This window comes from Xenopus tropicalis, chromosome 10 (genome assembly GCF_000004195.4).
Source record: "Xenopus tropicalis strain Nigerian chromosome 10, UCB_Xtro_10.0, whole genome shotgun sequence".
NCBI classification, from domain to species: Eukaryota; Metazoa; Chordata; class Amphibia; order Anura; family Pipidae; genus Xenopus; species Xenopus tropicalis.
Window position 1 is genome coordinate 44864517 of NC_030686.2, and position 142000 is coordinate 45006516.

A 142000-nucleotide genomic window follows, 5' to 3' on the forward strand; every position below is an offset into this window, starting at 1 on the left:
ACAGCAGCCCCTCTGGCATTTGCCTGAACCCACAGATTGCCAGTCTGGGCCTGGGTCCTGGCATTCCCAGTACCCAGAGGCACAAACAGCCCCCCCAGCCCAATAAATAGTGAGTGACTATGGCACCTTACAGCAGCCCCTCTGGCATTTGCCTGAACCCACAGACTTCCAGTCCGGGCCTGCCCTCAACGATACTGGTCCTCAGTGCCAACATAATTTTATACTATACAGGTATAGGACCCGTTATCCAGAATGCTCGGGACCAAGTGTATTCTGGATAAGGGGTCTTTCCGTAATTTGGATCTCCATACCTTAAGTCTACTAAAAAAATCAATAAAACAGTAAATAAACCCAATAGAATTGTTTTGCCTCCAATAAGGATTATTTATATCTTAGTTGGGATCAACTACAAGGTGCTGTTTTATTATTACAGAGAAAAAGGAAATAATTTTTAAAATTCTTAACTATTTGATTAAAATGGAGTCTAATTCGGAGCTTTCTGGATAACGGGTTTTCGGATAAGGGATCCCATACCGGTACTATACTATTTTATACTATATCTACAATCATGCACTGCGTTCATTTATACCAGTGCAACCAAAGAGGTCACCTCTAGTGATGGGCGAAAAGTTTCGCCAGGCATGGATTCGCGGCGAATTTCCGCGTTTCGCCATTGGCTGATTGTTTCGCGAAACGGATGAAAAATTTCGCCGCGGAAAAATTCGCCGCACGTCCAAAAATTGTCGCCAGCGTCAAAAAAGAATAGTCGCGGGCGACAAAATAATAGCCGCGGGCGACGAAACAAGAGCCGCGCGACAAAACAATAGCCGCGGGCGACGAAACAAGAGCCGCGTGACGAAACAAGAGCCGCGGGCGACGAAACAAGAGCCACGCGCGACGAAATAATAGCCGCGCGACAAAACAATAGCCGCTGGCGACGAAACAAGAGCCGGGCGACGAAACAAGAGCCGCGCGACGAAACAAGAGCCGCGCGCGACGAAATAATAGCCGCGCGAAAAAACAATAGCCGCGAGCGACAATTTTTTTTGTCGCGCGACATTTTCGCAGTTTCGCGAATTTTTCGCCGTTTCGCGGATCTTTTCAAAGATTCGCGAATTTTTCGGCGAAGCGAAACGGAACAGATTCGCTCATCACTAGTCACCTCCTGTACTGACTGTATTGTAACAATGTCCTCTAAATAGCGGAATGTGTATTTTTGAGTAGCATTGTTTTAATCTGGAATTAAAGCTGCAGAAAGTGTATATTATGTCTATAACTAGTCAGTTTATGAAGGAAGATAAATGGCAAACCAGCATTTGTTCTAGCACAAAGTTAATGCATAGAATGCCCTCTAGTGGTGGGTGTAAAAGCTCTGTGTGTACAATGAGAAACGAAATAAACGAATATATGTCACACAGAGATTAATATCAGCATCACAAGACGGGCATCGCATTTATAGATAAACTTTGTGGCAGCTAATGAAAATAGCCGAAATATTATGTTTATAGCCCAAAGTCCTGTGAATAAACTCTCAAACTCGAGGAAAAACGACAGAGCAAAGGATTTGTTAGAATAACTTTTATTCTTTATGCAAAACACATTCCCAAAAGAACATTAATTTCTTTAAAATAAATTATTTTTATATTTAACTCTTGTATTTATATATATATGCTTTAAACAGCAGATAGCTTGTGGATGAGGTATTTAGCCAAATTGGGTTTGGTATAACTGGTAAGCAGCAGAAAGTGACCATAGAGGGGGTAAAATCTGCAGTAACGTAAGTCCGGACAGCACCATGACATGCTTAGCCTCTTCTGGAAAGGCATGCAGAACACTGCAAAGCACAGTATTTAAAGTTAAGTCCACTTTGGATGAACCCTGGTTCCGTTTGCACGAGTTCCTACAGCTGGGCTGCTCTCTTTCTAATGGTCTAGGGGGCGGGGCTTGGAATAGAAATCTATATCAAATGTAAAGCAGGCTGGCACATTTGGTAGAAGCGGCTCTTGCTTCATGAATTTCTATCCATGGCTGCAATGCAATAGTCCCAATCAGCTCATTTAGTTTGGTCCAAGCCCTCTCTTCTAGTTGACCATGGGAAAGAGAGCAGCCAGGTACTTGAAACTCAGATAACTGGATTCCTTAGCCTGGGTAAAATGATACCCAGGTTAAGATAGTCTGGATTCGATAAGATAGTGTGGTTCTTGGTACAGCTAAAGGAAACATGACCAAGTGGACTAACCCTTTGAACAAGCTTTCGGCAGAGATCTGTTAAAGAAACACCACTATATGTATCAAACAGCAAACTTTGGCATTAACAAGGCAGTTAAACAAGCAGAAAGCAGTTTGATTTTAACCATTAAGGCTGTGGAAAAAAACAGAACTGAAGTGGTTGAACCAACAGAGGCTATGCTCTGTTTTAGACATGAAGGAGATGCCCTGTGGCCAAGGAGTAAAAGTCAGAAAGCAGGACGACTGCAGCAGTAAGGTTTATTGGGTTTTCTTGTCTTCTGGTGGGAAGTAAGGGGGTGGTGGAGGGAGGTCCTGAAGAGAAAGAGATAATGTAATAGAGATCGAGTAGGGCAGTGAGTGAGAAAAGACAGGGTAAACATACGAAGCTTACCGGTGGCATGTAGGAGTGTGGGGGGTTCTGTTGGCTATAGTAGCCACTTGCAGCAGCTTCTGCAGCCTTGGCTTCCGCTACATGAAAGAACACAAGTCAGCTTATTGTGTGCCCAGAACATTCCATCTCTGTATATTTGTATTTATACATATGGGTAGGGGGTGCCATAGTGTTTCCCTTAGACTGTACAGTATGGGGGTACAGCTTATTGTGTGCCCAGAACATTCCATCTCTGTATATTTGTATTTATACATATGGGTAGGAGGTGCCATAGTGTTTCGCTTAGACAGTACAGTATGGGGATACAGCTTATTGTGTGCCCAGAACATTCCTTCTCTGTATATTTGTATTTATACATATGGGTAGGGGGTGCCATAGTGTTTCCCTTAGACAGTACAGTATGAGGGTACAGCTTATTGTGTGCCCAGAACATTCCTTCTCTGTATATTTGTATTTATACATATGGGTAGGGGGTGCCATATTGTTTCCCTTAGACAGTACAGTATGAGGGTACAGCTTATTGTGTGCCCAGAACATGCCTTCTCTGTATATTTGTATTTATACATATGGGTAGGGGGTGCCATAGTGTTTCCCTTAGACAGTACAGTATGGGGGTACAGCTTATTGTGTGCCCAGAACATTCCTTCTCTGTATATTTGTATTTATACATATGGGTAGGAGGTGCCATAGTGTTTCCCTTAGACAGTTTAGTATGAGGCTATTGTTTCTCTCTCACCTGCTGGAGTGGAAGGCAGATCAGGGGCACAGGCTGACGGAGGCTCCATAGGCCCAGGGTAAGGGGGAGGTGGAGGGTGCATGTAGGTGAGGGATCCGCCCTGTGCAGCTGCTCCTGAGTAAAACTCTGAAAGAGATGAAGGTTATGAACTAAAGGATAAAATAAAGTAAAAACAATCTGGATTTCTCTATTTGCTTTGGAAAAGTCTCAAATCTCTTATTTCTCACATAAAAAAAACCTGTCTTGTTCATTAAAGGGGAAGTATATGCTGTACTTAACTCTATAAAACAAATACCTCACGTGCAGGGCTGGAACTAGGGGCAGGCAGAAGAGGCACCTCCCTAAGGCGCATTGGTGGGGGGAGGGGGCACCAGGCAGGTACCTCTTCTGTCACCTACCACCGGTTCTGGACCCTTTCCCCGACTGTGGCCCTTGTTACCCCCTGCCGCCCTGTCTGCGTATGCGCCGGTGCAATAATTCCGTGTTTTTTGCCAAAGCTGAGGCATTCTCCATACTCTGCTATGGAACAGCACCTCTAGTGGTAATATATATTATACTGTTATTGTCGTTTATTGAGCTTATGTCATTTATGGAGCATGACAGGATTGTCTCTATCAGCACATAATACAGGTATGGGACCTGTTATCCAGAATGCTCAGGGATCTGGGTTTTTTCCGGATAATGGGTCTTTCCATAATGTGGATCTCTATACTTTAAACAAAAAAATCATTAAACATTAATTAAACCCAATAGGATTGTTTTGCCTCCAATAAGGATTCATTATATCTTAGTTGGGATCAAGTACAGGTACTGTTTTATTATTACAGAGAAAAGGGAATCATTTAACCATTAAATAAACCCAATAGGGCTGTTCTGCCCCCAATAAGGGGTAATTATATCTTAGTTGGGATCAAGTACAGGTACTGTTTTATTATTACAGAGAAAAGGGAATCATTTAACCATTAAATAAACCCAATAGGGCTGTTCTGCCCCCAATAAGGGGTAATTATATCTTAGTTGGGATCAAGTACAGGTACTGTTTTATTATTACAGAGAAAAGGGAATCATTTAACCATGAAATAAACCCAATAGGGCTGTTCTGCCCCAATAAGGGGTAATTATATCTTAGTTGGGATCAAGTACAGGTACTGTTTTATTATTACAGAGAAAAGGGAATCATTTAACCATTAAATAAACCCAATAGGGCTGTTCTGCCCCAATAAGGGGTAATTATATCTTAGTTGGGATCAAGTACAGGTACTGTTTTATTATTACAGAGAAAAGGGGAATCATTTAACCATTAAATAAACCCAATAGGGCTGTTCTGCCCCCAATAAGGGGTAATTATATCTTAGTTGGGATCAAGTACAGGTACTGTTTTATTATTACAGAGAAAAGGGAATCATTTAACCATTAAATAAACTCAATAGGGCTGTTCTGCCCCAATAAGGGGTAATTATATCTTAGTTGGGATCAAGTACAGGTACTGTTTTATTATTACAGAGAAAAAGTAAATGATTTTGAAAAATTTGAATTATTTGCTTAAAATGGAGTCTATGTGAGATATTTAAGAACTTTCTGGATAATGGGTTTCCAGATGACAGATCTCACACCTGTATTTTATAATAGTGAGTAAAATGACTTACCGCTGGGTGGTGGCGGATAAGGATAACCAGCAGGTGGAGGTGGGTAGATGCCATTGGCTGCAGGAGGTGGGAAGACGTAGCCCCCATTGGGCATATATGGGTAGGCAACATTTGGAGCTCCTCCACTTGAGGCTACAAGGGCGAGTAGAAACCATATTTTATAAAAATGGGTAAAGGAAAAAGTGCATTGCAAAGGCTGAGGCAGAATTTCTGACCCATTGGGATTTCCCTTTAAATCTTTTCCCCGAGGTGTGGGGCTTGTGGCAAATGTGTATTTGCTCTCCTAGGTAGTCCTGGGAGTCCAGACTAAATGTCAAGAGATTGTGACTTCAGATACCCCCTGCTCACCTTGAGAGGCCACGTGTAGCATGTGCTGGCCGAACTCTATAGCGCCCCCTGAAGGAAAGCTTAGTTTAAATGTAGCAGATCCTTCCCAACCACCTGCAGGCAAAGAAATGAATTCCAGATTAAAAGATATATTTAACCTACAGCAAATTATATTAGCAAAAAATAAAGGCAGGTGTCCCAGGAGCTGAAGTGGGACCTAGAACGCATAGGTATCCGTCAGATAGTAACACTGCTCACCTCCAGGCTCAGCTCTCACGTTGCCCTTGATAAAATTGGCTCCAAATACGGGCTGCTTAATTTCACAGTCCTTCATCAGATAGAAGGGCATCATGAACGACTGCATGGGGTCCCTTCCTTTGGACACAAATATCACCTGTGGATGCAAAATTAGCCTCACCCACATGCATAATACACAAGAGCCGTAAAAGATATGCTTATAAATAGGTTAGAATCTGTGTCACATGACTCACTGAAATAATAATAACTGAAAGAATAATGTACCCCCTTGGAATAAAATGAGAGAATATTAGACACCTCAAAGCTTTAGGGCCTGTATTAAAGTGATTTTGTGCCGCCTTTATATGTTCATGGATCCCCTCTGTGACTTTTATTAAGGAGGTGTAGAAGGGCACTAGCCCTATATGTAATAAATGACACTAAAGTTTGGCATACACTGGCAAATCTAAGTTGCCGATTTGAGTCCTTCAGACCGTTTCGGGCGCTTATCTGCCCATGGGGCCCCCCAGCAGGCCTACCCAACCAATATCTGGATAAAAATGGGCAGGTGGCGAAACAATCGATTTAGCCAAATTTTGCCCACCTTAGGTGGAAATGATCCACTCGATTAAACCTTAAGTTTGCCTGATAGCAATAACCCACAGCAACCAATAAGTATATTCTACCTGCTGACTGGTTGCTATGGGTTACTGTTCCTGGGCAAATTTAGTTTTTTTAATTACATAACCCCCAAGTGTCTTCTCTGACCTAATGGAAAGTTTAGTTGCACATTAGCAGTTTATTCCATGGTGCCAATGAGTCAGACTGCACCTAATGAGTGAAGGAAAAGGGAGGCAGACTTACTCGATATGGTGTCAGAATGACTCTGCCTTTCTTGGTCCCTCTGAAAGCCTCTGGGGTGCTGTCCATGTCACTAAATGTGACCTCCACATGTTCATAAGAAGTAAGGATACTGGAAGATAATAAAGGGCAAGTTCAATGAGAACAGTGCAGTTTAGTAGTCAAAGACGAACTGCCAGCTGGACACCGGGAAAAAACCAAGCGGGCCCCTCGATCCCTGCTGGTGTTCCTGAACTGACGTCCCTCCACCAGACTGGGGGGTTTGGGATGATGGGGACCCCTTGGGGGTGTGGTGTGTGTGGGGGGTGGTTATTGTGCATCTTCATGATATTGGGCCAAACTGACTATCTGTTTGAGGAATAAGAGGAGTGCCCAAGGGTGTAAATGTAGAGGAAGAAGACCCTGCAACTGCCAAGGTATAAGAGATCAGTGTCAGACTGGGAACCCAGAGGCCCACCAGAAAACCTTAGACCCCAGGCCGCTTTTCCAAACTATTTTTCCTCCTTTCCTCACCCAACCTCTTTATTCTCCTAGTCTCTTTTATTTACATGCTAGCATCTATTCTTCCATCTATTTCTCTTCTTTGTTCCCATTCAGAAACAGGGAATGACCATGAAGCAGGCCAAATGCTGAGGAGCAGGAGGGCCCACTGACATCTGGGCCCACCGGGAGTTTTCCTGCTATCCTTGTGGGCCAGTCCGACACCGTAAGAGATCCAACAGAACACTGAATGATACGCGGTTTCAGTGGCATAACTGAGCCCTATAGCAAAATCATTTTAGCGCCCCAATAAACTTTAGGAATAAGACATTTTTTATAATAAAGCTATTAAAACTGCTTATCAGTCAGTGCCCTATGGGGCCTCCTATAATCTCCAGGGTCACTCTGCCTTCCCCGGGTCTGAGCGTTAAATATCTCCTACATATTGCAGCACTGTATACACCCCTCCACTGTATCATGTGATTATGTAAGTGCTTCATAAGAATATTATATTAAATTAATAATATAAATAATAATAAAGGGGGTTTAGTAAGTAAATCTCACAAGGGATACATGTGGGACATATTATATATAGATATGCTGATAGAATTAAGTATATTGTGCCTGGGAATAGGAAAACACACACAATATTATACAAATAGTACAGCAGACAGGCAAAGAGAGGGAGGCGGGTGTATCTGTATCAGCTCCATAATTGGCACAAATCCCTGCTCGTCATGTCCAAGCTCCGCCCCATATATGATGACAGATACCCGGAACCCATATTCATGCAGGGGGTCCGTCTAACGTTTCGCTGACTGCTTCCCGCGACTGTCTCTCTACTTAGCCGCTGTCCTACCTCTCGCTGTTGTTAATTACTGCACCTCCGCCATCCAGGTGGTTCCTGTTAAGGGCCATATTGCGGAGATAAAAAGGTCACACCTCCGCAGCCTAGCAACAGCCAATCACCGTGCTCGAAGAGTCTCTCGCACTTTGAGACGCAGTCTGGGCGGTTCCACTGCTGTAGGGCCGGCCGCTCATTGGCTGAGGGATCTATGACTGGCATGTGTTCTTGATCGCTAGGGGGCGTGTATCACTGAAAATAAACCATGGCCGCTTGAGGCGCTAATGTTGTAGTTGTGTTTCTGCGTTGCTAATACTTCATTGTAACGATCACTTAGCGCTGAGGCGCAGAGCTGCTCCGTGTATTACGGTTGTTACCAATGTAGCGCTGTGTTTGGGCGGCTATTCAGGGCAGTAAGTGTTAAATTCTACTTTATGGGGAATATCCAATCTTATTTTGTACAGTTATATCGGCCAATTAGTTAGTTAAACATACTACTTCACTACAAACCTCTCCTAACAGGATTTCATACAATCCCAATTGAGGTTATCACAGGGCTGATATTAAGCTATTTCATACTCCCCGCGTAGTTGCTTCGCCCCTTCTTACACTTAGGGGCACATTTACTAACCCACGAACGTCCAAAAAGTGTTTTTTTTTCGTAATGATCGGTATTTTGTGACTTTTTCGAGCGCTCAATACGAAAGTCGCGACAATTCGCGCAAGTCGTAACGGCTACGAAAAAGTCACAAAAAATATGAAAAAGTCGCAAAATGTTCGTTTTACAATCCAAATTTTTCCCATTCGGATTCGTGGATTAGTAAATCAGCCCCTTAGTATAGCGGCGGAAATACAAGAAGGTCTCTAACTGGTCGATGTATATATTAGTTGAGGTAAAGTTATCTTACAGGTAAGTATTACGTTGCGTTTCTCTAACATACGGTGGGTCCGGTATTGCCAGGGTAAAGCCGCCATACACGCACCGATAATATACGTAACCTCGTTTCATACGATATTCGGTGCGTGTATGGCAACTCGGCGAGGCGGCCGATATCACAGAAGGCTGTCGACTCACCAATCGGACCGGTTAAAAGATTTTGTTTGGGCACCGTAGAAGGCGCCTGAGCAAAATCTGCCTTCAGCGCTGAATCGGCAGAAGGAGGTAGAAATTAGAGCTGGGCGGTATGGCCAAAAATTTATATTGCAGTATTTTTCAAAATGATATCGGTGTCGCTGTATTTGACGGTATTTTTTTTTTTCCATGCATGATTAGGTGTTAACCCCATTTCCTAATAAATTAGAGAATAATTACTGTAGTATTGAAAATCAGAGTCAGGCAAGCGAAGGATCGGCAACAGAAAGTCGTAAGGTAAATCAGGCAGGCTTAGTTTCCCAGGCAAGGCCGCAGACAACATAGCACAGGAGGAGGCGTTTGATAGCTTTAAATACCCCCCACGCATGCGCAGAACCGGCGCCGTTAGCGCGTCGCGGACGTGCACGCTTTGACATGTACGTGCGCTTTGACGCACACACACCTGGACGCGCGTGCGCAATGTCCCGCGGACAACGGGACGCGCGCGCAAGGAGGCGTGCGAGAACGGGCCGCACGGGTGAGTACCCTGACACCCCGGTATTGCGGTATCTGAAAAATGAATATAGTTTTAAAAAAAACACCGGTATTCGGTATTAAACGGTATATCGCCCAGCTCTAGTAGAAATCCTATTGTTTCTACCTCCATATCTGACGTTTCAGCCCTGAACGTAAGTGGAGGGTGGGAACAATCTTTCGTGCGACTGATGGTTGCACGAAAGATCAAAAATTGCCACGTGTGTGGCCACCGTAAGTAACTAAGATGTATGAATACCTATTGGAGCCGGGAAATGGTTGAACAAAACCCACCCCGCGCCCCTTCCCAGGACTACACCAAGTACCCTTCGGCGTTTATAATTGAAACCCTCGTCACTCAGATAGAATTCACTACCACACGTGGAATTCTTCTGTACGTAAAGTCCCTACCAGGTTACCATGCCTACTACCATCGTTTGTACCTGATATGATTGACTTCTCCATGTAATAATCACTCACCAACTGCTTTGCAGTAGAAAAATGGGTACCCATTTTGGATTCGGGGGAATGTGTTCTTTTTGAAAATATATCATTTTCTTGGTCTTGAATTGAATATGCAGGTTTCTGGGTTAGTGTTTAGAAATGTAGTTCCGTACTGCTGGGAGTTTCTGACCCGTACAAATCTCCATAAAACTAAAAATATTTGGAATTTGAGTGCCCAGGAGACATGGGACTTTTCAAATCAGTTGTATTTTTGGGCATAAAATGAATGAAGTTTCGGATATATGTGTTTATATTATGGAAAATTTACATTTTTTCTTGTTACAGTCATTCTAGCATATTTTGGAAGCTTAGGTTGTCCAAAAAAAAAAAAATTATATATTGTTTACCTGGGTAAAAAAAATAGTTACCCCAGGAAAGGCCCCTAGAGTGAAAGAGCAAAAAACGTTCTAAAACTGCCTGGCAATAAAAGTACCGCAAGTGACCAAATTCACTAGCAGTGAAAGGGTTAATACCAGATATGATGTTACTCATTTTTTTTAAAAGGAGACCTATTATGTGAAAATTAAGAATGTACCAGTTAATTATACTCCTCTAAATATAGAAGGATTGTGCTTAAAAATGTTGTGTTTCGGGCTGATTTATTGAGAAATTCCCCCAAAACCCCACTAGTCCCGCCCACCTGTGCCACTTCCTGCTGGCTCCTTTCCCAGGCTGTGCAGGTGGCGGCGGCTCTCAGTACACTGCACTGTAGGATAGGAACCAATCAGCAGCTAGGCTGACCTGATAGGGAACTGAAGCCTGTCTGTGCTTGTGTGACTGCAGGGCTGTGATTGGCTCTCCCCCTCCTGCTGTGCTTCTGGCAGGGAGTGTTAGGACACGCCCACCCTTCATTTCAAACATGGACGGGGACCTGAGAGGATCTATAGGGAGCTCCAATAAAGGGGCTATTGTTACAGATAGGGTTAATGTTTAGCCCAAAGGGAAACCAGCACCGTATATTATTCATAATTGCCTACAAAATTAGAGCTTTTTTGTATTTATTTAATATGTCTCCAAAAACATTTTACTTTTATGTAACAAAAAAATGACCTTTATATTAGCATTTAAATTTTTAAATTCTGTGCTTGTAATTACACTTACAGTGGCTTGCAAAAGTATTCGGCCCCCTGGAACTTTTCCACATTTTGTCACATTACAGCCACAAACATGAATCCATTTTATTGGAATTCCACGTAAAAGACCAATACAAAGTGTGGTGATTCCATGATTCCAAACATTTTTTACAAATAAATAACTGCAAAGTGGGGTGTGCGTAATTATTCAGCCCCCTGAGTCAATACTTTGTAGAACCCCCTTTTGCTGCAATTCCAGCTGCCAGGCTTTTAGGGTATGTCTCTACCAGCTTTGCCCATCTACAGACTGAAATCCTTGCCCATTCTTCTTTGCAAAACAGCTCCAGCTCAGCCAGATTAGATGGACAGCCTTTGGGAACAGCAGTTTTCAGATCTTGCCACAGATTCTCCATTGGATTTAGATCTGGACTGTGACTGGGCCATTCTAACACATGGATATGTTTTGGTTTAAACCATTCCGTTGTTGCCCTGGCTTTAGGTTTAGGGTCGTTGTCCTGCTGGAAGGTGAACCTCCGCCCCAGTCTCAAGTCTTTTGCAGACTCCAAGAGGTTTTCTTCCAAGATTGCCCTGTATTTGGCTCCATCCATCTTCCCATCAACTCTGAGCAGCTTCCCTGTCCCTGCTGAAGAGAAGCCCCCCCAGAGCATGATGCTGCCCCCCCATATGTGACAGTGGGGATGGTGTATTCAGAGGGATGTGCAGTGTTAGTTTTCCGCCACACATAGCGTTTTGCATTTTGGCCAAAAAGTTCCATTTTGGTCTCATCTGACCAGAGCCCCTTCTTCCACATGTTTGCTGTGTCCCCCACATGGCTTGTGGCAAACTGCAAACGGGACTTCTTATGGTTTTCTGTTAACAATGGCTTTCTTCTTGCCACTCTTCCATAAAGGCCAACTTTGTGCAGTGCACGACTAATAGTTGTCCTATGGACAGATTCCCCCACCTGAGCTGTAGATCTCTGCAGCTCCCCCAGAGTCACCATGGGCCTCTTGGCTGCATTTCTGATCAGCGCTCTCCTTGTTCGGCCTGTGAGTTTAGGTGGACGGCCTTAGTCATTAGCACTCATCAGGCAATGTCTATGGGCAACTGACTGCACTCAGACCAAAGGGGGCTGAATAATTACGCACACCCCACTTTGCAGTTATTTATTTGTAAAAAATGTTTGGAATCATGTATGATTTTCCTTCCACTTCTCACGTGTACCCCACTTTGTATTGGTCTTTCACGTGGAATTCCAATAAAATTGATTCATGTTTGTGGCTGTAATGTGACAAAATGTGGAAAAGTTCAAGGGGGCCGAATACTTTTGCAAGCCGCTGTATTTTATTAAGCAACGTTTTATTTTGGGGTTTGTGCTCCCTTTAAGAGGATTTTTACAGACGTGGGTTAAATGATTGTTTCCCATTGGGTGGCTTATTTTTAAAAAGGGTATATTGACAACATGAATGTCTGTTCTACACCCAGATATCACTCCCCGTGGGATGTATTTCCTGGCTCAGCGCTGTACTGGAACAAGCTGACACTCGCTCCCTCTCCAATCCAGAATGTGGGGTACAGTGCCTGGGAGAAGATACAGCTGAACGAATGGAGAAGTTCCAGGCCACCATCCCTCACTCCATAGAACGTAAGAGTGCCAGCCTCGCAGTCCAGACTGACTCCCACCTTTGTGTACTTGGGGGCCTGCAGTTGCTGCTCTGTATTAGCATGCCAGGCTGAGTGGCATCTGCTATGTATCTGCAGACTCCATGAGAAGGGGTTGCGCCCTATCTTGTTCTGTTCGTTTTTACTGCGCTCCAGGCAGTCGTACGCTACTCCTACTTCTACGAAATGTGCAGAAAGCTCCACTTCCCAGTAGTGGTGGCCACTGGAGAACCCCTCTGTACACATGACTTGCCAGGTTTGGAAAGTAGAGGAGGATATAAGAACCTCCGCCCCCTGGGAACTCATCTTGTGGGAGGCCTTGCAGTTCTGACGTGACAGCTGGATGTACTTGTTTGCACTTCTGGGCTCAAACGTCAAGTTACGGTAATCTAAAAGGGAGAGGAGAGTTGTCAGTGTGGTAGCACCTTGGGGCAAGAGTGGGCATGGGAAGCTTTCTCTCTGCACTGTGGGTTCAGGCAAATGCCAGAGGGGCTGCTGTAAGGTGCCATAGACAGTCACTATTTATTGGGCTGGGGGGGGGGGGCTGTTTGGGCCTCTGGGTACTTGGAATGCCAGGACCCAGGCCCAGACTGGCAATCTGTGGGTTCAGGCAAATGCCAGAGGGGCTGCTGTAAGGTGCCATAGACAGTCACTATTTATTGGGCTGGGGGGGCTGTTTGTGCCTCTGGGTACTTGGAATGCCAGGACCCAGGCCCAGACTGGCAATCTGTGGGTTCAGGCAAATGCCAGAGGGGCTGCTGTAAGGTGCCATAGACAGTCACTATTTATTGGGCTGGGGGGGCTGTTTGTGCCTCTGGGTACTGGGAATGCCAGGGCCCAGGCCCAGACTGGCAATCTGTGGGTTCAGGCAAATGCCAGAGGGGCTGGTTTAAGATGCCATAGACTATATATAGCAGTGTTTTTCAACCTTTTTTGGGCAAAGGCACACTTGTTTCATGAAAAAAATCACGAGGCACACCACCATTAGAAAATGTTAAAAAATTTAACTCTGTGCCCAGCAGCAGTGCCCCCCTAGTACATTGGTGCCCAGCAGCAGTGCCCCCCTAGTACATTGGTGCCAAGAGCAGTGCCCCCCTAGTACATTGGTGCCCAGCAGCAGTGCCCCCCTAGTACATTGGTGCCAAGAGCAGTGCCCCCCTAGTACATTGGTGCCCTGCCTACGGCACACCAGGCAACATCTCGCGGCACACTAGTGTGCCGCGGAACAGTGGTTGAAAAACGCTGATATATAGGGATGATGGGGGGCTCTATGGGTCTCTGTGTACTTTAAATGCCTGGGCATTATTTGAATCCCAGTCCAGGCCTGGTACAAGGCTAGTTCACCAGGGGTGCTACCATTCTCACCTTTATAAAGTTCTGCTCTCAGTTGACTCATTGTGGAAGGAGTGATGCTTGGCCTTGTCTTTGCTTTAGGTGGAGATGGAGTGCATGAGGTCTCTATAAAAGAAGGTATAGGTCCTGTGAAATACCCTAGAAGGCAGTTTGTACCTACCTGGCACCATGAAAGCGACAGACTCACCCTTGACTTCAGCCTGTGATGGCTCATTGAGCAGGGCATTAGGGAATTCTACCTTCAGAAGATTAATGACCTGCGGCAGGATTCTGGTTACTGCATCCACCTGTGAGGAGCCACATAATGGCATACTGGGCAGCACAGGAATGGCTTCAGGAGGCACAAGCAAAGTAAAGCCCTGTAACAGACAATGTGAGATCTTGGGCATCACTTTCCCGCTGTAGTAAAACATAGGTGGGCCCTGATGGACATTGGTCCATAGCTAATATTAGTTACGCTTTGTGATGCGTTTAATTGCTCTGCTGACATTTGCCTCCTACCTGGAGAAACGCAACATCATCTGGGTTTTGGCACAACTGTTCCGCTTCGTTTTCATGTTGCTCCACTCGTTCCAAATGCTTTTGCAGCTGCTCCAGACTCTGCTCCGCTTTAGCCAAGGCTACCCCCTCTTCACTCCGTAATGTCTCTATGGACATGGTACAGCACACCTCAAGAACATTGCTCAGCTCCTCAAACTTAGCCAAGATACAGGTCTCCATCTTGTCACATGACGTCTGCACAAGAGGTAAGAGATAATGTTTATTTACTTTATGTTCATGGGTGGGAGCTGCCATGTGGTTTCCTCTTGTATAGTACTACATAAGGCCATTGCTTTTTGTATGGCTGGAATATTCCTTCGTTATATATCTGTATTTATACATGTGTCTCCAAGCTGCCATATTATTTTCCATAACTATACGCCCGTAACAAGCGCTTAAGGTGTTACTTACTTTAATATTTCCAGTGAGCTGCTGGCGCTTTTCAATCGCTGCCCGTATTTCCTCCTTTTGATTGGCATTGCCAAGTAAAGACTTCCTAAGCTGCTCCTAAAGCAAAGGGTGGATAATAATATATCAAAAGTTCTCATCACAAACCATAATGTGATAATAAAGATACTGCAATGTGGATTGCCGCTATGTCTTTTAGAGGTACATCTTGCTCCTTTATAGTGTTCTCTGACTGTCACTTGCTAATTAAATAACCCTGTACCCAAACTGTGCCCTCCTTCCCACTAGGGGAGCATGGAGCAGTGGCAGCCTGGAGCCCAGTTTGGGTTCAAAGTTCAAGTCAGTGGTGTTCATACCTTTTCCATTATCTGCCTCCCACAGACCTTCCCAAACTTGTTCTGCTCTAGGCCTGGGCTTATGTGGCCTTTATACAGATCCTGGCCTTGGAGGAAGCCCATATAGATGCCATGAAGACAGACTTATTTTAGGAATGTTCTAGGCCTGAGCTTAGGTGGCCTTTATACAGATCCTGAAGGAAGCCAATGTAGATGCAATGAAGACAGACTTCTTTTAGGAGGAATGCTCTAGGTATGGGCTTATGTGGCCTTTATACAGATCTTGGCCTTGGGGAAGCCCTTGTAGATGCCCTGCGCCAGGGAAACACTGACGGGGTTGCCCTTAATAAAAACAAACCTCCCTCTCTTTCCCAATGAAAAAAGAGTTTGGGAGATGCTGAGTCACATTGTTAGAACAGATCCTGGCCTTGGAGGAAGCCCATATAGATGCCATGAAGACAGACTTATTTTAGGAATGCTCTAGGCCTGAGCTTAGGTGGCCTTTATACCGATCCTGGCCTTGAAGGAAGCCCATGTAGATGCGATGAAGACAGCCTTTTTTTTAGGAATGTTCTAGGTATGGGTTTATGTGGCCTTTATACTGATCCTGGCCTTGAAGGAAGCCCATGTAGATGAAATGAAGATATACTTATTTTAGGAATGCTCTAGGTATGGGCTTATGTGGATTTTATACTGATCCTGGCCTTGAAGGATGCCCATGTAGATAAAATGAAGATATACTTATTTTAGGAATGCTCTAGGTATGGGTTTATGTGGCCTTTATACTGATCCTGGCCTTGAAGGAAGCCCATGTAGATAAAATGAAGATATACTTATTTTAGGAATGCTCTAGGTATGGGTTTATGTGGCCTTTATACTGATCCTGGCCTTGAAGGAAGCCCATGTAGATGAAATGAAGATATACTTATTTTAGGAATGCTCTAGGTATGGGCTTATGTGGATTTTATACAAATTCTGGCCTTGGAGGAAGCCCATGTAGACAATCTTCTTCTGGAAAGACCTTGATGAGAATCAATATGTGATACAAAGCATCAACGCTACCCACTGTACTGGCATGCACCTTGATTAAACCCATTTTTTTTTAGAGACCAGTAGAAGTCCCACCAACATAGAAATCCCTAATATACCTGTAATCTGCTCCTCCAAAAAGTATGAATAAAAACCATTTGTATATGCTGAAATCCAGCTGCAAAACAGTTCTTCTCTTTCTGCATCATTTGGAATCCTGGCAGGGGAGGAGGGACTATAACACTGATGTTACAAATTGTATCAACTTCTCCACAGCTTACAGACAGCATGCAGGAACTACATAACCCACAATGCATTGCACTGTGATGTTCCTCTCCTTATTGACATCATGTGTGCAAGGAATTGTGGGATTGGGAGGATGCAGGCTGAAGGTAAGCTGAGGACAGGCGACTACTGTTACATTTTTTTTGAGTCACAAAGTAGCCAGCCAGATCAGCAGGGGAACAGGGGGCGGGGCTTAGGGAACTGTTCCAACCATATCATCATGGAAAGGCTGCATATTTTTTAATTGATATATATTGAAAAGTTGTTTGAAATTATGTTTACTTTTTTGGGTGGAGTTTCCCTTTAAGACTATAGGGCCCATGGTAAGTTTTGAAGGTGCCATCTCTTACCTCTTCCATCTGTCTCTTCTCCTCAATGGACTCCAGTGTATGATTGCGGCATTCCACCATGTAGCATTTGGAACAGACGCAGCGCTTCTCTGTGCAACAGAACAACTCGAAGTTGCGGTTGTGCCGCTGACACTTTGTAGCTGGACACACGTTTCTCTTCCTTTGAATTTCCGGCTCTTGGGATACGTTCTGCTTCTCCAAAGCCCTTACTGTCTCAACCAAGTCGCTGAGATCCACATTTTTGGGGGTTTCGGGGCGCTCAGGAAATATCTTCCGGCACCGTGGGCAGGAGTAGGGAATCTGCTTCCGAACCTCTTGATCCCAGTGATCATTGATACATTTCTGGCAGAAATTGTGCCCGCAGGCCGTAGACACCGGCATGGTGAACAATTCCAGGCAAATGCTGCACTTTAAACTGCTTCGGATATCATTCGACGTGAAACCGGGGTCCGACATTCTCAGGCTGGAAAGACAGAATATTTACACTGACATATAAAATGCCTCAACAAGTACTGTGTAGTGCTAAGGAAAATCAATATAAGAGAAATGTGTGGCCCCAAGAGCTTACATTCTACTCAGGTGCAGGGCTGGCAGTCGTGCAGTAATCCAGGGAGGAGATCAGACCAGAGAAGTGTCTGGGAAACCGAAAGCAAACGGGAGTAAAGCAGCTGGAGGGAGGGGCTAGAGGAGGAGAGACAGGATTGGCTGAAACACAAGAGGAGAGGGTGGAATACAGAGTGGAGGAGCTGCCTGAGTAAAGGCATTTCATTCAATTAGTCTTTAAAGGTGTATTGTCATTTCAATGTTATTTTATTAGCCCTGTAATTGTATCCAACTCTAATCAGTGCTTCTGTCAATAAATATGTCATAAAAGTGCTTTGGTTTTATTCCATAGCCTTGCTGAGCTTTCTTGTTGCTTAGCACTCAAAATCCTACAGTGATATCAACAATGCAACTGTAACTGAATGCTCTGTTATACAGATAGCTAGAATCTCAGCCATAAAGCAGGGCAGGACTGCTGCTTACAATGGGGGGATCAGATAGGATCTGTGCCACTGTGACAGAATGCTCTGTTATACAGATAGCTAGAATCTCAGCCATAAAGCAGGGCAGGGCTGCTGCTTACAATGGGGGGGGGGGATCAGATAGGATCTGTGCCACTGTGACAGAATGCTCTGTTATACAGATAGCTAGAATCTCAGCCATAAAGCAGGGCAGGACTGCTGCTTACAATGGGGGGGGGATCAGATAGGATCTGTGCCACTGTGACAGAATGCTCTGTTATACAGATAGCTAGAATCTCAGCCATAAAGCAGGGCAGGACTGCTGCTTACAATGGGGGGATCAGATAGGATCTGTGCCACTGTGACAGAATGCTCTGTTATACAGATAGCTAGAATCTCAGCCATAAAGCAGGGCAGGACTGCTGCTTACAATGGGGGGGATCAGATAGGATCTGTGCCACTGTGACAGAATGCTCTGTTATACAGATAGCTAGAATCTCAGCCATAAAGCAGGGCAGGACTGCTGCTTACAATGGGGGGGATCAGATAGGATCTGTGCCACTGTGACAGAATGCTCTGTTATACAGATAGCTAGAATCTCAGCCATAAAGCAGGGCAGGACTGCTGCTTACAATGGGGGGATCAGATAGGATCTGTGCCACTGTGACAGAATGCTCTGTTATACAGATAGCTAGAATCTCAGCCATAAAGCAGGGCAGGACTGCTGCTTACAATGGGGGGGATCAGATAGGATCTGTGCCACTGTGACAGAATGCTCTGTTATACAGATAGCTAGAATCTCAGCCATAAAGCAGGGCAGGACTGCTGCTTACAGTGGGTATGGGATGGGTAATGCCAGTGGCTACTATTTAATTTTTGATAGGTTTTATGTGATTTGTAATGCATGTGTAGGGTGTATGGTGGATAAAGGCCGGTTATTCATTTAGTCCTTCAATAGAGCAGAAAGATGAACAGCACAGATAGCAACAATCCCAGCTTCCCATGGGAGAGTCTTGGGTCCTTCATACAGAAAGCGCGGCCTTAATACAAGTGTCACCCTCAGTGGTTTGCAGTACAGGTATGGGATCCCTTCTCCGGAAACCCGATATCCAGAAAGCTCCGAATTACAGAAAGCCTGTCTCCCATAGACTCCATTTTAATAAAATAATTCAGATTTTTAAAATTGATTTCCTTTTTTGTCTGTAACAATATAACAGTACCTGTATTTGATCCCAACTAAGATATAATTACCCCTTATTGGGGGCAGAACAGCCCTGTTGGGTTTATTTAATGGTTAAATGATTCCCTTTTCTCTGTAATAATAAAACAGTACCTGTACTTGATCCCAACTAAGATATAATTACCCCTTATTGGGGCAGAACAGCCCTATTGGGTTTATTTCATGGTTAAATGATTCCCTTTTCTCTGTAATAATAAAACAGTACCTGTACTTGATCCCAACTAAGATATAATTACCCCTTATTGGGGGCAGAACGGCCCTATTGGGTTTATTTAATGGTTAAATGATTCCCTTTTCTCTGTAATAATAAAACAGTACCTGTACTTGATCCCAACTAAGATATAATTACCCCTTATTGGGGGCAGAACAGCCCTATTGGGTTTATTTAATGGTTAAATGATTCCCTTTTCTCTGTAATAATAAAACAGTACCTGTACTTGATCCCAACTAAGATATAATTACCCCTTATTGGGGGCAGAACAGCCTTATTGGGTTTATTTAATGGTTAAATGATTCCCTTTTCTCTGGAATAATAAAACAGTACCTGTACTTGATCCCAACTAAGATATAATTACCCCTTATTGGGGGCAGAACAGCCCTATTGGGTTTATTTAATGGTTAAATGATTCCCTTTTCTCTGTAATAATAAAACAGTACCTGTACTTGATCCCACTTAAGATATAATTAATTCTTACTGGATGCAAAATAATCCTATTGGGTTTAATTAATGTTTTATTGTTTTCTTAGTAGACTTAAGGTATGAAGATCCAAATGGAAAAACCCCTTATCCAGAATACCCTTGGTCCCAAGCATCCTATACCTGTACACAGAGGGGCTATGACAATAGTATTTGTTTCCCCAATGCATAAAAAGTGAAACCTGGTTATTAGAGAGTAAATAGGAAATACTATGGGATATTGTTTTTAAATAAAACCATTTAATGACACTGTAATGGCCCTGTCGGTATATAAGTAATGACAGCATTAGCAGCGTAGGGCAGGCAGAGTATGGCACACACAGGCAGGGTAGTGCAGGCAGAGTATGGTACATAGGCAGCATAGGGCAGGCAGAGTATGGCACCCACACAGGCAGCATAGGGCAGGCAGAGTATGGCACATAGGCAGGGTAAGGCAGGCAGAGTATGGCACACACAGGCAGCATAGGGCAGGCAGAGTATGGTACACAGGACAATATGTGTTTGGGGAAAAAGAAAACCGGACACCAGTGAGCAAATCAATGCATGTTTATTTCTCTGGTATAAAAATGGTGCAAAAGGTATAAATTAGAAGTTACATATAGAAAATGACATTCACAGTGTGTTGTTGGCTGTACAAGGAAGTGCATGAGGGATTACGCCCCCTTGTGGCACTCTGATTTGCCTGCAGCTTGCCTTTTCATCATACGGCTTGTGACCAGGGCAAGTTGGGCTTCCTGAGAGTTTCCAAGAAGGCCTGCTCTTCTTCCAGGAAGTCCCTGTCCTGTCATAAATAAAGCACGACAAATGATATCAATTATCTGCTTATATAACAATTATGCATGAACACATGCACCCCCACTGGGCAACTTGTGCTTCAGTACCCCAGGAACCCTGTATGACTGAATGCACCCCCACTGGGCAACTTGTGCTTCAGTACCCCAGGATACCTGTATGACTGAATGCACCCCCACAGGGCAACTTGTGCTTCAGTACCCCAGGATCCCTGTATGACTGAATGCACCCCCACAGGGCAACTTGTGCTTCAGTACTCCAGGAACCCTGTATGACTGAATGCACCCCCACAGGGCAACTTGTGCTTCAGTACCCCAGGAACCCTGTATGACTGAATGCACCCCCACAGGGCAACTTGTGCTTCAGTACCCCAGGAACCCTGTATGACTGAATGCACCCCCACAGGGCAACTTGTGCTTCAGTACCCCAGGATCCCTGTATGACTGAATGCACCCCCACAGGGCAACTTGTGCTTCAGTACCCCAGGAACCCTGTATGACTGAATGCACCCCCACAGGGCAACTTGTGCTTCAGTACCCCAGGAACCCTGTATGACTGAATGCACCCCCACTGGGCAACTTGTGCTTCAGTACCCCAGGAACCCTGTATGACTGAATGCACCCCCACAGGGCAACTTGTGCTTCAGTACCCCAGGATCCCTGTATGACTGAATGCACCCCCACTGGGCAACTTGTGCTTCAGTACCCCAGGATCCCTGTATGACTGAATGCACCCCCACAGGGCAACTTGTGCTTCAGTACCCCAGGATCCCTGTATGACTGAATGCACCCCCACAGGGCAACTTGTGCTTCAGTACTCCAGGATCCCTGTATGACTGAATGCACCCCCACAGGGCAACTTGTGCTTCAGTACCCCAGGATCCCTGTATGACTGAATGCACCCCCACAGGGCAACTTGTGCTTCAGTACCCCAGGATCCCTACACGACAACCTGTCCCCTCTGTGGGAGCCTTTTTTGTACAAGAATAGATATCTATGAGTACCTTAACGCCAAGTTGTGCCATACAAAATAAGTGATGAATTTCTTAATACAAGCTTTATCCACTAGAGGGAGTCTCTGCTCCATCCATTGCTATCACTAGCCCACAGTGCCCATTGGGCAACAAGAAGGCATTTGTTTAATCAGTTAGACAAGAAAAGGTAATGTCTAACCCACTGCTCTGGGTTATGCCTTTAATGCAGATCTACACCTGCTTTAATATAATTAATGAGAACTAATGATGAGGTATAGCAGTGCAACATATCTGCCATTTCACTATTCTTACCTGCTGGGCAGACATCTTGAGCAGAGCCAATTTGGCATGGAACTCTGTTACTTGTGGTTTGCTGGTTTCCTGCAGCGCTGCTGGGATCCCAATAGCTGGAAGGAAATAATGATTAATAAAGCACAGGTACAGCACAATACAGATATACAGGAAATACTATTCCCCCTTTAGTAAGGTATAAGGATATTATAAAGGAGTTCCATATCAAGGCTGCAGGCTGAGTTATATAGGGAACTCTGAGTATCACTCATGTATTATAAGGGATAATGTACCCCCTACTGTAAATGATAAGGATATTAGCAGTCACTGAGGGGTTCTGTGCCCATATAAAGGCACAAGGCTGCAGGCTGAGTTATACAGGGAACTCTGAGTATCACTCATGTATTATAAGGGATAATGTACCCCCTACTGTAAATGATAAGGATATTAGCAGTCACTGAGGGGTTCTGTGCCCCCCATATAAAGGCACAAGGCTGCAGGCTGAGTTATACAGGGAACTCTGAGTATCACTCGTGTATTATAAGGGATAATGTACCCCCTACTGTAAATGATAAGGATATTAGCAGTCACTGAGGGGTTCTGTGCCCATATAAAGGCACAAGGCTGCAGGCTGAGTTATACAGGGAACTCTGAGTATCACTCATGTATTATAAGGGAAAATGTACCCCCTACTGTAAATGATAAGGATATTAGCAGTCACTGAGGGGTTCTGTGCCCATATAAAGGCACAAGGCTGCAGGCTGAGTTATACAGGGAACTCTGAGTATCACTCATGTATTATAAGGGATAATGTACCCCCTACTGTAAATGATAAGGATATTAGCAGTCACTGAGGGGGTTCTGTGCCCCCCATATAAAGGCACAGGCTGCTGGCTGAGTTATACAGGGAACTCTGAGTATCACTCATGTATTATAAGGGATAATGTACCCCCTACTGTAAATGATAAGGATATTAGCAGTCACTGAGGGGCTCTGTGCCCATATAAAGGCACAAGGCTGCAGGCTGAGTTATACAGGGAACTCTGAGTATCACTCATGTATTATAAGGGATAATGTACCCCCTACTGTAAATGATAAGGATATTAGCAGTCACTGAGGGGTTCTGTGCCCATATAAAGGCACAAGGCTGAGTTATACAGGGAGTATCACTCAGTAGTAGTAACTAGCACTGCACTCAGCAGGTTATGTTAAAGATAAGTGATTGTTTGTGTTTATATTATATATATATACAATAATTATACAGACTTCGCTGGCACAGAAGCCACCAATTACTATGGCCACAGAAAATACTGTACCTTTTGCAGTGAACTTCCCATTCTGTGCCATCAGGGGGGGCTCTGGGGGTCTGGCAGGGAATAGAACACTGGCAGTGGGAAGCTCTTGCTGAAGTTGGTTTAACTGGCGTCTCTGCTGTGCCAGACTCAGACGTTCCTGTGGAACAGAGTAGTTCTGGTTAAAAATGCATTTACTTTGCGGAAGTTACGCCCCTGACAACTTATTAAAAACCCAGACGTTCTTGGGGTCGCTGTATGTTCCCCTCCCTTGTAACTGAACCTGATTTGCCACAGAGGCTCCTCACCTGATGTATATGTTCCTCCTGTTGTCGCAGAATTTCCAGTTTCTGCTGAATTGCCCTTAAACGGCCCTGGTGCTCGGATTCTATCTTGCATGCCTCTTCTAGAGCTTTCTCTCCCTCCTCATAACGTTGTGATGCCAACTGGGAAAATAAAGTCTTGTTCTTTAAACTGCTATGCACCAATCTACCACAAGATGTCAGTGTTACCCTTGCATTAGCATTTGGTTAGTGAAAACCGGGTAATGGAAGGACTAGAATGGAAACATGTGAGTGGGAATATATTACCTTGCTCATGCTCTCTATTTCCTCCGCACGCTGTCGCACCCGCAGAGCAGATGCATTAACCCTTTCCTTTTCCAGGCGGAGGTCTTGTCTTTCCTTTTCCATGGCCTCTCTGGCCAAAAACAGCTGCTCCTCTTTGTTGAGCAGCTCACTAGCCTTGATCTTTAACTCTGCCTGCTCCTGGGGGAAGCATAGCAGTAGAGAGGTTTATATGAAAGGAAACATGGGGGGAGGGCAAAAGAGCAGAGAGAGAAGCTTGGGTGTGGAGAGCAAGAGTTCAGAGCAAAGGGGCAGTTGTAGATATTAGAATACTTTTCAGGCACTGGTAAGAATAGAGGTCATATCACTCTAAACAGGTCTTGGCGGAACTAACATGGAGTCTGTCCCGTTACAGCAAGGCCCCCCAACCTTTCTTACTCGTGAGCCACAGTCAAATGTAAAAAGACTTGGGGAACAACACAAGCACCATAAAAGTTCATGGAGGAGCCAAATAAGGGCTGTGATTGGCTATTAGGCAGCCTCTATGCACCCTATCAGCTTACAGGCGCTCTAAGGTTCCCATACACCTTCATATCCACTCGCTTGGAGATGTCGCCAAGCGAGCGGATCTTCTCCTGATATCCCCACCTATGGGTGGGCGATATCGGGAGAATCCAGGCTAATTTGATCGAATTATAATGACGGGTATAGGAAAAGTTAGTCCAGGGACCACATCAATGAGCCGATGCGGTCCCCGATCCGACTAGATTTTTTAACCTGCCCGATCGAGATCTGCCCGATTTCAGGCCAGATATCGGTCGGGCAGGCCCGATGGTAGTGCCTAGACACAGGCCGATTAGCTGCCGAATATGTCTATGGGACCCATATCGGCAGCTACTATCAGCCGCGTGTATGGGGACCTTTATTTGGTAATAAATCTTATTTTTATTCAACCAAAACTTGCCCCCAAGTCAGAAATTCAAAAATTAGTCCCTGGTTTGGGGGCACTGAGAGCAACATCCAAGGGGTTGGGGAGCAACATGTTGCCCCAGAGCCACTGATTGGGGATCACTGAGATCACATGTACCTTGGCCAGATTTATGATGGCGCCCTCCCTCTGAGTTTCTGCCACAATGACCCTGTTTGCTTCTTTCTCTGCTCGCTCCTTGCTCAGTTTTTGCTGGGTATGAAAATCGGACCATTCTGCCGCCAGCTTTCGACGCTCTTCTGTGCACCGAGACATGACAGACTGCTGTTCCTCCAGGAGAGCGCTCTGCAAGTGAAGGAAAAACTTGTCGATAGTAAATTCCAACTTGGACTCCTATAAAGATATATTACGGTAGCCTGGCAACAGACAATGTAGTTATGCCTCCAACTGCCGTGCGTGTGTCTCACTGGCAGGGATATATAAACAGACTGTGGCTATACCATACATCTCCTAAATCATTTATAATAATCCCGCAAACACCCTATCTTGCTGGCATTTATAGGGTACATGGAGTTTACGGTGTACAGTTAATGGAAAGGCTATATTATATATATGCCAAGTGATGGCTGATTAGTTTATACAGTCGGCTGGACTTTGTCAGCAAATGAGTCCAATACTGGTTGATAAAAAGCATTTTATCAGGGGGATTTAACCTGAGTAGCAACTTACTAGTCCTGGCTGGATGAAGTCCAGCAGCTTCGGGGGGGCTCAAGGTTAAGAAACAGGGCACTAGTCAAAGGCCATAAGGCACAGCCTGCAGGGAGCCGCGAGCCCTGTTACACAAGTATTGTATTAAAGGAGAAGGAAAGGTACAATCACTGGGGGGTACAAAAATGTTAGGCTTTTGATTTTACCTTTCCTTTTCCTTTAAAGGAGAAGGAAAGGCTAATAAAGAGTTAATCTCAAGCTGCAGGCATACCTTCAGTTGTCTCAATAGTGCCCTTAAGTCTCCCCATATTTCTCCCGTTCAGATGATCTGAAGCCAAACAGGAAGAAAAAGCGCTGAGCTGTGTAAAGAAAGTTCCCATAATGCCTCACTCCTGCACCAACAGCAGGACCGGTGTACATGCTCAGTTAGTAAGACTATGAAGAAGCTTCCTGCTGATTGGCTCAGATCCACATTCCTAAGGGGGGGAGTGAGTTCTTAGCATTTTTGAGGGAAGGGGGAGCAGGAGAGGGGAGGGAGCAGAAAGCTGCGTGTCTCTGGCAGAGGAATTACAGACACAATAAATCTTTTGACAGAGGACTCAGTGCAGCGTTTCAGTGAGTGCTTATGGCTGTATTTACATAGACCTTTCTGATAAAGCTTACTGAGTTTTTACCTTTCTTTCTCCTTTAAAGAGAATGTTGACATGTAAACTGCATCTTATTTTCACCCTCACACTCAAAACTTGTCTTAAACAGGTCCTGAATGAAATCAATCCATGTAGTCTGCTGGGAATATGAAGCCCACGTGTGGCTTTCAACCTAAGCCAATCAAATAACTCTGTATATATGCATGTCTTCCCATGTAAGCCATAGTATTCTCAACAGACCGCTCTGACGGGATAACAAAGAGCAGTGGAAGAACAAAGTTCTCGGCAGGACGTTCTTCATCGTTCAAACCTTCAGGCTGGTCAGGAGTCCACTAACCTTTGCCCTTTCCAGCTCCTCTCTTTCTATTGCCATTTGCTGTGTCACGACCCTCCTCTGCTCCTCCAGTGAGCGCTGCAATGACTCCACCTTGGCTTGTTCTGAGGTGACCCGCCATCGTTCCTGTTGCAAGAAGGGCCAATAATACTCGTTAGTTTCTCCTTCAGTGGAACTTCCAGCTTAAACTCAAAGGTGGGGTTCATTGGTTCGTTCTCACCTGTTCTAGGAGACGGCTTTGCTCAATTAACCGTGTCTCCATGTTGGTTATCACCATACGGAGACTGTTTCGTTCTTGCTCCATGTCTTTCTGCTGGCGGCTCAGTTGCTCCTGCAGTGCTGGATGAAGATGGCATTCATAAGGTGCTATATAAATGTACCAATGCCCTACCATGTGTTCCCTTGGGAAGCACCATATCAGCACATACAGCTGTTCAGCATAGTGTGCCCGTACCTCTGAGCTGCCCTTCTCTCTGGCGTGCTCCTGTCTCCAGCTCATGGGAAGTTGTCTGCTGAGTGCTCTCTACTCTGTGGGACAGGTCACTCAGCTTGTGGGAGAACGACTCCATTTGTTCAATAACGGTGTTCAGGGATCTGAAGAGGCGCAGAGTCGTAGGAAGCGTCGGTGAAAAGCAGAAAGTTATTAGTTCCCAGGAAAAGAAACAAGCAGGAAAGCAGTCAAAAGCACTAAGAAGACTACCACCTCCTGCCAACTCTGTTATGGGTATGGCACTACTAACAGTTTGTTATAGCAGGTGAGTTATAGTTATACCTTGTGTGGGAGGAAGCACTCGTCACTGCATCGATCTCTTGGTCCTTTAGCCGCTTGAGTCTCTGCAGCTGCTCCTCATGGTCTCTGCACATCTCCTGGACAAACACCCTGCAAAAGGGAGAGATAACCATGTATACGACTGCCCGGAAGAGACAGGGAGCGCACTGGGAGGCAGCTCAACTCCAACCTCACCTCTGCAGTTCCCGAATTCTCTCCAGTTCCAGCTCCTTCTCCTGCTGGAATTCAGTCAGTTTCTTCTGATACTGCGCCAGCAGTTCGGCTTTCTCGGTTTCCGTGCTCTGGCACCGAGATAGGTACTGGGCGGACAACTCCTGGTTCTCAAGGCGCAGTCGCTCCTCTCTTTGACGGGCAGAGTCTTCCACTAGTTTCAGGCGGCTCCTGAGTAGGAAGCAATTAAATGCGTGACATAAAATATAACCTACTTCTGCGTAGGGAAGAACTAGGCACTGGGTGCCAATGTGTATATACATGGGATATTGGGATTTATTTATCCCTACATACACACTGTAGCTTTATAAGTATCTATTTCTATATTTATGGAATCTGGGTAACGGGCAACTGGGTTTGTAAGTTAAATGGGTTGCGGTACCGATGTGCATTCTCTATCAGCTCCATATCCTCCTGATGTCTTTCTCGCAGGGTCTCCAGCAGCAGGTTCTGTTGGTCCCTCTCTAGCTGGAGCTTCCTGACCTGAAGGAGATATGGTTAGCTTGGTTTACCACTGGAATATTATGCAGTGAGTTCTAGGGACAATCCCATGTATGGAGGTATAAAGAAATCGACTCATCTCTGTAGTCTCCTACTCTAGTACCTGTGCCTCTAGATCCATCACTCGATTCTGTGCCTGCAGGGGATCCCCGTGAAGATCTCTATCCCCATCTCGTGCTTTTCTCTCTAATGGCCGCGAGACCACCGTCTGCTGCTGAGAAAGCAATGGGAGTGTAAACAGCAGCTAAAATTAAGTACAATAGGGCTGTGGGGAATAACAAAAACATAGATATAACATAGAGACAGTACTGATGTGGCAGGATAAATGTTGTTTTTTTAAAACTGATACTGATACACTGCATTGCTTATTTTGCCTCGCACAAACCAGTTTCATTCTATTTATGATTAAGAAGCTATCATGCAATACGTCCCTTTGCAAGTGAAGTAATATTTCTATCCCATCGAGGCAGTTCTTATACCAAAGCAGTACTATTATTACATTCCCAAACTGTAAATAACTCACTGTGTGCAAGTTGTCTAACTGGGCTCTACTACCTCAGCTAAACAGTTAAATGGTTCAGTCCCAAACCAAGAAATACAGGAGCAGGAGAATAATGTGTATCAGTGCAGATAGCAGGGATGCCTGAGTAGGACAGGTACGTTCTGTAGTTTACACTCCTTTATGGAGGAGGAAGGATACAGCCTTCCCTATACAATTCCCAGCTGAGCGTACAATGACGTGAGCAGGACTGGAGAGTTTCATTTATGATAACTAACCAAAGTTCTGGCTGTGCCGTGCTCTTGAGACGGGCCGGTAACTGCTGTAATAAAGAGAAACCAATATGATGTCAGAAATGAATAAATAATACAATAAAATAGGGATTTGCAACGTCAGACAAACCCACTGATGCAGAACAGCAACTCTCAGCAGCTATGGTGATGGCCAAAGATTTGTCTGTTCTGCTATAAAATTTTGATCCTGGACAAAATGAGTTGTTTGGGAAATAATCACCTGTCTGAATGGTTTCTTCTTGTTTGGGAGCCACAAACGTAGAGACTTTTTTGGGAGACCTGTAAGGACATAAACCAGGACCTGTCAGAGCATGTCAGCATATTCAGTAAAAATGTTTTCCAATCCCCACAAGTTTAACCTTTTTTAGTAAAGAGTCATGACACAACGTGATCCATGTTTGGTTGTGTATTACTGCACTGTTACAGTGAGTGACAGCTAGTGGCTAAAGGGCGTCTCAGCCTATTGCTGTAAAGTGACATGCTCGTCATGCAGGCCTGACGAAGGTTCCAGTGGGGAACCGAAACGTAGGATCAATAAACCTCACTATTTGAATACTATTATTTTGTTATTTTTGATGCATAAAATCCTGTGAGTGCCGTCACTCTGCTATCTACTATATATATATATATATATATATATACTTACCCAGATACCTCAGCAACTACCATACCAGTCTCTCTTGTGCCTTTATTAACAGCGGACTCCTGTGAGCTGGTTTGTGAGAAGACTGCAGGGCTGGAAAGAAGAGGTGCAATGAATATGTGATACATACACATGGAAAATATTACATTCACATGGAAGAATGGCCCTAGAGGTGGCCATTGATGGGCCAACCAGGAATATATCAGACCAGTCCACCTACAGACAGATACTGTATTAGGGTGTATGGCTGCCTTTGTACTGTTCCATTAGTACAAGCAGACCACCTGAAAGATCAGAAGAGCAAGAAATGAAGAGGAACGGTAGAATTACAGCCCTTCTCTTTTTCCTGTCTGGCTGATAGACTTTTTATCAGGACCGATCATCTTTGATCCAAAAGGATTGTTGGATAATCAGTCTAAATGCCTCCGGGACTGGTCATACATGCCCAGAAGGTTGAAATTTGCCAAAGTGCCTGGCCAGATCTGGGCATGTATGGCTAATTTTATAGACCATAAATACTTGCTTCCATTTATATCACATTATCATATAATTTATCGGCCCAAGCCTTTCTGCTCCTTCTCCATAACCCCTTGTTGTCCCACACGTATCTGCCTATAAACAGCTGTCTCTCTCTCTAGCAGCAGAATGTTTCCTATACATGCAATAATCGTCCATAAGCCACCACTGCTCTTACCTGCTCCCTGTAACATCTTCCTGTCTGGCTTGGCTTTTGCTTTTTTCCTCCATTTCCTGTTTTTGTGCCTTTTTTTGTGAAAGGGCAGAGGTCAGCCACCCATCATCCTCCTGTGCTACCGAGGCTGCTTCCTGGAGCCCACTTCTCGTTTGGTTAATAGGCTTGTCCGCAATTTTATTTCCAGAGGTGGGACGTCCGGCTGAACTTGGTGTAACACCTGCAGACCGGGGTGGGTCCCTGACAGGTAATGAAGGTGTAAAATCAGGAACATCAATGTCATCGTCTTTCAAGCCCAGCCAGTCCGCCCCACCCCTCTCTCCTCTGGCTGGACTCCTAGTTGCTGGGGTGCTGGAGCGAGACCTTCCTTCCGATTTGAAATTGTCGCTGCCATCTGCAGAGAATCTGTTTGATTGAAAGGATGATATTAAAAAAAAGTGGTGCAGTCCACTTGGACACTCACATGCTGGAGACATTAAAGGGGTAGAACACCCCCTTATTTAGTAGCAGTGAATGAATAGACCTTGTGCTGAACCTAATTTTTGCCTTTTTTTTTTAATTAGGAAATATAATTAGGAATTACAAGCCCTCTTGATAAACAAACCCCTGTCCTTTCCAAGCCACAGCTGACTAGGAAAAGAAATAACTGAACTAGCGTGATACCTGACAGATGGCCTGCGAGACGGTCGCCCCTCAGGACTGTTGACAGTAGGTTGGTACGAACCAAAGTTAATATCCGCATCGTCTGGTGTGTTCTGGTTCTCTAGCGAAGGAAGGAGACCCGGTTATCAGTTTGCACTTTGACTCTAGTCATTACTTTCTGTGGCCCTTCTGAACTGTAACTTAGAACTAACTTTAAAAAAGTTTTAGGAAGTTTTGACACCCTACACTCACCTTGCTGTTTCTGGTATTTAGGATCAAGTTTAAATTCTTTTCGCTCCCCAGTGGGTGGTCTTTCCAGAAGTTTGGCTGCAGTCCCTCTACCAAGGAGCTCATCCAGCTTGGAACGCGCAGGAGGCGGGGCAGAGCTAGGGAAAAGCAAGATCACATAGAACAGGCAGCTTGAGTACATGGCAGTTATTCACCTAAAAATTGAATAGCCTTTTACATAATAAGCAGGATTTATTCTATTAATATTGCCCTAAAGGGAAGGAAGACAATTTAGTGTGTTACTTCCCTTCTTATAGCAGCCTATACACAGGCCGAGCCCATAAGCTATCAATCTGATCATCCTGTAGGCCAAATTGACAGAAAAGCCGCAACTTACTCATTTGAAGGTGCACCATACATTGGAAGATATGGGGCATCAATTGATAAACCGACCCAATTGCTAAACCAACTAATATCTATAATACATATAACTGCACAGGAATGGCAGACACATACATGTACCGTAAAATGCACCAAGCTTTATATATATATATATATATATATATATATATATATAGACAACAACAAGAGATCCTCTGCACTCACCCTTTATCAATATATATAGGACATTAAGACATTTGGTGCATTTCAGCTACTAAGAAATGCCCTCCCCTTTAAACAAAACAGGGATTGTTTGTCCATACATTGCAATATACTTCAAGCTGGCCAACTACGTCAAAGTCATCCCTTCTGGCCAGTCCTACACTGACCTATGCGATTCACCAAGAATTCTACTGCTTCAATATATGTTTAGCCAAGGGACTAAGTTTTACCTGCAACTTACTTGGTTTCAAGGTTAAAACCCCCATATGGTTGCCCTTTTATTGGCCCATTGGGATCACCTGACTGTAGCTGGGAAGGGTGGGAGCTACAACAAGGAGCTGGCCACTGCTCCTGTATAAACTATAGCAAAAAAGGGGAAAGTTGTGCTCAACCACTAAATTTTAAACCATTAGGCGGGGGTGCAATGAGGTTGTGACCACAAAATACATATAGACAACAACAAGAGATCCTCTGCACTCACCCATTATCAATATATATAGGACATTAAGACATATATATATATAATCAGTATATGTATGACCAGCTTTGCACACTCTTTTCCCTTGGCACAAAGCTGACATTGTATTTGCCAGTAGAAGGCAACAGTTTCTGACGACGGCCAGCTGAGGGAAGAAACTTGGCACACACTCTCACCTTTCCTTTACTCGGGTTCTTTCAGGGCTGTTATCAAATCCAAGAGCATCCATAAGATCATCGGTCTCCTCCCCAAAGTTAAACTCGTCCTTTTTAAGGGTGGTCAGAGAGGGTTTTGCCGGGCTAATTGGAAGATTATCTACAGAGAGAACAAATGTATCAACTGAGGCCCAGAGGCCACAACCATTACAAGAAATACGCAATTGTAGAGCCTCTCACCCGCGCTCTTCGTGGGGGCTGATTCCGGAGCAGATTTGGGTTTTTCAGTAGCTGTAGATCCCCGAGGTTTGATCTTTTTGTCAACAAGATCATCTTCATCAGATAAAATCCCCGCAAGCGGATCATTAAGATCTGGATAGAAGAAACACACATAGGTCAACACAAAATGTGAAAAACACATTGGGGGCACCTTCCCAAGGAAAAACCTCCACTTCATATTCATCTACGTGAAACTGGCTAAAAAATGCGCTAATCATTATCGAGATGGTACCTCACTCCCCATCTGCTGGCCAACATGTACCCCTACAATGGTGCCATGGGCACTTTAGTATTTTTTTTTGAGAATGCCCTGGTATCCAATCCCTCTGCCAAGAACTATCCAAATTTATTTATAATAAAATTAATTAGAGTTAACTCTCCTCCATGCATTAACAGCAGACTTGGAGAAGTCTTTCCTTGCCCTCCACCTATTTTTTCCGAGTACAACTTCCATAGCATGTCTGTGGAAAACCACTACTATCCCTACTCCCTACCAGGTACTCGAGGAGATGGAATAGAATATACAAATGGAGGGCCTAGACACAGACACTCTACACAGATCTCAAAACAGCTCACTATGGATGGCTTGGTGCAGAGCAAAATTCCTGGAGCTTTGTCGGCAATTACCCCAACACTCTTACGTCCTATACGGATAATTTAGCTCCACGTGTTTCTCCCCACCCCTAGATCCTCAAACCTTACTAATGCCCCCCACACACACACACAGCTGCATCTCTAACAGATCTGGGCTGCATTACCTGTCCTCTCCAGTGGTGCCTCTGAGAGCTGGGCATCCTCTGACCCGCAGCAAGAAAGAGAATGGAGTCAAACAGCGTCTTACTCAGCAATGCCTTCATCCCCTCCACCCACACTAAATCCACACTGTATCAGTTCAACGTGCTCTCAGCGAGACCTACCTTCAAGTGAGAACTTCTTATAGGGCCGCGCTGCTGGGGATGATGTGATTTTCCTTTCACTTTCTGGGGCAGAATGTCCTGAGTGTACAAACAGAAAAGAATAAGGCAAGGTCCCACGGCTCTGGCACAAATTATTATTACAGGTATGGGACCTGTTATCCAGAATGCTCGGGCCTGGTGTTTCCAAATAAGAAGTCTTAATTAAAAATTGTTTATTATTATTACAGAGAAAAGGGAATCATTTAACCATGAAATAAACCCAATAGGGCTGTTCTGCCCCAATAAGGGGTAATTATATCTTAGTTGGGATCAAGTACAGGTACTGTTTTATTATTACAGAGAAAAGGGAATCATTTAACCATGAAATAAACCCAATAGGGCTGTTCTGCCCCCAATAAGGGGTAATTATATCTTAGTTGGGATCAAGTACAGGTACTGTTTTATTATTACAGAGAAAAGGGAATCATTTAACCATTAAATAAACCCAATAGGGCTGTTCTGCCCCAATAAGGGGTAATTATATCTTAGTTGGGATCAAGTACAGGTACTGTTTTATTATTACAGAGAAAAGGGAATCATTTAACCATGAAATAAACCCAATAGGGCTGTTCTGCCCCCAATAAGGGGTAATTATATCTTAGTTGGGATCAAGTACAGGTACTGTTTTATTATTACAGAGAAAAGGGAATCATTTAACCATTAAATAAACCCAATAGGGCTGTTCTGCCCCAATAAGGGGTAATTATATCTTAGTTGGGATCAAGTACAGGTACTGTTTTATTATTACAGAGAAAAGGGAATCATTTAACCATTAAATAAACCCAATAGGACTGTTCTGCCCCCAATAAGGGGTAATTATATCTTAGTTGGGATCAAGTACAGGTACTGTTTTATTATTACAGAGAAAAGGGAATCATTTAACCATTAATAAACCCAATAGGGCTGTTCTGCCCCAATAAGGGGTAATTATATCTTAGTTGGGATCAAGTACAGGTACTGTTTTATTATTACAGAGAAAAGGGAATCATTTAACCATTAAATAAACCCAATAGGACTGTTCTGCCCCCAATAAGGGGTAATTATATCTTAGTTGGGATCAAGTACAGGTACTGTTTTATTATTACAGAGAAAAGGGAATCATTTAACCATGAAATAAACCCAATAGGGCTGTTCTGCCCCCAATAGGGGGTAATTATATCTTAGTTGGGATCAAGTACAGGTACTGTTTTATTATTACAGAGAAAAGGGAATCATTTAACCATGAAATAAACCCAATAGGGCTGTTCTGCCCCAATAAGGGGTAATTATATCTTAGTTGGGATCAAGTACAGGTACTGTTTTATTATTACAGAGAAAAGGGAATCATTTAACCATTAAATAAACCCAATAGGGCTGTTCTGCCCCAATAAGGGGTAATTATATCTTAGTTGGGATCAAGTACAGGTACTGTTTTATTATTACAGAGAAAAGGGAATCATTTAACCATTAAATAAACCCAATAGGACTGTTCTGCCCCCAATAAGGGGTAATTATATCTTAGTTGGGATCAAGTACAGGTACTGTTTTATTATTACAGAGAAAAGGGAATCATTTAACCATGAAATAAACCCAATAGGGCTGTTCTGCCCCCAATAAGGGGTAATTATATCTTAGTTGGGATCAAGTACAGGTACTGTTTTATTATTACAGAGAAAAGGGAATCATTTAACCATTAAATAAACCCAATAGGGCTGTTCTGCCCCAATAAGGGGTAATTATATCTTAGTTGATATCAAGTACAGGTACTGTTTTATTATAAAATTTTTAAAAATATTAATTATTTGATTATAATAGAGTCTATGGGAGATGGGCCTTCTGTAGTTTTCTGGATTACGGGTTTTTGGATAACGGGTCCCATACCTGTATATCTTCTATTTCTAGGAGGGGAGAAAGGGAAACTTTAGAAGCTGAAGTTCTAGTGTGGTACCCAATGCCTATAGAATGCCTTTTTTCTTTACCCCTCTTGTTTTCTATTGGGTTCTCCTGTGGTTTCAGCTCTAGGCCAGCACTCCGGCTCATCCTAGAATCCTTTGCGGGTGCAGATTTCAGCTTCCTCCCACCGAATATTTCTGCGTCTAACTCATCCATGTCCTGAGTGGAAAAGAGGTTAGTGGCAAGTGGCCAAATGGTGGCAGAATCAGACTACAAAATATTAACAGAATGAGAAAATGAACCCAGATCTGCTTGATATTTTCCATTTTTTTTTATCCAATTAGAGACTGCCTTATTAAGATCAGTTCCTATACACCATCTAACTCAATCAACACACACTAAGCCACAAAATATCGGCGTTGTTTGTCTGATTTCTATCTCCCGCTATATAGAAATCCTTTATATACCACATTACCTTCATTGCATCAAGCAGAGCCTGGGGATCAGCCTCGGAGACATCCGACTCCTGAACACAAAACAGGAAAAAATGTTAAAATGAAAAAAATTCAAGCTTTTTCGTATCTCAGCTCTTTCTCCCCTGCTGTTACCTCTCCTGCCTCTTTAGCCAGCTGACTGAAGAAGGTGTCATCGAGCGGAGAACTGTTGTGTAGAGACAGAGATATCGGTTACTTTAGCCTACAGTACTCATGAGGTTATTTAGTTGGGCAGACTGGACAGATCTTTTGTAGAAATTTCCCGAAAGCAAATGACATTGCATCCCTTATAATCCCAAGCATAGACTTCAATACAATAGTGCCCTCTAGTGCTTAGATTGTCCTTAGCTTAATTATTTTTTTTAGATTCCATGATATTAGCAGTTTTACATTGCTAATATCATAAATTTGAAACAAGAACACTAATGTCAATTAAAAAAAATATGTAAAAAAAAAAAAGTTACAATGAAAACCCCCTCCTTCTCACTGATTCTACTTGCCTACATATTACTTTGTGTTGCACCACCATGTTCTTTGGGCCTTCCAGGTGTCTCTGTTGAGCTTAGGTGGGCACTGGATATACCCGGGAGGAATTCAGACTATAGTGGTGTAGCGCGCAGTATACACTACCCCAGGCTGATGTGCTAGCCTAAGGTACCAGTAGGAGACTATAGAAACACCTTTAAATTATTTGGGGGGGTAATATGTCCCCTTTTATGTAGGCAAACCTGCTTTCATTGTAATAACTTGTCAATTTTAAATAAATATATAAAATCCATTTACCTTTTGTGGGCGCTGGAAGTAATACGGGAATGGGGTTTGCTTGGAAAAGCAGGATTTATGGGAGACGCCTTGCGTGCTCTGATCGGGGACGGCTCTGCAATTGTATCAGAGGGATAATGTTCAGCCTTTATGGTACAATGAAGCCAAAAATTAAACACGCCATATCCACCCGCGTTGGCCCAGCCCAGCCAACATTTTCCCCAAGATTTATACAAGTATCCTGCATACCGTCATCTCTGAGAAGATCTCCAAGGTCATCATCTATAGAATCTGGGGATAAGAGCAGAGAGATACATGGGAGACAATATAGTAAGCATGTTAGCATCAGGCAGTACAGTATAGTGCCTATATAGGGTCTAGGAGCACAAATGTCACCAGAGAGAATATAGTCCATTCCTGTAAACCTGTAATCTACACGGAGTGAGTCATTACATTGCCATGACTGAGCTATAAGCTATCAGGGAATTAGTTGAGATATTTCATTTAGGGTTTGGTTCATAGGCTGGCTCTGGGAAGTAGAAGGGGAGGGAATTGTGAAAAGCAGGAGAGATACATAAACATGGAAGAAAAAATGTATGTGATATAGGAATGAATAATGGAAAGAAAGATGCATGTGTATTGAGACCAGTAGACTGACCTAAAATTCCTTTCTTTTTTCTTGATGCCTAAAATACAAATAAAAAGGCAAAGTATTACACATTAGTCAGACCCTCCCAGTGACCCCAAGTGAGGGCAGAACCCAAGGGAACAAATAGACACAAATCATGGAAACTAGAATAAGAGTCAGCCCCTGTGTTCCACTAATGGAAGTGTGGGGCAATGTTATATACTTACCATTCCTGGGGTGAGGGGTTACTGCTTACTGTGTGACTCCCACATACACAAACGGGGGCAGCGCCTGTAGCAAAGGGACACCACTCAGGAACTGAAGCTGAAAGAGAGAAAGGATAACGCAAAGTGAATCAGAGAGACACTGTCTGTCAAAAACATTACAGTCGGCAGCAGCAGATGGAAGGGGCTCCAGGGTAGCACAGAGGGGGGAGATGGAAGGGGCCACAGGGTAGCACAGAGGGGGGAGATGGAAGGGGCCACAGGGTAGCACAGAGGGGGGAGAAGGAAGGGGCCACAGGGTAGCACAGAGGGGGGAGATGGAAGGGGCCACAGGGTAGCACAGAGGGGGAGATGGAAGGGGCCACAGGGTAGCACAGAGGGGGGAGATGGAAGGGGCTCCAGGGTAGCACAGAGGGGGGAGATGGAAGGGGCCACAGGGTAGCACAGAGGGGGGAGATGGGAAGGGGCCACAGGGTAGCACAGAGGAGGGAGATGGGAAGGGGCCACAGGGTAGCACAGAGGGGGGAGATGGAAGGGGCCACAGGGTAGCACAGAGGGGGGAGATGGGAAGGGGCCACAGGGTAGCACAGAGGGGGGAGATGGGAAGGGGCCACAGGGTAGCACAGAGGAGGGAGATGGGAAGGGGCCACAGGGTAGCACAGAGGGGGGAGATGGAAGGGGCCACAAAATAATACGGGTGGAAAAGGTGTGTAGAATAGAGGGAAATGCCAGGGTGAGGGGAAGGTAAGGGGCCATACTGACAGGCAGGGGGAAGATGGGGAGTTACACACAGTCACTGGCACAGAACAGTCCGTATCATTCCCAGCCCCATACAGTGAGCCTGTCTCTCCCCAGCCCCATACAGTGAGCCTGTCTCTCCCCAGCCCCATACAGTGAGCCTGTCTCTCCCCATCCCCATACAGTGAGCCTGTCTCTCCCCATCCCCATACAGTGAGCCTGTCTCTCCCCATCCCCATACAGTGAGCCTGTCTCTCCCCAGCCCCATACAGGGAGCCGGTCTCTCCCCATCCCCATACAGTGAGCCGGTCTCTCCCCATCCCCATACAGTGAGCCTGTCTCTCCCCATCCCCATACAGTGAGCCTGTCTCTCCCCATCCCCATACAGTGAGCCGGTCTCTCCCCATCCCCATACAGTGAGCCTGTCTCTCCCCAGCCCCATACAGTGAGCCTGTCTCTCCCCATCCCCATACAGTGAGCCTGTCTCTCCCCATCCCCATACAGTGAGCCGGTCCTCTCCCCAGCCCCATACAGTGAGCCTGTCTCTCCCCAGCCCCATACAGTGAGCCGGTCTCTCCCCAGCCCCATACAGTGAGCCTGTCTCTCCCCAGCCCCATACAGTGAGCCTGTCTCTCCCCATCCCCATACAGTGAGCCGGTCTCTCCCCAGCCCCATACAGTGAGCCGTCTCTCCCCAGCCCCATACAGTGAGCCTGTCTCCCCAGCCCCATACAGTGAGCCTGTTCTCTCCCCAGCCCCATACAGTGAGCCTGTCTCTCCCCATCCCCATACAGTGAGCCTGTCTCTCCCCAGCCCCATACAGTGAGCCCTGTCTCTCCCCAGCCCCATACAGTGAGCCTGTCTCTCCCATCCCCATACAGTTGAGCCTGTCTCTCCCATCCCATACAGTGAGCCTGTCTCTCCCCAGCCCCATACAGTGAGCCTGTCTCTCCCCAGCCCCATACAGTGAGCCTGTCTCTCCCCATCCCCATACAGTGAGCCGGTCTCTCCCCATCCCCATACAGTGAGCCTGTTCTCCCCATCCCCATACAGTGAGCCTGTCTCTCCCACCCCATACATGAGCCTGTCTCTCCCCATCCCCATACAGTGAGCCTGTCTCTCCCCAGCCCCATGACAGTGAGCCTGTCCTCCCCATCCCCATACAGTGAGCCGGTCTCTCCCCAGCCCATACAGTGAGCCGGTCTCTCCCCATCCCCATACAGTGAGCCTGTCTCTCCCCAGCCCCATACAGTGAGCCTGTCTCTCCCCATCCCCATACAGTGAGCCGGTCTCTCCCCAGCCCCATACAGTGAGCCTTGTCTCTCCCCAGCCCCATACAGTGAGCCTGTCTCTCCCCATCCCCATACAGTGAGCCTGTCTCTCCCCATCCCCCATACAGTGAGCCTGTCTCTCCCCAGCCCCATACAGTGAGCCGGTCTCTCCCCAGCCCCATACAGTGAGCCTGTCTCTCCCCATCCCCATACAGTGAGCCTGTCTCTCCCCAGCCCCATACAGTGAGCCTGTCTCTCCCCATCCCCCATAACAGTGAGCCTGTCTCTCCCAGCCCCATACAGTGAGCCCGTCTCTCCCCAGCCCATACAGTGAGCCTGTCTCTCCCCAGCCCCATACAGTGAGCCTGTCTCTCCCCATCCCCAATACAGTGAGCCTGTCTCTCCCCCAGCCCCATACAGTGAGCCTGTCTCTCCCCATCCCCATACAGTGAGCCGGTCTCATCCCCAGCCCCATACAGTGAGCCTGTCTCTCCCCAGCCCCATACAGTGAGCCTGTCTCTCCCCATCCCCATACAGTGAGCCTGTCTCTCCCCATCCCCATACAGTGAGCCTGTCTCTCCCCAGCCCCATACAGTGAGCCGGTCTCTCCCCAGCCCCATACAGTGAGCCTGTCTCTCCCCATCCCCATACAGTGAGCCTGTCTCTCCCCAGCCCCATACAGTGAGCTGTCTCTCCCCATACAGTGAGCCTGTCTCTCCCCATCCCCATACAGTGACAGTGAGCCTGTCTCTCCCAGCCCATACAGTGAGCCTGTCTCTCCCCTCCCATACAGTGACCTGTCTCTCCCAGCCCATACAGTGAGCCTGTCTCTCCCCACCCCCATACAGTGAGCCTGTCTCTCCCCAGCCCATACAGTGAGCCTGTCTCTCCCCATCCCCATACAGTGAGCCTGTCTCTCCCATCCCCCAGTGAGCCGTCTCTCCCCAGCCCCATACAGTGAGCCTGTCTCTCCCCATCCCCATACAGTGAGCCTGTCTCTCCCCATCCCCATACAGTGAGCCTGTCTCTCCCCATCCCCATACAGTGAGCCTGTCTCTCCCCAGCCCCATACAGTGAGCCGGTCTCTCCCCAGCCCATACAGTGAGCCTGTCTCTCCCATTCCCATACAGTGAGCCTGTCTCTCCCCATCCCCATACAGTGAGCCTGCCTGTCTCTCCCCATCCCCATACAGTGAGCCTGTCTCCCCAGCCCATACGTGACTTCTCCCCCATCCCCATACAGTGAGCCTCTCTCTCCCCATCCCCATACAGTGAGCCGGTCTCTCCCATCCCCATACAGTGAGCCTGTCTCTCCCAGCCCATACAGTGAGCCTGTCTCTCCCCTCCCCATACAGTGACCTGTCTCTCCCCATCCCCATACAGTGAGCCTGTCTCTCCCCATCCCCATACAGTGAGCGGTCTCTCCCCATCCCCATACAGTGAGCCTGTCTCTCCCATCCCCATACAGTGAGCCTGTCTCTCCCCACCCCATACAGTGAGCCTGTCTCTCCCCATCCCCATACAGTGAGCCTGTCTCTCCCCATCCCCATACAGTGAGCGGTCTCTCCCCATCCCCATACAGTGAGCCTGTCTCATCCCCATACGTGAGCCGTCTCTCCCAGCCCCATACAGTGAGCCTGAGCCTTCTCTCCCCATTCCCCAGCCCCATACAGTGAGCCTGTTCTCTCCCCATCCCCATACAGTGAGCCTGTCTCTCCCCATCCCCATACAGTGAGTGTCTCTCCCACCCATACAGTGACTGTCTCTCCCCATCCCCATACAGTGAGCCTGTCTCCCATCCCCATACAGTGAGCCTGTCTCTCCCCATCCCCATACAGTGAGCCGTCTCTCCCCATTCCCCATACAGTAGCCTGTCTCTCCCAATCCCCATACAGTGAGCCTGTCTCTCCCCATCCCATACAGTGAGCCTGTCTCTCCCAGCCCCATACAGTGAGCCGGTCTCTCCCCAGCCCCATACAGTGAGCCTGTCTCTCCCCAGCCCATACAGTGAGCCTGTCTCTCCCCATCCCCATACAGTGAGCCTGTCTCTCCCATACTGAGCGTCTCTCCCCATACAGTGAGCCTGTCTCTCCCCATACAGTGAGCCTGTCTCTCCCCCATACAGTGAGCCTGTCTCTCCCCATACAGTGACTGTCCTCCCCATACAGTGAGCCTGTCTCTCCCCATACAGTGAGCCTGTCTCTCCCCAGCCCCATACAGTGAGCCTGTCTCTCCCCAGCCCCATACAGTAGCCTGTCTCTCCCCATCCCCATACAGTGAGCCTGTCTCTCCCCATCCCCATACAGTGAGCCTGTCTCTCCCCAGCCCCATACAGTGAGCCTGTCTCTCCCCAGCCCCATACAGTGAGCCGGTCTCTCCCCATCCACATACAGTGAGCCTGTCTCTCCCAGCCCCATACAGTGAGCCTGTCTCTCCCCAGCCCCATACAGTGAGCCGGTCTGCTCCCCCCATACAGTGAGCCTGTCTCTCCCCAGCCCATACAGTGAGCCTGTCTCTCCCCAGCCCATACAGTGAGCCTCTTCCCCAGCCCCATACAGTGAGCCTGTCTCTCCCCAGCCCCATACAGTGAGCCGGTCTCTCCCCAGCCCCATACAGTGAGCCTGTCTCTCCCCAGCCCCATACAGTGAGCCTGTCTCTCCCCAGCCCCATACAGTGAGCCGGTCTCTCCCCAGCCCCATACAGTGAGCCTGTCTCTCCCCAGCCCCATACAGTGAGCCTGTCTCTCCCGCACCCCATACAGTGAGCCTGTCTCTCCCCAGCCCCATACAGTGAGCCTGTCTCTCCCCATCCCCATACAGTGAGCCGGTCTCTCCCCCAGGCCCATACAGTGGGAGCCTGCTCTCCTCCCCCCCCGGAGCTTCCCCCATCCCCACAGTGAGCCTGTCTCTCCCAGCCCCATACAGTTGAGCCAGGTCTCTCCCCAGGCCCCAACAGTGAGCCGGTCTCTCCCCAGCCCCATACAGTGAGCCTGTCTCTTCCCCATCCCATACAGTGAGCCCTGGATCCTCTCCCAGCCCCACTACAGTTGCGCCCGGTCTCTCCCAGCCCACATACAGTGAGCCTGTCTCTCCCCACCCCATAACAGTGAGCCTGTCTCCTCCCCAGCCCACTACAGTGAGCCTGTCTCTCCCCATCCCCATAACAGTGAGCCTGACTCCTCCCCAGCCCCATACAGGAGCCTGTCTCTCCCCATCCCCATACAGTGAGCCAGGTCTCTCCCCAGCCATGACAGTGAGCCTGTCTCTCCCCAGCCCCCATGACAGTGAGCCGGTCTCTCCCCAGCCCCCAATACAGTGAGCCGGTCTCTCCCCAGCCCCATACAGTGAGCCTGTCTCTCCCCCAGCCCCATACAGTGAGCCTGTCTCTCCCATCCCCATACAGTGAGCCTGTCTCTCAGTGACTGTCTCTCCCCAGCCCCATACAGTGAGCCTGTCTCTCCCCAGACAGTGAGCCTGTCTCTCCGCCAGCCCCATACAGTGAGCCTGTCTCTCCCCATCCCCATACAGTGAGCCTGTCTCTCCCCAGCCCCATACAGTGAGCCTGTCTCTCCCCATCCCCATACAGTGAGCCGGTCTCTCCCCAGCCCCATACAGTGAGCCTGTCTCTCCCCAGCCCCCAGTGAGTCTCTCCCCATACAGTGAGCCTGTCTCTCCCCCCCCATACAGTGAGCCTGTCTCTCCCAGCCCCATACAGTGAGCCTGTCTCTCCCCAGCCCCATACAGTGAGCCTGTCTCTCCCCAGCCCCATACAGTGAGCCTGTCTCTCCCCAGCCCCATACAGTGAGCCTGTCTCTCCCCAGCCCCATACAGTGAGCCTGTCTCTCCCAGCCCCATACAGTGAGCCGTCTCTCCCCAGCCCCATACAGTGAGCCTGTCTCTCCCCAGCCCCATACAGTGAGCCTGTCTCTCCCCAGCCCCATACAGTGAGCCTGTCTCTCCCCAGCCCCATACAGTGAGCCTGTCTCTCCCAGCCCATACAGTGAGCCTGTCTCTCCCCATACAGTGAGCCTGTCTCTCCCCAGCCCCATACAGTGAGCCTGTCTCTCCCCATCCCCATACAGTGAGCCTGTCTCTCCCCAGCCCCATACAGTGAGCCTGTCTCTCCCAGCCCCATACAGTGAGCCGGTCTCTCCCCAGCCCCATACAGTGAGCCGGTCTCTCCCCATACAGTGAGCCTGTCTCTCCCCAGCCCCATACAGTGAGCCTGTCTCTCCCCATCCCCATACAGTGAGCCTGTCTCTCCCCAGCCCCATACAGTGAGCCTGTCTCTCCCCAGCCCCATACAGTGAGCCTGTCTCTCCCCATCCCCATACAGTGAGCCTGTCTCTCCCCAGCCCCATACAGTGAGCCTGTCTCTCCCCAGCCCCATACAGTGAGCCTGTCTCTCCCCATACAGTGAGCCTGTCTCTCCCCAGCCCCATACAGTGAGCCTGTCTCTCCCCATCCCCATACAGTGAGCCCATACAGTGAGCCTGTCTCTCCCCAGCCCCATACAGTGAGCCTGTCTCTCCCCATACAGTGAGCCTGTCTCTCCCCAGCCCCATACAGTGAGCCTGTCTCTCCCCATCCCCATACAGTGAGCCTGTCTCTCCCCAGCCCCATACAGTGAGCCTGTCTCTCCCCATCCCCATACAGTGAGCCGGTCTCTCCCCAGCCCCATACAGTGAGCCTGTCTCTCCCCAGCCCCATACAGTGAGCCGGTCTCTCCCCATACAGTGAGCCTGTCTCTCCCCAGCCCCATACAGTGAGCCTGTCTCTCCCCAGCCCCATACAGTGAGCCTGTCTCTCCCCAGCCCCATACAGTGAGCCTGTCTCTCCCCAGCCCCATTACAGTGAGCCTGTCTCTCCCCAGCCCCATACAGTGAGCCGGTCTCTCCCCAGCCCCATACAGTGAGCCTGTCTCTCCCCAGCCCCATACAGTGAGCCTGTCTCTCCCCAGCCCCATACAGTGAGCCGGTCTCTCCCCAGCCCCATACAGTGAGCCTGTCTCTCCCCAGCCCCATACAGTGAGCCTGTCTCTCCCCAGCCCCATACAGTGAGCCTGTCTCTCCCCAGCCCCATACAGTGAGCCTGTCTCTCCCCATACAGTGAGCCTGTCTCTCCCCAGCCCCATACAGTGAGCCTGTCTCTCCCCATCCCCATACAGTGAGCCTGTCTCTCCCCAGCCCCATACAGTGAGCCTGTCTCTCCCCAGCCCCATACAGTGAGCCGGTCTCTCCCCAGCCCCATACAGTGAGCCGGTCTCTCCCCAGCCCCATACAGTGAGCCGGTCTCTCCCCATACAGTGAGCCTGTCTCTCCCCAGCCCCATACAGTGAGCCTGTCTCTCCCCATCCCCATACAGTGAGCCGGTCTCTCCCCATACAGTGAGCCTGTCTCTCCCCATCCCCATACAGTGAGCCTGTCTCTCCCCATCCCCATACAGTGAGCGGTCTCTCCCCAGCCCCATACAGTGAGCCTGTCTCTCCCCAGCCCCATACAGTGAGCCTGTCTCTCCCCAGCCCCATACAGTGAGCCTGTCTCTCCCCATCCCCATACAGTGAGCCTGTCTCTCCCCAGCCCCATACAGTGAGCCTGTCTCTCCCCATCCCCATACAGTGAGCCTGTCTCTCCCCAGCCCCATACAGTGAGCCTGTCTCTCCCCATCCCCATACAGTGAGCCTGTCTCTCCCCAGCCCCATACAGTGAGCCTGTCTCTCCCCAGCCCCATACAGTGAGCCTGTCTCTCCCCAGCCCCATACAGTGAGCCTGTCTCTCCCCATACAGTGAGCCTGTCTCTCCCCAGCCCCATACAGTGAGCCTGTCTCTCCCCATCCCCATACAGTGAGCCTGTCTCTCCCCAGCCCCCATACAGTGAGCCTGTCTCTCCCCATCCCCATACAGTGAGCCTGTCTCTCCCCATTCCCATACAGTGAGCTGTCTCTCCCCAGCCCATACAGTGAGCCGGTCTCTCCCCATCCCCATACAGTGAGCCTGTCTCTCCCCAGCCCCATACAGTGAGCCTGTCTCTCCCCATCCCCATACAGTGAGCCTGTCTCTCCCCAGCCCCATACAGTGAGCCTGTCTCTCCCCATCCCCATACAGTGAGCCTGTCTCTCCCCATCCCCATACAGTGAGCCTGTCTCTCCCCAGCCCCATACAGTGAGCCTGTCTCTCCCATCCCCATACAGTGAGCCTGTCTCTCCCCAGCCCCATACAGTGAGCCGGTCTCTCCCCATTCCCCATACAGTGAGCCTGTCTCTCCCCAGCCCCATACAGTGAGCCTGTCTCTCCCCATCCCCATACAGTGAGCCTGTCTCTCCCCAGCCCCATACAGTGAGCCTGTCTCTCCCCATCCCCATACAGTGAGCCTGTCTCTCCCCAGCCCCATACAGTGAGCCTGTCTCTCCCCAGCCCCATACAGTGAGCCTGTCTCTCCCCAGCCCCATACAGTGAGCCTGTCTCTCCCCAGTCTAACAGACTCCATATAACGGAGACACTCACCAGCGATCCGAACTTCTCTCTCCCCGCAATCTTAGCTACTCATTCGGCTTCCCTCACAACCACTACTTCCGGGCGCAATGCATGCTGGGGATTGTAGTTCCTCTGCCCGGATGCGTTAGAGAAGCCAAGTGTGGGAGCAAGGCGTTGTTACTGGGATTCCGTGTGATACTGATTTTGTGTCCGGGCTGCCTTTTTACATGTGTAACTGGTGGATTGTGTGAGTGGAGTAGTTACACAGGTGGAAGCTTACTAGCTTTGCATTATGCAGGGTTTCAGTACCAATGGGCTCCACATGGTGGCGCTGCCACATTATTCCCTATTGCAAGTTGTGCCCAATCCTAACCCTTGTTATTCTAAATTAGTGTGAAGTGCTGAATGATGATTTACTGTAGCAATGTCCCCCCCCCTGAGTCTATAGTGTTTAGGAATGGTTTCCAGCACCCCAAATCCCTTGCGCCTCTGCAGGGAAAATAAGGACATTGTGTGAAAAACCAATACTGTGCCATTGAGTTGTACTCATCTAAATACAGTACTGGTTTGCCCTGTTTTATTGAACATTTCTGCAGCTTCTGTTATAGCTACACCACTGGCACAGACCCAGGCGGCTAGTAGAGGCCCTGCCTGGCCTATAACTCCATTCAATGGCTGATAATAATTGGCCAAATATATACTGTTGGAATCTGTTCGGCAGTTGCAGATTTGTCCGTGTATCAGGCTGAATGTGGCCAGCTTTGTCCTGTCTTCCTCACTTTTACCTTTCCCTATGTTACTTGTAACCCAATTGCTTACCCAGAGGAGCCGTAACGAGACAGGAGGCAGAGTAAGAAAGGACAGAACTTTATTATCATCTTTACATAAAAATTAACAGATTAATTACATTTCATACTCTTTATCCCGATGGTGAGACCGTCTCAGCCGCCCATCAGAAGGCAACAGTGAAACATTACAGTAAACACTGCCCAGTGCATTGGTCAAATATTCCCTTCCTTGGCCATGTGGTCAAAAGCAGATCTGTATTGTTTCAGTTGGTCTTTTACATGCTCTTCTATTTGGTTTCTTTCTGAAGCAAAACTGAAAATCCTATGTTGTTTTTAGGGACGTTCCCCTGGCAACCCAAAAAGCAGATTTGTATTATAATTGTGTATTGTTTATCTTTCCCTTCAGCACGCCTCCCTCTTTCTTCTGGTAATGGCTGGTTGCTAAAGTCAGTGACCCTGGCAACCAGACAGGAAACTGTTGAAGAGTTCTAGACCCTCCACTAAACTTTAGAATATCATTGTCTATTATTCTAAGAGGTTAACTGGAGGTTGGTTTATTAACCGCTATACAAACAATGCTGTTTTTCTAAAGGCTGAGTGCTTAGGCCTTTGCTTTCTTCAGGTCGGTGCTGTACCTAGAGCAGCCACAGGCAGCGCCAAAGAGTCAATTGGAAGTGCCATTGCTCTGCTTACAGCTTTGGCCCCTTGTTAATAGACAGAATTTGACAGCAATTAGGAACACAATTTCATCACTTAGATGGGAGGTTATTTAAGGAAAGAGAATTGCTTTGTTTCCACATTGGGGTTCAGCAGGACTGATGGGCGGATCACAGTTTGGACTGTAGTGGTTTTAAATACTTGTGGAAGGATTCGTGCACCTGTGGAAAAATCAAAATAGATTATTAGGCCTCTCCGGCCACAAGTGCCGCCAGTGTAAATTAGTCTTTCAGATAAGGGCAATAAGGCTGCAATGGTTCGGGGGTCCAAGTTAATGGCAAGTCATGTGTCTATACATGTAACCCATTCTGCTCACCTGTGTTTTGTTCAGCGGAGATTTCTTTGCCCATTCGAACATATTCTCATAGACGTTGCCGTCATATCTGCCCAGAACTGAGCCCAGTTGTGTGTCGGAGTAGTCGAAGGCATCCACCAAAGCCACTGCATTGGGACGGATAACTGCCAGCAGATCCTTCACTCGCTGCTGTACTAGGTCAACCTGGAGAGTGGTCAGAAGTCCAGCCTACAAGGAACAGAAAAACACTGGTAGGAATGACCCCTATTGAGAAGAAGAATGTTTCAGCGGGGCCCACCGGTGCCGCCACCCCAGGGGCCCCCACCGTTTGCCCAAATCCCTTCTCCCATGCGCGCTCAGAGATGGAGCGCCGACAGGAATAGGGTCTGGGCTGTTCCAATCCGATCCTGTGGTTCAATTACTGTGCCAACTACATGGGGCCATGGGACATACCAAGGGTAATTCAGGCATCAAAATCTAACCAAGAAGGACTCAGTCTACTTAAAGACTTGCCCTAAGCAACAGTACTGGTCTGCAGAGGCCAATAAATGTAAAATACTTACCGTCATCCTTATTAACAAAAAATATTGACTTCCATTTCAAGTACAAACAGCCCCCCCAGCCCAATAAATAGTGACTGTCTATGGCACCTTACAGCAGCCCCTCTGGCATTTGTCTGAACCCACAGATTGCCAGTCTGGGCCTGGGTCCTGGCATTCCAAGTACCCAGAGGCCCAAACAGCCCCCCCAGCCCAATAAATAGTGACTGGCACCTTACAGCAGCCCCTCTGGCATTTGCCTGAACCCACAGATTGCCAGTCTGGGCCTGGGTCCTGGCATTCCCAGTACCCAGAGGCACAAACAGCCCCCCCAGCCCAATAAATAGTGACTGGCACCTTACAGCAGCCCCTCTGGCATTTGCCTGAACCCACAGATTGCCAGTCTGGGCCTGGGTCCTGGCATTCCAAGTACCCAGAGGCCCAAACAGCCCCCCCCCCAGCCCAATAAATAGTGACTGTCTGTGGCACCTTACAGCAGCCCCTCTGGCATTTGCCTGAACCCACAGATTGCCAGTCTGGGCCTGGGTCCTGGCATTCCAAGTACCCAGAGGCACAAACAGCCCCCCCAGCCCAATAAATAGTGACTGTCTGTGGCACCTTACAGCAGCCCCTCTGGCATTTGCCTGAACACACAGATTGCCAGTTTGGGCCTGGGCCCTGGCATTCCAAGTACCCAGAGGCCCAAACAGCCCCCCCAGCCCAATAAATAGTGACTGTCTGTGGCACCTTACAGCAGCCCCTCTGGCATTTGCCTGAACACACAGATTGCCAGTCTGGGCCTGGGCCCTGGCATTCCCAGTACCCAGAGGCCCAAACAGCCCCCCCAGCCCAATAAATAGTGACTATGGCACCTTACAGCAGCCCCTCTGGCATTTGCCTGAACACACAGATTGCCAGTTTGGGCCTGGGCCCTGGCATTCCAAGTACCCAGAGGCCCAAACAGCCCCCCCAGCCCAATAAATAGTGACTGTCTGTGGCACCTTACAGCAGCCCCTCTGGCATTTGCCTGAACACACAGATTGCCAGTTTGGGCCTGGGCCCTGGCATTCCAAGTACCCAGAGGCCCAAACAGCCCCCCCAGCCCAATAAATAGTGACTGTCTGTGGCACCTTACAGCAGCCCCTCTGGCATTTGCCTGAACACACAGATTGCCAGTCTGGGCCTGGGCCCTGGCATTCCCAGTACCCAGAGGCCCAAACAGCCCCCCCAGCCCAATAAATAGTGACTATGGCACCTTACAGCAGCCCCTCTGGCATTTGCCTGAACCCACAGATTGCCAGTCTGGGCCTGGGCCCTGGCATTCCAAGTACCCAGAGGCCCAAACAGCCCCCCCAGCCCAATAAATAGTGACTATGGCACCTTACAGCAGCCCCTCAAGCATTTGCCTGAACCCATAGATTGCCAGTCCAGGCTTGGGGGTGGGTTTGCATATATGAAACAACACTGACCTGAAGGAAGTCTCCAGTGTTCTTGCTGATCCCATGCAGCGCGTAGAAGAGGCAGAGAGAGCTCAGAATACGATGGGCAGCGACATCGAGAACCTCAGACAATTTGTCTGCGAAGAGTTTCACGACCACATAGTGACAGTGCGCCTGGGACAGAGTGGAGAAGAAATAACTCAAGATAGAAAAGTGATTTAATTATAGGGGTCTCCTAAAGGAGCCCCAATGTAATATCCATCTCCAGGATTCCACCCAGCCCTACCTCTGATGCGCGTACTAGATCCACAGAGTTCTTGTTCCATGCATCTTCCTTGCGCTTGCCACGTTTGGAGTCAGTGTTGACATTCTTGGCAGCGGCCACCACTAGCCTGGAGTACAGACGGGAAGGGAACAGGGAAAGGAATCAGAGGGTGCGTCTGTAGAAATGGAATCCATCTATTATTATGGGAGGGGAGGGGCGTACCAAGCAGCTCGCTGTTTGTAGGCCTCGACCAGATTTTGAATGTCGTTGATGTCTTTGACCAAGGATCGGCCGGCCACGGGGTGGGGCTGTACACGGTGCTGGGAAACATCATTAAGGTACGACACCATCCCGTCAAGTCGTTTCCCAGAAAGAACCGCTTTGTAGCTTTTCACCAAAAATCTAGACAGAAAAAAAAAGAATGCTTCAAATGTAATAAAGAAATCTAGGGGCCCGAATACACAATACACACAATACTAGGCTGTGTTTAGAACAGGGAAATACTTGTTCTGGTATTGCTATATGATATCTTAATGTACAGACTATGGGCAAACTTAGGGGGCTGTTCCTGCTGAATTGTGCTTAGTACAGGGGAATCCCTATGTGCCATACTTTTATGGTATCTCTCTGTACAGGCTATAAGCAAACTTAGGGGGCTGTTCCTGCTGAATTGTGCTTAGTACAGGGGGATCCCTATGTGCCATAGTTTTATGGTATCTCTCTGTACAGGCTATGAGCAAACTTAGGGGGCTGTTCCTGCTGAATTGTGCTTAGTACAGGGGAATCCCTATGTGCCATAGTTTTATGATATCTTAATGTACAGGCTATGGGCAAACTTAGGGGGCTGTTCCTGCTGAATTGTGCTTAGTACAGGGGAATCCCTATGTGCCATAGTTTTATGGTATCTCTCTGTACAGGCTATAAGCAAACTTAGGGGGCTGTTCCTGCTGAATTGTGCTTAGTACAGGGGGATCCCTATGTGCCATAGTTTTATGGTATCTCTCTGTACAGGCTATGAGCAAACTTAGGGGGCTGTTCCTGCTGAATTGTGCTTAGTACAGGGGAATCCCTATGTGCCATAGTTTTATGATATCTTAATGTACAGGCTATGGGCAAACTTAGGGGGCTGTTCCTGCTGAATTGTGCTTAGTACAGGGGAATCCCTATGTGCCATAGTTTTATGGTATCTCTCTGTACAGGCTATGGGCAAACTTAGGGGGCTGTTCCTGCTGAATTGTGCTTAGTACAGGGGAATCCCTATGTGCCATAGTTTTATGGTATCTCTCTGTACAGGCTATAAGCAAACTTAGGGGGCTGTTCCTGCTGAATTGTGCTTAGTACAGGGGGATCCCTATGTGCCATAGTTTTATGGTATCTCTCTGTACAGGCTATGAGCAAACTTAGGGGGCTGTTCCTGCTGAATTGTGCTTAGTACAGGGGAATCCCTATGTGCCATAGTTTTATGATATCTTAATGTACAGGCTATGGGCAAACTTAGGGGGCTGTTCCTGCTGAATTGTGCTTAGTACAGGGGAATCCCTATGTGCCATAGTTTTATGGTATCTCTCTGTACAGGCTATGGGCAAACTTAGGGGGCTGTTCCTGCTGAATTGTGCTTAGTACAGGGGAATCCCTATGTGCCATAGTTTATGGTATCTCTCTGTACAGGCTATGAGCAAACTTAGGGGGCTGTTCCTGCTGAATTGTGCTTAGTACAGGGGAATCCCTATTTGCCATAGTTTTATGGGATCTCTCTGTACAGGCTATGAGCAAACTTAGGGGGCTGTTCCTGCTGAATTGTGCTTAGTACAGGGGAATCCCTATGTGCCATAGTTTTATGGTATCTCTCTGTACAGGCTATGAGCAAACTTAGGGGGCTGTTCCTGCTGAATTGTGCTTAGTACAGGGGAATCCCTATGTGCCATAGTTTTATGGTATCTCTCAATACAGGCTATGGGCAAACTTAGGGGGCTGTTCCTGCTGAATTGTGCTTAGTACAGGGAAATCCCCATGTGCCATAGTTTTATGGTATCTCTCTGTACAGGCTATGGGCAAACTTAGGGGGCTGTTCCTGCTGTATTGTGCTTAGAACGGGGGAATCCATATCCCTTGAACTTTCTTATTACCTGCTGTTTGCTGCTTACCACTGCCCTAATGTAATATTTTATTAAATGAACACAGTGGATTAGTACTGTGTTTCAAAAACATGCTGGGCAAACTGAATAGCTCGTAAACCAATAGAATCACAAATCTTTGTGGCCACTCATTCTTCCTCCTCACCTTGCAGTCTGCAGCATCATCACTGTGTTTTCCCCCTCATATGTGCAGGCGGGGGTAAAGGTCACATAGATATCGGGGATCCCACTGCAACGGGAGTATCCATGCCCCCCACATGCCATCCGGCACTCCTCGATACCCGTGTTGGCTGCCCACGTGGTGAAGGCTTTTAAGCCCGCAGAAAGGGCGTGCAGCTGTTAGTGGGTGGAACAGGGGCCAACAGAAGGAGAACATACAGAGAAAGAAGAAATGCAATCAGGCAGGTCATGGGGTATAGTATCACATCATAAGTGAGCCCCCCTCACTTATGGTTATAGCAAGTATAATGTAACAGTAATCTTTTCTATATAACAATAATAATAAAAAGATAAAATGAACAGTAAAATAAAATATTCAGCTATTTGTTCAGTGGCTCTTCAGCTTGGCACAATAGGTTTTAGCTAGTTTCCAGGGTGACTGACGCTAGCAACTGGGCAGAAGCAGCACTAGCCTGAACATTGTTCTGCTTTATGGTAGTTAGGGTCAGGGACCCTAGTAACCTGGTCTGCCTGGTCTTACTAGGCTGATAAGGGCAGAACACAAAAGGCAATTCATTCAAAATGTTAGAAAAAAAACTAAATAAAGATCAAAATCAATGGGAAACATAAACATATGTAAACTTCCCTGTTTTCATTAGCATCTTCTATATATATATATATATATATATATATATATATATAGTATACAGGGAGGAGCACACCCTATACAAGTCCAAATGCCCTTGGTGCAGGTCAAAAAACAAAAATATAGTAGAAAGAGTGCCGCACACACAGGGACTTGATACAAAAGAAAAAGTGGTTTTATTGAAAAAAAAAAAAAAAAAAAAAAAAATATATATATATATATATAATATATATATAGAGCAACACATGGCTTCCCAAACACCAACCCCAATTCCTGCATTCTGAACCAACCCCCAGCTTCTGAATGGGACAAACAGAACCTGTATGCAGAACAACCCATACTAGCCAACCAAAAGGGTGCCTTCATTATTAGATCTGCCCCATTCCGACAAAAATCCCACCCGTGTTAGTAAAGCAGCCCCAACATCTCACCTCGGGCAGTTCGTTCAGGTTACCCGCTTGGATTTCAGCGCTGATTCTGTGGTACGTGTGGCTCATATAGGATCCCACAAACTGGAAGGCGTATGCTGTAGCCAGCAGCGGGAATAACTTGTACTGCTGAGTCTGAAAGTCTAGGATTTGGGGCTCCGGCTCCCTGCAGAAGGCAAAGGCAAGGCCTTATGGGTAAGGGGGGAATAAAATAGGGTGGGTGAAGGAGTGGGGAGGAAGGTGATGGGGCAAAGAGACAGGAGGAGGAGCACAGAGGAGGCCGAGACAGCACAGAGATATATAAAAGAGACAGCATACTGTATTGTGAATAAAATAAGCAAAGCAAGGGCAAGATTTTAGGACAGTATTGGCTCTTTCTAGGCCAGACACAACCCTGCTGTTGGGTGACATAACTTGCTCAGGTATAAAACCTTGTTGAAATTCATCTGTAACTTTAAAATTAATATTTGGACCTTGCTTCAAAGTAATGATTCGGCCAAGATTCTGCCTTTTTTCAGCAGGATTCGGCCAAATCTATGCTTCTGGTCGAACCAAATCGGAACCCTTAATATCACATGACTTTTTGTCACACAGTTCTAAATTTTTCACCACGCACGAGACACGTGCTTGTCCAGCCAATGTAACAAGGACTTAGTACATCCACGACCCTCACCCAGCTCTGATCTCTGACTGGTGCCTCACAGCACTATAGCGGATGGCAATGGTACAGGCCCGGGAAAGGCTGCGAGCGGAGTCTCCTACGATCATTGAACGAATGAACACCATAGTGCCGTAGGTCAGTTTGTCACTCAGCGGCTTCACATAGGTGCCGTCTGGCTCCACCTAGACAAAAAGAGTACAAGGGGGGGGTCACATATTTCTGGCATATTTCTTATCCATGATCCTTTAAAGAGTTAATTGAGGAATGCGCACCTTGGCGTACTTCATCAGCATATTCTCTCGAGGAATCCGAAGCTTGTCAAACTTAAGGAACCCGTTGTCCGTTTCATCAAACCCAAACTTGGGCCCTATGTCTCCAACCACCACACCTGCAGCCATGTCAGATACAACAAGGAAGGACTTTGGTCAGATCAATGACATTACTTCAGCAAAAGCCTGGGATGTTATGGGATGTTATCTGAGAAGGACTCACCAGGGAGAGGCTCGTGGGTACCCATGTGGCGGATGGGCACTATGAAAGCATGAAGCCCTCTACATTCTCCTTGTGTGTAAAGTTGAGCCAAAACTACTGCATGGTTTGAGGTCTTTCCCACTTTGAGAGAATAAAGAACAAAAAGATAATATTTATATCATAAGGATAAACTTAAGGATAGCATTGGGACTTCAACTACAAAACAGATGCTGGAATTAGCAAATAAACGAACGGCAGAGGTCTGCAGGTTGATCTTCCCTTCCCTGTCTCAAAGAAACTCAATATAAATGAGAATAAGGAATACCAAGATGTAAGGTGGAGGCCTGTGGACTGGTGGGGTCAAAAGAAACAGGGCATGGACCAGTCCTTGTATTTATTTGACCAATTGGCCCATGACCTAACAGATGGCTACAAGGGACCATACGCTGCATGGCTGTCTTTCTATTGTTCTGATCTTCCAGGCAGACAGCTCAAACGTAAGAGCAAGATGCAGCTCCTCCTCTCTTATTCACATACACTGACAATGCAGCAGCAGATAAGATTTTCCAAAATGCTTAATTCCCCAAATAGACCAATATCCATAGCCCACAGTTATCCCTTGGGATCAGTGGGCCACCGTACACGTTCTTTGTTTGATATTATATAATCATTAGCAGTATGGCCTACACTGTGGGCATGGTAAAGGCATATCTCAATGTGCTTACATCCTCCGGGCCACCACTTGATAGAAGAGACCGTTGGGCTATTGAGGATGAACTCCTGAGTAGATGGATCATAGGTAGCTGTGGTCTCCAGCCCTCGAAGGTGGGTTCCTAGTTTGAATGATAAAATAAAATAAGTTGTAGAAGGAAGCAACCCCAGGAACCAACCCGCCAGATTAGTAAAAGAAGGGATAGGCAACCGTAGGATCTCCGGATGTTGCAGAAATACAACTCCTAGTATATTTAACAGGTCAACTGATGTGGGTATGCTGGGAGTTGCAGGTCTGCAGCATCTGGAGTACTGAAGGTTGGCAACCCCTGGCAGAGAGAGAGAAGAAACCCAGCCCAGGCAGAGAGGCCTAAATATGTGCCAAACAATAACCCTTTCTGTACTATCCTTCCCAGTCTTAGAAGCTTAAACAGGACAGGCTAAACAGATGCACAAAGCTATGTGAGGAGTGTGGTTACCATGTCCCATCTCAGTTTGAGCATAGGTCCCAATGATCTCCAGGTTCCAGGCAGGCATGAAGAGACGCTCCTGCTGCTCGGGCGTAGCCTGGTTCAATAGCGTGGGCAAGAACATGCCCAGGTGAAGATCTAGGGGCTCAGGGCGGCCCCGGTGAACAAAACTGCAGAGGAACAGGAAACGGAATACAGAAGTATAGGAAAAAATGGAGGAAGGGATGAATATGGGAAACATGAGGAATGGAGGACACAGCAGAGAAAATGGAGAGAAGAAGAATATTGGTATATTCAAGAACAATTGAGAGGAGAGTAGTGGAACATTCATGAGAAACAGAGGTTTTTGGAAAGAGAATAAAGGATTTTGGGAAACACAAGAGGAATGAGTAAACAAGTGCAGTTTGGGTAACAGTCATAGGGCAGTCATAGGGCAAAGTACAGCAAGAAAAGGGCAAAGAAGATTAAGAAGTGTTGGCAGATGAAGTCAGTTTGTAGCAGAAAATGAAGGCGGCAAGTGGGAAATTATTACAGATGATTGTATAATAGGAGTGAAATGTGAGAGGATAAAAACACACCAGGAGAGAGAGAAAGAGGGAGAAAGGAAAAAAAAAAGAATTAATTTGTTAAGTGCACTTGATTTAACGTGTTAGATCATAGCAGGCAGATAATTATACATGCACAATCCGTTCCCAAAGAACCCCAACAGGCAAGGAAAAGGTATGGCTAGCCATCTCCTATAGCCCAGAGCCAAAACTCAGTCATCACTGGGAATTCAGTCCCTTGTATCTAATGAGACTTAAAGGGCACTGTCACTAGGAACAGTATGGCGGCTCCCGTTCAGCTTGTAGACATAGAGATGTGGCGATGACTTACGTACTCTTCCATTCTGACACGAGCTAGATTGGTAGGATAGTTTTAAAAAACCACCCAGTCTTCTTGAAATAACCCCTTACCTGCCAGCAGTGCCTCCCCCATTGGTTATCTCTGTGGGACCTGATGCTGCTTTCCCAGCTGCCCTAGGATTGACATTGGGCTTACGGTGGGGCAAAAAAAAAAACCCTGTAGTAAATGTATTTTCAGGTGCAATTGTGCATTCAGTTCAGTATTTGGGCAAATATTTTGCGGAGGACACAGTATGGTCCCAATCCTGGTAACTTTGTAGTCAGCTCATCTCTACTCTTTATTATACATAATAAATATTGGTTACTGATTGGCACATTAGACCTCTCCGACACTGCCACCCCTCCCCTGGCCCAGACTAACCATGTCCCAGCTCGGTCTGGGCATAGGTGCCAATGGCCTGTAGGCGGCTGGTAAGGGGATACCATTTCTGGTTCTGCTCGTCCGTCAATTGCTGGGCTAACATGTTGCTGAACATACTGAAGTGTAAGCCCAGGGGGTCGGTTTGAGAGCCAAGGCAGGTTCTACACAGGAGAGACAGAATGGTCAGAATGTGAGGAAGGGGAAGCAGTGAGCAGTGAGCTGGCCCTACGTTGATTACAAAACCTCGTTTGTCGAGGTTGCCAAATGAGCGTATCTTTCCCAAATATGCCCGCCTTGAGGATCGGATCACAATGACGGATAAAAGCCGCTGGTGCAAGGACCACATTAACGAGCCAATGCACAAAGTCTGTTTGAATGATATCCAGCCAGATATAAGTCGGTTAAGCCCATCGGACTGCCCCATTCACAGGCAGATAAGTAGCCGACTTGGAATGAAGGAGCCCAATTTTATTTTTTCAAATAAGCTTGCTCATCAAAAATGGAATAGAATTGCGCACGTGCACCAGGCCAGGAGACACGCAGAATTCTGAAGCTACAGAGCTGTGCAGAGGGAGACACATCAAGGGATCACTGCAGCTTCACTGTTTGCTTTTGAGGGACCGGAGTGGCAGGACCTGTGAGGCTTTTCAGTGCTAAAATTTTTGGTTGGGTTGATGTGTCTTTTAAAGCCGGCCATACACACACGGATATTATCGTACCAAACCTCGTTTCGCATGATATTCGGTGCGTGTATGGTGCCTCGAAGGGGCAGCCGATATCGCAGAAGGCTGCGGATATCGGTCGACTCGCCGATCGGGCAGGTTAAAAGATTTTGATCCGGTGCCATTGAAGGCGCCCAAGCAAAATCTATGTCCAGGGCTGAATCGGCAGAAGGAGGTAGAATTTCTATTGTGGCTACATGTATGGCCACCTTAAGACTGATTGCTTGCTATGGGTTTGCAGCCCACCCCTGCTCCCTAAAGGTCCCCATACACGGGCCAATTGCAGCTGCCGATATGGGTCCCTTGGACAGATTCGGCAGCTTATTGGCCCGTGTAGGGGCAGGAACGAGGGGCCTGCCCGACCGATATCTGGCCTGAAATTGGGCAGATATCGATCGGCCAGGTTAGAAAATCCAGTCGGATCTGGGACTGCATCAGTTCTCATGTGGGTGTGCTAATCGGCTGGTTGTGCTACATTGTTTCAGGAGTCGGAATATAAACTGGCGGGTGATTGGTGCAGGTTTGGCTGTATATTCCCTATAAGCTCTAGAATGACTGAATGTTGCAGTATTTATTGAAACAAGTGCTGTTCAAATTAAGACTACGTCGTTACACAAACACACTTGCGTTGTCTGTCTGCAGTATGGAATGCTGGGAAAAAAAAAGCTGTTGCTTTTACATTGTGGGGAGGTAAAGTCCAAGGTTTCTAGGCAATAGTGCACACACAAAGAATCTTGTACAAGGGTCACTATGGTTAAACCCCTCCCACATACTCTCGGTACGTGACACCACAGAAGGGCTGGGCGGGGCTTGTGGCAACCTGTGTAATGAGCAGAATGCAAATGATGGCCTATCAATTACTCGCTTGTGCCTAACGACTGCGCTCCGACAGGATCCTGCCTATGGGAGAGCACAGCATAAGCTGGCATGCTCTGGGCTGCTTATAATTCCCACTGCATGCAGATTTACTATTTGCTTTAACCAAAGTGTATACATGATTGTACACATGGCCCTGGGAGTCATGAATGGACACTCTGTAAGCTCCCATCCAAACACCAGTCAGGTTAGACCCATAATATCCCATATACATTAGTATGTCTCGTTTTGATCCCACGGGGAAAGGGTAAGGTGCGCTGTGGATTTGCTAAGACTCCAGTTATCAATCAGTTTATTTCCCTTTATCTTAGGCAGAGATTAGATAGTGTGAATCAGTAATACTTAGGAATGCATAGGTTATTCTGTTGGGGTTTAAGCAAATGATTATACATTGTACCTGTGCCAATTATATTCCCAGGCTCATGTGACTGTTTACTACTGCTTATGGGATAAAGGTCCCTCCTACTATTAAACACAAGGTTATTGGCAGTCAACAAGGAGTAGGTCACAGGTTATATGTGTTATCTGAATAAAGACTGCATCATGATATAATATATAAGGAGTTTTGTACTTACCTTGTACTGTAAATGATAAGGATATTAGCAGTCACTGAGGGGTTCTGTGCCCATATAAAGGCACAAGGCTGCAGGCTGAGTTATACAGGGAACTCTGAGTATCACTCATGTATTATAAGGGATAATGTACCCCCTACTGTAAATGATAAGGATATTAGCAGTCACTGAGGGGTTCTGTGCCCATATAAAGGCACAAGGCTGCAGGCTGAGTTATACAGGGAACTCTGAGTATCACTCATGTATTATAAGGGGTAATGTACCCCTACTGTAAATGATAAGGATATTAGCAGTCACTGAGGGGTTCTGTGCCCATATAAAGGCACAAGGCTGCAGGCTGAGTTATATAGGGAACTCTGAGTATCACTCATGTATTATAAGGGATAATGTACCCCCTACTGTAAATGATAAGGATATTAGCAGTCACTGAGGGGTTCTGTGCCCCCCATATAAAGGCACAAGGCTGCAGGCTGAGTTATACAGGGAACTCTGAGTATCACTCATGTATTATAAGGGATAATGTACCCCCTACTGTAAATGATAAGGATATTAGCAGTCACTGAGGGGTTCTGTGCCCATATAAAGGCACAAGGCTGCAGGCTGAGTTATACAGGGAACTCTGAGTAACACTCATGTATTATAAGGGATAATGTACCCCTACTGTAAATGATAAGGATATTAGAAGCTACTGAGGGTTTAAAGTCCATATAAAGGCAGGAGGTCAAAGACCAAGTGCTTATATACAAGCCATAGAACCCCCAGTGGCTTCTAATATCCTCATAATTACAGCAGGGGTGCATTGTTCCCTATTTATTGGCAGCAGAGAAAGTAGGAAGAGTCAGCTCCTTAAAGATAAACAATAAGATGCCTACGAATGGTGGAAAGGGAATTAAAGGATGTTTATAATTATCCAGATCACAAAATAATACAGTCTGGCCCAAATGCCGGCCTGATAGCCCGGCCCAAATGCCAGCCTGATAGCCCGGCCCAAATGCCAGCCTGATAGCCCGGCCAAATGCAAAGGAACATGATGCCAGCCTCAGCCCATACCTCTTGAACCAGTAGATCTCCTCTGGGTCGGAGATGCCATGCTCCCTCATCTTCTGAACCATCAGGGCGCTCTTCTTGATGGCCAGCTCGTAGCGCTCACTGCGAGACAGAAAGTTGGGGTCCTCATGCTGGAAGCTGGGGTCATTGAGAACCAGGCCCTCTGTAAGGGGAAAGGGCTGTTACTATTGCTGCCCAGTGAGTCTGTGCTGGTGTTGCCCCAGTAGGTGAACATTAGTATATGTGTAGGACTGGGCAGATTTGCCCCACATTTCAGTAGTCCTCAGTGGTGCCCTCTCTGCTGCCCTGTCATTGGCATCCCGAGTACTTATCTACTGCCCCTATTCTTACATTACTCTGAGGCTTGCCCCTCTCTCTTATTATATGTCAAGTACTACCCAGGAATTGCCCCATCCTATGTAAGACTTGCAGTACTGCCCAGGAATTGCCCCATCCTATGTAAGACTTGCAGTACTGCCCAGGAATTGCCCCATCCTATGTAAAACTTGCAGTAGTACCCAGGAATTGCCCCATCCTATGTAAGACTTGCAGTACTGCCCAGGAATTGCCCTATCCTATGTAAGACTTACAGTAGTACCCAGGAATTGCCCCATCCTATGTAAGACTTGCAGTAGTACCCAGGAATTGCCCCATCCTATGTAAGACTTGCAGTAGTACCCAGGAATTGCCCCATCCTATGTAAGACTTGCAGTAGTACCCAGGAATTGCCCCATCCTATGTAAGACTTGCAGTACTACCCAGGAATTGCCCCATCCTATGTAAGACTTGCAGTACTACCCAGGAATTGCCCCATCCTATGTAACACTTGCAGTACTGCCCAGGAATTGCCCCATCCTATGTAAGACTTGCAGTACTGCCCAGGAATTGCCCCATCCTATGTAAGACTTGCAGTAGTACCCAGGAATTGCCCCATCCTATGTAAGACTTGCAGTACTACCCAGGAATTGCCCCATCCTATGTAAGACTTGCAGTAGTACCCAGGAATTGCCCCATCCTATGTAAGACTTGCAGTAGTACCCAGGAATTGCCCCATCCTATGTAAGACTTGCAGTACTGCCCAGGAATTGCCCCATCCTATGTAAGACTTGCAGTACTGCCCAGGAATTGCCCCATCCTATGTAAGACTTGCAGTACTACCCAGGAATTGCCCCATCCTATGTAACACTTGCAGTACTACCCAGGAATTGCCCCATCCTATGTAACACTTGCAGTACTGCCCAGGAATTGCCCCATCCTATGTAAGACTTGCAGTACTACCCAGGAATTGCCCCATCCTATGTAAGACTTGCAGTACTGCCCAGGAATTGCCCCATCCTATGTAAGACTTGCAGTAGTACCCAGGAATTGCCCCATCCTATGTAAGACTTGCAGTAGTACCCAGGAATTGCCCCATCCTATGTAACACTTGCAGTACTACCCAGGAATTGCCCCATCCTATGTAACACTTGCAGTACTGCCCAGGAATTGCCCCATCCTATGTAAGACTTGCAGTACTACCCAGGAATTGCCCCATCCTATGTAAGACTTGCAGTAGTACCCAGGAATTGCCCCATCCTATGTAAGACTTGCAGTAGTACCCAGGAATTGCCCCATCCTATGTAAGACTTGCAGTACTGCCCAGGAATTGCCCCATCCTATGTAACACTTGCAGTACTGCCCAGGAATTGCCCCATCCTATGTAAGACTTGCAGTACTACCCAGGAATTGCCCCATCCTATGTAACACTTGCAGTACTGCCCAGGAATTGCCCCATCCTATGTAAGACTTGCAGTAGTACCCAGGAATTGCCCCATCCTATGTAAGACTTGCAGTACTACCCAGGAATTGCCCCATCCTATGTAAGACTTGCAGTACTGCCCAGGAATTGCCCCATCCTATGTAAGACTTGCAGTACTGCCCAGGAATTGCCCCATCCTATGTAACACTTGCAGTACTACCCAGGAATTGCCCCATCCTATGTAAGACTTGCAGTACTGCCCAGGAATTGCCCCATCCTATGTAAGACTTGCAGTACTGCCCAGGAATTGCCCCATCCTATGTAAGACTTGCAGTACTGCCCAGGAATTGCCCCATCCTATGTAAGACTTGCAGTACTGCCCAGGAATTGCCCCATCCTATGTAAGACTTGCAGTACTGCCCAGGAATTGCCCCATCCTATGTAAGACTTGCAGTACTGCCCAGGAATTGCCCCATCCTATGTAAGACTTGCAGTACTGCCCAGGAATTGCCCCATCCTATGTAAGACTTGCAGTACTGCCCAGGAATTGCCCCATCCTATGTAACACTTGCAGTACTACCCAGGAATTGCCCCATCCTATGTAACACTTGCAGTACTACCCAGGAATTGCCCCATCCTATGTAAGACTTGCAGTAGTACCCAGGAATTGCCCCATCCTATGTAAGACTTGCAGTACTGCCCCTATACCTGCCCTTGTGCCAAGCAGATGCCCCAGTACTGTGTCTGTACCCAGAGCTGCCCCCTTTCTAGTAATACAAGCCAGACGTGCCCTTTGTCCCAGTGATGCCCCTGCCAGCCCCCACTCCTGCCCCTACCGTAAATCATACCCACAGTGCCGCTACCCCTGTACCCACCAATCTCCCTCCTCCTGCGGGTCCTCTCAGGGCTGCCATCCAGGATGACGGTGATGGTTTCGGGGTTGAATGAGGCGGCGGCCCTCTCCCTGCTCAAGTCCGGGTTCATCGTCTCTCCGGCTGGAACTACCGAACTCAGACCTTCGGCCTCCCTACTTTCAGCCAAGCCCCGCCCTCCCTACTGGCAGCCAAGCCCCGCCCTCCCGGCCATATGACCCAAGTGGGCGGTCATTCTGTCAAGTTGCCTCTTCCAACTACAACTCCCAGCATGCCCCGGGGTAGGCGTGGCCCTGTGAGTGAGCGAGTAGCAGGCGAATGACAGGCAAGTGACAGGCAAGGCGGGAGCTGCGAGTCTGTGAGGGGGAGTCGGGTTGTGCCTGTGTCCCAGGGGGTGAGGGAGGCGGCTCTGAGTGCGGAACTCAGTCAGGGAGCCCGGTACCGAGTTAGTCATGCCCCAGTGAGTGAGGGAGGGAGCCGGGTACTGGGTGAGTGTGAGACAAGTGAGTGAGACAGCCCAGTACTGAGTGTGAGACAAGTGAGTGAGACAGCCCAGTACTGAGTGTGAGACAAGTGAGTGAGACAGCCCAGTACTGAGTGTGAGACAAGTGAGTGAGACAGCCCAGTACTGAGTGTGAGACAAGTGAGTGAGACAGCCCAGTACTGAGTGTGGAGGGACAAGTGGAGTGAGAACAGCCCAGTACTGAGTGAAGTGAGGACAGCCAACGGTGAAGTGAGGGAGGGAGCCGGGTACTGAGTGTGAGACAAGTGAGTGAGGCAGCCCAGTACTGAGTGTGAGACAAGTGAGGGAGGCAGCCCAGTACTGAGTGTGAGACAAGTGAGTGAGACAGCCCAGTACTGAGTGTGAGACAAGTGAGTGAGACAGCCCAGTACTGAGTGTGAGGCAAGTGAGTGAGACAGCCCAGTACTGAGTGTGAGACAAGTGAGTGAGACAGCCCAGTACTGAGTGTGAGACAAGTGAGTGAGACAGCCCAGTACTGAGTGTGAGACAAGTGAGGGAGGCAGCCCAGTACTGAGTGTGAGACAAGTGAGTGAGACAGCCCAGTACTGAGTGTGAGACAAGTGAGTGAGACAGCTCAGTACTGAGTGTGAGACAAGTGAGTGAGACAGCTCAGTACTGAGTGTGAGACAAGTGAGGGAGGCAGCCCAGTACTGAGTGTGAGACAAGTGAGTGAGACAGCCCAGTACTGAGTGTGAGACAAGTGAGTGAGACAGCCCAGTACTGAGTGTGAGACAAGTGAGTGAGACAGCCCAGTACTGAGTGTGAGACAAGTGAGTGAGGCAGCCCAGTACTGAGTGTGAGACAAGTGAGTGAGACAGCCCAGTACTGAGTGTGAGACAAGTGAGTGAGACAGCCCAGTACTGAGTGTGAGACAAGTGAGTGAGACAGCCCAGTACTGAGTGTGAGACAAGTGAGTGAGGCAGCCCAGTACTGAGTGTGAGACAAGTGAGTGAGACAGCCCAGTACTAAGTGTGAGACAAGTGAGTGAGACAGCCCAGTACTGAGTGTGAGACAAGTGAGTGAGACAGCCCAGTACTGAGTGTGAGACAAGTGAGTGAGACAGCCCAGTACTGAGTGTGAGACAAGTGAGTGAGACAGCCCAGTACTGAGTGTGAGACAAGTGAGTGAGGCAGCCCAGTACTGAGTGTGAGACAAGTGAGTGAGGCAGCCCAGTACTGAGTGTGAGACAAGTGAGTGAGGCAGCCCAGTACTGAGTGTGAGACAAGTGAGTGAGGCAGCCCAGTACTGAGTGTGAGACAAGTGAGTGAGGCAGCCCAGTACTGAGTGTGAGACAAGTGAGTGAGGCAGCCCAGTACTGAGTGTGAGACAAGTGAGTGAGACAGCCCAGTACTGAGTGTGAGACAAGTGAGTGAGACAGCCCAGTACTGAGTGTGAGACAAGTGAGTGAGGCAGCCCAGTACTGAGTGTGAGACAAGTGAGTGAGACAGCCCAGTACTGAGTGTGAGACAAGTGAGTGAGACAGCCCAGTACTGAGTGTGAGACAAGTGAGTGAGACAGCCCAGTACTGAGTGTGAGACAAGTGAGTGAGACAGCCCAGTACTGAGTGTGAGACAAGTGAGTGAGACAGCCAGTACTGAGTGTGAGACAAGTGAGTGAGGCAGCCAGTACTGAGTGTGAGACAAGTGAGTGAGACAGCCCAGTACTGAGTGTGAGACAAGTGAGTGAGACAGCCCAGTACTTAGTGTGAGACAAGTGAGTGAGACAGCCCAGTACTGAGTGTGAGACAAGTGAGTGAGGGAGGGAGCCGGGTACTGAGTGTGAGACAAGTGAGTGAGGCAGCCCAGTACTGAGTGTGAGACAAGTGAGTGAGACAGCTCAGTACTGAGTGTGAGACAAGTGAGTGAGACAGCTCAGTACTGAGTGTGAGACAAGTGAGGGAGGCAGCCCAGTACTGAGTGTGAGACAAGTGAGGGAGGCAGCCCAGTACTGAGTGTGAGACAAGTGAGTGAGACAGCCCAGTACTGAGTGTGAGACAAGTGAGTGAGACAGCTCAGTACTGAGTGTGAGACAAGTGAGTGAGACAGCTCAGTACTGAGTGTGAGACAAGTGAGGGAGGCAGCCCAGTACTGAGTGTGAGACAAGTGAGTGAGACAGCCCAGTACTGAGTGTGAGACAAGTGAGTGAGACAGCCCAGTACTGAGTGTGAGACAAGTGAGTGAGACAGCCCAGTACTGAGTGTGAGACAAGTGAGTGAGGCAGCCCAGTACTGAGTGTGAGACAAGTGAGTGAGACAGCCCAGTACTGAGTGTGAGACAAGTGAGTGAGGCAGCCCAGTACTGAGTGTGAGACAAGTGAGTGAGGCAGCCCAGTACTGAGTGTGAGACAAGTGAGTGAGGCAGCCCAGTACTGAGTGTGAGACAAGTGAGTGAGACAGCCCAGTACTGAGTGTGAGACAAGTGAGTGAGACAGCCCAGTACTGAGTGTGAGACAAGTGAGTGAGGCAGCCCAGTACTGAGTGTGAGACAAGTGAGTGAGGCAGCCCAGTACTGAGTGTGAGACAAGTGAGTGAGACAGCCCAGTACTGAGTGTGAGACAAGTGAGTGAGACAGCCCAGTACTGAGTGTGAGACAAGTGAGTGAGACAGCCCAGTACTGAGTGTGAGACAAGTGAGTGAGGCAGCCCAGTACTGAGTGTGAGACAAGTGAGTGAGGCAGCCCAGTACTGAGTGTGAGACAAGTGAGTGAGACAGCCTAGTACTGAGTGTGAGACAAGTGAGTGAGGCAGCCCAGTGGGATGTCATTTGCAGTATCCCAAGCTGTCCCTGACTAACTTGTACCACTTATTTCTAATGATTCTAAAGTAACTGTAATGTCCATATTCTTTTATAGTGCGCAAGGTTTGGGTGAGCGTGGCTGTGAGTGAGCGTGGCTGTGAGTGAGCGTGGCTGTGGGTGAGCGTGGCTGTGGGTGAGCGTGGCTGTGAGTGAGCGTGGCTGTGGGTGAGCGTGGCTGTGGGTGAGCGTGGCTGTGAGTGAGCGTGGCTGTGGGTGAGCGTGGCTGTGGGTGAGCGTGGCTGTGGGTGAGCGTGGCTGTGGGTGAGCGTGGCTTTGGGTGAGTATGGCTGTAAGTGCCACTGGGTTGCTAGGGTAACTGGACCCTAGCAACCAGGTAGCTAATAAAGTGGTTTCTTTGTCCTTAAAGAGCAATCCCCAGATTACAAGTAATTAAGAAGGCAGCATTAATGAGAGAAAGTGCTTTGCAGTGAGCCGGGGAGTATAATGCTGTGAATTAGTGACCGGCGGAATGAATCCTGGTGGATTATCTGCATTAAATCCGCCCCGTTAGTGGAAATGATTCTTAGTTTGGGGGAAAAGTACATTTAAAACTAAGGAAAATAGTTACATCCACAGTGTAAAGACATTGGAAGGGGCTTTTAACAAAGTGTAAATATTAGTTTTAAATGTACTTTTAGGTTGGAGGAAAGTTGATAACTGCTACATTGTACACACAGCCAAGACCAGCGATGCAGAGAATTGCAAAAGACTGACAGATTCCTCCAAAGTTGGCCATACCCCTGTAAGATCCGCTTGGTTGGCGACCTCAGATCCTTTCCCAAAATGGCCACCTACAGGTGGATGATATCAGGCTAATTTTGTCATTGGGCCCTGGGGCCAAACAATCAAATTAGTACGACAGGTATAGGCACCGTCCCCAACAGCGGTCATCTGGTCCCTGATTCGACGGAATAATTAATCCTGCCGAGATCTGCCCGATTTCAGGCCAGATTATGGTCGGGCAGGCTCGACGGTCATGCCCATACATGGGCAGATAAGTTGCTGAATCGGTCTAAAGGATTGATATTGGCAGCTAGAATCGGCCTGTGAATGGGCACCTTAAGTTATAAGGATGTAAGAACATAATGGCAGGCCTGCACCCTTGCAGCTGCTGTGAAGCAGCCATAGTCTTAGCTGTGTAGTTCAACTGTAGCTATAAGTTACCTGACTGGGCGTTATGGATGCACAAATTACCTTTTAGAGACTTTTCTCTTAAATAAACATATATTTTCTCTGTCTCCTCTGTGTTATTGTTACTGTTTTCTTAATTCTGTCTCCCCTTATAGCAGATGTGAACGCTATAGATAAAAGAAAGCTTTGGTTTTCCATCAGTTGCTGAGAGAAGGAGTCTGGGGAAAGGATGCTTCCAGCAGCTTCAGCATTTTACTACGTGTGGGAGATAAGCACTGGGCAAGTCCCGATTGGAACCACGGTGCGCACCTTTGGCAGGTGAGTTTTTCTTTTTTTTCCCAAATGAGTATGGACTTGCTATTTCTGCCCTAGACAAAATGTTAGGTGACACACAGTCTTTCCTGTAGAGACTTTTGCACTTACTTAGAACAAGCTGATCTTGGCCTCTGTTTCACCTCACATGGTGCAAATCTGACTGGTTTAAGAATTTTTTTTTAAACTGCTGTTTCTTACTCGTGAGCCACAGTCAAATGTAAAAAGACTTGGAGAACAACACAAGCACCATAAAAGTTCATGGAGGAGCCAAATAAGGGCTGTGATTGGCTATTAGGGTCCTCTATGCACCCTATCAGCTTACAGGGGCTTTATTTGGTAGGAAATCTTGTTTTTATTCAACCAAAACTTGCCCCCAAGTCAGGAATTCAAAAATAACTACCTGGTTTGGGGGCACCGAGAGCAACATCCAAGGGGTTGGGGAGCACTGGCCTCAGTCTCTCTATAGGCCAGGTAAGGGAACACTTAGGTGTAGTTATTATGTCAATTAGTCTAATTGTTTGCAACGTCAGAAGCTGACTGTTTGGACTTCATGCACTTCTTTAAATGCCGTGCCCTAAAAGGGCATATTTTATGTGAAAGAGGAGGTCACTAACAGAAGTAATAGGCTTTTGCGCTGTACTTGACCCAATGAATCTATACACAGGCTCAGCAGGTACGATCTGGCACAGTCCCTTGCCACAATCACAGCCCAACATGCCTCCGCCCAGCACGGGCTCCGCGTCAGCACCCGGTTTGTAGAGCCCTTCTCTGCCACCGTAGGCTCTCATTACCTGGCACTGGGAGAACTGGAGGAAGATGGTGAGTTTTCCGGATCTACTAATAAATATTGGTATTGTTGCTTGAAGTGGAAGCCACACTAACAGCCTGTTCCTTTGTAGGCGGCGTTCCTGTGCTATGTGTGCGCGTAATGACCTGCATCGATGGAACAAACCTGTCTCTGCTTCAGCTGGCCATGGAAGAGCAGAGAAAGTATTTTCGGTGCAGAGAGGGAGCCTCAAATGTGACCTAATGGGAGGCAGTCTTGTTACCAGGCTCTCGCAGACTCATGCAGGCAGTTGCAGTTGAAAGGTGAATAATGCATATTTGTGTGTTTTTATCGAAACCTGTCTGGTTCTGGTACTTGTCCACAACCACAAGTGTTTGCCTGCTGCCTGTTCTGAACTACAACTACCAACGTACTACCAACACACTAAATAGTGACTGGATCGCCTAACTGGACATCCTTCATCTCTATTTACTGGCCCCATCATTTACTTAATTTCATGCTGTGTGTTGCCTTCCTGTTACCTTTATTTCTGCATCCCGGGGATGTTTTATTCACACATACATAACTGGGGTATTCTTATGGGGTGTATAAAAAAATGGCAACCTTCTGGATGTCTTCATTACCCACTATCTGTATAAACTGCAACACTTAATTTAGGAACTTTTGTGTTTTGTGCGTTTCTGAATTGCGCAGCCAATAAAACCAGATATTTTATTTGTTTTATTAGATTTCCATTGAAATTATATAGTACCATGCTTTGTTTTGTGTATGGCTTGAATGTAAAATAAACCATCGTGCTGGTAGAAGCGCTCATTTCTCTCTGTATACCTTAAGTGAACATAACATGTTAATGGGACACTTTCAACCCCCCTATATATATATATATACAGCTTTGCGACTTATCATCCAGAATGCTCAGGACCTGGGGCTTAGTTGGGATCAAGTACAGGTACTGTTTTATTATTACAGAGAAAAGGGAATCATTTAACCATTGAATAAACCCAATAGGACTGTTCTGCCCCCAATAAGGGGTAATTATATCTTAGTTGGGATCAGGTACAGGTACTGTTTTATTATTACAGAGAAAAGGGAATCATTTAACCATGAAATAAACCCAATAGGGCTGTTCTGCCCCCAATAAGGGGTAATTATATCTTAGTTGGGATCAAGTACAGGTACTGTTTTATTATTACAGAGAAAAGGGAATCATTTAACCATTAAATAAACCCAATAGGGCTGTTCTGCCCCCAATAAGGGGTAATTATATCTTAGTTGGGATCAAGTACAGGTATTGTTTTATTATTACAGAGAAAAGGGAATCATTTAACCATGAAATAAACCCAATAGGGCTGTTCTGCCCCCAATAAGGGGTAATTATATTTTAGTTGGGATCAAGTACAGGTACTGTTTATTATTAAATATTATTAATGTTTACTATTCAATTAAAATGGACTCTTTATGATTGCCTTCCTGTAATTTGGAGCTTTCTAGATAATGAATTTTCGGATGATGGATCCCATACCTGTATTTATATAGCCACCTTTTGATTGCAGGACTGCATTTTGTTTTGTAAGAAACATAAATGGGGCAATTAGTTATTTTCTTCCACCAATTGATCATCACAATGTACTTAATTTCCATAAATGTTTTCATGTCCAATGGGGGCAAAGGATAAAAAATATAGTAATATATAAACAAGATTTTAAGAGAGCGTTAAGGCTGCTTTTGTGTTTATTGTTGCAGAAGACAGCCAGACAAACATACATACAGTATTAATGCAAGAATTTAGGAACATTATTATAAAACAGGACACCATTATTTTCGAGTAAATACATTTAAATGGATAAAATAGATAGGATACCCTTATGCTTAGTAATTATAGGTTGTCAAGGAAGGGATGGGATTTACAGGGCGATAAAGAGGAGGTTGGTAAGAATCGGATGCTTCAAGAAGCAGAAGTCCGCTGCTGGGGTCTTTTCGGCATCGAGACATAGCTTCCTTGTAACTGATGTTTTCCTTGGTGACAGGGTCAATAAGATCCTTCTTGTACTGTGTTTCATCCTGGATTTTATCAGCCAGTTCTTTACTAACCAGGCCCTGCTCTTCTGCCTCAGGAACTGGAATTCGGCCTGTTTGTTTAGTGTCAATGAGACCTCCCGTGAGGTGCTGGACAATCAAGGAGGGTAAAGCTTTCTCTTTGGGAATGAGGTCCTTCTGAACAGCTTCTCCAAGAGATAATCGCTTTTTGGTTACTGGATCCTCTACACCTGTGAAGGCTTTCTGTGCATGGAGCAGACTCTGCGTGTTACTGCTATCAATCAGGCCCCTGTCTATAGCTTTATGAACTGAATATCTCTCTTTGCTCATAATGTGGATGATGCCTCCTGTAGCCGCCTGGGCTTCAAGCAGCTTCTGGCCAGTTTCTTCATCCAGTATTTTTCTCGTTATTGCACTTCTGATTGTGCATTTGCTGTCTGTGCTTTTGTCATAAATGCCAGCAATTGGGAAGCTCTCATCGTGGAAGACTTTGGGGGCACTTTGGGTGCTAAAAAAGTTGCGAGATGTTGTTAGGTTGGTAGAAGTTGGGGATTTGGGTCCAATTATTGAACCAATTGAGACTGCTGGGGGCTTTTCTCCAGCCACCAGAAGGGCAAATTCAGAAATAGGGAGCTTGCCATCACGGTACATCTGTAGTTCGTCTTTGGTGATTTTCTTGTTCCTTAGGGCATCCTCGATGGAATATTGTTTGCCACTCTTCTTATCCAAAAGGACAGAAATTTCACCACTTGAACCCATAGTGGAAATCTCTTCCCAGTCACACTCTAATTCTTGCAGCTGGATATATTGACTTCTGTCAATAATGCCCCTTTTATAGGCTTCATAGGGAGACATTTCTTTACCTGTGTCAGGGTCCAGGATAGAAATTTTTGTGGAAACGTTTGTCTCTCTCATCTGTGTCTCTTGGTTTCGCTCTTCTCGGTTGACACGAGACTGCAGCTCTCTTATATTCCTTTCCTTCTCGTAAATGGCATCTTTTTCAGAAAGAATTTTGCTTTCAAAAAGGGACAGCTCGTGACCCAATTGCATCTTTTTCTGGCGTTCAATCTCTGCTTTCTGTGAGAGTAACTGAGACTCCTTGCTGAGGAACACGCTCTTCTGCTGCTGTTGTCTCCTCAGCTCCAACAGTTCATTTTCTATAGTTGATTTCTCTTGCTGTAGCTGCGTTTTTGTTTTCTTAAGATCAACTTCTTCCTTTGACCAGGTTTTCTTCATGGCATCAACCCTTTCTATCTTTTCCGTAAGTCTTTTGCTCTCATCTTCCTGGTCCTGTCTTGCATTACGGGCCTTTGAAAACAGTTCTCTCAACCTGACTCTCTCGTTCTCAAGCACCTTGTCCTTTTCCACTCGAATAACCTCCTTGTAAATGGTTTTCTCCAGAGACTTCTCCCTCTGAAGGATGTCTATCTTCATTTGCAGGTTTTTGCATTCTCTTTCTATGTTCAGATATTGGCTTAGTTCATTATCTAAGTCAGTGCGGAGAGAGTTAGCTGCTTTTTCCATAACAGGGTCTCTTTCTACCTTAACAACTTCCTCCATAACAATCTTCTCCTGTACAGGAGGAGGTCTTTCCTCTATCTCCTTGATCCTTAGTGTAATCTGACGCAGCTCTTTTTCTGCTGCCAATTTCTTGTCTCTTTCTTCTTGAAAGTTAAGCAGTTTCTGTTTCTCTTCCACTTGGGTGCGTAACTGTTGTACCTCACGTTCTAGGCGGCGCCTGTTGCTTACTGTATCATCAAGTGTCCTGCTTAGTCTAAAGTGATCGTCTTTTATTTTCGGGTCCTGCTTTACGAGGAGCACCTCTTGTACCACAACCCTCTCCTCTGGCTTCCTTCTCTCAAGCAGCATGTACTTGTTTTGTAAGTCATACACGGTATCTTCCACTTCCCTTCTTTTCTGAGCCTCATCTCGTGCTTCTTGACGGAGACGCTCTGCATCTTTTATTAGTACTGGATCATTTTCATACTTGACTACCTCTTTATTGACTGTTTTAGTTTCCACTTTTGACCTCTCCACTTTCCAGTCATCCCTTTCTTTGGCAAGTTTGGATTTCAGCCCCACGTTCTTGACGCTAGTTGCTTCCATATCCTTCAGTTGTACCTTCAACTTTTCTATCTCCTTTAGCAACTCTGGGCTTTTCTCTAACTTGACCACCTCCTTGACAACTTCCTTATACTCCACTGTGGGCTTCTGGGACTTCAGAGAAATCATCTGAGTATGGCTTGTATCCAGCTCCTTATCAGACATAGATTTTTTAGTACTGACTTCTTGTAGCACAGACTTTAGCCTTGCAATTTCCTTTTCAGTTTCTGGTTCTACAATAAAGATTTCATTGACTCTTTCTTTTATTTCAATTTTGGGTTTCTGCTTCTGTACCGACACGTACCTAGATTGTAGCTCTGTCAGCTCCCGTGTAACAACCACGCTTTTGTTTCTTTCTTCTTCAATCAGTGTCCTTAGCCTTGCTGCTTCCTTCAGGATTTCTGGATCCTGTTCAACCTTCTTTACCTCCTTAACTATAACCTTGGGCTCAACAGATTCAATCAGCTTTTCCAGCTCTTCGGTTCGGTTCCTCAGCTTCACCATGTTCTCCTGAAGTGATTTTCTTTTGAAATTCTCATCATCAATCTGTAGCTGAAGTGCCCTGGTAGCCTTTACTGTCTCTGGATCCCTCTCTAATTTTACCACCTCTTTCAGCACTACTTTCTCTACAATATTTGGCTGCTTCTGTTCTAGTATCAGCACTTCTTTCTTTAGTCTCTCTAATTCCAAAGAAATTGAATTATTTTCCTCTTTCAGTTGCTTTATTTCCTTTGTGAGAGACTGAGCCTTAGACTCCAAATCGGGATCTCTTTCTATCTGTGTGACCTCTTTAGTCAGTAACTGTGGCTTAATGTTGTTCCTTTGCTCCTCCAAAGCCGCCAGTTGTTTGCTCACCACGATTATCTCAGACTTAGTGATCTCTCTTTCCTTGTTGGTCTTTTCAGCTTGGCTTTTTCTCGCTGATAGATCACTCTCTACCTTAGGCTCTTTGTAATACTGTACCACCTCGATTTCCTCTATGCGCTCCACTGGCCTTTGTGTCTTCAGTAATATCAGGCGTTTGGTGTTCTCCTCCAGTGCCTGCTGTACTTGAGCCACCTTCTTCTTTTCTTCCACTAGTTGACTGGACAGATTTTCTGACTCTCTTGCAGACCTTAGAGCATTTTCTGAGCGGAGGTTTTGCTGATTTACAGCCTGGATTCCATCTGTGCTGTCAGACTGGTAAAAATAAACATAGAAAATACATTAGAATGGGATGCTTTAATATAAATGCAGCTTGTAGTCATTTAGTAATCATCTAATATTTATTTAATGTCCATTTGCACTGTGCATGTGGCACCAAGGGATAATGTCCCTATTGCAAAAGAAAAGAGCCATAATTAGGCACAAAGTGTCAGTTATGATGTGCGTATAAAGGCCAAAAATCAGCCAGATTTTGATTGGGCATGTTTTAAAACCCCATTAAGTGCATCTGTTCCTTGATGCGCTCCTCACCCTGATGGCCTACGTACCGTCAATGTGAATTTGATAACGATAGTATCAATTCGATATTGCACACCTCAAGGTTTGCATGTCATGGGAATGATCCGCTTGTTTGTCAATCTTGCCAAATGAGTGCATCTTTCAGCGTATGGCCAGCTTTATGTTTTAGCTTGGAATTTTACACTACTGCAAAGGCAATGGGAACTCACAATAGGAGCCAGCCTTGTTGGGCAAGAAAGATATCTCTTAATATTTAAACGTGATTAGTAGCTTTCAAGCTTGCATGTTTTAAATGACATGCAAGCTTAGGGATGTTCCAGCTCACCCCTTGATTCCAGTATTCTAGATCTCCAAGTTAGGTGCAACAAGCAATGTTTAAGAGTCACAGATCATCTGATATTCCTACAGCTCTGACACCGCTTAGACCAGGAATGATTTGATTCACTGTGCATTGCTCAGGAGGTTAGAACTAAAGGTCCCCCCCCCCATACACAGGCCGATTCTAGCTGCTGATATCAGTCCCTTAGACAGACTTGGCAGCTAACCTGCCCGTGTATGGGCATTACCCACGGGCCTGCCCGACCGATATCTAGCCTGAAATCGGCCAGATCTCGATTGGGCAGGTTAGAAAATCTAGTGGGATTGGGGACCACATCGGCTCATTGATGCGGCCCCTGGACCGAATTTTCCTGTCGTTATAATTCGATTGTTTGGCCCCAGGGCCAATCCTGGATTCTCCCAATATCGCCCACCCTTAGGCCCGTGTATGGGGACCTTAATACACACACACAGTCAGCAAGTAGCACATTTACCTTATCCAAAACTTTCTTGGCAAACTCCATCTGAGTAAGCTGCTGTTTGCTCTCCACAGCAGCCTGATTGTAGCGCGTCACCAAATCTTTTTGCTGTCGAAAGAAAAGTTTATCAGAGGCCGCTCTGTAAATTCAGAAAGAAGGAACAATCTGTCTAAACGCTTTACTAAACTTTACCTTCCTTGTTACACACAGGCTGCTTCTTTCTTTGACAGAACAAGAAGTATTTTTTGTTGCTGATTTCTCCACACTACAGCATCTCTACTAATTAAACTGAAAATCATGGATGTCCAACCAGCCCTCCAGCTGTTGATGAACTATAATTCTAAATGCTCCAAAATGCTTTCAGCAGGTTCTCAGAGTTGCAATAACACAATGGCTGAAGGACCTAGTGAAAATACTCAATTACCATTGCTTTCTGCCCTAAAACTGTCTGCTCGCCACACAAAATAGTGCTCACCAACCATGTTGCACCCTTCTTATAATATCACTTGCACCTCACCTGGTCTTCTATTCCTTGCTGCATACAGACGCCCTTGGGTTTTATAGGAGGGACAGGGTTGGGGGAGCAAAGAGTTGAACTGTACCGGCCAGCTTGTTTTTCATAGTCCTACAAAAGAATATCCAGTTAATGACCCTAACATGATAAATTGGTTACTACCATAACATTTCAAAAGACTGTAATAAAAATAACAGTATCATTGGATTGGATTGGTGGATATAGTAAATGTATCATTCTATTAACCAGCATTATTGGTATGATCAGTTCCAATCTACTTGGAATCTACCTGCCAAAGTATTAAGGGCTGCAGGGCAAAAGCAAAAATGCATATCTTGAAACTGTACAATGAAGTAGACCGGTCCTATGTTGATCAGGTTATGTTAAATTTTGACGTTTTGTATTTGCATTGTAGAATAGGCATCATCAAGCTATATCTTTAGATCAGGGGTCGGGAACCTTTTTGGCTGAGAGAGCCATAAACACCACATATTTTAAAATGTAATTCCATGAGAGCCATACAATATGTTTGGCTGCAGGGCAAGGTTGGGTGGGTCCCAAGGATGCCGGATGCAGATGCAGAGGAGGGCATGGCCTGCACTCAGCGGATAAAAGACGTGTTCTAAGGCTTAGAACACGTCTTCTATCCGCTGAGCGCAGGGGCAAGGTAGGGTGGGTCCGAAGGATGTGAATGCGATGCGGAGGAGGGCATGGCCTGCGCTCGGCGGATAGAAGACACGTTCTAAGGCTTAGAACATGTCTTCTATCCTCCGAGCGAAGGGGCAAGGTAGGGTGGGTCCCAAGGATGCCGGATGCGGAGGAGGGCGTGGCCTGCGCTCGGCGGATAGAAGATGTGTTCTAAGGCTTAGAACACGTCTTCTATCCGCCGAGCGCAGGCCACGTCCCCGTTAATTGTTTATTAAAAATTTGGCAGCGAGCCAGATGTAGCCATCAAAAGAGCCACATCTGGCTCGCGAGCCATAGGTTCCCTACCCCTGCCTTAGATGGTGCTGGGTCATATGTTGGGCTTCCCTACTGTAAAAGTGGGACAATGGCCATTTCCATTTGCCCTACAGATATACTCAGTAATGGTAAAGGCTGCCACTGTACTTACATCAAAAGCGTTCACTAGGTCATCTGAGAGTTTAACCACGTTATTCTTCTCTGGTTCCTTCCTCTGGATCTCATCCACCAGCCTCTAAAATAAAATTAATTCAAATCCCATTAAATAGGAATGAAAAGATCTAACCATCAATCAACGTGCCTTATAAAATTCTGGTAACGTAGAACCCATCCCTTTGTTTGCGCTTACTGCGTGGGTTTGTATTGTGTTGGCTATGATCTTCAACATGAACTTGGTAAGTATGGCTTCAGCTGAACATAATTTTCCCTATTGTTTTAATTATTAAATATTTATTTGTGTTTTTTGTTAGTTCTAGCGCAAAAGAGGAAACTGAAGCCGCTCTCACATTCCCACTTCCTGGTTCTACTAAGTCACTATTTGTAAAGGATGTCAAAATTGCTCATACAGGTATGGGATCCCTTATCCGGAAACCCGATATCCAGAAAGTTCCGAATTACGGAAAGCCTGTGTCCTATAGACTCCATTATAAGCAAATAATTCAGATTTTTAAAGTTGATTTCCTTTTTCTCTGTTAAAATAAAACAGTACATGTACTTTTTCCCAACTAAGATATAATTACCCCTTATTGGGGCAGAACAGCCCTATTGGGTTTATTTAATGGTTAAATGATTCCCTTTTCTCTGTAATAATAAAACAGTACCTGTACTTGATCCCAACTAAGATATAATTACCCCTTATTGGGGGCAGAACAGCCCTATTGGGTTTATTTCATGGTTAAATGATTCCCTTTTCTCTGTAATAATAAAACAGTACCTGTACTTGATCCCAACTAAGATATAATTACCCCTTATTGGGGGCAGAACAGTCCTATTGGGTTTATTTAATGGTTAAATGATTTCCCTTTTCTCTGTAATAATAAAACAGTACCTGTACTTGATCCCAACTAAGATATAATTACCCCTTATTGGGGCAGAACAGCCCTATTGGGTTTATTTCATGGTTAAATGATTCCCTTTTCTCTGTAATAATAAAACAGTACCTGTACTTGATCCCAACTAAGATATAATTACCCCTTATTGGGGCAGAACAGCCCTATTGGGTTTATTTAATGGTTAAATGATTCCCTTTTCTCTGTAATAATAAAACAGTACATGTACTTGATCCCAACTAAGATATAATTACCCCTTATTGGGGGCAGAACAGCCCTATTGGGTTCATTTAATGGTTAAATGATTCCCTTTTCTCTGTAATAATAAAACAGTACCTGTACTTGATCCCAACTAAGATATAATTACCCCTTATTGGGGGCAGAACAGCCCTATTGGGTTTATTTAATGGTTAAATGACTCCCCTTTTCTCTGTAATAATAAAACAGTACCTGTACTTGATCCCAACTAAGATATAGTTAATTCTTACTGGATGCAAAATAATTGAGTTTAATTAATGTTTTATTGATTTTTTTCAATAGACTTAAGGTATGAAGATCCAAATTACGGAAAGACCCCTTATCTGGAATACCCTTGGTCCCGAGCAATCTGGATAATGGGTCCTATACCTGTAGAAATGATGTATAGTTCACAGCCAACTTTTCCTCTGTAATTAGAAATGTTAAGAGACCAGCTACTACAGTAGTTGGTTGTATTATCGCTCTGCTTGTATATAAAGCCCACTGTATCATATCATATGCCTCCAATATTCCTAAATATGTTTTATATTGACTTATCCTTTACTTCACACCCCCTGCTTACCTTCTGAGACTGCAGCTTATAGTTGACTTGGCTGGGGCTGTCTGATGATGAGACTTGGTTTTTGGGGAGACCTTTCAGCCAGGTGTCCATGGCCTCACATGAAGACTTATACTGCTGGTAAGGCAGGTTGGCATCTCTCAATATCTTCTCTCTAAAGAGATATTGCAGAAAAAAACCTTTCAGGCTGGAGTTTGTTGGCTTCATAAAGACCAGACTGGTATGTAACTTGACTATACACATAAATTGGATTGTTTTCACCTATTATAACTTTTACCAGTCTTTAGACTTTTCCTTTTATGTTTCAAGATCAGCCTACAATTACCTCTGGTCAAGCTGGTCGGCTACAGAGTGGTAGCGGTCATTGAGACGTTGAACTTGGACGCGTTGGCGTGGCAGGTCAGGGGAGTGTTCCTGGCAGTTAGTCTGTAGAGAGCTGCAGGCAAGCTCTGTGTCCTTCAGGCTCCTGTTCAGCTTGAGAAGATTGTCTTGTTTGTCTACAAGGTCTCGCTTCATTTTCTGGGAGAGAAAAGTAGAGCCAATATTGTGGATGGTATGTTCCAAATGGATTCTACCATGCTGTCATATGTTATTAATTGCTAAAAGGCAGTATTTCTGTTCTCTCCTTCTCTGCTCTGGAGAGTAGTCTATATCTGTTTGAAATACAGTCACCCATTGCACTATGGGGTGTTTTTTGCCCAAGGTGGTCGAACCTACATCACCTCTATTTTCATATTCTCCTGCAGATGTTTTCCCTCAAGACAGAACCACCCCAGGTTGCTCTGGAAATCACACAACAGTGTACCTGAATTTCAGAAGCCCGGTCCTGTAGTGCACTTGGGGAGTATGGGATCAAAGCATCCTGCATCAAGAAGTTCTCAAAACCGCTTATCATATCATCAGTCTTCTTAATCTGATTTTCCAGGTTCAATGATGCTTTGGCTCTGCGGAAAGGATAGAATAGTGTTACGGTGGACCTGAACTTGAAATTTCTAGGATAGCGTTACACCTCTGTAGTAGGTAACCTGGAGGCTGGAGTAAAGAGAAGGCTCAGAAGAAGATAATCCTAAGGTTGTGCTTCTTCTGGAGGTCTAAATATATGGGCATGTTTGTATCTAGAGAAAATAACTTTTTTTCTATCATTTAGTAAAGAAGTTATACAATACTGGACTCTTGGAGCAACACCACACATGCAGAAATGTCAATATTTTGATGCACTGTAGACATAATATTTGTTTAGCAGGACCGCATTAAATCCTGGAATTCTTAATGTTATACCAAAATGAACCCAGGCCCCTTAGGTCAACTGATTTTAACGAGCGGGCCAGCTAAGCAGACAGATCTTTGTGTCAATTGAGCTGAAAAATGAATATGAAACTAGGGTCTCAGAAGAACACAGATGTGATTTAGTGGGATTGAACCGAAGGCCAACTTACTCCTCTCCATAGAGTGAAGACAGGGTCTTGACATCCTTGTACTTGTTGTTGACATTTGCTTGTGTGCCGGGGAGCTGGGAGGCTATGGTTCCCGATGGGCTCTTGTTCAGAAAAGCCTCACACTCCTTCTGCACTGCGTCCTTCTCAGATGCAATGTTCTGCAGCCGAAGAGCTGTCCCCTATAAAGCATTTGAAAATGGCAGAGCAAGGTTAGATAACTCTCTGAAAATTAAACCAGGAATGACAAAATATCAATCTTGCAAAGCAACGGCTAGTCCAAACACTAGAGGGGAGTAGAAAACCAAATACAATGGACAGTATCAATATTCAGCCTGCAGCCGAAAGCACTGCCCATCAGCTCCAGTTCATGGATTAATATGAAACTTTGTGATTAATATTTTCCTGTCATGGGACCCACTCTGCTCTTTATTTAATACATCTGAATAGTATGTTCTTTGGTCAACATTTAAGGTTCACCTATATCTATTATAACAATGTTTGGTTTATTTAATCATAATCTCTATGTCTTATCCATTTTACCTCTTGCTGTTTCAGCCTTCCAGTCAAATCTTTACTGGGTGAAGCCTGACTGACTGGGGAGCGTACTCGTGACAAAACCTCTTGCTCCGTGTCCTTCAGGTCATCCTGGATCCTGTTTAGCTTGTTAAGGAGCTGATTTGCCTGGGGATCCTCACTTGGGATACTTGACACGCGAGTTGGAGGTGTTGGTGCGGGTCCAGGTGCGGGTCCAGGTGCGGGTCCAGGTGCGGGTCCAGGTGCGGGTCCAGGTGCGGGTCCAGGTGCAGTAACAACTGGAACTATAAAAAGAGTAAATTCACAGTATAAAATTCAGGTTGCAGGTTCTGCCCATGTTGCATTATTTTGGTTTATGTTTGTCAGATACTGTTTAGCGACTTACAAGACTGGGTTGGTTTGGCAGGCTCCCGATTTCTGTTGGATTTCAGTGTATTCTGCGCAGCTGTCTTCTTCTTCTGTGCTTCACTTAGCTCACTCTCTAGCCTGAAGATGACAAATCGAGAAAAAAAAATGGTGGCTCTTTGGCAGATACTAGCATGAAATTCTAATGGGAAATTTGAATGAAGGAGGGCTAGATTATGAAGCATCAGATGACGCTCTGACATGGTCCATTACTGCAGATCTACTGTGATTCATAAACGTTCCCTCTTTGATACATGACACTTACCTCTTCAACTTATCTATGGCCTCTTGGTCTGCAGGTGGGATTACAAAGCAGGCAGATGGAGCGTTCTTGGTCTCTCCTCCTGCAGTCTGTACCACCCAGCTGTCAACCTTGCTGTTGTCCTTTAATGTGCAGGCGTCTCCCTTGGAAAGCTGCATCTGTACAGAGAAGGAGCACAGTTATCCAGTTTCACCTTTCTCCTTGGGTCTTTTCCCTCATTCTGTTTTTATTACTTAGGCATTTAGCTTCTGTTTTACAAACCCTAACTACATTATTTTTGTTTTTTTCTCCATTACTTTTAAGCAGATGTTGGAATTCATGGCTACCTTGGGATACGTGGCTACCATCTTACAATACTGCAACAACTTTTGGACCTCTGACCAAAATATTATTGCACTGGTGTAAACAAGACATTAAGCTAGTCATCTTACATCAGCAGAATCCCAGTCGCAAATGGAGTTGATGGTTATGGGTTGCTTTGGCCTTATCCTTCGCTGTTTGATGGGCACAATCTCAGGGGCCTTGCTTTTAAGAGCGGACAAATTCTTCTCAGCCTGGGCCAGCTTCTTGTCTTCCTTTTCCAGATGGAGCTGCAGTTCTGAGGCCGCCCCTGGTGCTGACAAGTTGCCCTGGCTGAATTTGGAGTCAAAGTTCCTGTTGACTTCCTTTAAAGTTTGACTCACAGCGTCTGCATCATCATGAAACTGTGGGTGAAATTTAATTAACATTAGCAAAAGACGCATTTTGAGCCAATTACGTTCCCACTGCCTGTATTTCTGTATCCATGATAAAAGCCATGGTAATGCTGCCATATCTTAGTACAGAGATTTCAGGCCCAGACTGGGATTCAGATCACCAGTCCAGACCTGAGAGATTCACCTTTTTGTACTCCTCGGCGTTCTTGAGATGGTTCTCCTGACAGATGCACAGGTTGAGAAAATTTTGCCATTCACCTTTCAGAGCTTCATGGTGGGCCTGCAAAATATTAGTTTGAAAGTGTGAGAAATGTGTTTCTAACAAGAACAAGCGATGGCTGCCAGAATAAGCAGTCGAACTGTCACAAGAAAGCAAAATTGTTACAGCTCATCTTGTTTAGTCTTTAGCCTGGCCTTTCCACATATGTTCTGCGCAGTGCTTCATACATAGTGAGGGATCGGCATCCTTCAATCCAGGCTTGAAACAACAAACATACTGGCACAACGTGGGATAAACCCTGCCTGTTTATTTTACAGACACACATTACACGGCCACAGGTTTCTTTCCCACACCCAACAGAAAATGTTTCTACTCTATATTATTTCTGTCATTTGTCATGTTAATTGCCCTGGTACCCCTTCTCACCTGAATGCAGGGGGCAGCTGGATGCTTCAGCTCGATCATCCTCTCCCCGTCATCCAGAAGCTGATTTACGTTTTCTTCCTGTGGCAGCAGGTCCTCAGATTTAAATTTCTGCAGGAGGGAAAGAGTAAGATTTGAGTTTCTAAATGTGCACTTTCTACAGAGCCTTTGGCCCTAGGCATGGCAGAAACATTTCCTCAAGGCTTTCTCACATTCCGAAATGATATTGTGTGCATACACCCCAGGAGTTAAGGTGGCCATGCATTGGCAGATTTCAGCTGCCTCGTCCTTCTGGTCCCTGATGGGCCTAACCAACGGATATCTGGCCTAAAATTGGCTCAATCAGGCAGGTTTGGGTTTCCCTTCAGATTGGATTCCCGATCCGATGGCGCCTATGCCTGCCGTTGTAATTCGATCATTTGGCCTAAGGGCCAAACAATTGAATTAGCCCGATATTGCCCACCTTTACGTGGGCAATACTGGGAGAAGATCTGCTTCTTGGCAACCTCGCCAAACAATCGAATACTCTCATTTATGGCCTCCTTACGTCTGCCGCCCATATCTAACATCAGTGAAACGTTATGGAAACTTCTACAACATAGTGTAGCTTTTCAACTCTGAAGATGCTACTGAGTAATTATATAGATGAATATCTAAATAGAAAGAGTTTATCACTTGTTGACACAAGGAAAGGACACAAACTGTTCTGAAGGCTACCAGTATCGATAAAGGTTCTCGGTTTTTAGAATTCCTACAGTTTTGGTTACGCAAACTGCACAAGCCTCAGTCTACTTCAGGCTGATTTTGTGTTTGTATGGGCTTCTTCGTAACCGAGCCAGACAAACAGAGCTGTCCAATCTTCCCTACATTTTGCACCCTAATTTGAGTACACCTACAAGCACCTGTAACCACAGTGTAACTTGCTTCGCTGCATTCCAACGGTAACCACATAACCTTTTGTCAGAAGAGTTTCCATTACAGCTTTTCTACTGTTAACTTCAATGACTCTAAAAGCCCCCCTGCACAGCTTTCCATAATTGCTCTGTAGCTAGCCCTGCAGTCCCTGGGTGAAAAGAGTCTTAGAATTCCTGGTATTGACCTCACCTGCTTATTGCTTACCTACGTAAAAACCTCACTACCCCTTTTACAATGAAGGTTGCAAATTAGCCACACCCTAACCCTACACACACATGTAGGACTCTTAAAGGGATACTGTCATGATTTGTATTTTACTTTTTATTTCTAAATGACACTGTTACATAGTAAAAAAATTCACTCTACCATTGAAACTTTTATTCTTGAACCAACAAATGTGTATTTAGCTGTAATATTGGTGTGTAGGCGCCATCTCAGTGCATTGTGCCTGAGTCTGAGCTTTCACATTACACACTACACATTAGAACTGCTTTCAGCTAACCTATTGTTTCTCCTACTCCCATGTAACTGGAGGAGTCCCAAGCCGGACTTGGATTTATTACTATTGAGTGCTATTCTGATACCTACTGGGAGCTGCTATCTTGCTTCCTTCCCATTGTTCTGCTGATCGGCTGCTGGGGGGGATATCACTCCAACTTGCAGCGCAGCAGTAAAGTGTGCCTGAGTCTGAGCTTTCAGAAGGAGGTAGCGCTACACATTAGAACTGCTTTCAGCTAACCTATTGTTTCTCCTATTCCCATGTAACTGCAGGAGTCCCAAGCCGGACTTGGATTTCTTACTATTGAGTGCTATTTTGATACCTATGGGAGCTGCTATCTTGCTCCCTTCCCATTGTTCTGCTGATCGGCTGCTGGGAGTGCGGGATATCACTCCAACTTGCAGCGCAGCAGTAAAGTGTGACTGAAGTTTATCAGAGCACACATGGCTGTGGCACCCTGGGAAATGAACAATATGACTAGCCCCATGGGAAATTTCAAAAATAAAATATAAAAAAAATCTGGATGTGTTTTTGAAAAATGTATTTCAATGCTGGATATTAATCGCCCATGGTTAAATGTCGGCTACTGTATGTGACTAATCGCCCCAAAATGCCTTCCCGACATCAATAGTGAATCACCAATGGAAAGGCATACAGGAATAGGAGTGAGGACCACTTCAATGAGCCAACACAGCGATGCAACAGGAAAATCACACCTGCCCAATCAACATCTGGACAATTTTCGGACAGATATAGGTCATGTAGGTTTGTTAGGGGTCGCCATACACATGCAGATAAGTTACTAAATCAGTCTGAAGGACCCGAATTGGCAGCTCAAATTTGCCCGCGTGTGGCCACCTTTACTCCTTGAGAATTTTTAGGATGCAACCTGAAAAGGTCAGTAAGGGTAGCTATTGTGGTAATAACTCCAAACGGAAGCCTCTGGCTCAGTGACTAGCTCAAGTCTAGTCAAAAACCTTCTCTTGGGTCCTGGGATTTTAATCCAAAACCACCAAACCACCTAAGTTCTGCAATGAGTACAGTGACAGTTATTAGCATTCTATCCATGGAAGGAAAGTGCAAGTATTTATTCATCACACCTGTATTCAGCAGCTCTGAACAAGGATGTTTACATGAAAATCAAGCCAAAGAACATTCTTCTTTTTAGAGCCACAAAATGATGGAGTTTAAATGGCGGGCTGTAAGTCACTAACCTCATATTGCCTTCGTGTAGCAGGCAGGTCAGGGATCTGGTCACTCCAGTCCTTCTTCAGGATCTTGTTCTGCTCGTCACTGAGATACATTAGTTCCTTGGTGCAGCCATGGAGGTGATTATACAGGCTGCCCAAGTGCCGGCTTCTCCAAGTGGACTCTTCCTTTATTGGCACAAAGTGGGAAAGGGATTAGAACTGAGCAACTATGGTATTTGCCCTGTGCATCCAGCCTCAGGTCATGATGGGATGTTCCTAATGCTCAAAGAAGTCTCACCCTACAACGAGGGGGACAGACTCCATGTCCTATGACTACCATCTGTCTGGCTTAGCCATTAGCAGGAGGGAAGCACATTATATGACCATAGATTCTGTCATTCCAGTGGACTCTGTATGCTATACTTCCCTTTTGGGTTTTTTGTGACCCTACAGTAGAAGGAATTTTTCTGTATCCCAACCCCATTCAACATATAGGAGTAACAACTGTATTCCCCATGCACAAAGATAAAAATTGCCATAAGACTGACCTGTAGAGCCCGATACTGGTTCTTAATGGCTACATTGTCCTGTTAAAAACACAGATAAAAATACAGATAATTAGACCAGGTCTGTACTGACAAGTAATCACCTTCATTTATGTGCCAATGAGCGATGTGCATTATAAGGCTGATGGCCCACGGAGTGAGTTAGTCGCCTGGGATAGATCTCGGCTACTGTGGGTGACTAACTGCTCCGAAACACCTCTCCTCCCGCCGGTGTAAGGGCCTACGTATTGCTTTGGCTTTCCAAAGTCACACAAAGTTTTCTCCGACAGACAAGTTTGCGTGACTTCGGAAACCCAAAGCGATGAGTTGGCCTTTCCACCGGTGACTCCTATTGTTGCAGGTGAAATGGCGTTTCGGAGCAGTTAGTTGCCCGTGGTAGCAGAGATCTATTGTGGATGACTAACTTGCTTCTTGGGCCATCAGCCCTAGAATCACTGCTTTGCTTTGGAGCCATTCCTGGTACACCTTGCAAAAATAAATACACTGGTGCTTGAAAGTTTGTGGACCCTTTAAAATTCAAAACATTTCAATTGGATTAAGGTCAGGATTGTGACTTGGCCATTCCAGAACATTCACTTTATTCTTCTGTAACCATTCTTTGGTAGAGCAACTTGTGTGTTGAGGCTTGGCTGAATCGCGAACCGAATCCTGGATTCAGTGCATCCCTAACATTGAGGGTGAAAACACACAGAGCTACTTAGTAGCAGCTACTTGTCACGGCTACTAAGGGTGAAGACACCTGGAGCTACAAGTAGCGGCTACTTGTCACAGCTTCTAAAAATGCCAGAAAATACCCTGCCATAGACAACAGTGAGAATTGCGTCTGCTAAACACACAAAGTGACAATTATCAGTAAATGATCAGCATTGTCTGTTTCTGTAGCCGTGACAAGTAGCTGCTACTAGTAGCTCTGTGTTTCTTCACCCTTATGGATACTGTGGAACCCACATGTTCCATGGTGCTTGTGCCGCTGTTGTAGCATAAGATTGTGCAGAACCAGTTTAAAACAATATGCCCTGTGTGACCGAGTTACCAACTATTAGTTACTTTTGCAGCAAAACAATTGCAACCTAATTCTCCATATTGCTGACTGAGCCGTTGTGTGGCCTCCTATCACTAGGAAGGAGCCTCTGGAGATGGATTTGGTTACCGAGAATTACATTCCAGCAACATTTGCATCCAGAACATTAAAATGGGGTCCAGCCTGTAATAAATCATCTACATACGGACATGACTTCTTCGTACCTGGTTGCGAATTTCATTTCCGTACTCGTCAAGCTCTCGCTGCAAGATATTGTGCTCTGCAATCTGCCGCTCCACGTCCGGCAAGCTGGGCCCGTACTGCCCATTTCCTATTTCTTGCTGGGGAGACAAGTGGGGGAAAAAGTAATCATAAAAGGTTTCTGATAAGACAACAATTTTATATCCACTGAATACAATATATGGACAGCGGCGTAGTGTTCTACACTCACACACATGCAACAAACTTTGGGTATTTTTGGGTGGGGGGGTGTGGTTTGGATAGTTAAAGAATGCTTAGCAACTTTTCAAAATAAACTCATAACCAGGGTTGGACTGGGCCACCGGGACACAGGGAAAAAACCCGGTGGGCCCAAGTGGACCAGACCCGATCCCTATCTGCAGTCCCATACACATTCTGGGGAGGGAAAGGGGTGTGGGTTAGGGAACAGATGGGCATAGGTTGGCCTAGGGGCATTGGAATTACATAACTGGCACTGTTGGCAGAAATATTTCTTCCTTGACCCTAAGCTTTATTTATTTATTTGTGGCCTTTTTTGTGCAAACATGGCAAAAAAATTGAAATCCTAATTCCTATTTTTTTTTTTTTTTTACTTACCACCTTCTTGTCTAGGATCTGTGGCCAGTTGACTTTGGGTTCCGGAGGGAGGATGCTCATTTTTTCATACAAATCTCTGTACTCTGTGCATTCAATACTCAGGCGGTCATGCAAGTGACGGATGCTGGAGATAATGGAGGAGGAAACTGATAAGTGCCATAGCCCAGCCACAGTAGCCCATCCACAGGAGCCCAGCCACAGTAGCCCAACCACAGTAGCCCAACCTGCTGCACAAGGTCAGGTTCTCTGCTTTGTTTATATCTACTCTATAAGTAATGTAAAATACATTATTCCCTATATGCCTCTCCTTAGTGCTTAGGTCATTATTAAAGGGGTTGTTCACCTTTAATTAACTTGTAGTATGATGTTAACAGGACAATTAGAATTTTTTTTTAATTTTTTTACTATTTGTGTTTTTTCAGTTATTTAGCTTTTTGTTCAGCAGCTCTCCAGTTTGGAATTGCTGCAGCTATCTGGTTGCTAGGATCTTGTTTACCAAAGCAACCAGGCAGTGGTTCAAATGAGAGACTGGAATATGAATAGGAGAGTGGCCTGAATAGAAAGATAAGGAATCAAACGTAACAATGATAATGTAATTCTAAGCTCACAGATCAATGTTTTTTTAGCTGCAGGGGTCAGTGACCCCTTTTTGAAAGCTGGAAAGAAGCACAAGACACGGCCATACATGCACCAATATTATCGTACAAAAGAATTGTACAATATTCATTGCATGTATGGCGGATTGACGAGATGACCAATATTGCAAAAGCTTCATATAATGATCTGCTCGTCAATGGGGCGGGACAAAAGATTTCGCCGCCTGAGCAAAATCTGTGTTTAGGGCTGAATCATCAGGTGGAGATAGAATCCCTACTGTTTCTACCTCCATATCTGAGGAATCAGCCCTAAACATCAATGGAAGGAATGAACGCTCTTTCCTACGACCATTGAACCTCCTCTCATTCTTACTCACTCTTGTTCTATTTCTTGAGCCTGGGGGTGGCCATATTTCTTTGCCTTATCCACATCCAGAAAGAGATCCTTCAATAAAATCTCTGAGTCTTTGAGTTTCTGCGCATTCTCCTGCTGGTGCTGGAAGGTCTTCTTTGCGGCATAATTACCAGCATCCTAAAACCAAACAGAAAAAAATGCCATAGAGTTAGTGGCAGTTCCTTTAACTGTGATGCCCCCCTCAATACCAGGGGGCAATAGGGAATCAGGACAATAGGAAGCATCTGTGAGTGTGGCTGTTATTGGGATGGTTATAACCAATGAATGTGAGACATTGGGCGAGAATGCCACAAGGAAGGCTAAGACTCAGTCGGTGACCTCTCTACCTGTTTTAGCTTCTGGTCGGTCTCTAGGATGTTCCTCTCCACCTGGTCTGCATTCTTCTGCATGCGAGTGATCAGCAGTGACAGTTCAGTGGCCGACGCCCTGGAATATGGAGAATATCAAAATGTAAGTGATACTGACACAGCAATCATAGGGGATCAAGCAAAACACAAAATTGAGTTCTGTCCAGAATATAAATGAGGTCCAAACAGCAGAAATGAAAACTCAAACTATTGGAGGGAGGGGGTATTTATCAGTGCCCCAGATGCAAGTTGTAGAGCAAAGGGCTGGAAAATCACACCCCATTGGTGCCTAGTAACTGATAAGTTGCCCCCAAGGAATAGCTGTGATCTGTTACTTGGGCTGTTGTGAGGTGCGAAATGCAACACTGGGCAAAGAGTTTTGGGTGGGAGGGGCCAACATGCCTCCAGCCCACCCCTCATGAATACAGCAGTACAAGCACCGGCAAAGCTGTATTCATTCAATAATTGTCGGCCTTCTTGCTTCACTTTAAACCTGTGCCCACAGGGGCTGACAGTGGATAAGGGAGCAAAGTGAGTATAACATGGCGGCTTGCACCTGTTTTTTGCACTTTGCACCATTCCCTGACATTTGTAAATGAGCCCTTGCATACTTTCCCACATTTCCCTTTGTATAGGTGTGCACATGAAAACTGGCACAGATGTCCCTTTAGGCTAAAGCCATCCACTTTGATCTAGCTGATTTAGCGAGGAGTTAATGGCATCCATTGATGTTCAGGTGAACGTGGGAGGCTGGCAGAGGAGCCTTTACGACATCATTCTCACGCCATGTAACCAGCCCCGGACTGGCAATCTGTGGGTTCTGGCAAATGGCAAAAGAGGGCCATAGACAGTCACTATTTATTGGGCTGGGGGGGGACTGTTTGGGCGTCTGGGTACTTGGGATGCCAGGGCCCAGGCCCAGACTGGCAATCTGTGGGTTCAGGCAAATGCCAGAGGGGCTGCTGTAAGGTGCCATAGACAGTCACTATTTATTGGGCTGGGGGGGCTGTTTGGGCCTCTGGGTACTGGGAATGCCAGGACCCAGGCCCAGACTGGCAATCTGTGGGTTCAGGCAAATGCCAGAGGGGCTGCTGTAAGATGCCATAGACAGTCACTATTTATTGGGCTGGGGGAGCTGTTTGGGCCTCTGGGTACTGGGAATGCCAGGACCCAGGCCCAGACTGGCAATCTGTGGGTTCAGGCAAATGCCAGAGGGGCTGCTGTAAGGTGCCATAGTCACTATTTATTGGGCTGGGGGGGCTGTTTGTGCCTCTGGGTACTTGGAATGCCAGGACCCAGGCCCAGACTGGCAATCTGTGGGTTCAGGCAAATGCCAGAGGGGCTGCTGTAAGGTGCCATAGTCACTATTTATTGGACTGGGGGGGCTGTTTGGGCCTCTGGGTACTTGGGATGCCAGAGACTAATTTGAATCCCAGTCTGACCCAGCTTGTAACCAACCTTTCCTTCTGCAGCCTTTGTTTATATGGGAATCGTTAGCAGCAGTTTTCAAACCAAGGGCTTGTTTACTACTGCCCAAGGCACAGTTGCACTGAGCCTCATTAAAAAGTTATTTTGGCGGCTGAGCCTGGTGGGCCTTGGGTAAATAACCCCCCCTTTCCTTATTTATTCACAAAAAGTGAAATTGCTTATAAAAGCCAAATGTTTCCAGCCATCTTCTGCTGATTTAGAATAAACTTCTCCACCTTCTTAAATTGTTTTCCCCCCCACTGGTCACTAATATTATGACAAGTCTTTTTAGGTTTGTTCATGGTCATTTTTTACATCTGTAGGTTGCCTGGAACTGGACCAGAACCTTGTATCCAGGGCTGAATGCAAAGAGATTCTGCCTTATGGGTGGTGGCTAAACAGTGTCCCTAAAAAAACAAAGTTGCTAGCCATGGACATAGCTATAATTCAGATACATGCAGAGATCAAATGTAATTGTATTGCTGGTTTTAGAAAGAGCAAACTAAGCAATGTGAGTGTGGCTTATAATTACCACAGCATGCTGGGAGCTGTAGTTCAGCAAGAGTTTGGGATATAAAATCAGTGCCATTACCGGTTCTACAGAGCAACACCCATTTATAATAGTCCTGATACTGTCCCATCCCACCCGAGGAATCCATGTAATACAAACATTACCCTCACGGAGTGGCTGAAAGTTGGCCACCGTCACACTGTCCCTTATGAACAAGACATCCCAGGAATTTAATGTCAGATAAGAACTGCCTGGAGTTTTATTGACCGCTGTAAAATCTCTGTTCTTTGGTTCTGTTTACACAGATCTGGCGCTGCACCAAGCATGCTGACACCTCTACGGGCACAAACGCATTGGAGGTAAATCCATGTTCCCTACCCTATATAACCAGTCTGCCCAAACTCAACGGCGGCTACTATGGGGTCCATTATTCATACAATCCCAATGTTTTTGCTTCTCATAGCTCCAGAGATGGAGGCTACTCTGCTACAGTGCTAGGCTTGCTAAAACCAGCCGGCTCAGCTGCTGTAGTTCAGCAATACCTAGAGGGCTGCAGGTTAAAGGGCAACTGTACCCTGATATTTTTCTTCTGTCTCATAGATGAGCTAACCAGCAGAGGCAATTACGCAGTATAAGTGCTCCTTTCATAAAAGCCAAACTGAGCTGAAGAAAGGGCAAACTGGGTGCGTCTGGCTTTGATTCATTGTCTACCTGCCGTTCTAGTTCTCCCCAGTACAGGGTCACCGCCTAAAATCTGCCATCTTCCCGTTTCTTACTGTCAACACCCCAATACTGTCCTCATTTATTGGAATCCCACAAAGCTCTCTGGGAACAAGACCCTTCAGGCATGGCAATACTCTCTGTATCTAGGGGATTAAAGGGGAATACAGCTATTTGGCCAGTTATTAATTATTAACATTTATTTATAAAGCGCCAACATATCCCGCAGCGCTGTACAATAAGTGGGTTAAGAGGTAAAGAGAGCCCTGCCCAAAAGAGCTTACAATCTACAAGTTTATGTTTCATTTAAAGGCTTATTGACATTTTCCTGCTTCTCAGGTCTTTGCCTCGTTAGTTACTAATTAATATAGCCCTAAAGTACAGCTCCCACAGGCATCAGTAGCTGGGACACCATGGGTTTCCCCACTGCAGTGGGACTACATTGATTGCTATTATTATTCTGTATATAATAAATTCAGTAGAAGCCAATTAGCTTAATTTTTGAATTAGGGATTATATGGTTCCCTATACTATCATTGTACCCTAAATTAGCGGTTCCTATCCTTTTCTCCTAAGCCAATTTATGTTGCAGAATTAGCTTTTGGCCCAACAGTTGGTTTGGTACCACTCCCTTTTGTTTCCTTGTAGGGGAATATGAAGCCCCAGCCCAAACAGCATTGGTAGTGGCATAACCTTAGGGCCCCGGGCCCCTCTCCTGGGGAACCCATAGCCACCTGGCTTCATTATTGGACTTCATTATTTATACTTTATCGTTTTTTAATTATTTGCCGTCTACTTCTAACTCCTTGCAGCTTTCAAATGGGGGTCACTGACCCCAGCAGCCAAACAACTATTGTTACTTTTCACAACTTATTTTTGTATTCACGTCCTCTCCTATTCATATATCAATCTCTCATTCAAACAACTCCCTGGTTGCTAAGGGTAATTTGGACCCTAGCAAACAAATAGCTGCTGCATCTCCAAACTGGAGAGCTGCTAAACAAAAACTGAAATCATTTAAGGAACTACAAATAATAAAATGAAGACCAATTGCAAACTGTTTCAGAATATGACTCTAGATCATACTAAAAGGTAAATCAAAGGTAAACCCCTTTCCTAAATCATAGCTGTAAACACATTATACTGACCATTTATGGACTGTCTAAGTGCCAATCAAGCCTTCTACCATTTTTCATGCCAACCAGAAGTTCCATTACAGCCTTTGCACGATGTGACCTCATCTGAGCAATCATGGCTACTCCCAATTATAGGAATAAACACATATAAGGAGCTCTAACATAGGTTAGCCTTCATGGGCAGCATTGTAGAGCTCTTTATATGCGTTTATTCCTATATTCCTGGGCGTTTGTATTATATTTTGGCTATCATTTCAGAAAGTTGCAGCAGTCAAATAGCTGCTCAAGTGTAGCAGGTGTGTACAAACCCACACTCAGATGGATACAAATACAAAAAAACCCAACAACACTTTTATTAACCCATTCATTTCCACAAATATCGAGCAAGCTTTGGATCAAAGGAAAACTGTGTAAGAAGCTCATGAAAAATGTGAAAGAATTAAAGCACCCCTCCCTGCAAGGTGGAATGTTCTTGCGGTTTGCAGATGTGGTATAAGCCTGCAGCAAGGGATAAAATATGTTGCATGGGGTGGGGGGGTAAAGCCCTGCAGCAGGAAGAGCAAGTCTGACAGGTAATAAGGCAAGTATCGCTGTTGTTGCATTCTGTGTTTTAGTGACAGCTAGAGACCCCAGTAACTGCTCAGGCACCCCCCATCCCCATCTTTCCTTCACTTACTTGGCATGTTTTGAAGGAGACTTGGTAGGAGATTTCGTAGGGGACTTGGTGGATTTGCTCTGCCCTTTAAACATGGTGTGGCCCCCCTGACGGTTCCCTGGCTGCTGCTAGCGGAGCCTGTGTCCCTCTGTAGCGCTGCACCTGAGGATATGACAGTGACCAGCTGGGCAGGACGGGAGGACAGGTCTGTGCTGGAGTGAGCAGACTCCTCCCAGAGAATGGAGCCTGAGCAATAGGACCTGAGTACAAGGAGGAGAGGTGTAAATAACCTGTAAAACCAGTTGCATATAGAGAGAGGGAGAGACACTGACGGCGTGACCCCACCCAGAGAGACTGTCCCAGACCCATTAATACTGTATAATGGCATATTTGTCACTGAGGAAGGAGGCTGAGACATTAGCTTGCTGTTTTAACCTGTAGTTGGCCAGGAAGCTTGCAATTTAGTTGGGGGGGGGGTACAGGAAGCGGTCCCGTTACAAAGTGCAGAACATACCCTTTCATAAGGGAAGATGCCAACAGGAATGGTTTAAATGGAGGCCCTTTAGTAGGTGTTGAACTGCAACTATCAGCATCCTGTAACAGACTGTAACCTAAAGCCTGGATAGATAGACTAGCTTCATGTAAATAAAGGCTTTTCTGTGGGGAAAGGTGCTAATCCAAACTGTATTAGGGCAGGATGCAGCCCTCCCCTCCTCTGTATATTCTGGAATGTCCCAAATTGACTAACGTAAGATGCCAGTGGGGTTTATTTATGAACATAGGCAGAGTTGCCCCGTGTTATCAAATGAGCCCCACTGTCTATGGCATCTTATGGCAACCAGTCCTGTATTTCAATCCAGTGCCTCCCTAGGTACCGGACCTCAGCCTGTAATTGGTGCAAGCACAGAAGGGCCTCCTTACGTCACAGACGTTTAAAGGACATGTAAAGCCTACATTTTCCTACAGAGTTGGGCACGTCTCCCCTACCCAAATGGCATATTACTGCAGAAATCCCCTCCGTTTGTCAGCTCCATCACATTTTGCTAAAACAAATAGCAGCTTTCACCCGGGGGCCATTTTAACTCTGACACATCATTTAAATTTGCAAACAGCATAAATGCACAAAGACCCTTATTCAGCATAAATTTCATCAGGAATGCAGCCTCACCCAGGCAGAGCTGTCTGTGATAAAACATTCTGCTTTGTTTGAGAACTGTAATGGTAGCTGAGCTCAGGAGAGGAGGTTAGGAGAAAAGAATAAGAGCAGACCGCTAGAGCTGAGTTCCTATGGAAACCAGCAATGCTGTCTCTTCACTGGTTGCTAGAATCGATGGTGTGTTTAGTAATCTGAGCTGAGACAAACTGAGCATGCCCAGCAGCCAACAGCCAAAGCAAATTCCTGAGGGAGGGGCTGAGTGGGTTACAGAAGGAGAAGGAAATCTAAGTGATTAAGGTGATGCATTATTATTATTATTATTATTATTATTAACCTCTGGACAACCAGAGTGGCAGGTATTGATTTCAAAGAGGCTGTTCACTGATTAAATGTGTGTATGTGGGGGGTTTACATGTCCTTTAAATACCTCCCAGCTCTGCTGCCAGATTTAGCTGGCAAGTATCCACTGGTGGCAGGGGAGAGATATTTTTTCCCATTCATTTTTATTTACCGTACAAGCCCCTGATGGCTGCCCCCATAAAGCTGCCATCCTAATGCCCATATGGTACAGCCCTGATGGAAGCCCCTTAACTGTTCTTCCTGCAGCTGTCGGTTTAGCTAATCACTTACTGTCAGCTATAGGTTACTGCTCCGGTTCTGTCTCTTTTCACTGTGATTCTTGATGGAGCAGTCAATCTCCTAGAGCCCATTGCTGCTATTAGCAGTAATGTAACAGGTGCTCTACTGCTGTGCTTTCCCTTGTTGAATTGGCCCCATCATCCAGGGCCCTGCTGTGCTTTCCCTTGTTGGATTGGCCCCATCATCCAGGGCCCTGCTGTGCTTTCCCTTGTTGGATTGGCCCCATCATCCAGGGCCCTGCTGTGCTTTCCCTTGTTGGATTGGCCCCATCATCCAGGGCCCTGCTGTGCTTTCCCTTGTTGGATTGGCCCCATCATCCAGGGCCCTGCTGTGCTTTCCCTTGTTGGATTGGCCCCATCATTCAGGGCCCTGCTGTGCTTTCCCTTGTTGGATTGGCCCCATCATCCAGGGCCCTGCTGTGCTTTCCCTTGTTGGATTGGCCCCATCATCCAGGGCCCTGCTGTGCTTTCCCTTGTTGGATTGGCCCCATCATTCAGGGCCCTGCTGTGCTTTCCCTTGTTGGATTGGCCCCATCATTCAGGGCCCTGCTGTGCTTTCCCTTGTTGGATTGGCCCCATCATCCAGGGTCCAACCTGACATCCAGGGTCCAACATGTAAAGGTAAACAAAGGTCCAGGGCCGGATGGGATTCATCCCAGGGTATTAAATGAGCTGAGCGCTGTGATTGCCAAACCTCTTCACTTAATTTTTCAGGATTCATTGAGGTCTGGCATGGTGCCAAGAGACTGGCGGATTGCTAATGTGGTGCCGTTATTTAAAAAGGGATCCCGTTCTCAGCCTGAAAACTATAGGCCTGTTAGTCTGACATCAGTAGTAGGAAAACTTTTGGAAGGGGTAATAAGGGATAGGGTACTTGAATACATTGCAGTTCACAATACTATTAGTTTGTGCCAGCATGGTTTTATGCGTAACAGATCTTGCCAGACTAATTTAGTTGCCTTTTATGAGGAGGTGAGCAGGAACCTTGATGCTGGAATGGCAGTTGATGTCATCTACTTGGACTTTGCTAAAGCGTTTGATACAGTACCTCACAGAAGGTTAATGATCAAATTAAGGAATATTGGCCTAGAACATAATATTTGTAATTGGATAGAGAACTGGCTGAAGGATAGAGTACAAAGAGTGGTGGTAAATGGAACATTTTCTAATTGGGCCAGTGTGGTTAGTGGAGTACCGCAGGGGTCAGTCCTTGGTCCTTTGCTTTTTAACTTGTTTATTAATGACCTGGAGGTGGGCATAGACAGTATTGTTTCTATTTTTGCTGATGACACTAAATTGTGCAAAACTATAAGTTCCATGCAGGATGTGCCGCTTTGCAGAGCGATTTGACAAAATTAGATAACTGGGCAGCAAACTGGAAAATGAGGTTCAATGTTGACAAGTGCAAAGTTATGCACTTTGGTAGAAATAATATAAACGCAAACTATCTACTGAATGGTAGTGTGTTGGGGGCATCCTTAATGGAGAAGGATCTGGGGGTTTTTGTTGATAACAAGTTGTCTAATTCCAGGCAGTGTCATTCTGTGGCTACTAAAGCAAATAAAGTGCTGTCTTGTATAAAAAAGGGCATTGACTCAAGGGATGAGAACATAATTTTGCCCCTTTATAGGTCCCTGGTAAGGCCTCACCTTGAGTATGGGGGGCAGTTTTGGGCTCCAGTCCTTAAGAAGGATATTAATGAGCTGGAGAAAGTGCAGAGACGTGCAACTAAACTGGTAAAGGGGATGGAAGATTTAAGTTATGAGGTTAGACTGTCGAGGTTGGGGTTGTTTTCTCTGGAAAAGAGGCGCTTGCGAGGGGACATGATTACTCTGTACAAGTACATTAGAGGGGATTATAGGCAGTTGGGGGATGTTCTTTTTTCCTATAAAAACAATCAGCGCACCAGAGGCCCCCCCTTTAGATTAGAGGAACAGAGCTTCCATTTGAAGCAGCGTAGGGGGTTCCTCACGGGGAGGGCAGTGAGGTTATGGAATGCCCTTCCTAGTGATGGGGTAATGGCAGATTCTGTTAATGCCTTTAAGAGGGGCCTGGATGAGTTCTTGATCAATCAGAATATCCAAGGCTATTGTGATACTAATATCTACAGTTAGTACTAGTGGTTGTATTTATAGTTTATGTATGTGAGTGTATAGATTGGTAGGTGTGGGTTAGGTGTGATGGGTTTACTTGGATGGGTTGAACTTGATGGACACTGGTCTTTTTTCAACCCTATGTAACTATGTAACCTGACATCCAGGGCCCACATAAAACAGTACCAAATGTTACAGAGGTTATAAAGGCTTATGGTACAAATACTGTACGTGCTGATAGGAATAGTCACAGACTGGGCCCAATAGGAGATCCTTTGGTACTCTGGCAGGCCAGGCCAATTCTGGCCGACCTAGTTGCTTGTGTGGCCCTTGGCATAATTATCTGGGAGGGCTCTATAACAAATGCATCTTGGTAAAACTCTTATAGGATGCCCATAACCCCCATTTATGAATTGTGTTTTCCCTGGGGTGAGTGGAGCCAAACATGGGAAATTTCATGCTACCTGTTCTATTAGAGAAATAAATCTGTTTTTTAGGAAATATAACATTTTTGGGATCTATTTTGGAGAGCAATAAAGGGTACTAGCGAGGATGAAGGCTAAGAGATATTGATTGAGACGAGAGATAAGACTCTCCTGCGTACATGAGCGTTTTGGAACCCTAGAAGAGAAGTGTAAATATACACCCTGAACAGCCTTAGGGAATTCTGCTTAACAACCTCATTAAGGGAACTGTCACAAACATAAGATTTCCTCTTAGTGGGGAAATGGCAGTTTAGCCAGCAGGGTGCTCGTATGTATCAAAGGATCACGTGTATGTGGGACCTGTCGCTGTATGGCCGGGGGGCAAGATAGCCTTCAGCTGCTGGGAGTCGTTCAACCACATATAAGGGGAAAAAGAGATATAGAGTGTCAGTGCACTTGTCCCATAGCAATTTGATCAGCAACCACACGCATCACTTTTTTAAAAAAACGTTTAGGAGCTTTCTACCCCAAGTGTTGGCCAAGGGGCAGCTGATGCCTGGCCTCTAAAGGTGGCTATACACAGGCAGATGTCAGCTGATTGATTTAGCAGCTTATCTGCCCCTGTATGGGCACCCCAGATGGGTCTCCCTGATAAATATCTGACCTCAAATTGGGCAGATCTGCATCAACCAGGTTTGATTTTCCCATTGGATCAGGGGCCACATCGGTTTGACATGCAGTCGGTCCGACAGCCCATATGCCCTCCATTTTAATTAGATGGCCCAAGGGCCAAACAATTGAATTAGCCTGATAGGAAGGCATATTGTGCATCGATCTGCTTATTTGGTGACCTCGCCAAACGAGCAGATCGCACCGTGTATGGGCACCGTAAGTGTATGGGCACCTTAAAACACACTCACGTGAGTGGCCCCCTCCATTCACTCCGAATGGAACCCTAACTGTTTTTATTCTAATCCCCCAACAAAAGTAAATGTAGGGGGGATATAATGACGACAGGGCTATTGTAAGGATTAGAATAATGACCAGTATTAATTACTACAAATGACATTATTCCACCTATGGTACTTTGTTGCCAAGGAAACTTTCCTTTATTTGACAAAAGAGGTGATATTCGACAAGTATTTCAGACCTCGAGAGTCTTTCTCCTGGTTATGTCTAGAGGTTCCTGAGCTCAGTTGGCTGAGGGCTTTGCATACATCAAAAGTCTTACGTCTTCTTGACAAACCTCTCAGATCAGTCTCCCAATCAAAGCATGGTGTCTGGAGCCTTTGAACATTGAGTCGTTGGGATCTAAAGTAGGGGCTTTAAACCTGGAGCTGGTCATACACACAAATATAGTTGGCCAGTTTGACCAGCCTTCCTGCCCCGCCTCTGCTCCAAGGTCCCTTGTAACTTGCTTCTGACCATCCAGTTCTCCCAACTGATCCGTTGATCTGGTTTGTTTAATTAAGCACATTGCTCCAGGCTGCAGGGTTGACTTAATGTAGGAATTTAGTGTACAAGGCTCTTAAATTTAAATGTATCTTTAATTTGATAGGATTGACTATAGAAACAGTATGGCAGCTCCCAGCCACAAATATACGGATAAGTAATGTTCAGGGCACACAATAAGCTGTACCCCCATACTGTACTGTCTAAGGGAAACACTATGGCACCTCCTACCCATATGTATAAATACAAATATACAGAGAAGGAATGTTCTGGGCACACAATAAGCTGTACCCCCATACTGTACTGTCTAAGGGAAACACTATGGCACCTCCTACCCATATGTATAAATACAAATATACAGAGAAGGAATGTTCTGGGCACACAATAAGCTGTACCCCCATACTGTACTGTCTAAGGGAAACACTATGGCACCTCCTACCCATATGTATAAATACAAATATACAGAGAAGGAATGTTCTGGGCACACAATAAGCTGTACCCCCATACTGTACTGTCTAAGGGAAACACTATGGCACCTCCCTCCCATATGTATAAATACAAATATACAGAGAAGGAATGTTCTGGGCACACAATAAGCTGTACCCCCATACTGTACTGTCTAAGGGAAACAATATGGCAGCTTCTATATATATATATATATACACACTATACAGGGAATTAATGTTAGTGCGCACAATAAGCTAAACCTACACATCACAGAACTGAGAGGAACAACAAAGCAGCTTCTGGCCATATGTATAAATGCCTATATACACAGAGATGGAATATTGTGTGTATATATAATAAGGTGTGCCCTCATTTGTAGTGTCTGTTTAGACTAAATTAAAAGGATGATAAACCTTAATTATAAAAACCTTTATTATACAACTAGGGCCAAACAAGGAGAAAGTGTTGCCCTATATACTGTATATGTAGTGCATCATTACTGACTTTATACTGCAGTAAGAAAGAGAAACTGATTTGACTGCTCTGTGTGTTAGTAGGTGGGTAAGTAAGTAGGTAGGTAGAGTTGTATCCATGCCACAGAAAGTGATTTTGTGATTTTGTGCTCAGTCCTTGCTGAACTAGAAGAATAACCAACAACAACCGGGAATTTAGAGCTAATAGGTGTCCAACTTGATACCCAGCCCTTGCTGTGTAACAGCTGCTTTATGGGCCTCCTACTGATACTGTGCACTATAAATAAAATATATTCACCCATAATTAGGCATCAAACCCCGGGTTGAGAAGTGCCGTTTAATTTATTGCTGAGACAGGTGTTTGGCTCACTGAAGTATCAGGGTTTTGTATTCATTTGGCTCTTAATGACAGGTGCGTCTGCACGTTCTAATCAAACTGTAGGGATTTAAAGTGCATATTAGGGTGGAGTGAAGGCTTTAAAATCACGTTTAATTTAGGGATAATTAGCTATTAGGAAATGCTTTCAGGTGCAGGTCTGATAGGAAACTAATTGTCAAAAAATAAATGTTGCCTCTTATTTCTTCCCAGGTGTTTACATTGTAAATTAAATAGTAAAAGGGACCCGATATACAGGTATGGGATCCCTTATCCGGAAACCTGTTATCCAGAAAACTCCGAATTACAGAAAGCTTGTCTCCCATAGACTCCATTTTAATCAAATAATTCAGAATTTTAAAACTGATTCCCTTTTGCTTTGTAGTATAAAAACAGAACCTTGTACTTGATCCCAACTAAGATATAATTACCCCTTATTGGGGCAGAACAGCCCTATTGGGTTTATTTAATGGTTAAATGATTCCCTTTTCTCTGTAATAATAAAACAGTACCTGTACTTGATCCCAACTAAGATATAATTACCCCTTATTGGGGCAGAACAGCCCTATTGGGTTTATTTCATGGTTAAATGATTCCCTTTTCTCTGTAATAATAAAACAGTACCTGTACTTGATCCCAACTAAGATATAATTACCCCTTATTGGGGGCAGAACAGCCCTATTGGGTTTATTTAATGTGTTTTTTAGTAGGCTTAAGGTATGGAGATCCAAATTACGGAAAGACCCCCTACCCGGAATACCCTTGGTCCCGAGCATTCTGGATAACAGGTTCTATACCTGTACTTATATTTCCCAGCTGAATTGTGCTTAGTACAGGGGAATCCCTATGTGCCATAGTTTTATGGTATCTCTCTGTACAGACTATGAGCAAACTTAGGGGGCTGTTCCTGCTGAATTGTGCTTAGTACAGGGGAATCCCTATGTGCCATAGTTTTATGGTATCTCTCTGTACAGGTTATGAGCAAACTTAGGGGGCTGTTCCTGCTGAATTGTGCTTAGTGCAGGGGAATCCCTATGTGCCATAGTTTTATGGTATCTCTCTGTACAGGTTATGAGCAAACTTAGGGGGCTGTTCCTGCTGAATTGTGCTTAGTACAGGGGAATCCCTATGTGCCATAGTTTTATGGTATCTCTCTGTACAGGTTATGAGCAAACTTAGGGGGCTGTTCCTGCTGAATTGTGCTTAGTGCAGGGGAATCCCTATGTGCCATAGTTTTATGGTATCTCTCTGTACAGGCTATAAGCAAACTTAGGGGGCTGTTCCTGCTGAATTGTGCTTAGTACAGGGGAATCCCTATGCTGCCATAGTTTTATGGTATCTCTCTGTACAGGATATGAGCAATCTTAGGGGGCTGTTCCTGCTGAATTGTGCTTAGTACAGGGGAATCCCTATGTGCCATAGTTTTATGGTATCTCTCTGTACAGGCTATGAGCAAACTTAGGGGGCTGTTCCTGCTGAATTGTGCTTAGTACAGGGGAATCCCTATGTGCCATAGTTTTATGGTATCTCTCTGTACAGGCTATAAGCAAACTTAGGGGGCTGTTCCTGCTGAATTGTGCTTAGTACAGGGGAATCCCTATGCTGCCATAGTTTTATGGTATCTCTCTGTACAGGCTATGAGCAAACTTAGGGGGCTGTTCCTGCTGAATTGTGCTTAGTACAGGGGAATCCCTATGTGCCATAGTTTTATGGTATCTCTCTGTACAGGCTATAAGCAAACTTAGGGGGCTGTTCCTGCTGAATTGTGCTTAGTACAGGGGAATCCCTATGCTACCATAGTTTTATAGTATCTCTCTTTACATGCTTTGGGATTACTTATGAGGCTGTTCCTGCTGAATTGCTCTCAGTACAGAGATGCAGGACATACACGGCTCACTTACACACAGGTTTTAGGCGTAGCTTTGGCCATTGCACCAGTTGAATAAGCAGAATAATGTCCTCCTTATTCATCAGCCCCTAATCTCAGATCATAATCACATAATGGCTCTAATTAGTGGCTCTTTTATGTTTACTGTTCCTTTAATGTCCCGGCAGAGCTGTCTCTGGCAGTGTCTCTCTGTGCCTATTCTTGTGCGATTCACAGAAGCCCCGCCGGTTCCTTGCCGTACATTTCTCTATCTCTTTACCATATAACCCCCTGGCATTATTCTACATGAGCCGTTCCCTGCTTGCTCACCCATACAGTATTTGATATTGGATCATAGTTTTCGGATGAAACGTGTGCCAAAACCACTTGGCTCGGCAGGGTGTGCCCTTACCAAATATTTGTAAAGAGACAGCATGATAGGTTTGTGGGCTGATCCCCGGTGCATTGTTTTTGGGGCTTAGAGCTGTGGGACACGGGGTGACAATTGGAATCTAACTACCTGTTACCCACCGGGGGGCGGGGCATGGGAATGGGTGCCTGGGTCACACTCGGAGGCAACTACTGCCCAGTGCTCACATATATAGATGCTTATACACCAGTAATGCAGCTTTCCACATGTTTTCATACTATACCAATAAGCAGCCGCTGGCCCAGGGTAGAATGGACAGAGGTTGCTCAACTCCACCCTATATAACCTAATTACCACTTTTCATCACTATTTGCCCACCCAGTGCTGCTAAAGTCTTTTGGTTCCATTAGACTGGTCGCTCTGATGAGGAACAGCATGGCAGCTCCCACTTACACAAATACAAATATGCAGCTAGATGAGGTTCCCTAGTTATGCTTTATTGCAAATAAAATGCAATTTTATTTATGCAATTTTAGGATCGTTGGGACCTTGCCTTCTGTATCCCCTATTTTATGTGTTTGAAAATAAAGAATATTCGAAAAATGCAATTTAATGCACAGGATACACTTTAATATTTTAATAATAGCTTTTTTCTAGCTTTATTCTAATTGGCGGCCTGTTACTAGGATCACTGTCCTTGGCAACCAGAGAGGGTATTTAATGCTAGACTAGATGGTTTACCCATTTTTTTTAAAATGATCTTTCTCTTTTCTGCTGCTATCAGGACAAAGTCCTATCAGGGGCCCTGTTGCAATGGGGACCTAGACAGATGAGAAGATCAGATTCACAGGTGGCAGTTTGGGTGGATCCTAGGTATGATTGGGGGGTAACTAAGTGTAGCTGAGGAGAATCAGGGGTATGTTCAGGCAAATAATACATTTAAATGGGTCCCCGTTCTTTTTTTTATTTTGCAGGACCCCCCCCCCCCATCCAGGGGACCCAGGCCAGCAGTGGGTTAATAACTGAGTAGCGTAGGGCCCCATGATGTTCTAACTCTGTGCAGTCTGGCATTTACACAGCTTGGTTGTTGCTAGAGTCAGACTGCTGCCTGCAATAAACTGATTCATTTTAGGGGCTTTATCCTTTCCCCTTTACAAGATTTTATTCCATACACAGAACATTTATTGAAGCTAAAACTCATTTCCAATAACTTATTGTATCCGAGCTCTGCAGAACCAACATATATTGCCTGAGTTTACAGTGCGTTACCCAGAACCTGCCCCAGGGAAAGAACCCCCATCCTAACACAGTATGTATATATATATATATATATATAGCTGGCCTGGCTTCTGTCCCATTTTGCCCCAAGCACATTTACTTCTAAAGCACGAGCTGGAGTCAGATGAAAGTGCAACATTCGCAAATATTTACAGTATTTATGTAAAAGTTTCTGCGATCAAGGAATACATTGGAGACATGCATGCTTATAACTGCCCCAGAGTCGGACTGGGCTGCCGGGACACCGGGAAAATACCCGGTGGGCCCCGGCGACCCAGACCCGATCCTATTGCTGCTTCCTCTGGCCTCCGATATCCTCCCCTGACGCGTTTCACATACGCATTCAGGGGTGGACGTCGGATAGGGGCCCCTGCGGTGAGGGGAAGGGTTTAGGGGTGCACAGCGGGGGACGTGGCCGGAGGAGGCACCTTGGAGGGTGCGGGGCCCTGCACCCCCCAGTCCGACCCTGAACTGCCCTGATACCTCTGTATTAAGCCCAGCATGGGGGGCATCTTGTCTGAGCATAGGGGCAACAAGAGCTCCCTCCTTCTGCAGGCCTTCTCTTTGTGCTCTCTAATTGGACAGAGCAGAGACGGTTCAAAGCTGAACCTCCTGTCCAATTGGAGAGCAGTTTTCTGCTCATTCATAAAATTCGCTCAGCGCAGTATTATTCGCACAGTGAACATATTTACCCTGCCCGTGTTTACATTTATAGAGCTGGACAAGATTTATGTGCAAAGATAACTGAAATTTTTATTCACAGTGCCAATGTCCTTTTTATTTATCCGCACACTCTGCATCCGAGTTCTGCTACAACTTTAGTGGTGGAAAACATATTCGCTAAACTGATTTTGCCAATTGCAAATCTATATTCACCCATAATAAACACACACAAAAGCAAATTGCAGTCTCATTCGCAAATTTTTGTGCACAATTTGAATTTCACTTCAAAAAAAGGAAAGACGGGCACATCAGTGCAAAAAATAAGCGCTGCGGGAACTTTATAAATGATCGCCACAGAGCTTGAATATGGGGAGCTAAGAGTAGAAGGGCAGAATGATAAAGAAAGTTAATGGCAAGAAGGAATGGAAAATTTTGGGGGGGCCTCCAAAAAATAACTACCCTATGTAGGGCCCCATTTAGCCTTTATCTAGCTGTGGCCCCACAGACAAGGCTCTGTTGATTGGCTCCCTTCATGCAGACCTGGACAGAAGTACAACAGGTGCAATGGCTCCCTATTACTGGGGCTGGATTATTAAAGGGGAACTTCTGTTATTTTTCTGTTGTTTTCATTTTATTATTTTGTTCTCCTTTATCAAAATCATTTACTGCCCTATTCTGATCTCTTACTGACTCACCTAACGGGGAATTTTGATGCACAAAGACATAATTGTCTGGGCACTGCATAGGAGTCTTTAAAGGGGATGTGAATCTGAAAATAATATTTGCACCTTCCATGACCCTGGTTGCTTACCTGTTACCCCAGAATGATTCTTTTCGTCTTCAAAAATACACCAGCCCGGGGTACTGCTGGCTTGTTCCAGTCTTCCGGGGCCCCCTGTTACTGTTTGGCAAGCACACGTGTAATACAGATCTTTTTACGAGATTTTTGTATTGTGCAAGGAGTCTACTGGATGTTGCGCAGGGAACACCTGGGTAAAAGAAGACAATGGCAATGAACAGTACCCGGGGCTGATGAAGAAAAGGAGTGTCAGCCTGAGGTAGCAGGTAAGTGACTAGAATCACCGGGGGGGGGGTGGTTCCTCACAACTTGGCTCCCCCCTCAGTGGCTTTTAAATGATTTGTCCCTCTTTGCACTTTTGGTCCTGCCCTTTACAACAGTGTAGCAGAAGTCAGACTTCTTCACAAGTCTGTCACCTGGCTTCCGCTGCATTGTTCCAGAAAACAAAAAGTATCTGCACACTCCAAAATCCTATATAAAAATAGAACATGTATTCAATACAAAAATACTCCATAACAAGTATAGCAGATACTTTTTGCTTTCTTGGAATTTTTGTTGGCGTTACTAAATGGGTTTTCTCCAGTGTTTTGCACCTCCTTGATTTATTGTACATAAGGTGTGCACTTTCTCATTTTGTTGCATTGTTCCAGAAGTCGGAACCAGCAGGGCCGGAACTAGGGGTAGGCAGAAGAGGCAGCTGCCTAGGGCGCAACGATTGGGGGGGCGCCAGTCCGTGCTCTGTTGCGATCGGTATCGCACCCCCAAACCACCCTCTCCCACCGCCCCCCGCGCGAAAACTGCGCATGCGCGCCACCACGCGGGGGGGGGGAGCGGTGGTGCGGGGGGGTGGCGGCATATGCTAATTAAGATTCAGATTTGGTTCGGTATTCGCCTGAATCCCTTGCAATGGATTTGGGGGTTCGGCCAAACCCAAAACACTGGGTTCGGTGCACCCCTACTTTGAACACGTGTGTATTATGGAAAATGTAAAACGGGCGGTGAGTGTCACAGCTGTCAGTTGCAGGACACATAGGGGCGAGTGTTATGTTCTATGCTGAAGCGACAAACTAATGTTTAACTTGTGCTGTACAAAGTAATCTACTGTGTGACGTATAAAGCTAAAGAGCGGAGTGATTAATGATATAGCCGGGTTCCTGCAGGAAAAGCCTATGTATAAGCAATGTTTGGTGTATGCAGTATAAATAAATCAACCCCCCAATGGGGGCACCCAGTTTCTCTGTGTGTATAACATATCCTGGCACTCACTGATAGATCTTCCCTACTTCTTCTTGCAGGAATCAGACTACAATCTACAAAGCATGATTGGTGGCTTATTAGGAACCAATATGAGGCCCATCTTCACCTGGTGCTAGGTGGGACAGCTGAAGTTCTGCTACTCCCTCGCCCTCTCCTCCTCCTCCTCCTCTCAAGCCGGAAGCCCAGGCATGCAGGTAATGCAGATTTTGCGAGGAATGCTCGGTATTTCTCCCAGCAGGTATTTAGGGAGGGGAGCGGGAGATGGGTGTGGCTGGGCAGGTTAATTTCTGGGACGCAAGAGTCCACTAAGTCTAGGTGAGGTTACAGGAAGAGGGGCAGGATTGTGTGCGCTGGGGGAGAGGAAGTTCTACCCGTAGGAGACTCTACGGCAGGGATCCCCAACCAGTGGCCCAGGGGCAACATGTTGCTCCCAGTGGGTTTAAAAGCAGGTGCTTATTTTTAAATTTCTGCCTTGGAGGCAAGTTTTGGTTGCATAAAAACCAGGTGTACTGACAAACACAGCTTCCTGTAAGCTTCCAGTCCATATAGAGGCTACCTAATAATCAATCAGAGCCCTTATTTGGCGCCCTTGGGTACATTTTTCATGCTTGTGTTGCTCCCCAACTCCTTTTACTTTTGAATGTGGCTCATGGGTAAAAAAGGTTGGGGATCCCTGCTCTACGGTATCTATAAGCAGGCTCTTGGTTTAACCCCTGCATTGCATTGTCATCTTATATGACAAATCCACATTCTATTGTATCTCATGTTATCTGAACCTTTTTATAAAGGAGAACACATTTTCCATCAGCTTAAGTTAGTAGGCATTAAACTGACCAATAGGCCAGTGGATCTGTGGATTCTGGTAAGTGCCAGAGGTGCCTAGTTCACCTAATGGGTAATCGGGCCGTGTGTGGTATCATTTCTAAGGCTGTTCATACACCTTTGGAGGGGTCATGTTAATGGGACCAGACAGGGTTTCTGTTGGGCAGGTTCCCAAACATGGGACATTTAGTTGCCCCCATGCTCAGACCGGATGCCCCCCATGCTTGGATAAATATGGAGTTCAGCTTTTTATTCTTTTGCTCTCTTAATTTCTCTTAACCAGTTTAAAACAAATGTGCACATAGGTGACTCAAACCTGCTTGTTGTGCCATTATTCATAGGGTTTATATTCCAGTACATGGGGCTTTTTTTTCCCTGCCTGTCACCTGTAAATCAAGTCACTGACAATGTCCCACCTTAGTTATTGCAACATGTTGCTAATTGTGCCGCCCTTGCGCAAGCTTCATTGCTATGGTCCACCCAGTATCCAGCGACTGAGCCAGGGAGAGCTCTCTTGGTGTGGCTCCTGCTTTGCATTCATTGGAATAATCAAGGTCAGGACTGGTGTAGGAGAAAGGGGAGACTATGACCCTCATTTAAAGCATAGTGGTAGCTACATAAATCAGGGGTAGCCATTTTCGGACTGGAATACAACATAGGCCCTTGAATTTCAAGTACAGAGGAGCCCAAACAGCTCCCCCCCAGCCCAATAAATAGTGACTGCCTATGGCATCTTACAGCAGCCCCTCTGGCATTTGCCTGAACCCACAGATTGCCAGTCTGGGCCTGGGCCCTGGCATTCCCAGTACCCAGAGGCCCAAACAGCCCCCCCAGCCCAATAAATAGTGACTGTCTATGGCATCTTACAGTAGCCCCTCTGGCATTTGCCTGAACCCACAGATTGCCAGTCTCGGCCTGAGCCCTGGCATTCCCAGTACCCAGAGGCCCAAACAGCCCCCCCCCCCCAGCCCAATAAATAGTGACTGTCTGTGGCACCTTACAGCAGCCCCCCTGGCATTTGCCTGAACCCACAGATTGCCAGTCTGGGCCTGGGCCCTGGCATTCCCAGTACCCAGAGGCCCAAACAGCCCCCCCAGCCCAATAAATAGTGACTGTCTATGGCATCTTACAGTAGCCCCTCTGGCATTTGCCTGAACCCACAGATTGCCAGTCTCGGCCTGAGCCCTGGCATTCCCAGTACCCAGGGGCCCAAACAGCCCCCCCAGCCCAATAAATAGTGAGTGTCTATGGCATCTTACAGCAGCCCCTCTGGCATTTGCCTGAACCCACAGATTGCCAGTCTGGGCCTGGGAGTAGCTAAAAATGTATACAATATGTCCTTTATCTTGAGATTTTGCTCATTGCAAATGCCCGTTCTGCAGTGGCCCCCCCAAAAGGGGGGCATGTTAAAAGCAGACATTTGTTTCAAGGCTTCCCCAATGGTTTGTGTTTCTACCTGATACTGCAAGACATGGATATACCTCAATTAATGCTGGGCCACTTTCCCTGATGGCCAGCCAGCCCACGCCTTACTCATGTAGAGGGAATGTAGAGTGAGTTATGTCGAGAGCCCTACTGCACACTCCAAAGCACTTAATAGGCTAGACGTGCAAATACGTTATCATTATCAGTAGCCATACTGTACTCCCTCCCCCAGGGCTCAGGTACTTAGTATTTTTCCTATATATCCTTTTTAAATCCTTTTAACTTTTGCCCATACAGATCTGTACATGAGGGAATCAAGTCCCACTGGAACACTAGGGACCCACTTCAGAGCACTTGGGGACCCTACTGGAATACAGGGTGCAATAGTGGCAATGCTGCTCAGTTTTGGGTCCCTAATTGTCTCTTTTATCTCTGTTATCTCTATCCTACTGCTTCCATCTTGCCCTGCTGCTGTGACCTTACCCTGCTGCCACCAGTTGGCTCTACTGTTTGCCATCTTGTGCCGCTTCCAGCTTTTTGCTCTGTTGTTTCCATCTTTTTCTCCCATACCTGCTGCCTCACATACAACCGCTGCTCTTCAGGACCCAAGCCATTCACCCCTGTTTGGACCCCTGTGATGACATCTCTAAATACTTGCAGCTGTTCTCCCTGCTCAAACCACCTTATGCTTTCCACCCTGCAGGGCTGGGACTAGGGGTAGGCAGAATAGGCACGTGCCTAGGGTGCAATGCTGGGGGGGCACCAGGCAGGTACCTCTACTAATCAAACAATATAAAACTATGCTCATAAGTTTAAGTATATTTGATATCTCACCGATAGTATAGATGGGCCTGGGTGCTCATGCCCCAGACCTTCAGCTTGAGGGGGCTACTTGGGAAATCCAAAAATTGAAAATGGCAGCCACTCCAGGACTTGAAGAAAAGTATCAGACTGTAGGCTCCAAAAATTGACATAAAATCAAAAAGTTATTATACTAAGACTTAATGCTACATAGCCTTACACGTTTCGTACCTTTATGGTACTTAATCATAGGCTGAATGCAAAGACATAGACAACAAGTATTTAAAGCCAAATTAGCCAATGCCTGTACAACGAAAATCAACCAATCACAACTAATCACATGTAGGGATTGGTTGATTTTCTTTGTACAGCCATTGACTCATTTGGCTTTAAATACTTGTTGTCTATGTCTTGCATTCAGCCTATGATTAAGTACCATAAAGGTACGAAACGCGTAAGGCTATGTAGCATTAAGTATTAGTATAATAAACTTTTGATTTTATTTCAATTTTTGGAGCCTACAGTCTGATACTTTTCTTCAATTCCTGGAGTGCCTGCCATTTTAAATTTTGGGATTACCTCTACTAATCCTCTACCCCGTACCCTGCTCCCCTAGTTGGCGCTTTATCACTAGTCTTTGTGCTTCGGCGTCGCACTCACCCCACCACACACACAGGGACAGATTTGTGGCAAGACCACAAGGGCCCAGGCCTAGGGTGGCACAAATTGGGGTGGCCCAGCCGTACATGAAGTTGCTTACACCTAGAGCACCGCAGTCTAGGGGCTCATCCCCAGTGCTCCGGGTGCAAGTAAACTGATGCACAATCCTGGGGTTGGGGTGCGGGGCAGTAAAGGGTGCCGGCACAGGACTCCGACCCTGCACACATTGTGATCCGATGGTTTGGGGACAGATCCGCTGATTTGGTGACCTCAGATTATTGGTGTGTAACATATCCTACAGGTTTGAGAGCCGCCCATAAATATATAGAAATGAAACATAAGAAAATGACTCATTGGAATTCTTGGAATGATACAAATGAGCTGGCATGGAGCTTTGGGGAACAGTTTCCATAGCTGTATCATGCCAATACTATGTGCCATCCCACATCTTGTTTCAGCCCAAGCACGTCAGAGACTGTCAGGGTTTCCCAGTGGGCACACAGTCCCTTCCTTGTGATTTGGAAACCAAAATGCCCATAGTTATAGAGACCGAGCAGAACTGATGTTACAGGCGGTGAGGCAATGAGACGCTCAGTCTAAGCATTCAGCCCCCCAGCCCCCATGTAAGCAGATGTGGGGAGGCTGTACTTAAACATTGCCGCGGGGTATTCATTCTATTTAAAGATGTTTTTTCCCTTGAAAAAGGAATCTGTAGATATCTGTACATAACCTCCTGTGCATAGAATTATAAGTAAAGAAGAATGAATCTGCACTCCCAACACTGGCTGGGGAATATGTTGGGAGCTGTCAGTGAGAAGCCCCTGGAGGACCTGTGTCTGGTATACATGATCTAGCCCAGGTATATAGTTGTGTTCATTGACCAGTGTGTGCACCCAAGGGTGCTGACAGTGCCTTTAGGAATGAATGGAGGGCTATTCTGAGTATTTTGTCAATATTGAGCTGGAAAATGCAAGGGCATCAAAGTACTTGATTGCTCTTTTCAACATTACACTTCCAAATGCATGCACCAATGCGACTGCAGCTTATTAACCTATCAGCCCCTGCCCCAGTGCAGCTTACAATCAAAGGTCCTTATAACATTCCCATCAGCCCCTGCCCCAGTGGAGCTTACAATCTAAGGTCCCTATCCCATTCCCATCAGCCCCTGCCCCAGTGGAGCTTACAATCTAAGGTCCCTATCCCATTCCCATCAGTCCCTGCCCCAGTGAGCTTACAATCTAAGGGCCCTATCACATTCCCATCAGTCCCTGCCCCAGTGGAGCTTACAATCTAAGGACCCTATCACATTCCCATCAGTCCCTGCCCCAGTGAGCTTACAATCTAAGGCCCCTATCCCATTCCCATCAGTCCCTGCCCCAGTGGAGCTTACAATCTAAGGTCCCTATCACATTCCCATCAGTCCCTGCCCCAGTGGAGCTTACAATCTAAGGCCCCTATCCCATTCCCATCAGTCCCTGCCCCAGTGGAGCTTACAATCTAAGGTCCCTATCACATTCCCATCAGTCCCTGCCCCAGTGAGCTTACAATCTAAGGCCCCTATCACATTCCCATCAGTCCCTGCCCCAGTGAGCTTACAATCTAAGGTCCCTATCCCATTCCCATTAGTCCCTGTCCCAGTGAGCTTACAATCTAAGGTCCCTATCACATTCCCATCAGTCCCTGCCCCAGTGAGCTTACAATCTAAGGTCCCTATCCCATTCTCATCAGCCCCTGCCCCAGTGGAGCTTACAATCTAAGGTCCCTATCCCATTTCCATCAGCCCCTGCCCCAGTGGAGCTTACAATCTAAGGTCTCTATCACATTCCCATCAGTCCCTGCCCCAGTGGAGCTTACAATCTAAGGTCCCTATCCCATTCCCATCAGCCCCTGCCCCAGTGGAGCTTAGAATCTAAGGTCCCTATCACATTCCCATCAGCCCCTGCCCCAGTGGAGCTTACAATCTAAGGTCCCTATCACATTCCATCAGTCCCTGCCCCAGTGAGCTTACAATCTAAGGTCCCTATCCCATTCCCATCAGTCCCTGCCCCAGTGGAGCTTACAATCTAAGGTCTCTATCACATTCCCATCAGTCCCTGCCCCAGTGAGCTTACAATCTAAGGTCCCTATCCCATTCTCATCAGCCCCTGCCCCAGTGAGCTTACAATCTAAGGTCCCTATGACATTCCCATCAGTCCCTGCCCCAGTGAGCTTACAATCTAAGGTCCCTATCCCATTCTCATCAGTCCCTGCCCCAGTGAGCTTACAATCTAAGGTCCCTATCCCATTCCCATCAGTCCCTGTCCCAGTGAGCTTACAATCTAAGGTCCCTATCACATTCCCATCAGTCCCTGCCCCAGTGAGCTTACAATCTAAGGTCCCTATCCCATTCTCATCAGCCCCTGCCCCAGTGGAGCTTACAATCTAAGGTCCCTATCCCATTCCCATCAGTCCCTGCCCCAGTGGAGCTTACAATTTAAGGTCTCTATCACATTCCCATCAGTCCCTTCCATATACTGCCCCATTCTGTGCAGCTTCCTGTGGCCTATAATTGGTTTATGGTCTTTTCCTATGTGCAGAAAGCATGAAAAACCGGTTGGCATAAGGTGGAGAAGTCCCAAACGTATATCCCTTAGAGTCAGCCATTGGAAGGCGCTGTATAGAATAGAGATTGCTCGCCCTGGGGTGTGATTGCATAAACTGTGACTCTCACATAGAAAGGCTTGTTATTTCAAATTACTTGGAATTTCAGCGTCAGTATGGGGGGGAATGGCAGCATGTTGTGCAGTTATACTACCTGTCTGTCTGGTCTGTGCACACCCAGAGGAATGCAGAATCCCTTCTCTCAAGCCCACAGCCTATATGTGTGCGTATGTTTGTGGCTATATTGCGTGTACACCCCCCCCCCCTCTTGGTGTGGCTCTAAAACTGCAACACTGAATTCCTTAGTGTCAGGCATAGATAGATATTATTGGCCCCCCCGGAACCCCCTTAACTCTCAGAAGTTGGCTTGTGGTTACCAGTACTATCCCCCCAGGCATGGCCATAAATCCTGTCTCCCTACATTCCCAATGTGCTTAGGGTCAGTGGCAGAGCTACTGAGGGTGCGGAGGGTGCAATCTCACCCGGGCCCACACCCCCTCTGGCCCACTGGACGCTCGCACCGGTGTGAGTTTGCCAATAAAATATAAATTGTGTCTGGTTTTTGAATATAGTTTTTGAATTTTTTGCCTTTATCTTCTGTCTCTTTCCAGCTTTCGAATGGGGGGTCACTGACCCCGGCAGCCAGAAACTATTGCTCTGTGAGGCTACAATGTTATTATTATTGTTACTTTTTATTACTTACCGTTCTATGCAGGCCCTCTACTATTCATATTCCCATCTCTTGTTTAAACCACTGCCTGGTTACATGGTTAATAACCCTAGCAACCAGATAGCTGCCATAATACCAAATGGAGAGCTCCTGAACAAAAAGCTAAATAACTGGAAAAACTATGATATTCTGAGACAATTTGCAGTTGGTCTTCATTTTGTAATGTCTACAGCATATTAAAAATCAATTTAAAGGTGAACTACCCCTTTAACCATGCATCTGATCAGTAGCCATATGCATATAAACATGCCCTTGGGCATTTGTGCAAATGGAGGCCTTATTGCTTGTGAGTATTGGCACATTCAATATCTCGACAATTGGGCAGATCTCAATTGGGCGGGCATGATTTTCCCTTCAGATCGCGGACCGTATGGGCTCATTGATGCTGTTTTTGCACCAATGGCTCCTGTTCCCCTTGTTGTCATTCAGTGGGGCCAAATGATCAAATTAAGGCGGATGTACACGGGCAGATTTCAGCTGCCGATATGGGTCCTTAAGACCTACTTATCTGCCCGTGTATGGGGCCCTCCGACAGGCCTCCCCGACCAATCTTGACAAAACTTGTTAGGACAGGCCTAAATTTTAATTGGATCAAGGACCCTAGAGCCAAACGATTGCATTAGCACAATATCACCCACCCAAGGGTATATCAGGGCAAATATTTGCTCTTTTGGCAATCAAGCAAATCTTACTGTATATGGCCACCCTTAGCCCAATATTTCCCACCTTAGGTGGGCGTATTGGGATTAAAATCCGCCAGTTTGACAACCTCGCCAAATGAGCAAATCTTACTGTGTATGGCCACCCTTAGCCCAATATTTCCCACCTTAGGTGGGTATATTGGGATTAAAATCCGCCAGTTTGACAACCTCGCCAAATGAGCAAATCTTACTGTGTATGGCCACCCTTAGCCCAATATTTCCCACCTTAGGTGGGTATATTGGGATTAAAATCCGCCAGTTTGACAACCTCGCCAAATGAGCAAATCTTACTGTGTATGGCCACCCTTAGCCCAATATTTCCCACCTTAGGTGGGCGTATTGGGATTAAAATCTGCCAGTTTGACAACCTCGCCAAATGAGCAAATGTTATGGTATATGGCCACCTTTACAGTATGTATGTGGCCTCAGCGGGCCAGTAGCACCGCAGCCCCCTTCTTATTTTCAGATACACATTTGGCTGATGGATCAGTCATTGCATTTCTATCTAGATGCCCGTGTAGATAATATCAAACGTTAACTGGTTGGACAAGGTCCGGCCCATGTCTGGCTACGTTCCCTCTTTATATGGGGCAGTGAGGCCAGGAACCTGTACAGAGAGGCAGAACCCTAAATAGCCAAGTTAGGATGATACATAATGGGTGCAAATAAGTCAGCCGGCTTGCATGCGTATTTACAGATATTGCCCATGTTTCCTTGCTTGCACCCAATCAAACGGCCGAGACACTGTTTGTGCTCCTCTCTGCATAGTTTAGTTCCCATTTGGTTTGGGCAGACAGATCCCCAGCACCAATAGGGAAACCGCACTGCATGGGGAATGTATTTGGGAGTTGCGCAAGGTGGGGCGTGTGTAGCCAAAGTAATAAAGGCAGTTATGCAAGAACTCCACTGGAACGTCGGCTATTGTTTTAGGTACAGAGAGGAATTCTCACGCGTGAAAAGCTCCTTTGTATGGCCAGAATGTGCAAGCCGGTGAACTACGGTTATCACAACTCATTTCATTGTTAGCATGAAACGGATGGTAACAACATATTTCATAATGAGTAAATGAATACAAACAGAGCTGGCAACCCACACCGACCAATCTCCGACTCTCGGGTCAACGGAATAGCGACTTGTGCGTGGGAAAGATCATCTGGTGTTTAGGCAGTCATAAACGCCTAATGGAAGGGGGTACATAGCGCTCATAGAGTTACAGTGGGACCTTTATATGATATTCCATATGTCTATGGAGCCCTTAAACCCAGTGATCCCCAACCAGTGGCTCTGGGGCAACATGTTGCTCCCCAACCCCTTGGGTGTTGCTCTCAGTGCCCCCAAATCAGGGAGTTATTTTTGAATTCCTGACTTGGGGCAAGTTTTGGTTGAATAGAAACAAGATTTCCTACCAAATAAAGCCCCTGTAAGCTGATAGGGTGCATAGAGGCCCCTAATAGCCAATCACAGCCCTTATTTGGCTCCTCCATGAACTTTTATGGTGCTTGTGTTGCTCCCCAAGTCTTTTTACATTTGACTGTGGCTCACGAGTAAGAAAGGTTGGGGGGCCCTGACTTAAAAAAGATATCAAAATCCTGCAAAAATTCCAGCATGAACCAGGTGGGTCTTCTCCATTGCTCCCAGGGTTCCTTGGTCCAACTGCTTCTGAGGATACAGGGGGTATGTTGGTATTTGGGTGCAAATTATAGGCAGTGGGTGACTGGGTGAGCATGGTTAAATTAAGGTGTCTCCTGAAAAATGTAGGAGGAACACATCTAGCCTGCAGGCCTACAGTTGGACAACACTTGTTTGAAAGAACCTCACTCGCTTGGTTAGTTGGAATGGTGCATTGTGGGTGGGAAAAAAAACTTGGCATTTAGACCATCATAAACAGGTCTCTTATGGTGGCCATACACGTTGGTGAGAGCCATTGAACCAAAGATGCCATCAATGAGCCAATGTGGCCCCCGATCCTGTCAGGGATGCCCCTACACGGGCAGATAAAAAGACTTGATTCTGCAGCTGAAATCTCCCCATGTATGGCCACTTTTAGTCTGTCTACTCCTTGTGAGATAAGCCCTGCCTTCTGTTCAGTTAGGAGGTAATATACTGTATGTGCGCAAAGTGCACTGGGAAATTTTTTATTTTTTTTGCCACGCCTACTTTTTTGACCACTCATTTAAGGTTAATAGCAGAATGTTCTTTAGAACATGTACAGTAGGACCTGAGCCAATGGCACTGAATAGGCATTATGGTGTCACTGGTATTACTCAGACTGGGCTGAACGGGTCAGATCACTGGCTTTTAAATAAAGAAGGTTATATTATGTTTTGAAAAGAATGGTAAAAAAAAATATGGGGTGGGGTGTGTCTCTATGGAAAGTATTATTTAATAGTCAGTATAAAGGAAGAAGTTGCAGTGGGAAGGTGAGGGTGCAGCCATGTTTCACAGGCAGAGAGTGAGCGCTACAGACACATAGAAAAGGCAGCATGTTTGGGTCAAATAATAATAATCATATACATGCCCAGTTACACCTCCCAACAGAAAGAAACCTTTCCCACTTTTTCAGCTAGACCCACCCCCTTACACTGATACCGACCGGACTCCATACTTAAAGGACAATGATAGGTTAATATAAATTAAAAGTAAGTCTAAAGGCATTCTTTTTAAGTACTTACTGCATATCTAAATTCCCAGATCCCTGCTTGCTTCTCTGAGATATGGTGCTGGCAGCCTACAGCAGTGTGAAGCCTACAGTGACATCACTGAAATCTCTCTCCCCTTCCTGTAGGTGCCTGCGGCAGCCTTCCTGTTCTCTGAGCATGTGTGTAACTTGATCCTGTCTCCTGTTCTGAGCTACACATGCCCACCAGCCAATCAGAAGCGGATCTGGCAGGGGGGGGGAGGGAATGAAACACATGTGCAGTATAGGGAATGAAACACATGTGCAGTATGACGCAAGGAGGGAAAGGAAGGGAGAATACCTTTTTAGAGATGGCTGCCTGTTCTAGAAAATGTGAAGTAAGTGTGACTGAGTAAATATTTGATTAGGTGAGCCAAAAGTGTGGCGTTTTTACTAAACAATAGGAGGACTATACACGTTGAGATTTGCTCGCTTGGCGGATCTTCACCCGATATCCCCACATACGGGTGGGCGATATTGGGGAGCGTGTAGGTAAAAAAAAATAATTTGATTGTTTGGCCAAACAATCAAATTATATTGGTAGCAATGGGGCAGTCGGTTCGGGGACCGCATCAACCTGTCCGATCAAGATCTGGCCAATTTCAGGCCAGATATCGGTCGGGCAGGCCCCTCGTTTCTGCCCCTACACGGGCCAATTAGCTGCTGAATCTGTCTAAGGGACCCATATCGGCAGCTACTATCGGCCCGTGTATGGGGACCTTTACACTGTAGTAGTACAAAAGGCTGAGCTCAAACTAATTGGCTGTGACTGACGAAGGACATAGGCGCAAAGTTATTGTGAGCAGGGCTTTGGGGCCTGATGAATTACACCCGCTAGAGCCCAGTTTTATTTAGTCAGGCCGTTAGTTCTGATTTGCTCACACTCCCTCTTAGCTGGTATGGTACCAATGGGTTGGAGGAAAGCTGGTGTAATTCCAGTATTTATCCTGGCCTTACTGTCTCAGCCTGGCAATTAAAGGCCTTCTGTTATAAACTGGGGAGGTTATTTGAAGATTCATTAAGGTTTACAAGATGATGTGTTGGATAATGGCATTATAAGTAGTAATCATTGTGGTACTGTGAGGGATGGATCAGGCCAAACAGATGTACTTGCTGTTTATGAAGCTGTGAGTAGGATGTTGGATGTATTGCTTTGCCATGCTGTATTGTACATGGATGGGGCACTGGCCAAAGGATGGCAGTCAGAGAGTAGCTGCCAATGGTACATTCCAGGCTACAGTTGTATAAGGTTTGCTACAGGGTTCTGCATTGGCTCCACTCTCCAGGGCTGCAACTAGGGGAAGGCAGAAGAGGCACAACCTAGGGCACAACCATGAGGGGACGCCAGGCAGGTACCTCTCTTACCTACCCCTAGTCTGCGCTCCCTTGTTAGTCGGTCATGGGGGATGGGGGTTATTGCCCCCCAGCCTCGGGGAGGGAGGTTGCAGAGTCAAGATGGCCAACCGGGTTGCCTAGGACACCCCTGCCACTCTCATCTAGGCCTAGGGGACTAGGGCAATGTATCTGAGTTTGCTGATGATACACAAATACAATAGAAGCCATTGTGGATGTGTCAATGGTGACATGGGCAGGTAAGCAGCCAATGGGATTCAGTGTTTATAAATGAGCCCTGCCCAGTTGTGGCTGTGAGGGGGGTATGTAGCTAATGTAATTGCCTCTGATGTGTAAGAATGTGCATGTCCAACACCAATTGGGCACAATTGCAATGAGAATTTTTGTAGTTGGGATTGCGACACTTTCGGCACAGTAAATGCTACTTAACTGGATAAGCTGGGGACTCTTCAATAAAACTATTCACTATTTTTGTTTGGTCATTGTCAACATGTTGTATTTACAAAAGTATATGTTTTTTTGAATTCAGCACTTGGGCTGTTGTTTCCAGAGCCGGGCTGAGCACCCTTCCTGCGGTGCAGTTTTGCCCAGTGACTCACAGGCAGACAGTGAAGAGGTGACTAATGGTGACTCCCAGGGGACACGGAGAGGGGGGCAGAGAGCTCCTTTGGGGAGTCAGAGATATGAGCAGCGGCACTCTCACAACAAAGAAGGAATGCTCACAGGGCGAGACCCACAAACGCTGCCTTTCATAGTGAATCCGCCCAACTTAGACACCAAAAAGTATTGATCGGGTTGGAAGAGCCAGTCTTGTGGCGGGTGGTGCCCCAGGGAGGGGCTGAGGCCAAGTGACAAATCTATTTAACCCTTGCTGCAGCTGCCACCAATTGGAACAGATTAATGGGGGGCACTTTAGTGTAATATGGATGGCTCCTGTCCTGCCTGATCACATTTCAGTTTGCTAATTTTATAACTGGGCCAAGTAATATTGGTACCCATGCCAAAATATGGCCCAGTACCCTGCTGAAACACCCCACCACCCCGGCAAATCAGACACACCCATGCCTCTCTCTGATTGCTGCCCCTCGAATTTCACTCCCGCCGACCCCCTCGATTTTTCACAGTCGTGCCTCTGCTGCCTACCCCACCCAACTCTTTTATCTCCACTTCTCTCCAAACATTCATATCAAGGGGTAATTAACAGAGGCTAAGTTTGCAGCTTGCCTAGTAACCCATAGCAACCAATAAGCAGGCATCACTTACTATTCAGCTGTTTGATGACAAACCAATCAGATGATTGGTTGCTTTGGCTAGATGTGGGCAGACCTTAGACCTTTTATTACCATACACCAGTGATCCCCAACCAGTGTCTCAGGGCAACATGTTGCTCCCCAACCCCTTGGGTGTTGCTCTCAGTGCCCCCAAACCAGGGAGTTATTTTTGAATTTCTGACTTGGGGGCAAGTTTTGGTTGAATAAAAACAAGATTTCCTACCAAATAAAGCCCCTGTAAGCTGATAGGGTGCATAGAGGCCCCTAATAGCCAATCACAGCCCTTATTTGGCTTCTCCATTAATTTTTATGATGCTTGTGTTGCTCCCCAAGTCTTTTTACATTTGACTGTGGCTCCCGAGTAAGAAAGGTTGGGGGGCCTTGCCTTACCCCATAAATACAGAAATGAAAGGGCCACTGAAACAAAAAAAGAATGAAAATGTCCATTTTGTCTGTCAATAGAAACAAATATACATTTACTTTCTTTTTAAAGGGCTCTTTCCTAGGTCAGGAATATGTATTGTATTATCAAACTCTCCATAGAAGGGATATAAGGCTTATTGGGAGCTGTAGTCCTTGCTGGAACACTTGTGTGCAATGGCCAGGAAGGAAACACAGCCAGGCCCTTTGCTTTCATGTTTGTTTGTTTTTTATCCTTTGGTGTTACTTGTCCTTTAGGTCAGATGAATCCAACCATGATGGCTCTGGTGCACTGGAATGGATACATTACATTTGGGTCAGCGGTGAGCCTAGGTCTTACCCGGATTAACATGCGGCTCATTTATTCTGCGAGCATTAGCCATGGGCAAACGGATGGGGAGCGCAGGCAGATCACTTAGGCAGATCTGGGTGTAACCCTTAAGTGGGTGCTCTTCAGGCGTGACTGATGGTTTCAGCTTACTAAATCCACCTTGATCACATTCCTGCACTATTTTTGGAATGGCTGTTTTTATTCCATGATTAGAGCCTCTTTATACAGTGGAGCGCTCTAATAACTCTATAATTACACACCGTAACCAACCATCCCCTTGCCACCCCCACGTGGCTAATACAGATCAGTGGGTTTACAGCTTAAACTGGGACACTGAGGGGACATACCTGGAACTCAGGTATTTGCTGACTGGAGCCGCTAAGATTTTTGTTTAAAGGAATAGTAACACCCAAAAAATTAAAGTGTTTTAAAGTTCTAATATATTACGTACTGTTGCCCTGCACTGGTAAAGTTGTGTGTTTGTCACAGTAACACTACTATAGTTAATATAAATAAGATGCTGTGTAGCCCCAGCGGCATCCATTCAAACTGGAAAAAGGCACAGGTTACATAGCAGATAACAGATAAGATGTGTAGATTCCCATTGTATTCTACAGAGTGTATTTGTTAACTGCTATGTAACCTGTGCCTTTTCTCTTTTGTACGGCTGCCCCCGGGGCTACACAGCGGGGTATTTATATAAACTATAGTAGGGTTTCTGTAGCAAACACCCCAGCTGTACCAGTGCAGGAACGGCTGCCCCCGGGGCTACACAGCAGGGTATTTATATAAACTATAGTAGGGTTTCTGTAGCAAACACCCCAGCTGTACCAGTGCAGGAATGGCTGCCCCCGGGGCTACACAGCGGGGTATTTATATAAACTATAGTAGGGTTTCTGTAGCAACACCCCAGCTGTACCAGTGCAGGAACGGCTGCTCCGGGGCTACACAGCGGGGAATTTATATAAACTATAGTAGGGTTTCTGTAGCAAACACCCCAGCTGTACCAGTGCAGGAATGGCTGCCCGGGGCTACACAGCGGGGTATTTATATAAACTATAGTAGGGTTTCTGTAGCAAACACCCCAGCTGTACCAGTGCAGGAAGGGCTACACAGCGCAGGGTATTTATATAAACTATAGTAGGGTTTCTGTAGCAAACACCCAGCTGTACCAGTGCAGGAATGGCTGCCCCCGGGGCTACACAGCGGGGTATTTATATAAACTATAGTAGGGTTTCTGTAGCAAACACCCCAGCTGTACCAGTGCAGGAACGGCTGCCCCCGGGGCTACACAGCTAAACTATAGTAGGGTTTCTGTAGCAAACACCCCAGCTGTACCAGTGCAGGAATGGCTGCCCCCGGGGCTACACAGCGGGGTATTTATATAAACTATAGTAGGGTTTCTGTAGCAAACACCCCAGCTGTACCAGTGCAGGAATGGCTGCCCCGGGGCTACACAGCGGGGTATTTATATAAACTATAGTAGGGTTTCTGTAGCAAACACCCCAGCTGTACCGGTGCAGGAACGGCTGCCCCGGGGCTACACAGCAGGGTATTTATATAAACTATAGTAGGGTTTCTGTAGCAAACACCCCAGCTGTACCAGTGCAGGAATGGCTGCCCCCGGGGCTACACAGCGGGTATTTATATAAACTATAGTAGGGTTTCTGTAGCAAACACCCCAGCTGTACCAGTGCAGGAACGGCTGCTCCCGGGGCTACACAGCGGGTATTTTATATTAAACTATAGTAGGGTTTCTGTAGCAAACACCCCAGCTGTACCAGTGCAGGAACGGCTACCCCCGGGGCTACACAGCGGGGGTAATTTATATAAACTATAGTAGGGTTTCTGTAGCAAACACCCCAGCTGTACCAGTGCAGGAATGGCTGCCCCATTGGCTACACAGCGGGGTATTTATATAAACTATAGTAGGGTTTCTGTAGCAAACACCCCAGCTGTACCAGTGCAGGAACGGCTGCCCCCGGGGCTACACAGCGGGGTATTTATATAAACTATAGTAGGGTTTCTGTAGCAAACACCCCAGCTGTACCAGTGCAGGAATGGCTGCCCCATTGGCTACACAGCGGGGTATTTATATAAACTATAGTAGGGTTTCTGTAGCAAACACCCCAGCTGTACCAGTGCAGGAATGGCTGCCCCATTGGCTACACAGCGGGGTATTTATATAAACTATAGTAGGGTTTCTGTAGCAAACACCCCAGCTGTACCAGTGCAGGAATGGCTGCCCCATTGGCCTACACAGCGGGGTATTTATATAAACTATAGTAGGGTTTCTGTAGCAAACACCCCAGCTGTACCAGTGCAGGAATGGCTGCCCCATTGGGCTACACAGCGGGGGTTTTATATAAACTATAGTAGGGTTTCTGTAGCAAACACCCCAGCTGTACCAGTGCAGGAACGGCTGCCCCCGGGCTACACAGCGGGGTATTTATATAACTATAGTAGGGTTTCTGTAGCAAACACCCCAGCTGTACCAGTGCAGGAATGGCTGCCCCCGGGCTACACAGCGGGGTATTTATATAAACTATAGTAGGGTTTCTGTAGCAAACACCCCAGCTGTACCAGTGCAGGAATGGCTGCCCCCGGGGCTACACAGCGGGGTATTTATATAAACTATAGTAGGGTTTCTGTAGCAAACACCCCAGCTGTACCAGTGCAGGAATGGCTGCCCCCGGGGCTACACAGCGGGGTATTTATATAAACTATAGTAGGGTTTCTGTAGCAAACACCCCAGTTGATACCACTATCACCTGTCGGCAGGTTTGTGTGCATTTTGGCACATATGGGAACATTTGCTCATTTGTCACAGACATTAAAAAAGACAGTTTTTTTTTTATTCACATGGAAGCAGTTTATTGACCCCCATTTTGAAGCAAATCAAAAATCCCCACAAAACTTAATCCACAGCATAGTGACCAGCGACACTAAGTAACAGAACACTAATTATAAGGTGCCTTTAAATTGATACTGACACAAGCTGGTGCGGTCGGCATCTCCTCTGCTGGGTGGCGCTATCCCTGCGACTGGCACAAAGAGAACAGCCTCGATCTCTTGTGTCAATGGATATTGAAATTGTGCAACAGGCAGAGCCATTTCAGATAAGTTCCCAAGGGTCAGTGGGGGTCAATAATGGGTGGGCAAGTTGAAAATAAAAATCTCCCTGTGCCAAAGTAAAGTTGGACATAAAATGCAAGATATAAATAAAGTTGCCAAATAAGACTATCTGTAACCAAACTAGCCACCACAAGGGGGTTGGGCTAAATCAGACTGGGAGGGCCTATAATATAATCCACAGTCTGTTCTCCTGTCCCGGGGTGCTGCTGCCGAGAAACACGCCTGAAGTTACCAGGGCAAAAAGCCCCTCCTAAGCTTGGCCCCTGGGCAGCCACTGCTCCTGTCAAGTTAACAAGTTAATTTTCACTTTTACCTTTAGAACTTTAGAGCTTTAGAACTTTTTTTAAAACCGTAATAGCTACGTGTGTCAGTACCACTTTAATGCCAACCTCCATCTTGAGGGAATTAAATAAAATGCAGCATTACTGGCAGTGCCAGGTGCGCGTGTATTTGCGGCAGAGTTCAATAAATCCAGGGATCTCTCTGCCACTGTAACCGATAATGTTATAAATAAAATGGAATTTATAAGTGAAGCTCTGGACCAGCATTCTGCTGTGGATCCAAGTAGTAGAAACAAATGATGTTCTCCTATTGGCGGCCTTTCCTTTCCATTAACTGCGGAATCCGAAAAAACCCTTAAAGTATCCGGTCAGGCCGCTCTTGGCTTTCTGCTCCAGCTTGTCTTCCAGGGAGGGAAAAGTCACGTGATTCAGAGCCAGGTCGAAGAAAAGAGGCTTGCATGGAATCGGATGGAAGTTGGGCGGGAACTGGACCAGGCTGGCGTGCTTGCCCACTACGGATGGGTCGAGGGAGAAGACATCCAAGCGATCTGACAGAGGCTGCGATGGAGCAGAAAATGCAAAGGATTCAGATACATTTTTGAGCATAAAACCATCAGAAAAAGACTGATAGGTTCAGGTTGGCACACAGCCTATGGGCAAGGCAGGTTATTACCCACAATGCAGGAGATGTGTGGATCACGGACAAGCGGCAGGCCTGGCTTTATTTACTTTAATTTTTACTTTATATTAGTTGCTTCCTTTTGACATCGCCACAAGTTACCCCCTCCTGTAATAACACCTTAAGTCTCACCCCCTATGGTCAAGGTTTCCACCTATAGCGCACCTCAATATAATGTCACCTGAAGTGGAGTGTTAGCTTTGGGGCGGGTTGGGCCTAGGGACTAGTCATAAGGGAGCAGGGAATTCCAGACCCGAACATCACAACTGCCTGATTTAGGATTAGGGATGCACCAAATTCAAACTAAACTCCATCTGGTCTACTCCAGTAATACGGGAACAGTGCCCAGTTCTATGGAAGGTGCAACAAACAAAAGTTAAGCCATTACAATCACGGGGGGGTGCCTAATATTCTCCTTTAATGAGAATATCAAATGATCATAGGTGTTTACAAATTGCAATTTGGGTGCGTCTGGTAATGGGTGTTTGGAGTAAAAAGCAGCAGGTTAAGTGCTTGGAATCTCCCTATCATCTTTCCTGGATGGTACCCTGCAGTATCTGCTTTTATTAGCAGATTATCGAGTAACAGTGAGCCAGTACATAGCAATTATAACTCCACTATCTGACGACCATACCTTGTTGTTCTTTACTTGAGATGGGGAGACCTCCTCTGGCTTATCACTGGAATCTGCAGAGAGAATGTAGCAAAACCAGAAGGTGACATTTTCAAAAAGTGCTTTTAAAGGCTGCACCATAAAGTAAACACATACAGAGATGAACATGGAAGAAGTATAATTAAAGAAATTGTAATGAAGATCTAGATAAGCTCTGCCCATTCTTTCTCCATATGATTGGCCAATTACACAAAATAAAACACATCTGTCGGCTGCAATGGATTACAGCGATGACAAAATGCAAAAATTATAGAACCAATGGGCAAGCTTCCAGCCCTGAGCTTGGAGGCAACAGAATAGACTGATATTGGCCTTAATGGGTTGGTTCACCTATACGTAAACGTTTAGTATATTATAGAATGTCAGTTAGTCTGTTTTTGAACAGTTTTTGAATTTTGCATTCTAACTCTTTGCAGCTTTCAAATGGGGGTCACTGACCCCGGCAACTAAAAATCTATTGCTCTGTGAGGCTACAGTTTTATTGTTACTTCATATTACATATTATTCAGCTCCTCTCCTATAAATTTATCAGTCTCTCATTCTAAATGCAGTTTGGCAACGGAAGTCAGGTTGGGACAAGACACACAATGCATGTTCCCCACTTACCCAGGATGGCGGCTGCGTGCAGGGAGTACTTCTCAGCATTAACTTGCAATATCAGCTCTTTGACATCTGGCAATTCCTATATTATAACATGGAGATGAAGAGGCAATAAGTCTTCCCTGAAATAATAACGAGGCTCATATTCACATAGGAGAGAAGGTATAAAGGGGAGTGAGGGGGGATGAAAAGTCTGTAGCTAAAGGCAGAGCATCCTAAGTGAAAGAATTTACAGGGACAGCCAAGCATCTCAGTCATTCGTTCAGCAAACAAGATGTGGATAGACACTGCTCAATAATGTGTTACTCTGGGATTAAGATGGTTAAACTGCAGAGCTGCAACACAAGGTCACCTTTAGTGTGTTCTTGGCCGCACCAGTCTGAGCCTGCACTTCTTTAGCATATTTCAGCACTCGGTCATACAGAACCAGCGCCTCGCTCCACTTCTTTACCAGCACATAGGACTGAGCAATGAAGAAGCACCTGAAAAAAAAAAATCAATATGCCGGTGAGCATTGACAGCTACTTCTCCATGAAACCAGAGCACCCTACTTCCCCCCTCCATCCTTACCTGTAGGCTTTGTACACAAGGGTCTTCAAGGTGATCTCTCTTTGGAAATTACGATCATCCTCCAAGCCAGGAAGCGGATTCAGTTCTGCTAAATTCTTTTAATTGAACAAACATGAGTTTGGACTCAGAACAATTAACTGAGAAATACCAGCCCTTAGAGGGGTTGTCTATGAGAGACTCACCTGAAGGATAATATCATAGAGTCGGATCAGATCCTGAGGGCGCGGGCCTCTCTTGCCATCCTCCTCGGCCTGCGGCTGTTGGAGTAGGGCTTTCTGCAAACCGCTGGCCATGCTCTCATTACGGCGGATGGCTGTGGAGAGCTTGATGTAAGACAGGTAGCTGAAATGAAGAGAATGGAGGGGATGAGGAATTTTGATCCCAAAGCTGTATTATAGTTTGTTATTAGAAGTGAAGAACAGAATTAAGAACCTCCCCAAAAAATTGTTCTGATTACTGACCAGACTTCTATTTGAAGTCGGATTTATTTAGTCTGTGGCCATTGTCAGTTCTGACTCTACACATTACTGCACTAAAGTTTTCTTGGCCAGATTTCAGGCCAGATGTTGGTTGGGGAGGCACATTGGTGGCCGAATCAGTCTAAATGCCCGATATTGGCAGCTGAAGTCAGTCTGTGTATGGCCACCTTTAAGCTAATATGCCACGGAGTGCGTTAGTCGCCCGCGATAAATCTCTGCTATCGTGGGTGACTAACTGCTCCGAAATGCCTTTCCACCGGCACAACTAGGAATCGTCGGTGGAAAGGCCTTTGCATCCTTTGGTTTCCTCCTGCAGGCAACTTTGCACAACATTGGAAACCGAAGCAATGCGAAGGCCTTTCCACCAACGATTCCTATTTGTGCCGGGGGGAAAGGCATTTCGGAGCAGTTAGTCACTCGCAATAGCAGATACTTATTGCAGGTGACTAACACACTCTGTGGGACATTAGCCTTAAGGTGGGAAGATACTCCCCTTCTAAAAAGTATCCTGTAATTGGTACTTACCTGTGCAAATACTGTAAGTTGGAAACTTTGCCAAATTCTGTGTCAGCATCTCTCTGTCTCTGAAAACCAAAAAACCGATGCAAATAAATTGCCTGCAGTTTTTGAATGAATCAATGGTATATGGGACATTCATACAACATTACAATAGTAAGTTAGGATGAAAAATAAAACAGAAATCCATCAAGCGTAGCCTTTGATTCAGACACTTATTTTTAAGTCTTTCGTGTAGTGAGGCGATGGGGCCAAATTAAGTGATAATAAACAGTACGGATAGATCTATCCTTCCACAAAACGTCCAAACCGCAACAAATACAGTAGGAAAGGGTCTGCAACTAGTGCCTCGACAGCAGGTGCTCCTCTGTGAGTTGCAGGGTCTTTCAGTTTGAGGAGACAACAGTGACAGATATCTGTGTATGGAGGGCGCTAGATGCCACATCAAGGTCAATTTCAAAAGGTGCAGTTGGGAATGAGTAGGGTATAAGGGTATTTTAATACCTGTTCTGTTTTCAGCTCCTCCCTCACACACTGTATGGCGTCCCTGCACTCGCTCAGCACAGTCTCAAACAGTCGCTCCTTAGTCTCCTCATCTTCAGCCTGAAAAGAAAAGAACCAGTCGTCGTTTAATTCCAGCAGAGACCATGGCTGGGCTAGTGGTTTCAAACTGCCCACTATCATAAGCATTCTTTTCAACTTTCCAATTTGTGAGGTATCCTCCATCCCTTGCTCAGAGAGCTCAGGCAGGACTAATAAGCAGTGACATGTTGCTACAATTGCAATTGGAACCATACAGTACTAATAACAGTGACATGGTTAATTGGTCAATCACCTTCCTTGGTCTGAAGTGTCCTAATGACAATAGCATGTAAGTCAGTCATTTGGTTATGGGTTAGAATGTGCTAGGCTCCGTGTAAAGAGGTTTCTCTGTAAGGTCACTCTATAACCTGAGCAGTGGAGACAGCATCACCAAACTTGTTTTTCAAGTATGCCTGGGATTCTGTTGTTTGGAATAATAGCAGTGGGATAATAGCCTCTGGCTGTGGGATAGCAGGTATAGTAGGGAGAGATGGTGCCTATAGTAGCAGTGGGGGGATAATAGCCTCTGGGAAGGGACTGGGGCTGTGGGATAGCAGGTATAGTAGGGAGAGATGGTGCCTATAGTAGCAGTGGGGGGATAATAGCCTCTGGGAAGGGACTGGGGCTGTGGGATAGCAGGTATAGGAATGGTGTCAGTACCAAACTAAATAAACAGAATAAGGCAATAATAATGATTTGAGAGACACATGATATTACTAATAAAAATCTCTCTTTATGGCTGTACCACACATTCCTGATTTAAAGCTTCAGTAACAATCACCATTGAGTCTAAAAAGCCCTGTGCCAGCAAGCACCACTCCCAGACGTTGGCACATCTATGCTACCTCTGCCCCAATCTGACTCACTCCTTAAACAAGCTGACAAAGGACAGAGAACTGGCAGGTGTGCAAGAGGCTAAGGGAAGTTCAATCATTTCACCTGACAGCCTTGTTAAAATGGGCAGTGATTAGTGGGATATTTTAGGAAATTGCTATTACACGAGGCTTGAAGTTCCGGATCACAGCCTCAAAGTGTCTGTACTGAAAGCACTGATAGCAAAGGAACCTTATTGCTTCTAAACTGCACTGTGCTAAGTAATATACTGTCAGCATTATACATGAACACCATTTGTCCTCGGTAGATATTCTGTGTTTATCGAGAGGGACAACTGTACATAAACGCTGGGGAAAAACAGGTTATAGCTGGGGGGTATTTAGGTCCGGTGCTGCCCTACACAGATCCTGCGACCCACTCTCTGGATTTCCTATTAAAATCTGTGGTGGAGGCATATATATATATTTTTTTTAATAAATAAAAAACAATTGGGCACCCGAGGGACCTCCCAATATAAATATAAATTATATATATATATATGTGTGTGTGTGTGTGTCCAGTGTATAAACCCACTGATTGTACTGAGCTGCGGAATATGTTGGTGCTTTATAAATACATGTTAATAATAATAAAATTAAGTCAGCACTAAAACTCTCCTTAGTGGGTATATGGTCAGACTGTATACCTGTTCTAATAACAAAAACTATGAGAAGCCTATCAGATACCTGTGCAATAGCAGCTTCATTATCTGCCAGCCCCAGTAGGAAGATTCGCACTTTGTCGATTTTAACAGGCACCGCGCGCCCTCGCCACTCCACCTCGCTCATTGTAGCCGCCTGTTTGGCTCTTGTCTGGGTTATTAGAGCCTGTTAGAGAAATAAATACAGTAAGTCTTTTATTGCATCACCTACCTGGGCCACTGTAGAGAATCTACATTTCTTTAAATTCTTTAATAGGTCACTTAACATAATATAAACTATCTGTTGGTTAAGTATTCTGGGGGTATAATCCTAGGCAAGATCAGGGCTTACATTGTCCTGTTCAGTTGTAGTCAGCCATGAGTTTTAGATGAAGAGACTGTACACTGACTGCAAACTCCTAGTGGGGACATGACTATTTGGGCATCAGTATGAAACCACCAGGAAGAATATGGAACGTATATACAGCAATGCACATAACTACACCTGCAACTCAAGTACATAGTCTTGTCTTGTGCAAAAATACCGACAATATAAGGTAGGTCGGCACAACTCCATGTAAATATATTAAGAGTTTTACCTCCAGCTTCTCAGCCAACAGCCCCTCAGTTCCACCAGTGCGAAGTCGCATTTGCATTAACTCATCCATAGCAGTTTTATCCCCTGGCAAAGAGGAAAAGACAAGTGAACATTTGGCAAGACCCATGCCCACTAATATTCCATCGAGAGCAATGTATGGATTGTTAAAGGGACAGTAGCCCCTTGTGAAAGATAAGTGTGAAAACTGAAGCTTCTGCACGTTGGGTCCTTTAATTAGTTAATTAGAATCCCTGTGCATAGATACCACCCCCCCCATGTATAATGGGATCCTGCTAACAAAACAAGGTAAAAGGAGGGTCTGACAAACATGGCCTACAGCCTCACCGATGTTATAGGCGCAGTAACGAATATTGGGGGAGATTTCATCCACTCTCTGGTTGTACAACACGGCCTGTTCCTCAGTAAAAGCGCTCGCGAGCTTCTCGTAAATGGTCCTGCGCAGGGAAGAGAAAGCCAATGAGATGAGGCAGAGGAGCAGCCAATGAGGGAACAGATAGTTAACACACAGGCTGAAACGTACTTGCACTTATTGAAAGCTTTCATGGCATCTTCCCAATGCTGCTGCTCAAAGTGCAACATCCCACTGAGATAAGCCGTATAGGCCTGGGGGGAAAAGTAGAAACAAAACAAATTACTCCAATTCTCAAAACACCTTTGATCCCAGCACATCTATCAACTTCCATCCGATTTCTCTGCATCTTTTCACTTGACCCACCATCTTACCCACTGCTCCATAATGATACCCTGCATTCCATAATACTCAAAAGTACCTGCCCCTCACCAAACTAACCCAGGGCCTTCTAGCAATATCTACAGGTTCCATACTGTTCCTTCTACAGCTCCCTGCAGCATGCAGCACAGTTGATCACCCACTCCCCCTAGATATCTTGTATTTATTGGCATGTATAGCACTGCTCTTCTGGGGTTTCAGTCTAACCTTCCTGCTTATTCATTTACAGTTCCTTTTTCCATTTCCACCTCCTAATGTTGCTATTGCTCAAGGATCTTAGGCCTCCTTCTCTCCTCACTCTACACTATGGGGGAGATACATCAACAGTTGAGTTTGCGCTAAAAAAAACCCTCAAATTCAAAAACTTGAATGTCTGGTATTAAATGCAAAAAAAAAAAAAAAAAACTTGAATGTAAAAATTCCCCATCTAAAAGCTTTCTACAGAAGTCAGTAGGAGCTGTCCTAGGCAACGTCAAGCTGAGTTTTCTATTCTAACGAGTTTTCCATAATAATAAATAAGTGAGTGTTGCAAGTGTTCAATTTAGAAGAACAAAGTCGAATTCACAAACTTGAAAACTGATAAGCCCTTATGTTTCCAGGAACACTGTTTCAGTCATTTGGATTCTAATACCATCCTTATATAGATGCCTCTCAGACCTACCTCTCTTATTCAGTTTGTCCCACAGCCACATCATTGCCTTTTCCTTATCTCCTTTGTTATGACTTGATTATCTCCTGCCTCCTCTACTGCAACTTACTTCCTACAGGCACTCTAATGTACCATGTTTTATAATTACATACATGTACTTACCGGACAGTTCCATATTAGCCGTTCCCTGACCCATGTAAATCCTTTCACTGTCTCTCAAATTAAATTCTAACAATTAACACTGCCATTCAAGGCCCTTTACAATAAACCCCTGACTATCTCTGCTCTGATCTAAAAACACATACCCCCGTATGTAATAAAAGCCACTAAGTTTGCCATGGAGCAGTAACCCTTAGCAACCAATGTTTGCTTAAACAGGTGACTAGGAAATTCTACCCTCTGATTGGTTGCTATGGGTTACTGCTCCTGCGCAAATGTAGTGCATTGTATTAGATAAACCTCATATACTCCAAATAGACTGATATTGACCTTCATCTCTCTTCGCACCTTATTTCATTTCCAACTTGGCCTTTCCTTGAGCTGCTGCTTGCCTTTGGAATGTTATCACAGCCTATCAGACTCTCTTGTTTCCCTCAAAATCTTGATAGTGGATATCATCACTTGACATTCATGCCTCACCTGAGCTTCTAACTTGGTCTTTGCATCCACGCGGTCACTTTCACACAGGCGTTCCAGCTCCTCTCCGTGTTTGACAGCTTTGCGCAGGCGGGAGAACAAGTGGAAGCGTTTGCGAGGTTCGGTGTTAGCCTCATTTTTCAGCTGCATGGCGTAACTCCAGGCTCTTTCAGCATCCATTAAAATGATAAGCAGGTAACTGAAACACAGAGCAACTTACATCGCTTTAGATTTGCAGTAGAATTATGGATTCTGTCCACAGAACCTTCTCAATATACTTTTTCCTTCTATATAATTTATTCTTCACAGGCTCGTTAAAAAAACACATTTAATGGGCATACTAGATTTTAAAAAAATGTTTTTTTTTTCTGGTATTAATTGGTATAACCCTACTGTAGTTGATCACAGTCCCACTCCTGGCAAGCTCTAGATGCCAGCTAGGCATATGGAATTTACCAGGCTATGCCATTCAGCATAGGGAAACAATAAAACCCACAATTGTGTGTTTCTAATACAAAACGAACCGGTTATCTGTCAGCATCTCCGCCGTCACTTTCTTCCCTGTGAATTTATGTCTGTTTCCCATTTTAAAGTTAAGGGTTTTCCGAAGGCGCCTGAGCCGGCGAGAGCAGTATCCTCTGCAAGAAAAAAGTTACTTTGTTATTACCGTTTGGAAATTAGCACTTTGTACAAATAACCACTCCTAGTAGCGTAGTATAGTAAACTTTATGCAGAATTTGATAATACCTGTTCTACATGGCTATTGTTTTCTCCAACAACCTTGCTGATACGGAGCACTTATTATAGTTACATAATACAGTAAGAGAACTATTAGACATCTTCCACTGGATGACTTTGTATTTACCCCTTGCCAAGCTTACTAGCTAACTGGTAAAGACCAAAAAATGGCCTTAAACTGCCCCATACTCTGTATGTAAGTTACAGCCACATAAAACACTGCAAGGACATTCATTCTGCTATGGTTTTTAAAAGCCTTCAGGGTGTGCACTCTTAGCTCATAATATGGTTACAGATATATAGAAACATTGGGGTAACAGTCACCCTGCTATAGTTCCAGGGGTACCCAGGGTACAAATAAGCACTCACCCCAAATCCCACCTAACTGGCCTTCAGGCTGGGCCCCCTTAGCCCATAACAAGGTTACAGATATATAGAAACATTGGGGTAACAGTCACCCCGCTATAGTTCCAGGGGTACCCAGGGCACAAATAAGCACTCACCCCAAATCCCCCCCTAACTGGCCTTCAGGCTGGGCCCCCTTAGCCCATAACAAGGTTACAGATATATAGAAACATTGGGGTAACAGTCACCCTGCTATAGTTCCATATAAGCACTCAGACAGGGTCCCCTTTGCCTTTATATTGAGGTTTTACCATAGGGACTTGATTGCTGCCTGACTTTTTATATAAAGATCCCTTTGGAGGCCAATGCAGGGTGCTAACTGGCAGCTGTTGCCCAAGTACTTCCCAGTCCCTGACTCAACAAAGCATTTGGCACTTTCAGCTTACAGTTTAAGTTCCATAAAAAAAAAATAAAAAGGTAAGAAGTAGAAGAACATGTACTCACCGATATCTCTGGAAGTCTCCGTGGCGCATTCCATGCTGCTGCTGAGATTCCTTGATGATCTGCAAGACTGTAGCACAAATTAAGGAAGAGGAAGCACAAGGTATGGAATAAAGAGGAAGGGGACCCATGAGACTGCACAGCCCACGGGCACATGTGAGCCTCCTAGGATTTTCTTCCCCTGCTGAAGAGCACCACTTTGTTATCACCATTTTAATATATCCCAACATGTGGTATGGGAAATAACCAGCCTGCTCCAGATAAAAAGTTATGCAGCAGAAGACAAAACATTGCTCTTGTGAAAGCACCCCCCCCCCTTTCTTTCGCACCAGTATGTTGGGGGGGGGGGGGCATGTCATTATCCCACATTACTCATCCATTCATACTGGCCAACATCCAATACCACTCTCTGCAGCATGCCAGGATCAGGGCCGGAACTAGGGGTAGGCAGAAGAGGCAGCTGCCTAGGGCGCAATGACTAATGGGCGCCAGGCAGAAGCCTCTCTTGCCTACCCCTAGTCTGTGAGCTCCATTTTCATTGCCCCCGCCGCTTGTGATTACTCAGCGGGGGCAATGAACCATTGCTTCGCAGTGCTAACGCAAACCCCCCCCCGGTTTTGGGCGCGCATGCGCAGTTCGCACGCAGGGGGTGCGGGGTTTGCGTTAGCACAGGTGCAGGGGCGAGGTGGCCGACCAGGTTGCCTAGGGCGCCCAGTCGGCTCGGCCCGCCCCTGGCCAGGATCCAGGTCTGGACTGGGCTTGAAATGCCAGGGCCTATTCTGAAGCACACAGAGACCCAAACAACCCCCCCATCAGCCCAATAAACAGTGAGTGTCTGTGGCAGCCCCACAGACACAGCTGTTCCTCTGGCATTTGCCTGAACCCACAGATTGCCAGTCTGGGCCTGGGTCCTGGCATTCCCAGTACCCAGAGGCACAAACAGCCCCCCAGCCCAATAAATACTGACTGTCTGTGGCACCTTACAGCAGCCCCTCTGGCATTTGCCTGAACCCACAGATTGCCAGTCTGGGCCTGGGTCCTGGCATTCCAAGTACACAGAGGCCCAAACAGCCCCCCCAGCCCAATAAATAGTGACTGTCTGTGGCACCTTACAGCAGCCCCTCTGGCATTTGCCTGAACCCACAGATTGCCAGTCTGGGCCTGGGTCCTGGCATTCCAAGTACCCAGAGGCCCAAACAGCCCCCCCAGCCCAATAAATAGTGACTATGGCATCTTACAGCAGCCCCTCTGGCATTTGCCTGAACCCACAGATTGCCAGTCTGGGCCTGGGTCCCATGGTGCCCCCACAGATCCATATCCCTACACGCAGCCCCAGCACATGAGTAAAAGTAACTATGAGTAACTCCCATTCCCCAGAGATCATTCCCCAGGGGTCCCGGTGCTGCGCTCGGTGCCTCTCCGTTCCCATGAATGACACGTCAGCTCTCCCCCATAGCAGCCCCGACCCTGCCCGGGCAGCCGCAGCCCCCTTCCCCCCTGCGCAGGATACTCTCCAGCCCCAGACTGTCCCCCAGCGCTCCCTGCTTCCCCCCGGAGCCCGGCTTCTCGTTCTCCTTATTCTCTTCCATTCCGGCTCCCGGCTGTCGCTCCGCGGCCATTTTTCCGCCGCAAGGTGTTCTGGGACACCACAGAGACAACTCGGAAGTGACTGTGAGGAAGAAGCTGTTGCATGCCGGGATACAGAAGCAAGGCATGCCGGGAACTCGGAGGAGTCGGGGGGGGGGGCAAGTGGCGGGAAACACGTCTAGAACTTAGATATTCTAGGGATTTCTGCATGGAAATGCGATTTGATGTTATGAGTAGCTGGGAAAGAGAAAGCTTGAGGCAATACAGGCTATTGGGTGACCAATACCGGGCTTAGAATAGAAGTTTAATGTTGGTATGGAACCCTATAATCCATACAGGGTGCAGTACGAATATTCCACCAGTAGGGGCGCACTTGCACTGGCCTCATTCAGCTGAGGTAATATTATATAGAAATATTATAGGAAATGTAATAATTGTCCCTCTCTCTGTGCCCAGAGGGACCCTTCACTGGCTCCTTCCATCCCTTACAGTTAGCTGGGGGGCAGTCAGGAGAATGTGGGCACGGCTCCGCCAGCTACAGCAAGATAGGCAGCACTCAGCTATCAAATACACCGACTGATCATGTCGATCCAAACGATTATAGGCAGCACTTACTCAGCTACCAAATAATCTGACAGGGTCCCTCCACTCCTGTACATGTAGATCCAAACAATAATAGGCAGCACTCATTCAGCTATCAAATACACTGACAGGGTCCCTCCACTCCTGTACATGTAGATCCAAAGGACTGTAGGCAGCACTCACTCAGCTATCAAATACACTGACTGGTGTAAAATCCTATGGGGTCCCTCCACTCCAGTACATGTAGATCCAAACAATAATAGGCAGCACTCACTCAGCTATCAAATACACTGACAGGGTCCCTCCACTCCTGTACATGTAGATCCAAACAATAATAGGCAGCACTCATTCAGCTATCAAATACACTGACAGGGTCCCTCCACTCCTGTACATGTAGATCCAAAGGACTGTAGGCAGCACTCACTCAGCTATCAATACACTGACTGGTGTAAAATCCTATGGGCGTCCCTCCACTCCAGTACATGTAGAGCCAAACAATAATAGGCAGCACTCACTCAGCTATCAAATAAACGACTGGTGTAAATCCTATGGGTCCCTCCACTCCAGTACATGTAGATCCAAAGCATAATAGGCAGCACTCACTCAGCTATCAAATACACTGACTGGTGTAAAATCCTATGGGGTCCCTCCACTCCAGTACATGTAGATCCAAACAATAATAGGCAGCACTCACTCAGCTATCAAATACACTGACTGGTGTAAAATCCTATGGGGTCCCTCCACTCCAGTACATGTAGATCCAAACAATAATAGGCAGCACTCACTCAGCTATCAAATACACTGACAGGGTCCCTCCACTCCTGTACATGTAGATCCAAAGGACTGTAGGCAGCACTCACTCAGCTATCAAATACACTGACTGGTGTAAAATCCTATGGGGTCCCTCCACTCCAGTACATGTAGATCCAAACAATAATAGGCAGCACTCACTTAGCTATCAAATACACTGACAGGATCCCTCCACTCCTGTACATGTAGATCCAAAGGACTGTAGGCAGCACTCACTCAGCTATCAAATACACTGACTGGTGTAAAATCCTATGGGGTCCCTCCACTCCAGTACATGTAGAGCCAAAGGACTGTAGGCAGCACTCACTTAGCTATCAAATACACTGACAGGTGTATAATCCAATAGGGTCCCTCCACTCCTGGACATGTAGAGCCAAACTTTTCTAGGCAGCACTCACTTAGCTATCAAATACGCCAACAGGTGTCAGTTATTTCATTAAAATGCCTTTATTGTCACAATATGGGCAGCAGCAAAGTTTCGATTGGCTCTTTATCGAGCTTCTTCTCCAGCTTAAAACCCTCTGCAAAGAATGTGCCACAGGCCTTGGAGTTCAGGCCTGATATATTTATACATTTATGTGACTGCTGCTAATAAAGATCATGTATTCATAATGTGGTAAAAGACATGTTGCATTTATGTAGTTGGGAAAGTACAGTGGTCAGGGTCGGATTTTACCTTACTTTATCCCCGGCCTGAATGCTCTGTTCTGCCTGCCAAAGCCTACATTTCCCAGCAGGCTGGCTCAAACCAGCGCTGCCATGTTCAAGTTGCATCCAAGAAAGACCATGTTGGCAACTGGGTAGGCAGAAGGTCTGACTTTTGTTTAAATCTCCAGTGTGATGCCTTTGTCTGCCATACACCATACAGGTCCAGACTGGCAATCTGTGGGTTAAGGCAAATGCCAGAGGGGCTGCTGTAAGGTGCCATAGTCACTATTTATTGGGCTGGGGGCTGTTTGTGCCTCTGGGTACTGGGAATGCCAGGACCCAGGCCCAGACTGGCAATCTGTGGGTTCAGGCAAATGCCAGAGGGGCTGCTGTAAGGTGCCATAGTTACTATTTATTGGGCTGGGGGTGTTGTTTGGCCTCTGTGTACTTGAATGCCAGGACCCAGGCCCAGACTGGGCAAATGCCAGAGGCTGCTGTAAGGTGCCATAGTCACTATTTATTGGGCTGGGGGGGGCTGTTTGGGCCTCTGTGTACTTGGAATGTCAGGCCCAGACTGCAATCTGTGGGTTCAGGCAAATGCCAGAGCAGCTGCTGTAAGTGCCATAGGGGTACTGGGAATGCCAGTACCCAGGCCAGAGGGCTGCTGTGCCATAGGGGCCTCTGGGTACTTGGAATGCCAGGACCCAGGCCCAGACTGGCAATCTGTGGGTTCAGGGAAATGCCAGAGGGCTGCTGTAAGGTGCCATAGACACTCACTATTTATTGGGCCTCTGGGTACTGGGAATGCCAGGACCCAGGCCCAGACTGGCAATCTGTGGGTTCAGGGAAATGCCAGAGGGGCTGCTGTAAGATGCCATAGACAGTCACTATTTATTGGGCTGGGGGGCTGTTTGGGCCTCTGGGTACTGGGAATGCCAGGACCCAGGCCCAGACTGGCAATCTGTGGGTTCAGGCAAATGCCAGGGGGGCTGCTGTAAGGTGCCATAGTCACTATTTATTGGGCTGGGGGGGCTGTTTGTGCCTCTGGGTACTTGGAATGCCAGGACCCAGGCCCAGACTGGCAATCTGCAGGTTCAGGCAAATGCCAGAGGGGCTGCTGTAAGGTGCCATAGACAGTCACTATTTATTGGGCTGGGGGGGCTGTTTGGGCCTCTGGGTACTGGGAATGCCAGGACCCAGGCCCAGACTGGCAATCTGTGGGTTCAGGCAAATGCCAGAGGGGCTGCTGTAAGATGCCATAGACAGCCACTATTTATTGGGCTGGGGGGGGGGGGCTGTTTGGGCCTCTGGGTACTGGGAATGTCAGGGTCTGTTTTGTATCCCAGTCTGGCCTTGAGCGCATACCCCAAGACCTGCTGTATAGCTTGCTATCCTAGGTGGCATTTCCTTAAATCCAGCCCTAGTTGTGGCATCTTTCTGGGAGACGACATGCAGGCCCTCCTGAGCATATCATTGTGAAGTATAAACCTGCACTATGTTATATTTATTACAATTATTATTACTGACATGCACTTAAAATTCACCAACATATTTCAGAGCAATGTACAATAAATGGGTGTATAAGATGTACATAGAGACCAAAAAGAGCTTACAATCTAAGCTGATGCATAAAAATGTTTTCTTTTCCCAATTTTTTGCCACTACCCATTTCAAGGCAAACCTGCCAGTAAATACCATCCATCGCAACTGGGCCACTGAAAATTGGGTCAGCATCTCCCCTTTTAATAAATAAAGGACTGCAATAAACAACAGGTACCGTCTCGCTTCTGTGCAGATCAATAAATGACAACTTGTTTTTCCGCACATGAAAAACAGCCTGATAGGAAAACAATAATAAGTGATGCGGAGGCCTGAGCTTTGTGGCACATAACTGCTAAGATATCGGAAAATGCCATATTAACCAATATTGCTCTTGCTTCTGTACAAAAAACACTTTTTAAACCCGCTAGCAGCAATTTTTGCAGTTTCCTGCACCACAGGGGGTTAACAGTTCACACATGCATACATTTAACATGTATGGCTATCATGTTAATCAGTAGAATGACTTTTGCTGTGCTGTTTTCCAGATGCCTGGGTGTATGGCTCCCTGTTTGAGGCTCTGCACTTCAGAACAAGCGGCCCAATGAAAAGCAGCACATAAAATAGAACCTACGTCTTGGGGTAAGTGTCTTTTTTTTGCTATTTTAGGTAAACTATTGAGGTATTTTTGATTTTAGGCTAATGCCACACGAGGCGTAGGGCTGAAATTTTCGGCAAGCTGAAAAATGCTTGCCGAAAATTCAGCCCTACGCCTGCTACTTGTGCCTGCACCCGAATGAATGGGATACGCTCGGGTGCAGGCACATGTAGCCGATATACGCAAGAAAACGCGAGACTTTGCATTCTCACGCGTTTTCGTGCGTATATCGGCTACATGTGCCTGCACCCGAGCGTATCTCATTCATTCGGGTGCAGGCACAAGTAGCAGGCGTAGGGCTGAATTTTCGGCAAGCGTTTTTCCGCTTGCCGAAAATTTCAGCCCTACGCCGCGTGTGGCATTAGCCTAAAGGAGAAGGAAAGGCTAAATCATTGGGGGATGGACGTGGCAAATGTTAGGCACCCCCCAGTGATTGTTATCGCTTACCTGAGACCCTCGGCCAGATCTCCTCTTGGGAGAAAACTGCACCGGCCCAGGGTATATGCAGGGTTGGACTGGGGGGGTGAAGGGCCTACCAGGGCTCCCGCCCCAGGGGCCCTTCAGGTGCCCACGCCGCTGCACCCCCCCCCTTCCCCCCGTAGGGGCCCCCCACCTGACGTCCTCCCCCGAGTGCATAAATTTAACAAGCCAGGGGAGGAACAGTCGGGCAGGAGGAGCGCCAGCAAGGGTCGGGTGTGGGCCGCCGGGATTTTTCCCAGTGTCCCGGCGGCCCAGTCTGACCCTGGGTATATGCGAGTCAGCGTTACACCCCGTATATATGCATACACCCCAGGCCAGTGCAGTTTTCTCCTAGCAGGAGCACTGGCCGAGGGTCTCAGGTAAGCAATTACAATCACTAGGGATGATGTAACCTTTGTTTCTCCTTTGAACAGACATACATCAATATGTATTTAGCCACTTAATCAGCCAGATGTTTCCTGTAACTGAACTATTGAGGAGATTAGTGTTATCCATGTAAAGTGAACATATAACCAAGAAATATTACACTGCTAATATGAATGTGTTACAGAAGCGTCCACTGTTGCTCTGTCTGGGCAAGGGCCTGACACAAAGGCAAAAATTTGAGTTGGAGGAAGCATCCCTTGATGCTTCTGTGCTCAGTTGCTCATGCTATAGTGATAAGGATAAAGTTATAAGGATAAAGTTCCTGATATATTGAGGTTAGAATAGGATTCGGCACAGTACCCTGACCAGCTGCCGCTGTTGCTTAATCCTGCATGTCACCTTACACTAACTCCTCCATACCTCCTGGTCCCCACGCCAGTTTCAGTGCCACCTCTGCTCAGTTTTCACCCCACCCAGCGCCGGATTAGTTATATGTGCGCCCCAAGGCTGCCCCCATTTCACAGTCCCCCCCCCCCGCACGCATGTGCATTGGGCCCCGCACGCATGTGCATTTACGCGTCAATTTAAACTCACATACGGAGCAGTGGGGAGAGGTCACCGTTGCTCTGTATGTAAGCTAAATTTCGGTGCGGTTCGGGCGGCATACCGCTTCCAAATTTGTGCCGCCCTAGGCCTTCACCTTTGTGGCCTCCCCATAAATCCTGTCCTAATCCCACCCCACTGCTGGGTCTGCACCCCGCAACTGACACACTCTGCTGCTCCTCCTCTACTTGCCCCCCACACACACATTTTTGCTTCCAGGCATGTGCCTTTTCTGGCCCTGGGGAGATGGAGCAGAGAGATTGGTAGTAGGGGTTATTGTTAGAGAGTGGAGGATTTAGGGCTAAAATGAAAGATGGAAGGTTGTCGGAGCTGGAGGAAGGTGACTGAGAGGAGTCAGTGGGCGTGGGAGATTTAAATAAAAAGGGACAAGGAAAGGGAATCAAGGCAAAACAATCTCACGGCTGCTAATTTTCTGTATTATCCGGCGATGAGCCTATGGGACAAACAGATGAATACCATATGAATGGCCATATCCATGTGCGGCAAATGGTCATTGATCCATGTGTTATGAATGATAGCCAAAATGGCCGGAACTGTAGGAACTGAAGAGGAGATGTGGCCCAACCTAGTACACATGCACAGACATTGCATTGCATATTAGGCGAAATTGGCCAAACTGACCAATAATATTTGGGTATTTATGGAAAGCTTGAGAATAGGGTCTACAGGCAAAGTGAAAAGGTGGTTGATTAAAGATGGCCATACACCAATATTATTGTATGGACCCTCGGTTCTGGCGATATTCAGTGCATGGATGACGGATCGTTGAGACGACCAATATTGCAAAATCTGTCATCTCATCGATTGGGCTGGACAAAAGATTTTGATTGGGTGCTGTTGAAGGCAAAAATCTGTGTTTAGGGCTGAATCGTCAGGTGGAGGTAGAATCCCTATTGTTTCTACCTTCATATCTGATGATTTAGCCCTGAACGTCAATGGAGGGAACAAACAATCTTTTGCACGACACATAATTGTTACGTGTATGGCCAACTTTGGGTAGAGATTAGCCTGCTTCCAATGATATTTAATGACTCTAGGCTGTAGTAGGGTGCAGTGTCCCTTTAATCAGCGCCGTGTATTTTTTCCTGCAATGATATACCTGCATCTTACTAACCTCAACGCATTTTTGATCTATCAGATAGGAATAACGTCTCATGTAATTTTTCCAAGAAAATATGTTTTTTTCATACAAACGGCTGATTTCTGTAAGTACACTAGTGGACTCCTGGAAATGAGTTGCCCTCGCAAAGCACTACAGTCATTTAGATCCAACAGTTACTGGAGCTGGGGAAATTGCTTCATATCAACTCACATCACATCCGTCAGTCCCTTGCATTTCTTCAATCATGAATGATTCTTAGTGGCATAAAACTAGGGATGCGCCGAATCCAGAATTCAGTTCGGGATTTGGCTTTTTGTAACAGCATTAGGCCCAATCCATGTACCTGGCCAAACTGAATCCAAATCCTTATAATTAAGTGAAACATAGAAACATTGGGGTAATGTTGATTTGCTGATTTGGTCAAAAGTGACCACATTATTTCCCGGCATCTCCCAGTATATTTGCACTTTTAGGGAATAAGTACCATTAATGTAGGCC

General features: G+C 46.2%; 7 protein-coding genes across 18 annotated transcripts; 1 reads left to right on the top strand and 6 right to left on the bottom strand.

The window, feature by feature from the left end:
- Positions 1-1563: 1563 nt before the first annotated feature.
- On the bottom strand, positions 1564-7892 carry wbp2 (WW domain binding protein 2). The gene is made up of 8 exons (XM_031894365.1): positions 7767-7892; positions 6431-6539; positions 5588-5723; positions 5351-5443; positions 5003-5134; positions 3357-3482; positions 2621-2697; positions 1564-2541 (listed from the first exon to the last, which is right to left on the bottom strand). Exons 1-8 carry the CDS (start codon positions 7823-7825, stop codon positions 2488-2490), a joined length of 786 nt encoding a protein of 261 aa, XP_031750225.1. The 5' UTR covers positions 7826-7892; the 3' UTR covers positions 1564-2487.
- Positions 7893-12209: 4317 nt separating this feature from the next.
- trim65 (tripartite motif containing 65) lies at positions 12210-17573 on the bottom strand. Its single transcript, XM_002939977.5, has 7 exons — positions 17465-17573; positions 16897-17359; positions 14901-14996; positions 14451-14684; positions 14137-14308; positions 13962-14054; positions 12210-12985 (listed from the first exon to the last, which is right to left on the bottom strand). Exons 2-7 carry the CDS (start codon positions 17350-17352, stop codon positions 12423-12425), a joined length of 1614 nt encoding a protein of 537 aa, XP_002940023.1. The 5' UTR covers positions 17353-17359; positions 17465-17573; the 3' UTR covers positions 12210-12422.
- A 2792-nt stretch (positions 17574-20365) lies between these two features.
- On the bottom strand, positions 20366-45995 carry fbf1 (Fas (TNFRSF6) binding factor 1). Of its 5 annotated transcripts, none has more exons than XM_004918453.4 (31): positions 45826-45995; positions 37320-37416; positions 37123-37150; positions 36714-36755; positions 36486-36579; positions 35817-35868; positions 35684-35734; positions 35295-35427; positions 33298-33375; positions 33139-33177; positions 32342-32473; positions 32123-32261; positions 30890-31023; positions 30659-30758; positions 29999-30400; positions 29308-29397; positions 28882-28940; positions 28647-28690; positions 27973-28080; positions 27751-27851; positions 27333-27539; positions 27141-27248; positions 26823-26962; positions 26589-26707; positions 26372-26494; positions 24839-25024; positions 23776-23952; positions 23494-23631; positions 23210-23345; positions 21915-22009; positions 20366-20618 (listed from the first exon to the last, which is right to left on the bottom strand). In XM_004918453.4, the coding sequence occupies exons 2-31, from the start codon at positions 37320-37322 to the stop codon at positions 20538-20540; spliced, it is 3339 nt and encodes a 1112-aa protein (XP_004918510.1). In that variant the 5' UTR covers positions 37323-37416; positions 45826-45995; the 3' UTR covers positions 20366-20537. The 5 variants fall into 5 exon arrangements, with proteins under 5 accessions (XP_004918510.1, XP_004918509.1, XP_002940034.1 ...); XM_004918452.4 differs by having other exon boundaries at positions 27973-28083; XM_002939988.5 differs by lacking the exon at positions 33139-33177.
- A 651-nt stretch (positions 45996-46646) lies between these two features.
- acox1 (acyl-CoA oxidase 1, palmitoyl) lies at positions 46647-62797 on the bottom strand. 2 transcript variants are annotated; one of them, XM_012971732.3, is made up of 14 exons: positions 62616-62797; positions 60006-60165; positions 56786-56946; positions 55064-55171; positions 54360-54479; positions 54140-54255; positions 53880-54049; positions 53210-53372; positions 52119-52309; positions 50061-50240; positions 49860-49965; positions 49604-49747; positions 47617-47823; positions 46647-47461 (listed from the first exon to the last, which is right to left on the bottom strand). In XM_012971732.3, exons 1-14 carry the CDS (start codon positions 62722-62724, stop codon positions 47411-47413), a joined length of 1986 nt encoding a protein of 661 aa, XP_012827186.1. In that variant the 5' UTR covers positions 62725-62797; the 3' UTR covers positions 46647-47410.
- A 61-nt stretch (positions 62798-62858) lies between these two features.
- Positions 62859-68968, top strand: ten1 (TEN1 CST complex subunit). Of its 7 annotated transcripts, none has more exons than XM_004918449.4 (4): positions 62859-62937; positions 67219-67378; positions 68040-68194; positions 68275-68965. In XM_004918449.4, exons 2-4 carry the CDS (start codon positions 67290-67292, stop codon positions 68403-68405), a joined length of 375 nt encoding a protein of 124 aa, XP_004918506.1. In that variant the 5' UTR covers positions 62859-62937; positions 67219-67289; the 3' UTR covers positions 68406-68965. The 7 variants fall into 7 exon arrangements, with proteins under 7 accessions (XP_004918506.1, XP_017953416.1, XP_012808368.1 ...); XM_018097927.2 differs by lacking the exon at positions 62859-62937 and adding an exon at positions 62954-63100 and having other exon boundaries at positions 67216-67378; positions 68275-68968; XM_012952914.3 differs by lacking the exon at positions 62859-62937 and adding an exon at positions 62954-63100 and having other exon boundaries at positions 68275-68968.
- A 907-nt stretch (positions 68969-69875) lies between these two features.
- On the bottom strand, positions 69876-92877 carry evpl (envoplakin). The gene is given in 21 exon segments (NM_001134819.1): positions 69876-73481; positions 74558-74650; positions 75060-75167; positions 76171-76254; positions 77889-78039; positions 78211-78404; positions 78691-78829; positions 79322-79500; positions 79862-80139; positions 80241-80341; positions 80526-80680; positions 80954-81226; positions 81402-81497; positions 81864-81971; positions 84489-84650; positions 85013-85051; positions 86276-86392; positions 86889-87012; positions 87862-88016; positions 88226-88325; positions 92757-92877. Coding segments are annotated over 21 exon segments (6180 nt in total). The 5' UTR covers positions 92831-92877; the 3' UTR covers positions 69876-70031.
- A 29829-nt stretch (positions 92878-122706) lies between these two features.
- srp68 (signal recognition particle 68kDa) lies at positions 122707-134837 on the bottom strand. Its single transcript, XM_002939978.3, has 16 exons — positions 134617-134837; positions 133110-133176; positions 132047-132160; positions 131526-131721; positions 130028-130110; positions 129832-129941; positions 129488-129570; positions 128935-129075; positions 127298-127396; positions 126803-126861; positions 125981-126140; positions 125799-125893; positions 125581-125710; positions 125235-125310; positions 124590-124642; positions 122707-123834 (listed from the first exon to the last, which is right to left on the bottom strand). Exons 1-16 carry the CDS (start codon positions 134819-134821, stop codon positions 123607-123609), a joined length of 1899 nt encoding a protein of 632 aa, XP_002940024.3. The 5' UTR covers positions 134822-134837; the 3' UTR covers positions 122707-123606.
- Positions 134838-142000: the final 7163 nt, after the last annotated feature.

What these genes read in the sequence shown, in the direction of transcription:
- wbp2 (XM_031894365.1), bottom strand. Translation starts at nt 7,825, where the DNA reads ATGGCCCTTAACAGGAACCACCTGGATGGCGGAGGTGCAGTAATTAAC. An exon ending in CGTGAGAGCTGAGCCTGGAG is followed by an intron (nt 5,444 to 5,587) that starts GTGAGCAGTGTT and finishes CTTTGCCTGCAG; the next exon opens with GTGGTTGGGAAGGATCTGCT. An exon ending in TCTGCCTTCCACTCCAGCAG is followed by an intron (nt 2,698 to 3,356) that starts GTGAGAGAGAAA and finishes TCTTTCATGTAG; the next exon opens with CGGAAGCCAAGGCTGCAGAA.
- trim65 (XM_002939977.5), bottom strand. Translation starts at nt 17,352, where the DNA reads ATGTCGGACCCCGGTTTCACGTCGAATGATATCCGAAGCAGTTTAAAG. An exon ending in AGAAGAGACAGATGGAAGAG is followed by an intron (nt 14,997 to 16,896) that starts GTAAGAGATGGC and finishes CCTTTGCTTTAG; the next exon opens with GAGCAGCTTAGGAAGTCTTT. An exon ending in AGCTCACTGGAAATATTAAA is followed by an intron (nt 14,685 to 14,900) that starts GTAAGTAACACC and finishes CCTCTTGTGCAG; the next exon opens with ACGTCATGTGACAAGATGGA.
- fbf1 (XM_004918452.4), bottom strand. An exon ending in AGATCTTCTCAGAGATGACG is followed by an intron (nt 36,580 to 36,713) that starts GTATGCAGGATA and finishes ATACAATTGCAG; the next exon opens with AGCCGTCCCCGATCAGAGCA. An exon ending in AGGAGGAACATATACATCAG is followed by an intron (nt 23,346 to 23,493) that starts GTGAGGAGCCTC and finishes TCTGTTCCACAG; the next exon opens with GAACGTCTGAGTCTGGCACA.
- acox1 (XM_012971732.3), bottom strand. Translation starts at nt 62,724, where the DNA reads ATGAACCCGGACTTGAGCAGGGAGAGGGCCGCCGCCTCATTCAACCCC. An exon ending in CCGCAGGAGGAGGGAGATTG is followed by an intron (nt 60,166 to 62,615) that starts GTGGGTACAGGG and finishes TTCCCCTTACAG; the next exon opens with AGGGCCTGGTTCTCAATGAC. An exon ending in CAAGTGGTGGCCCGGAGGAT is followed by an intron (nt 54,480 to 55,063) that starts GTAAGCACATTG and finishes ATTCTCTCAAAG; the next exon opens with TGGGAAAGACCTCAAACCAT.
- ten1 (XM_004918449.4), top strand. Translation starts at nt 67,290, where the DNA reads ATGCTTCCAGCAGCTTCAGCATTTTACTACGTGTGGGAGATAAGCACT. An exon ending in ACGGTGCGCACCTTTGGCAG is followed by an intron (nt 67,379 to 68,039) that starts GTGAGTTTTTCT and finishes ATCTATACACAG; the next exon opens with GCTCAGCAGGTACGATCTGG. An exon ending in GGGAGAACTGGAGGAAGATG is followed by an intron (nt 68,195 to 68,274) that starts GTGAGTTTTCCG and finishes GTTCCTTTGTAG; the next exon opens with GCGGCGTTCCTGTGCTATGT.
- srp68 (XM_002939978.3), bottom strand. Translation starts at nt 134,821, where the DNA reads ATGCCTTGCTTCTGTATCCCGGCATGCAACAGCTTCTTCCTCACAGTC. An exon ending in AGACCAAGTTAGAAGCTCAG is followed by an intron (nt 130,111 to 131,525) that starts GTGAGGCATGAA and finishes TTTTCCCCCCAG; the next exon opens with GCCTATACGGCTTATCTCAG. An exon ending in TGTTGGCTGAGAAGCTGGAG is followed by an intron (nt 129,076 to 129,487) that starts GTAAAACTCTTA and finishes TTTCTCTAACAG; the next exon opens with GCTCTAATAACCCAGACAAG.